The 143747-nt window shown below is 41.3% G+C and overlaps 5 protein-coding genes across 6 annotated transcripts; 3 read left to right on the forward strand and 2 right to left on the reverse strand.

Moving 5' to 3' along the window:
* Positions 1-14379: 14379 nt before the first annotated feature.
* Positions 14380-37951, forward strand: cpsf1 (cleavage and polyadenylation specific factor 1). The gene is made up of 38 exons (XM_080044938.1): positions 14380-14509; positions 15517-15683; positions 15792-15819; positions 15910-16043; positions 16357-16437; positions 16539-16690; positions 17024-17170; positions 17925-18064; positions 18208-18318; positions 18420-18513; positions 18594-18681; positions 21754-21909; positions 22124-22175; positions 22267-22340; positions 22442-22516; positions 22662-22742; positions 23738-23833; positions 24300-24497; positions 24622-24763; positions 26137-26315; positions 26545-26690; positions 27112-27289; positions 28243-28449; positions 29095-29184; positions 29371-29517; positions 29640-29792; positions 30100-30216; positions 30486-30576; positions 31070-31154; positions 31522-31663; positions 34308-34460; positions 34732-34908; positions 35541-35607; positions 35706-35753; positions 36104-36259; positions 36869-36998; positions 37171-37309; positions 37798-37951. The coding sequence occupies exons 2-38, from the start codon at positions 15540-15542 to the stop codon at positions 37843-37845; spliced, it is 4446 nt and encodes a 1481-aa protein (XP_079901064.1). The 5' UTR covers positions 14380-14509; positions 15517-15539; the 3' UTR covers positions 37846-37951.
* Positions 37952-38042: 91 nt separating this feature from the next.
* adck5 (aarF domain containing kinase 5) lies at positions 38043-45532 on the reverse strand (the record flags this gene model as incomplete). Its single annotated transcript, XM_080045903.1, has 15 exons — positions 38043-38856; positions 38938-39054; positions 39453-39705; positions 40335-40426; positions 40520-40598; positions 41149-41230; positions 41328-41411; positions 41515-41646; positions 42211-42324; positions 43086-43226; positions 43307-43507; positions 44056-44131; positions 44607-44756; positions 44845-44942; positions 45527-45532. The coding sequence occupies 15 exons, from the start codon at positions 45530-45532 to the stop codon at positions 38754-38756; spliced, it is 1728 nt and encodes a 575-aa protein (XP_079902029.1). The 3' UTR covers positions 38043-38753.
* A 293-nt stretch (positions 45533-45825) lies between these two features.
* On the forward strand, positions 45826-48283 carry LOC307264492 (uncharacterized protein; the record flags this gene model as incomplete). The annotated part of the gene is made up of 3 exons (XM_080045904.1): positions 45826-46222; positions 47240-47876; positions 47973-48283. Exons 1-3 carry the CDS (start codon positions 45845-45847, stop codon positions 48281-48283), a joined length of 1326 nt encoding a protein of 441 aa, XP_079902030.1. The 5' UTR covers positions 45826-45844.
* A 720-nt stretch (positions 48284-49003) lies between these two features.
* Positions 49004-51885, reverse strand: LOC307264619 (ATP-dependent DNA helicase RecQ-like). The gene is made up of 3 exons (XM_080046061.1): positions 50837-51885; positions 50607-50686; positions 49004-50323 (listed from the first exon to the last, which is right to left on the reverse strand). The coding sequence occupies exons 1-3, from the start codon at positions 51367-51369 to the stop codon at positions 50145-50147; spliced, it is 792 nt and encodes a 263-aa protein (XP_079902187.1). The 5' UTR covers positions 51370-51885; the 3' UTR covers positions 49004-50144.
* Positions 51886-52836: 951 nt separating this feature from the next.
* ctdp1 (CTD (carboxy-terminal domain, RNA polymerase II, polypeptide A) phosphatase, subunit 1) lies at positions 52837-121334 on the forward strand. 2 transcript variants are annotated; one of them, XM_080045031.1, is made up of 13 exons: positions 52837-53309; positions 54692-54775; positions 56083-56176; positions 57317-57445; positions 58465-58615; positions 59870-59960; positions 60417-60583; positions 64208-65251; positions 68713-68854; positions 70137-70370; positions 72128-72281; positions 86397-86641; positions 118481-121334. In XM_080045031.1, exons 1-13 carry the CDS (start codon positions 53020-53022, stop codon positions 118641-118643), a joined length of 2988 nt encoding a protein of 995 aa, XP_079901157.1. In that variant the 5' UTR covers positions 52837-53019; the 3' UTR covers positions 118644-121334. The 2 variants fall into 2 exon arrangements, with proteins under 2 accessions (XP_079901157.1, XP_079901158.1); XM_080045032.1 differs by having other exon boundaries at positions 64211-65251.
* Positions 121335-143747: the final 22413 nt, after the last annotated feature.

The following is a 143747-nucleotide window of genomic DNA, read 5'->3' on the forward strand; positions in this document are numbered from 1 at the left end:
CTATCCAGTGCGCTACCAGCGCCTCCAGACGCAATGACTGTTTCCAGATGGACAGTCTACTGCCCCCACTGCTCACCCCTCTTCAACCAGAGCCGTCTGGAGGTTTTTAGCTCTGCCTCCATGTTGTTGCCTATGGCTCTTCTTCAGTTTGCACCTGTTATTCCCAGTGTGCCGTAGGCTTTGCTCAGGGAGTGACTGGCAAACCCCCGACTGCCCACCTCCACTGGCATACACCTGGTCTTCCACCCGTTCCTCTGACAATCCTCCACCAGCTCCTGGTACTTCTCCCTCTTTCTTTCTTGAGCCTCCTCCATCCTCTCCTCCCATGGAACCATCAGCTCCAGCAAGAAGAGTTGTTTTGTGGCCTCTGAGACCAAGATGATGATACCTTCTTTTTTTATGACGTTATTTATTATAATTCTAATACTGTACTGTATAAGATATAATGTAGCATTATATGTATAATACTAGCATTATATATAATACTTAAGGTGTTGGAGGCTATTGAGACTATAAAGAATCACCCCATCAGATAAAACTCATCCCTGGTGTAAGACGCTATGCTATCCAGTGCGCTTCCAGCGCCTCCAGACGCAACAACTGTTTCCATATGGACAGTCGGTCTATACACGGGGCTGAAGTCCTAATCCGTTTGGCTGTCCTCGTCATACCAGGTGGAGTTCCTGGTGATAACCTCCCAGTATCTGTCCCAGCTTCTGAAGTGTGAAGTTGAAGGAGTGTGCACATCTTCTTCTTCATCTTCTCCAAAGCCGTCCTCAAAGCTGGTCCTCCTGGGCCTCTGAGCAGGAGGCTGCTCCTCCTCGTCCTCCTCCCTGCTCCTCTTCCTGGAGGAGCTGGAGCTGGACACAGAGGAGGTGGAATCTTCACATTCCAGGAGGAAACTCCAGGACTCGTAGGGAGGCGAAGGCACATCATCGCAGCCAAGAGGAACCACACCGCCATCTTCAACCTCTTCCTCTTCACCCTCCTCTTCCTCACTCTCTCTGTCCTCTTCCTCCGTCTCCTCTTCCTCCTCTTCATCACCCTCCTCCTCCCAGTCTGCCTCCTCTTGTAACTCTGATGACATGGACTCGTAGCCGGAGTCTTCGCTGGGCCAGTCGGAAAACTCACCCTCCGAGTCTGACACGGTGTCACTGTTCTCCAACAGCTCTTCATCATCAGAGAACGGTCCGAGGTCTTCTCCCTCCTCTTCCTCCTCCTCTTCCTCTTCCTCCTCATCTAAAATGTCCTCCTGAAAAACATATACAACCTGCACCTCCTCTCCATCAGAGCCGGAGATCCTGATCAGCTCACGGAAGCCTGCAGCGCCGGGATGCTCCACCTCGTAGAAGACATCTGAGGGGAAAAGTGAACGCACAAGGAAAACGTTAGACTACTACTACTTCTCATTCTATTTATTTTTATTTGGGCCAAAATACAACAATATACAGAGTTAAGAAATTCTAAATAGATTGAGGTAATAATAATGAGGAAAGTGTGACTAGTGTGTGTGTGTGTGTGTGTGTGTGTGTGTGTGTGTGTGGTGTGTGTGAAATGTTCTGATTATGACAGATAATAGTGCATGGAAAAACACATTGCAGACATGAAGTCAAGAAGAAATACATCAAACAGCACACACACACACACACACACACACACACACACACACAGCTCTCCTGTGGATCGTGATTCAGATCTCAACAAACACTCTAATACATGCTTACAGCAGAGAACCAGACATACACCGTCAACATTCATCTCTTTGTAAGAACAATGACGATTTTCACTCATTCTAACCTGAACCACGAAACAATATAATTTGGGTTCCATGTGTCTGCCCATAAGCACAGACACAATCACACACCAGACCAAGCAGGCTACGTCACACACCAGCTGAACAGCACATATTGATAGAAACTGTGCTTTTCATCTGCAAGCTCCACACAGAGGCATTACAACAGGTGGAAATGTAACCCACAAGTCAAAGGTCTGATTGTATCACAGATGTCTGGCTATTTTCAAGCTATCTTTATCTAACATATGATTTCTCCATATTAATAAAACAAATACAGATTGCATCTAGATTGCTGACAATAATACAAAACCGATCCTCTGATGAATATAAAAGGAATTCCAGATCTTAAAGTTATATCAAATTATTTATGTCATTGTGATGCTGAAAACAACGAATTGCCCCTCTGAAGATCAATAAAGGCTTCTGATATTAAGTGCCACCATACTGAGTAGAGGAAGGGAGGATTTTCCACACTGATTAAACTGTGTGTTTGCAAGATTATAGACAGTCTCCAAGTGGTTTGCAAAGACCGCTGTCAAATAGGCCTACTGACATCAACCAGTTTATGCGCCATAAACGATGCGTAATTACGCACGCTGATCCAATGGGCACTCTGACAGAGGCATGGCGCAGTCTATTACACCCATAGACATTATAAAGATTAGACTCTTTATATATCTATGATTACACCAGCAACCCGAAAATCTCAACTCTGAAAATCCGCTCGAATCAGACTAGCAATAAACTTAAAAAATGCATAAGTGTTTCCACAGCAACAAGTGAACTCATCATTCCACTGAACGAGCCCTGCTTCGTTTACACCTGCGCGTTCTAACGTCCTCTACTAATAGTTCCATCGTCTCCATGGTTACACAAAGATATATATTTTGAAGCATTTTATGAAAAAATTAAAAATAAATGTCCCGTTCATCATCTATTTTTCCTAAACTTTTGACGCCAAATTGGAACAAATTGTAAAATAAGAGTGTTTTCAAATCACTACACCACGTGTTAACGTGTTCCACACATTTCCCGGGACTTTTGAAACATTCCAAACAGACCAAAAACTATTTTACACCGAGAAAAAGACAACTTTCTGCCAATCTTTGTAGTTCAAACGGGCCATTAAATATTCTGTTACTTGTCCACCTTTAAACTCAATAAGTAGCCTAAATGTTACTTTAGCGCTGAGGAAGCTTCCTTCCTAATTGTTTAGAGGTTATCTTATGAACCCAGGACAAACAAATGACTTTGGTTCTTACCTTCCCGTCGGATGTCCGGCTCATGCGGGCCTCCAGGCAGCAGGTGTCCCCCGTTGGTCGGTGCTCCGATCATTTCTCCTGTGGGTTGTTTGCTTTTCTTCGTATTATTCTGATTCACTTCTTCAATAAGGTGGTGTGTTATCCAGATGCTTTCAGCTTCAGTTCTTCAAAGAGATGTTGGGCTTTCAGCGGTCAGTCTTATCTTTGCAGCAGGTCAACTCGTGTCAAGTGCAAAGTGAGAAGGTGGACGGGTCAGCTAACGTTTATATCACCTTGTGATGTGAGCGTTCTGTTCTGTTTCCATGACTTTAGCGCGCGTCAGTGACTTCGAAATGTTCTTATAAATCTCCAAATGGATGATGCCGACCTGTTTATTCCCTTGTATAAAGACTGTTTATCTGTGCATGCTTGCTGTCAAGACCCCCTACTGCACATGATACGTTCAGGGCCACTATATAGGCCTGTAGCCCATAAACAGGCCTAGTCCATAAACCTGAAACTGAACCTTTTATAACACAGTTTGGTTGGATGCAGTCCATGGACTACAGATGCACTAGCTAACTCTGGTGCAATTGTTTTTTATTGTGCGCTGTCCCTGTTAAAATAAATAATATAATCAGTAGAACATTATGGACAGTCCTACTAACATAGTGAACAAGTGGGTCATGCAGAAACATATACAGCCTACATGTTGCTTCATGACCAATTGGGTTTCATATAACAGTGATGTAATATTATATTGCATTAAAAAAAATATATTTTATAAAGGATATTAATATATGGGCAATGGAGCACTTCAGAAAACCATTGCAGGTAAACACAGTTCTTTGCCACATCCACAAATGCAAGATAACCATGCAAAGTGAAAGCCATATATCTACAACATCCACACATGCTGCAGACTTCTCTGGGCCTTTATGTGATCTCTAATGTGACTTGCTCTCCCCACAGGTGCAGCAGCTGACGTCTTTGGTTGGTATTGGCAAGTACACATTGCTGTATGCATGGTGCCATCTAGTGTGCAAAAGTGTGTGCTACAAATGGTTTGTTTGAAATGAGCCTGTTTTGGCAAAGGTTGCAACTCGAATCTCTGAGCATGTGATTGGATCAATGTTCTTTCACTTTAAACATCCAGATTTAGAAAGGCTAAGTCCAACCAGCAGGGGACTTGTAAAACAGCACCAACAATGTTATGACTAACTTAATGCCGTCCAGCCGAGTGGACATGTGAAAAACTCTGTGAAAAATGTGTGCTTTAAAAAAATTAAGTTACATTTTTTTGTTTTCATGCTTTAAGAGGTATAAAATCACAATGGATTCAGTATTTAAGAAGCTTCATGTTGTTCAAATAACACCGGGTCATGTTACATATTGTTCATTTTAGCAAACAACTTTATTTATATAGCACATTTCGTACACTTATGCAATTTAAAGTGCTTCACATAGAAAGCATATGAACAAAAAGACAACTAGCAGTAAAATGCATGAATAGAATATTACATAAAATACAGTAAAATTCATTTCATTAAAAGGATACATAAATAAAATACAATAAAAGTCACATTTAGTCAGTCTGCATCTGAGATCAGATTGTATTTAAGAGCTTTTAGTTAAAGCAAAGGTGAATATCAACGTATTTGGCTTATTTTTAAAAGGGGCCTAATCCAATATATAGCACAAAAGTTATTTTTTTGAATTCATGCTGAAACAAGGTTGTACCAAAAAAAACAAATAACTATGTAGGAAGGTACTGACCAGGCCCTTAATGATATGTTAACACTTGTAGGCATATCATTATAGAAAGTAATGCAGATAAACAATAATATATGGACAAAGTGAATGTCTTGAATCCCTTTGTAACATGGTGTATATAATACACTATAGTATTCAAAGTCACACAGTCAAATCCTTTGTGATCTGTGATGGTCTTGTGGTTTTGAGACCGGGGCCGTCTTCTAGTTCTGGGGGTTTTAGGAGCAGGTGGGTGCAGAGGTGTGTTCAGTCGCTCACTGTAGCGGCGGAGCTGGTTGGTCCTGCCCTAACATCAGAGACAACTTGTGAATATTTTATAAGATATCATCAGCATAGAGCATGTCATTTTATCTTCAGCTCATCACAACTTCACGTCACTTCTTTAGTCTTAAAGGTGCAGTGTGTAATATGACATCATCAAGAAAGTTCTACAAAGTTCTAAACTGCAACACTCCCTGGGTAATCCCACCCCTTTCGAATAATAACAGAAGCTACAGTGGCCTTCAAGGTCAAGAACAATTCTAAATTTTAAACAATGCACCTGATGACATTCCAACTATGACACTTTCAAGATGGCGGCACTAGGCCTTGGTCCAAAATATGTAGAAATATGGACATATATGAGACCCTTTCTAAGGTAAAAAATAATAATCAACAAAAAAAATTCAGCTATTATGCACTAAATTAAATGTACTTATGGATATTATAATTACTTTCTACAAAATCTGCTTGGAAATAAAACCCACAATTCTACAAACTGCAGGTTTAATAAAGGGGCTTACTCACTGTTTAGACTGACACACCACATTCCCTCCATCATGGAAAGTCTGGATGTACCGCGGGCCTGAGCGCTGCTGGTTACAGCCGTCTGTACCTTTAGCAAAGTGAGACACTCAACAGAGAGAGAAAGATAGAGAATCCCAGAGTTAGTGATAAGAAGAAGAACCACAGACTCTTTTGATAATGTTATGAATGATTTTCAAACCTGCCTTAAAGTCCTACTCACCTCAGGAAATAAAAAGGAGAAATCACAGAAGAAAAGAGTGAGTCATCTTCAACATATTAAATATGTGATCAATGTGAAAAGGGTGCTCTCCTAATTATCACTAGGCCCAGTGCCCCAACATTAACAGTGTTACTTGAATAATAACGAGGACAATGATACATCTTTATTTCAGTTGTACATGCAAAAATGAAAACAATACAATACAAGCACATACAAAGCAAAATGCATAAAACTAAAAATAAGTAAAACCGGTAAAAACTAATTTAAGCAAATAAAAACACAAACAAAGCATAATGCTCAAACTATAGCAAAAGTAAAATAATAAAAGCACATTAAAAGCATTTTGCAAAAAATATAGCAAAAGTAAAAACAATAAAACAACATTAAAAGCATATAGGAATGTTTAAGAAATAACAAACATAAAATATGATAAAATGAACATAATAATACATCATTATTTTAAGTTGTCGTGCATAAAATGAAAACAATACAATACAAGCACATACAAAGAATAATGCATAAAACAAAAAATAAGTAAAACTGGTAAAAACTAATTAAAGCCAATAATACACATAAAAAGCATAATGCACAAAATATAGCAACAGTGAAACAATAAAACAACATTAAAAGAACATAACAAATATGTAAGAAATGACAACCATACAATATACGATGAAATAAACTGAAGGTGGAATCAATTCAAATTAAAACTGATCTTCCTTGAGATGTTTCTACAGCTTAATTGGAGCCCACCTGTGGTCAATTCTGTTATTTGGACATGACAGTTAACAGTGCATGTCAGACCACAAGACAACCATGAGGTCCTCCGAGACAGGATTGTCTCGAGGCACAGATCTGGGGAAGGGTACAGAAATAATTCTGCTGCTTTAAAGGTCCCAATGATCACAGTGGCCTCCATCATCCGTAAATGGAAGAAGTTTGGAACCACCAGGACTCTTCCTAGAGTTAGACGTCCCTTTAGACTGAGTGATCGGGGGAGAAGGGCTTTAGTTAGGGAGGTGGCCAATAACCCGATGGTCACTCTGACAGAGCTCCAGGGTTCCTCTGTGGACAGAGGAGAACCTTCCAGAAGGACGACCATCGCTTCAACCAATCAGGCCTGTATGGTAGAATGGCCAGACAGAAGCCACAGCCCGCCTGGAGTTTGCCAAAAGGCACCTGAAAGACTCTCAGACCATAAGAAACAAAATGTTCTGGTCTGATGAGACAAAGATCCAACTCTTTGGCGTGAATGCCAAGCATTATGTTTGGAGGAAACAAGGCTATGCTCATCAACTGGCCCCTACCATCCCTACAGTGAAGCATGGTGGTGGCAGCATCATGCTGTGGGGAGGTTTTTCAGTGTCAGGAACTGGGAGACTAGTCAGGGTTGAGGGAAAGATGAATGCAGCAATGTACAGAGACATCCTGGAAGAAAACCTGCTCCAGAGCACTCTTGACCTCAGACTGGGGCGACGGTTCATCTTTCAACAGGACAACGACCCTAAGCACACAGCCAAGATATGGAAGGAGTGGCTTCAGGACAACTCTGTGAATGTCCTAGAGTGGCCTAGCCAGAGCCGAGACTTGAATCCCATTGAACATCTCCGAGGGATCTGAAAACGGCTGTGCACCGACGCTCCCCATCCAACCTGATGGAGCTCAAGAGGTTCTGTAAAGAGGAATGGGTGAAACTGGCCAAAGATAGGAGTGCCAAGCTTGTGGCTTAATATTCCCAAAGACTTGAGGCTGTAATTGCTGCCAAAGGTGCCACAACAAAGTATTGAGTACAGGCTGTGAATACTTATGTACATATTATATTTTAATTTTTAATTTTTACCAAATTTTCCAAAATCTCAGACAAACTTTTTTTAAGTTGTCATTATGGGGGTATTGTGTGTAGAACTTTGAGGAAAAAAATGCAATCCAGCGTTATTCCAGGGCCGGCTGTAACATCACAAGATGTGTAAAAAGTGAAGCACAGTGAATACTTTCTGTATGCACTGTGATATAACATATGTATGGTGTCGGATGCTAAGACTACAAAGAATCCAGCCACCAGATAAAACTGTTGCCCGGTGAGAAAAGCCTGATCTGGCAAGCTTGACATTTGTTTGTCTTCCGCAAATCAGTCTGGATGTTGGTCCCTTATAATGGAAGGCAGCCCCTGATTGGTTCATGTAGTCATCAATCTAGCCTCCAATCAGAATGGGCCGTACCAGCTTTCCATCGGTTGAGGCTAGATTGACGACTACATGACCCATTCAGGGGCTGCCTTCCACTAAGGGACAAACATTTGATTTTGAGAAATGCCAGACTGATCAAAGAGGAACAAATGTGAAGCCTCCAAGATCAGGCTGGTCTCACCATACATGACTTCCTGTGTCTTTATATAAATCCTTTCCATGACCAATTCTTATACTTACCTTTTCTTTTCTATGACATTATTATAATTTTAATAATGTACTGTATAAAATATAATGTATCATTATATGTATAATAATAGCATTATATACGTATATAATATTTAAGGTGTTGGATGCTATTAGGGACTTTAAGCAGCGGTGTTTTAGGGACGGCTACGGCGTTGGGAAAGATTCCAACGGGCTCCACTATCACCTAGCAACACTTAGAACGGCTACTTGCTGCAGTTGGTGTAGCGCTCACAACGTCAAAACCCCTTTCTGCCGTTGTAAACAGACGGACTACGGCTCCGACTGCCTCTGACTACAGCGATAGGAGGTGATGACATATGTTCTCGAATGCTCAAAATTCTACTCAACCGCCGTAGCCGTCCTCTCAACCGTCGTTGCTTAAAGTCCCTATTAAGACTATAAAGAATCACGGCATCAGATTAAACTTGTCCCTGGTGTAAGACGCTATGCTATCCAGTGCGCTACCAGCGCCTCCAGACGCAACGACTGTTTCCAGATGGACAGTCTACTGCCCCCACTGCTCACCCCTCTTCAACCAGAGCCGTCTGGAGGTTTTTAGCTCTGCCTCCATGTTGTTGCCTATGGCTCTTCTTCAGTTTGCACCTGTTATTCCCAGTGTGCCGTAGGCTTTGCTCAGGGAGTGACTGGCAAACCCCCGACTGCCCACCTCCACTGGCATACACCTGGTCTTCCACCCGTTCCTCTGACAATCCTCCACCAGCTCCTGGTACTTCTCCCTCTTTCTTTCTTGAGCCTCCTCCATCCTCTCCTCCCATGGAACCGTCAGCTCCAGCAAGAAGAGTTGTTTTGTGGCCTCTGAGACCAAGATGATGATACCTTCTTTTTCTTCTATGACGTTATTTATTATAATTCTAATACTGTACTGTATAAGATATAATGTAGCATTATATGTATAATACTAGCATTATATATAATACTTAAGGGGTTGGAGGCTATTAAGAATAAAGTATCACCCCATCAGATAAAACTCATCCCTGGTGTAAGACGCTATGCTATCCAGTGCGCTTCCAGCGCCTCCAGACGCAACGACTGTTTCCAGATGGACAGTCGGTCTATACACGGGGCTGAAGTCCTAATCCGTTTGGCTGTCCTCGTCATACCAGGTGGAGTTCCTGGTGATAACCTCCCAGTATCTGTCCCAGCTTCTGAAGTGTGAAGTTGAAGGAGTGTGCACATCTTCTTCTTCATCTTCTCCAAAGCCGTCCTCAAAGCTGGTCCTCCTGGGCCTCTGAGCAGGAGGCTGCTCCTCCTCGTCCTCCTCCCTGCTCCTCTTCCTGGAGGAGCTGGAGCTGGACACAGAGGAGGTGGAATCTTCACATTCCAGGAGGAAACTCCAGGACTCGTAGGGAGGCGACGGCACATCATCGCAGCCAAGAGGGACCACACCGCCATCTTCAACCTCTTCCTCTTCACCCTCCTCTTCCTCACTCTCTCCATCCTCTTCCTCCGTCTCCTCTTCCTCCTCTTCATCACCCTCCTCCTCCCAGTCTGCCTCCTCTTGTAACTCTGATGACATGGACTCGTAGCCGGAGTCTTCGCTGGGCCAGTCGGAAAACTCACCCTCCGAGTCTGACACGGTGTCACTGTTCTCCAACAGCTCTTCATCATCAGAGAACGGTCCGAGGTCTTCTCCCTCCTCTTCCTCCTCCTCTTCCTCCTCCTCTTCCTCCTCATCTAAAATGTCCTCCTGAAAAACATATACAACCTGCACCTCCTCTCCATCAGAGCCGGAGATCCTGATCAGCTCACGGAAGCCTGCAGCGCCGGGATGCTCCACCTCGTAGAAGACATCTGAGGGGAAAAGTGAACGCACAAGGAAAACGTTAGACTAATACTTCTCATTCTATTTATTTTTATTGTGACTAAATACAACAATATACAGAGTTAAGAAAATCAAAATAGATTAGTAATATATGAGGAAAGTGTGTGTGTGTGTGTGTGTGTGTGTGTGTGTGTGTGTGTGTGTGTGTGTGAACTTTTTCAACACCAGCCACACATGCAGACATGAAGTCAAGTAGAAATGCATTAAACAGTGCGCACACACACAGACACACACACACACACACACACACAGCTCTCCTGTGGATAGTCAAATCTCAACAAACACTCTAATACATGCTTACAGCAGAGAACCAGACATGCACCGTCACCAGTCATCTCTTTGTAAGAACAATGACGATTTTCACTCATTCTAACCTGAACCACGAAACAATATAATATGGGTTCCATGTGTCTGCCCATAAGCACAGACACAATCACACACAAGACCAAGCAGGCCACGTCACACACCAGCTGAACAGCACATATTGATAGAAGCTCCACACAGAGGCATTACAACAGGTGGAAATGTAACCCACAAGTCAAAGGTCTGATTGTATCACAGATGTCTGGCTATTTTCAAGCTATCTTTATCTAACATATGATTTCTCCATATTAAGAAAACAAATACAGATTGCATCTAGATTGCTGACAATAATACAAAACCGATCCTCTGATGAATATAAAAGGAATTCCAGATCTTAAAGTTATATCAAATTATTTATGTCATTGTGATGCTGAAAACAACGAATTGCCCCTCTGAAGATCAATAAAGGCTTCTGATATTAAGTGCCACCATACTGAGTAGAGGAAGGGAGGATTTTCCACACTGATTAAACTGTGTGTTTGCAAGATTATAGACAGTCTCCAAGTGGTTTGCAAAGACCGCTGTCAAATAGGCCTACTGACATCAACCAGTTTATGCGCCATAAACGATGCGTAATTACGCACGCTGATCCAATGGGCACTCTGACAGAGGCATGGCGCAGCCTATTACACCCATAGACATTATACAGATTAGACTCTTTATATATCTATGATTACACCAGCAACCCGAAAATCTCAACTCTGAAAATCCGCTCGAATCAGACTAGCAATAAACTTAAAAAATGCATAGCCTAAGTGTTTCCACAGCAACAAGTGAACTCATCATTCCACTGAACGAGCCCTGCTTCGTTTACACCTGCGCGTTCTAACGTCCTCTACTAATAGTTCCATCGTCTCCATGGTTACACAAAGATATATATTTTGAAGCATTTTATGAAAAAATAAAAAATAAATGGCCAAGTCACCATCTATTTTTCCTAAACTTTTGACGCCAAATTGGAACAAATTGTAAAATAAGAGTGTTTTCAAATCACTACACCACATGTTAACGTGTTCCACACATTTCCCGGGACTTTTGAAACATTCCAAACAGAATAAAAACTATTTTACACCGAGAAAAAGAAAACTTTCTGCCAATCTGTGTAGTTCAAACGGGCCATTAAATATTCTGTTACTTGTCCACCTTTAAACTCAATAAGTAGCCTAAATGTTACTTTAGCGCTGAGGAAGCTTCCTTCCTAATTGTTTAGAGGTTATCTTATGAACCCAGGACAAACAAATGACTTTGGTTCTTACCTTCCCGTCGGATGTCCGGCTCATGCGGGCCTCCAGGCAGCGGGTGTCCCCCGTTGGTCGGTGCTCCGATCATTTCTCCTGTGGGCTAGTTGTTTGCTTTTCTTCGTATTATTCTGATTCACTTCTTCAATAAGGTGGTGTGTTATCCAGATGCTTTCAGCTTCAGTTCTTCAGAGAGATGTTGGGCTTTCAGCGGTCAGTCTTATCTTTGCAGCAGGTCAACTCGTGTCAAGTGCAAAGTGAGAAGGTGGACGGGTCAGCTGGCGTTTATATGGCCTTCTGATGTGAGCGTTCTCTTCTGTTTCCATGACTTTAGCGCGCGTCAGTGACTTCGAGATGTTCAAATAAGTTGTCTCCAAATGGATATTATCAAATATCCCATGTGTTTATATGCTAATATCTGTTCCATGCTTTCTCATGCACCGCACATTTTTTACACTAGGCTAGGCCTCTTATCAGCACAAATAGCCTACTCAGGTCAAACATGACATGGCTTTTAATGGCTATACGCTTTGGTGGAGACTGAGTAAACGTAAAATGTAATTCTTAGTATAGAATATGGCTTCTACCATTATTTTAAATAAAAAACACTCTTTATTTTAAGACACCTGGAACAAACATAGTGAATAGCCTATTTTTTCAGTGAAACTTTATCTTTTAGCTTGTTTTAGTTCAAACAGTAGGCCTATTCCAGGGATCCATTACCCTGTGAGGAAAGTTTGTTTATTCAGTTATGAGACAATACGTTGCACAATTTTCCCTTCTCTGACTCATATAAATTGTTACATAGCCTAGTGCACCTTTAATATAAAGCTGTGGGCCTAGTAATAACATGACATTTGTCCAAAGGTGGGTCGTAACGCGCTACATTTACTCCGTTACAAATACTTGAGTAACTTTTTGAATAAATTGTAATTTTAGGAGTAGTTTTATTGCAACATACTTTTACTTTTACTTGAGTAAATATCTGAAGAAAGAACGGTACTTTTACGCCGTTCCATTTGGCTACGTGACGGTCGTTACCTTATTTTTTAATATATTTTATTTATTAGGCTACATGCGAGAGCTATTTCTCTCATGATTTCTTTCCCCGGGGACGTCTTCAGCCAACATCTCTATCACGTGACTATTTCAACCAATAAAAACCACATTACAAAAGCTTGCCAATCAAATGCAGCCACTTCAGTCACATGACAAGTGTTGTCATGTTGTCAAAGTGCTCAACCATGGGCTCAACAATGTCCGCGGACTTTTTTAAAGGCTGCGGTTCCGCACCGATGTTGTGTCCGTGGCCGTGCCATGTAGGTTAAACGCATATTTTACCGACTATCTGGGTGAGTCGAGAAAATGGAAGAAACCGCTGATTCCGAGGAGCAATAGCCACACCCCTGGCCTCAAATACAAACTCACACACTCGCAAGCTCTCAATCACACTAACTCACAAAATAACAATCACACAATCACAGTGACACAGACTCCCACACACTCGCAATTACAGAGAAACTGTTCTTCTTTGACACATGTCCTGTTCTCCCTGTAGCCTACTCACTTCGCATGCCCCAGTCTGGCTGTGTGAAAGTCTGAGAGTGGTCTCTTTGTTCAGCCACTCTGTAGTTTCATACGTTAAGTGAGTGTGCCAGCAGGTTTTGATGTGTAATGAAGTTTAATTTTGTGTGTTTTATATTTTTGGGGCTAAACCCAACCTAGATAATTTTCTCAGGGCCAGTGACATATTGTAGGAATTTGTTTTAAAATGTGTATGTGCAAAACAATTGCAACAGTGTTATAAGTGTATTGGTTTTAATTAATATAATTTTGGACAAGCCTAATTTATTATAATTTTATTTGAAGGGTTATGTATTTAATTTGGCAGATAATTAATTTATTATTGTTTGAGTTCAAGGGTTATTCATTTGATTTTTAAATACCTTATTTATTGTTTTATTTAAAATTATGTTATTTAACATATCTTTACTTGAACATTGCTGTTTTATATTATGTTCGTGTCTATTCTGTACCGTTTGTGTTGCTCTGTATATTTCAAAAATAAATTCAGAGTAATTCAGTAGGCCTACTTGTACTCTTGAGTACTTGAGTAGTCTTTTCACTGCATACTTTTTTACTCTTACTTGAGTAATAATTTTTATGAGTACTTTTACTTCTACTTGAGTAATTATAATCTTAAAGTAACTTACTTTTACTTGAGTAAATTTTTTGGCTACTCTGCCCACCTCTGCATTTGTCCACACTAAAATAAGCTCTAAATTGGAAGTTACATTAGAAATATTCTGTGTTAATCTCCAGCCTCAGAATACATTGTAATTTAGCCTAATGAAAGGCCTGATTTAATGAATCATTTCTGTATGTGTTGTCCTGAGACTAACCTAACCCTCAATATTAGAGTGGCTCCTAAACTCAAAGAATCTTGGTGAATTTGCTCCTTCACCTAGATTTTAGCTTTGGCAGTTGTTTCTATCTGGGCATTTTTGTTTTACACAGACATTGTAAAAGGTGCCAATATTTTGAGTGACTATGGTCTTTCAGTGTATCTACCATGTAGCCATCAGATTTGATTGATTTTTTTTGGCCAAATATCAGTTTATGGTTTGAACTGTGGGGGGCAGCAATATACGCGGGAGCAGCTAGTCTGCCGGAAAAAGAAAGGACGAAGAAGAGTGGAGCGGCCACCACCACAACATTGCTAGCTTAAGTTACTAACCCACTAAATATGACACCCTAAATGTGAACAGAGGGAGCGACAATAAAGCTACAGACTCTGATAACGTGTTTGATATAGGTATGTTGACAAGTTTAATTCAAGATTTGCAAAAACATGCCAAAAAACAGTAGACTGTTGCAGGCGCTGTACCATGCCAGCTAACATGTTAGCCACAAATAGCGCATTGCTAACGCGGCTAACGTTACCGGCTTTCCATGTATTGGTTATCTGAAGCTAACTGTTGGAGCTGACACACACTGCTCACAACAACAGGACTGAATGGCAAGCGCTACTTGCATGTCTCATAAAAACAGGCATACGCTATCACTGGTAAAGCTAATTATCCAGCTATTAGCCAAAGCTTAACACTACCTTTGGTGAATGATGAGCTAGCTAGCTTTTGTTTTTCTCTTTGAAGCATGTCTTACAGGCAGCAGCAGTGGCTGCATTAAATAACCAGCCAAAGATGTGAATGTTTTACATTGTGTTACATTCATATTATCATTTGAGCTGCATTTCTTGTATGAAAGATTCTACAAATTAAAATTGTTATTACTACTATACAGCCAACGAGGGTTGTAGCCATTAGGAAGTTTACTTGAATGATAACATTAAGTAAAATTCATCTATGAATTGTAAGCAGGGTTCTTACAGATACCTAAAAAGCCTTAATAGGCACTGAATAGGTTATTGTGAGAATAAGGCCTTAATTGAACTTACAATGTATTAAATCAATCTTTCTAAGGTCTGAAAAATGCTAAGACATGGGGAGTAGGACTTCATCTAGACGTTGCAATGTAAAATATCAAAATAATAGGTAGCATGGCAATTATTATTTAAATTATTCCCAAATGCCTCTCGCTTTGACGCAGATCAGCATGGCATAGTAATCAAATATGGTCACGTTGCAATTATTACTGTTAGCACTCCAGACATTTTAGTTGTGTGTTTTTTTAATGACCTGAAATAAAATGACATGCCAAATAAATAATATTATAAATAATAGTCTAATTTTGTATCGCATGTAATGTATCTTATCAAAGTATGGCTCAGAGATAGTGGACATGAATATTCTCACTTAACAGGTGCTGAGGGCTGACCTTCCAGGATGTATGCCGTGTACAGACAAGCACACACACCCACTGCGGTGGAGTTCTCTGTCTACTGTAACTTTATATCCAGCAAGGAGAAGAACTTGGTCGTGGCTGGAACATCTCAACTATATGTCTACAGGATTATCCACGATGCGGAGGTAATGGGAATTCTCTATTTAGCTTGTGTTATTTTCGTAATTGTAATAACGTTTTTGGATTATGAGCATAAAAGGTATATATGTGTAACATTTCTGTCATTATTTCAGAGTACGTCGAGGTCTGACAAGTCTTCAGGTATGTCTAGTCCTTATAGTCAAAGTAATGCTATGACCGTTGATGAATTACTCAAGTAATAGATTTGACTTCTCCTCTCCCCTTCTGCAGATTCCAAGTCTCGCAAGGAGAAGCTGGAGCAGGTGGCTTCCTTCTCTCTCTTCGGCAATATCATGTCCATGGCCAGTGTGCAGCTAGTGGGAGCCAACAGGGACGCACTCCTCCTCAGTTTTAGTGATGCCAAGGTAACATTGTCTAGAGCTGCCATTTTTGCTCGGAAGATGTCATGTTTAAATGAAAGCCAAAATTGTTGTCTATCTCACTTCTGGTCAAATCAGTGAATATTTCCTCCTCCAGTGTGAAAACAAAGCCTAGGTTCTGTGAATGGGCATGACGCTAGCTACAGTGGGCCCCCTTTGTTTACATACCAGTTTTGCATGTGTGAAAAGGGAAGATCGCTAGAATGTATTACTGATAGTTTACCAGGGAACTATGTGTGAAAGAGGCTTTAATGTTTGATTGACGTGTGTGTGTGTGTGTGTTCTCTTCTCTCACCAGTTGTCTGTAGTGGAGTACGACCCCGGCACACACGACCTCAAGACGCTGTCTATGCATTATTTCGAGGAGCCAGAGCTCCGAGTATGTACAGACAGTGTTCAGTTGCATTATCTGTGGAAATGTTGACAGGCTCAATTTAAACAAATTGTTTTCTCATTTGCACCTCTTTCTTTTTTCCCCAGGATGGTTTTGTACAGAATGTGCATATTCCCATTGTCCGGGTGGATCCGGAGAATCGCTGTGCTGTGATGCTAGTTTACGGCACCCAGCTCGTGGTGTTGCCTTTCAGGAGGGACACGCTCACAGATGAACAGGAGGGCGGGGTCGGAGAAGGGTACGCACGCCGTCCACCATTCATTCTGCTCATTAATGTCTTCTCTATGCACCTTTAATACCGAAACCTAATACTGATTCTGATTGTGGGAAATTTCACAACCCTTCTCCAATTCAACGAACATTTTTTTTTGCAGTTGCTTTAGATGCACATCCAGGCTTAGAAGAACACAACAATAAAACAACTGCCATTTTATTCAGAATTTCCACCTTTATTGTGCTGCTGTTAAAAGTTCACACTGAGACTCCATAGAATACATTTTTATGTTGTAATTGCTAAACGCATATCCATGTAATTGTCTTAATTGCCTGTCACTTGTTTTACCACCTCCAGGCCTAAGTCCAGCTTCCTGCCCAGTTACATCATCGATGTGCGCGAGCTGGACGAGAAGCTGCTGAACATCGTGGACATGAAGTTCCTCCATGGCTACTACGAGCCCACGCTGCTCATTCTGTTTGAGCCCAACCAGACATGGCCCGGGTCAGTCCACCACCTCAATATCTCCTACAACAGACACTCTCTTTGTTTGATTCCATCGGTTTCACATACTACGTATTGGTTGTAGGTAGGATATTGCCCCCTGAAAAGTCAATGAATCGAATCATCAATCTTTTTTTGGGGGGGTCAGTCAGTGCACATAACATTAAAACAGGATGGAAGCAAACAAAAATTATGTAATAATAATAATGCCAGGCCAGTAAGTGTAAGTTATGTCAAACACCAGAGATGGTGAGAACATTGTGAGCATGCACATTGAGTATCTTCAGCGAATGGCGAAACAAAAACGATTCTTGAAATGGTAAAAAACAAAGTGGACTATGCTCGCCGTAGTTATGATTTAGTAAAGCTTGGATGCCTAGGAAACAATCAAGACTAACTACCCGCCATCTTGGGTTCATGGTGCGTGCTCAGTAGTAGTAGTAGTAGTAGTAGAGTTTTCAAAGATCTCATGCCTGGATAGCATTTTTAACCTCAGTTTTCAGCGATCTAAAACACAAGTTTCCACCGTTTCCGTGTAGACATTAAACCAAATATCTAACTCCGATGTACTTTTCTTATTGACAAATAGTATCGCTAATAGTCCAATCTCTGTTTTTCAACTGGCTGATCCGATTCGACTGAGAAAACTCAGAACTCAGCCCTATTTCTAGGTCTTTTTCCTTCTCGTCTGTAAGCGTGCCAAGTCGGATTTGATCTCATGTTGGACTTTGTGTTTTTGTTGTGCCCGTTCCAGGCGTGTGGCTGTGCGTCAGGACACCTGTAGCATCGTGGCCATCTCCCTCAACATAATGCAGAAGGTCCACCCGGTCATCTGGTCTCTCAGTAACCTGCCTTTTGACTGTACGCAGGTCATGCCTGTGCCCAAGCCCATCGGTGAGCTCCGCCAATTCTCTCCTTTTGTCACTGGCTGCTATGTCATTTCTGTGATGGTTTTAGATAGGAATCGATACTGGTATGTGATTTGGTTTGGTTTGGGGTGCCTCTCTGATCCCTGGTCAAATCCCTTTTTTTGTCAGGTGGTGTGGTGGTGTTTGCTGTGAATTCAGTGCTGTATCTGAACCAGAGTGTTCCACCGTACGGAGCTTCTCTCAATACTCAGACAACTGGGACCACAGCCTTCCCTCTACGTAAGCATTACCACTTGAAGACACCTACACCTGTCCCTTTTTGATATGTGGACTTAACCTAACATTTAATATGTACTGGATAATGTGCTATGGTCACCCAGGTATACAGGAAGGGGTGAAGATCACACTGGACTGCTCCCAGTCGGATTTCATTGCCTACGATAAGATGGTCATCTCTTTGAAAGGAGGAGAAATGTGAGTCATTTGTAATGATCACCAACATGCGTAAAACAGATTGGTCGTTCCTAACTTGACTATTTTTTGTTGTCTTGTAGTTACGTGTTGACGCTTATAACGGACGGCATGAGAAGTGTGCGCGCTTTCCACTTTGACAAAGCTGCTGCCAGCGTCATGACAACCTGTGTAAGTTCAAATAGCCTTTTCCTATTATGTTTCTGTATGCTTCAACATGCTGGAGGATTCAGGTTTGACTGACACCGGCTCTAGAAAGGTAATAACGCTACTTGAAGACCAAAGCTGCTGAAGGCCACCAGGGAAGTAAAACATAACGGCAGTTTCTCATATCTAGCTGAACTTTCAGGGTTCAAAGTAAACACTGAATATACAGCTCCAGAGACCACTCCAAATGTTCAGTGTCTCTGGTTTGACTATTTATAGGCATATGTTAGAGTAGAAAGAACATTTTGGTTTTATAATATAAACTACTGACAGCAGTGTTTCCCCTAGAATTGTTTTGAGGCCCGGTGGTAAGAGCTGATAAAGAGTATGCGCGCCGCGTGCGTACCAAATTTCTAGAAGAAATTGACCAAAACGAACCCCATTTGGGATGAGCCTCTTTTGACAGCCAGTTAAGAATGAGGGCATAGGGTTATACTTTCACATTCAGTACATTTGTACATGTGGTGTTTCTCACAGGATTTTTAAATCGTGCTGGGTGAGAATGGACCTTCTGGGGTCTGGGGGCATCCCCCTGCAGAAGAAAACCTTATAATTTTTAAAGTTAAATGCATCAATCTGGTGCACTTTGAGAGGTGAAATCTGATTAATTATGTGCTCTGTAAACAGCTGTCATATGTCCTGCCTATAACTATTTTCTGTAATAATTTGGAGACACAAGCCATGTCAACTATTGAAGAAAAACACGTGGATTTCAATAAAAAACAATAAACACTAAGATCTAATATAGACAGCTCCTGTCTAGTACTCATTTCTGGAATAATCTGAATCACCTCACCTTGAAGCTAGCCTATTGAAACATTTTTTTTTTTTTTATGCAAATAGCCTTGTTGAAACTAAATGAATTAACATAGGCTACACATCATGATTAGCCTATCAACATGTGTGCTACATAAGGCAAATTCCCTATTCCGACCATTATATTTCATCTAGCCTATTTCTCAATTTAATACAAAAAAATAAAGTAGCATTGAAAATACAAAGAAATAGGGCTACAATAGCCAGCTGTTTTCAAGATAACTTAACAGTTAAAACAAACAAGTAAATTAATATGTCCCTTGAACATAAATTAATGCTTTTCTGAGAATGTCAAAGGCAGGAGCAGTGTGGAACTTCTGTAAACTTACTGAAACGAGTGCATGCCGTTTTTTTCTGCGCTGTCTCTGCTGTTGATACAGATTGGGTGTGTTGCCACGGCGACGTAGCGATGTTAACTTTCTAAGTTTTGCTCAGCACTTTTTCCTGTTCAACGTCCCTGTTACTGAGTCCTTAATATCTCCATAGAGCAGGCGCTGGTTTTATTTTTGCCACTAGTTCAACGTTTGCTTGCTAGTCATGCTCCTGCTCATTGCCTTCCGTGTTTAACAAGTGCGCACCGAATGCACACGCGCATCGCGCCCGCCGTGAGCAAACACACACACACAGACAGACACACAGATCAGCTGATGGGATGATCAAACGAGAGGTTGTAAAGACAGGCGCACATGAGGGGTAGACCGACAGTGCCGCGCAGACGCTCGCAAATGATTATTACGGAATCAATGAAAAATTGATTTAAAAAAATTAAAATAAAGTAAAACATTTTATTATTTATTTTTTTAAAGTCAGGCTGCTGTTGGCCTGGCGGGGGGTCCCGTACCTGTATAATGGTAGGGGAAACACTGACTGACAGCATTTTTTTTTTTTCATTTATTTATTACGGCTCACGGCCATAGCACATGGCATGGAGCACACAATTCAAATTAAATCATTACAAACAAACAATGGTGTACGGCAAGGACAAAACAAAAACAAACAAAAAAAAACATTACTTAAACAATGGCAGGACATTTCTCAGAACGGCTCCTGTTTTAACAATAACCCCTGTTGTTTCTGATCTCAAAAGCAAAATTTTATCTTAGATGGAAAATAAACATAATATTTTGGCAGGTATTTTTCTCTATAGTACACTACATTTACATTTTTACACTCAAAAAGAACATGATATTCATCACCAACACAATTGGAATCACAGAGGTTGCAAAATCTTTCACTTCTTTCCAGCCCTTTGTACCTTCCAGTGACTTTAGGTATTCTGGTGTTATTTGTTCTCAAATTGCATATACCTACCAAATTCGAATACGTTTTTAGTCATTAAGAGCATTTTCAATAAGTTATGTAGAGATGAAGATTTAAGAAAAAGCCAGACTGGTCTCTTAATTTTTTTCCGGAGCTGTATGCTAAGTATGAGTTGAAAAAGGAGGGTGCACTTCAACAATGAGGATTCTCAGTAGAGTGCTAATTATTCCCAAATACCAATAGGCATGTTCCAAAAAGTAAAGAAATGGTAGCACACAAGTTAAGCAGGACAACATACTGTCATATCACTTGTTTACTTAGGCTTACATCCCATTAAATCAACGCTTTTCGGCACAAAAACCTTCTTTAGAGCGTTTGAAATAGACAGGTTCAGTTTAGTGATATAACATACAAGGGCACAGGAGTCACTACTGTTGGGAGTTTGGGCCTAATATTCATCAAGTTCAATTCAAGTATTTTGTCCACCTTAACTTAAAGGTGCAGTGTGTAATATGACATCATCAAGAAAGTTCTACAAAGTTCTAGAATGCAACGCTGCCTGGGTAACCCCACCCCTTTTGAATAATAACAGAAGCTACAGTGGCCTTCAACGACAAGAACAATTCTAATTTCTAAACAATGCACCTGATGACATTCCAACAATATGCTTTCAACATGGCGGCCACTATGCCTTGGTCCAAGATATGGAGAAATATGCACATATATGAGACCCTTTCTAAGGGAAAAAAATTATTCTAAACATTTTGTTCAGCTATTATGCACTAAATTAAATGTACTTATGGATATTATAATTACTTTCTACAAAATCTTCTAGGAAATAAAACCCAAAATTCTACACACTGAACTTGAGATAATGCTACTTTTTCATTACTTTTTTGAACTTTTTAAACTAAGTCTTGTCAGCTGTGGACTACATCAACACTGTCTTTCCTCTTCCAGATGGTTACCATGGAGGCCGGCTACATCTTCCTGGGTTCGCGCCTGGGGAACTCTCTGCTGCTGAAGTACACTGAGAAACCTCAGGAGAGCCTACCAGAGGAGGGCAAGGAAAAGGCAGACAAGGAAAAAGACAATGACAAAGAGAAAGAGAAACAGGTCCTTTTTTATGATTGTATACAATGTTCATTTTGATTTATATATATATTTTTTTTAAAGCACCGTTTAAAATGACATCCTTATTTTATACCGGCCTTTTGCACTTAGTGTAGTTGCATCAATTAGTTTGTTAGAAGTTGCTGCACTTTTCACATTTTATTTGCTTGTTTTCTAAAGTAGCGCTATGAACTTATTCATCGCTAATCAATTCCAGGAAGAACCGCCGAGCAAGAAGAAGCGCGTAGATTCTTCCACCAACTGGACGGGTATGTTCACAATTTTCAAATGTGCTTATGATGCGTGATGACAGAAATGTGTGTTTCTGTGTTTTTAACCAATTTTCCTCTGTTTTGTCAGATGAGGTGGACGAGATTGAAGTGTACGGAAGTGAGGCCCTGTCAGGCACTCAGCTGGCCACCTACTCCTTTGAGGTACATTTTTATTTATTTTTTGAAATGGCTTAAAAGCATTAAACATACATTCTGATCTTTTTTTAATGGCTCACAGATCTTTTCCTGTGTTCTCCTAATAGGTGTGTGATAGCATACTCAACATCGGACCTTGTGCAAACGCCGCCATGGGTGAACCGGCCTTCTTGTCTGAAGAGGTACACACACACACACACACACAACACACGCAAGAAAACACTTGCTTACGTCTCTGTAGATTGGTTACAGCAGATGTAAGTAATCACACACTTTCTATAGAGTTGTGTTTTGTTGTTTTCGACTTTGATTTCATCTCACCCACAGTTCCAAAGCAGCCCAGAGCCTGACCTGGAGGTGGTGGTGTGCTCCGGCTACGGCAAGAACGGTGCACTGTCTGTCCTTCAGGTAAACCCTCTCTACCACTGATGTTATGTGTTGTTTTTTGAAGGTGGAGTCAATATCACCTTTAACAGTGAAAATCTGCTACCTATCCCTCCTCTGTGTGTGTATGTGTGTGTGTGTGTGTGTGTGTGTGTGTGTGAGGGAGTGTTTATGTGTATACACAGCCTATGCTCTGTAAACTGGTTTGTAAACAAAGGGGGCTCGGACTGACTCATTGTAGCTAGCAACAATGCTATCAATATAGGCTAAGCTACTGATCGGCTTATACTTAGGCTTTGGTAAGTATTTGGCTTCAACACCTATTTCATTATTGACCAATGTATTGTCACACTTGCTAACAGTACTACTAAAAACACATGCTAATTGTATTTTCATAGCAATAAGCCTATCGATAGCATTGTTGCTAGCTATGGGGTCGGTCCGAGCCACTTTGTTTACATTGACGTTTACAGAACCTAGGCTGTTTATTTAGACCATATTTTTTTCAGCGCACACACAGTACAGACAGGTAGTGTGTCATGAGGAGATATTCACTAATGCATGCCTGCCTGGTCTGGTGTTATGCATGATGAATGGGTCTGCACCATCCTAAACCCTGTGGTGGCGAGGGCCGTCTGCCACAGGTCCAGTGACGGTGCTAGAGTGAAATCTGGGTCTACCAGGGCTGCCTCAGAGATTGATGGAGTAGCCTGTAAACACCCAGAAACAGGCTGACCCATACACTTCTTACATAGTGACATGTGTAACACCAGCATGGTTATATTTACAAGCATGGAAATGTACAGTATACTGTCACTGTTTAGATTTGGTTTAGAGGCATTTAACATTGATATATTTTGCCCTTGAAAAAGTAAAGTGGGGAGAGAATGTTGCTTTGTATTTTTCCTCCCATTTCATACCGTTCTTTTAATTTTATTAAAATGCCAAATTCTCACAGTAAAGTAACAATGCTTTAGGTTTCCCTGCTAACTTTGATTTGTTTCCACTTCCGTTCTCAGAGGAGCATCCGACCCCAAGTAGTCACCACGTTTGAGTTGCCAGGTTGCCACGACATGTGGACGGTCATCTCCAATGAAGTGAAGGAAGACAAAAAAGTACTGTCATCTTCCTGTTTACCTGCTCCAGCTTCTTCACTCTAATGTTCAAAATGTTCCCCCGTTTATGGTGACACCGTTTAAAAAAAGAGATAAAGGTCCATCTAATTTTTTTTGAATATCATGGATGAGTCCATTCAAACAGTACACACGTCCATATATTCTAGATTCCTTAACCAAGGTGAAATATGTCAGGCATTTTTTTTGTTTTTATTTTGGAATAATAGAATCCAGTTTCTTAAAATATTGAAATATTACATAAATCGCATACTTATTCTAGATTAATATCACTTCATGTGTAATGAATCTAGAATATATGAAAGTTTCACTTTTCGAATTAAAGAAATAAACTTTTTATTGCTATTCAAACTTCTGGAGATGCACATGTAAACTGTATATATATATTTATAAAAGCATAAAAAGCAAACAAACAGTTATGGCATAACTGTTTGTTTGCTTTCCCCAGGCTGTAAAAAGCGACGGCTCGGAGGACGGGGCGGAGACAGAGACCGGTGAGGACGGTGAGGATGGAGAGAAGGAAAAAGAGGAGAAGAAAGACGGGGAGGAGGAGGTGGAGGAGGAAGAGAAGAAGACGGAGCCTCCCATAGAGGACGACACCAAGAAACACGGCTTCCTCATTCTGAGCAGAGAGGATTCAACCATGGTAAAAAAAACACAAGAGAAATGAAAGGATCAATAAAAGTGCTTTCAATCAATACATACATTTTGAAGTGCTCAATGCTGAAATTTATTATCTGATGTAAAAAAAACAATGTGTTTGTGTGTAGATCCTTCAGACAGGCCAGGAGATCATGGAGCTGGACACTAGTGGTTTTGCGACCCAGGGACCCACTGTGTTCGCCGGAAACATCGGAGACAACAAGTACATCATCCAAGTCTCCCCCATGGGGATAAGACTGCTGGAAGGAGGTAAAACACAATACGAAAGAGTTTCACTCAAACACCAGTGAGGATTAGATTTTAACATTCGGTTTCTTGTTGTTGTCACAGGAGCAAAAGAGAATAAATGTATATTATTAAAGGTTCAGTAAGCAGAATGGTCAGTTTAGGCAAGGCAAGGCAAGACAAGTTTATTTATATAGCACAATTCAAACACAAGGCCACTCAAAGTGCTTTACAGGGGCAAGATTAAAATACATAAAACACATTAGAAGACATTTAAAAGCAAATGAAAAGAAGTAAAACATTTAAATTAAATAAAAAGTACAGGTTAAAATGGAAACAGAAAAGTCTTCAGACTCGATTTAAAAGAACTGAGGGTTGCAGCAGACCTTAAGTTTTCTGGGAGTTTGTTCCAGATATTTGGTGCATAAAAACTAAAAGCTGCTTCTCCTCGTTTAGTCCTAACTCTTGGGACTGTAAGTAAACCTGTCCCAGACGACCTAAGGGCTCTGGACGGTTCATAACGTATCAGCAGATCAGTAATGTATTTTGGCGTTAAACCATTTAGTGCTTTATAAACCAACATCAGTATTTTGAAATCAATTCTTTGAGTGACAGGAAGCCAGTGTAAAGACCTCAGAACTGGGGTAATGGATCCACTTTTTTGGTCCTAGTGAGGACTCGAGCAGCAGCGTTCTGAATTAGCTGAATCTGTCTAATAGATTTTTTTGGAAGGCCTGCAAGGACACTGTTACAGTAGTCAAGTCTACTAAAGATAAATGCATGGACAAGTTTTTCTAAATCTTGCTGAGACATAAGTCCTTTCATTCTTGATATGTTTTTAAGGTGGTAGTATGCTGACTTATTAATTGATTTAATGTGTTTCTTGAAATTCAAGTCGGAGTCTATGACAACACCAAGATTTCTGGCTTGGTGTGTGGTTTCTAGCATAACGGATGTAAGCTGTGCGCTGACTTTTAATTGTTCATCTTTGGCACCAAAGACAATTACTTCAGTTTTGTTGTTGTTTAATTGAAGGAAATTTTGGCACATCCAATCATTGATTTGTTCAATGCACTTACTCAGTGTTTAGCTAACTTCCTGTCAGTGACTGCAGTTAGCAGTCCCCTCCCTCGTCCCTACTTCACCACATTGTAGCCTTCTGTCTTCTGATTGGATATCAGTTGTGGGATCCCGAAAAGTTTATTTGCCGATTATATTGCAGAGCGGGTGACTGATAGACCGGAGTTATGAAACGCGCTCACTATATAAGTGATCACTGTATGAATAAAGAGCGATTTAACACGTATATTATCATAAATAAATCGTTTACTTCACCTTTAAAGTCAATTGAAGTTAGCTGTTTCACTGACATTTCCTACTTTAATTTCTGCTTTCAGTGACCCAGCTGCACTTCATCCCGGTGGACCTGGGCTCTCCCATAGTGCATTGCTCCCTGGCGGACCCCTACGTGGTCATCATGACGGCGGAGGGAGTGGTCACCATGTTTGTGCTGAAGACAGACACATACATGGGGAAGACACACCGGCTGGCCCTGCAGAAACCACAGATCCCCACTGTGAGGAAACCCCACAGGCTTTTACTTTGACAAACACTTTGGCTGAACTGAAGCCATTCAGCTAGAGGGGCTTCTACTGCTGCTTATATCCCTCTGTCTAATTCTATGCTTCAATAATGACATGCATATCCACAGAATCACTGCACTCCCTTTTATTTAGAAGCTAGACGGACCCAATTCACATCAATAGCTTGTAACATTTTTCTCGACTTGCCTTGTCGTTCAACAGGTGTCCCGTGTGGTGGCTCTGTGTGCGTACCGAGACGTCAGTGGGATTTTCACCACGGAAAACAAAGTGAGCTGCTCCGGCTCCAACAAAGAGGACGTCATGGTCATGAGTCAGTCTGAAACAGAGACCATCATCCATGAACTCAGGTTAGACTTCCACATGTCTCGCTTATCGACGGCTAGATTGAAAATACTGCTCTGGAAAGAATTAAGAGACCACTCCAAATGTTCAGCGTCTCTGGATTTATAGGCATATATTTGAATAGTATGAACATTTTGTTTTTTTAATATAAACTACTGAGAACATTTCTACCAAATTCCGAATGCAATTTTTGTCATTAAGAGCATTTTCAATAAGTAATATAGAGATGAAGATTTGAGAAAAATCCAGACTGGTCTCTTAATTTTTTACTGAGCTGAATGTTGAATGAACATACTTTGTACTACAATGTGGAGAATTGAACCTGCTGGGACAAATCCACAACAATACTCCCCATATAAATTGGTTTATAAGCTGGAAAAAGGGTTGGTTTTGGGGGGTAAAGTTCCTCTGTAAATGCCTGCGCAGTAACACAGTGGACGATGAGGAGGAGATGCTGTACGGAGACTCTAACGCCATGGCGGCACACGCCAGAGACGAGCTGGGCCGCGGCTCCGGAGCAGCGGGGTCCGGAGGGGAGGGAGGCTCCAGCAAAGCAGAGCCCAGCCACTGGTGCATGATCACCAGGGAGAACGGGGTCATGGAGGTGTGTATGGCAGCTTACAATGGAGGTGCAATGTCCAGGGGAAATATAGAAATAAAAATTAAGAGAATAAAGGAATTTGACAGGAATAAGGTAGCAATTTTAAAAGAAAGAAAGTTGAAATATTTGGAGAATAAAGCTGTAATAGTTGTAGTGGTAACCCATGTATGATCTTTTGTTTTATTCATTTGCCCACTTCTTAAATACAATGAATTGAACAACAACAACAAAATATATATAATTCAGGAAAACATATTACTGGTATCCTACAAAACAGTGTAATGGCAGCGTCCCAGTCAATAGCAATGTATCATCTATGAGAACGTCCTGCTGATTTGCCAAACATAATAATAAGCATTTGCCAACTTGTGAAAGACTAAAGGCTATGACTTCATTAGATGCTCCACGTTCTTCATTTTACTGCAGGGAAAAAAAGACAATATTTCTTCTGTAAAATAAATAACACACAGCCTAAAGCCACCACGTTACTCTCTCAATAATATAACTTATTACTCGTAATATTAGGCTAAGCCTTTTTTTTTTCTTCTCGTGAAATGAATACTTTATTATTTTAATAAAGCATATGACCCCTGACCCCAACCATACCACACCTGACTGTATTCCAAACCTAATTTTTCATTTTTATTTGTATCTTGTGTTTTTATTTCTTTATGTATGCTTCTATGTGATGTAAAGCGTCTTTGAGTGACATCCAAAAAAGCGCTATATAAATCCTATCGATAATAATAATAATAATAATAATAATAATAATTGTTATTATTATTATTATTATTATTATTATTATTATTATTATTATTATTATTATTATTATTATTATTATTGTTGTTGTTATTATTATTAATAATTTATTTATTTTACATTTTTAATAACGAAGCAATATTACTCAGCATTGTACATGTTTGTTTAACAGTCCTTTGTTTCTTCCATTGGAACAGATTTACCAGCTGCCTGACTGGCGGTTGGTGTTCCTGGTGAAGAACTTCCCGGTTGGTCAGAGGGTGTTGGTGGACAGCTCGTCGGGCCAATCAGCCGCTCAGGGGGAGGGGAAGAAAGAAGAGGTGACACGGCAGGGAGATCTCCCGCTAGTCAAAGAGGTGACTCTGGTTTCACTGGGCTACCAGCGCAGCAGACCCTATCTACTGGTGAGTTTTTACATCACGTGTTCCTTTGTGTTTCACATTTTCACGTTTTGGCATTATCTAACTTATTACATTTACATTTTGCATCTCATTAAAAATCAGAGTTATAATCTTAATTTAATTTTTTCAGTCCCAAATTGTTACAGAACAGATTTTGGATAAATTCATTTTATAAATCAAAAGAACAGTATGCAACTGCATGTTTTTTTATAAAGACAATGTAACATTAATCAGACAATTAACAACATGTGAACAAATCCTTCTGTTATAACCTTCAGCATAGTGCTAAGAATGATTATGGAAAGTTCAGGTGCTTTAGAAGTTGAGATTTTTGGTTCAGAGGATTTGAAAAACTAATGTTAAGATAATGGCGTTTAGAAATGGTTGTATAGGAGAAATATACAGAAGCAAATGGACAAGGTTTAGTCAAATAAACACCTAAATGTACATGTTGGACTTTTTATTTAAACTTATATGAAATAAGACATGTTATGGAAGCGCAAATTGCCTAAAATCTCAAAATTTACCTTGAAAAAAACAATGTTTTTGCCTGCAGTCTGTCGCCTAAAATGGCTTCATACTAAGGAACTAAAGAAAAGTGCCATTGAATGCTAACAGTGTGTGACTAAACCTTTGTGTTTGTTCTAGGTCCATGTGGAACAGGAGCTCCTCATCTATGAAGCGTTCCCGTACGATCACCAGCAGCCACAGAACAATTTGAAAGTTCGCTTCAAGAAAGTAAGAGCCAAGACCAAATCTCCCCTCGTGTTATGGAATGCCTCGCGTAAAAACAAACAGAGCACTGACATCTTTTGTGCCAAGGAGTTTTTGTATCGTCTGTTTTTATTGGTCTGTCTTTCTGTCTATCATTGTCTGAGTCTGTATGTATTTGTGTATCTCATCTCATCTATCTCCTCTGCCCAGGTGCCCCACAACATTAACTTCAGAGAAAAGAAATCAAAGGTGAAGAAAGACAAGAAGGCGGAGAGCGGCACCGGGGACGACGGTTTACCTGTGAAGAGTCGAATCGCCCGCTTCAGATACTTTGAGGACATCTCTGGATACTCTGGGGTGAGGAAGACATTTTTTATTTATTTTTTATTTTATTTTTTTAAATCTAACCAAGAAAAGCAATGTTTCATCCAATCACACACTCTGATGAAACTAATGTGTGTGTGCGCTGTTGGTCCCAGGTGTTTATCTGTGGTCCGTCTCCTCACTGGATGCTGGTCACCTCCCGCGGCGCCATTAGGCTTCATCCAATGAGCATCGACGGCTCCATCGAGTCTTTCTCTCCGTTCCACAACATCAACTGCCCCAAAGGTTTCCTCTACTTCAACAAACAGGTGCACACACACACACACACACACACACACACACACACACACATACACGCGCCACACTCTTAGAGTTATTTGTGTTGTTCTTAACTTCAGAAGATTCTCGTCTTTGTCAAATAAACAGATTTTTAACAGGATATCTTCTAACAAATGTGTTAGTCTTTTGTATGGAAGGTTTTATGTGTGTCCAAGCTGTGGTAGTACTTTAGCTACTGTATATATGGAGAACATGAATGGGACTTTCCAGAACTTCTTTAAATTATGAAACATTTGACAAGAGTTGTGTGTGCGCGTGCATGTGTTTCTCCATCAGGGCGAGCTAAGGATCAGCGTCCTGCCCACCTACCTGTCCTACGATGCCCCTTGGCCGGTCAGAAAGATCCCACTGAGGTGCACCGTCCACTACGTCTCCTACCATGTGGAAACCAAGGCAAGCCTTCACTCAAAACACACACACACACACACACACCACACACCGCACCACAGCAGCTACGTGACTCTAATACAAACTCCAAACATTCCATTCCCTGGTCTCACACACCTCCACTAGCATAATGCCATGTCAAATAAAAGCGTATCCATGGGAGCCGCCTTGAGAAAGTTTGAAAGCCTTCTGATCTTAAAGTTTTTCTTAGTGCGTTGTGGGCAACTTTGAAGGGATTAGTCTTTGATGTGTGAAGTTCTTTTTCCCCCTCTCAGGTGTATGCTATCTGCACCAGTGTGAAGGATCCCACCACACGCATCCCCAGGATGACGGGCGAGGAGAAGGAGTTTGAAACCATAGAACGAGGTCAGACATCATACACACACACACACACACATTGTTTACATCTATTTCCCAAACTTTTTTTACCTAACATGCCACCACAGCCCTATGCGATGAACCCCTTTAACACCACCCGCCATGATAGATACTGATTTTAAACATGGATATTAGGCGCTTTCACACCTGGTAGTCCACTTCTACTTTGCTTCCCTGGTTCCCACCAGATGCATGAATGATACAGTGGTCTGTTTTTAGACTGGTCTGGTTCTCTTTCACACCTATCCTTTCCTCTGGTCCGAAATCATATTGGTGAAGTGAACCAAAAAGCAGCGACAGAAGCCACATGAGAACGTCCTTGTCACTCATTGGTCAGATGTGTCCTGGGGGGCGGGAGCAATAACGTAATGCTTTTACAATTGGTCAGAATTTCCATGTGGGGAAACTACAGAAAGAAGTTTCTGAATTCTGGTACATGGATAATATATCACTGTTGTTTCTCCTGTGTGTCCTCCTACAGATGACCGTTACATTAACCCTCAGCAGGAGAGGTTCTCCATCCAGCTCATCTCTCCAGTCAGCTGGGAGGCCATTCCCAACGCACGGTAGGGGCTTCTTTATTTAGGTCTCGCACCCCTTGGGAGGAAAACAAAGAGTGCTAGTCTGTAAAACCAATTAAAAAAGCCTTGTTTTAATAGATATTCAGCACAACGTTTTCTCATTTTCTCTGTCAACTGGTCCCAGTGTCCCATTGAAAGTGAATGGTAATAACTTGCACCAGTATTCTGATTGGAAGATATTGTTGGTAAATCCTTATGATAAAAGCATGAAATCAAATGAAAATAATAATAATAAAATAATTCAAAATTTAAATATTATTTTAAATATGAATTACAAGACAGGAACAGCAAAGTGTAGTGATGAAAAGCTGACAGGGTGTGTGAATGTGTCCCCGTCTGTCTCTGTCACCAGGATTGACCTGGACGAGTGGGAGCATGTGACGTGTATGAAGACGGTGGCTCTGAGGAGTCAGGAGACTGTGTCTGGACTGAAGGGCTACGTGGCAGCAGGCACCTGTCTGTTGCAGGGGGAGGAGGTCACCTGCAGGGGCCGAGTGAGTGAACACACACACCTCCACAGCTGCGGAAAAAAAATTAAGAGACCACTCCAAATGTTCAGTGTCTCTTGTTTTACTCTTTAGAGGCATAATGTTTGAGTAAAATCAACATTTTGATTTTATAATATAAACTACTGACAACATTTCTACCAAATTCACAATGAAAATATTGTCATTTAGAGCAAGACAAAGGATAGGAAGCTGGTGAATCAAATGGTGAAGCTAATGTTTTCAATGGTTATTAAAATCAGGGTATAGAGGCTTGAGGGTTTTTCAGCAAACAGCTAAAAAAAGTATTAGGAACTACTTAGACCAGGGGTTCTCAAACTTTTGATAGCTGAGGGCCAATTTAGGAACCCAACATTGGACCGAGGGCCGCCGAAGGAAAAAAAATTATAAAACTGAAATAATTTCAATGGCCAGCGTCTTTGCGTCTTTACAGTTTACATGTATTGGTCAGCATCCAAACTGTGTAATTAACACATTTAAAGTAATAAATGAAGGGCTAGGTCTCATTTCAACATTGGGGAACACACATTAAAAGCGGGGGTCTGGGGGTTGTCCCCCAGAAAAATTTGAGGTTCGAACACTTCATTTTGTGCATTTTGGTTAATTTTTATGCAGTAATTTGTGTCTTCTGTATTTATTTATGGTGGAAATGTTAAGGAAAAGACAACTCGCTCCCATTGACACACATCTAATGGAATATAAATCAAGGCACTGAGGCATTCTGTATTGCATTCAAATATTTATTCTACTTTATTGTTCAAAACTTTCTACACATTGAAAACGTATCACCTTTGGAGTGTTTTTTTGTAGGACTCACTACTCATGATGCAGCAGCAGTGTTAACTATTATGACACTATACATTGGAAATAAACAGGGTGGGCTATCAGCAGTCAACTAGGCAGATAGTTCCATGGCTATCAGCAGCTAGCTAACGTTAGTTTGTTAGCTAAACTTTAGGCAAAAGAGTTAGAAACCAGATAATGTTAGCATCCATCCTTAGACACTTGACCTAATCTAATTCACCTTGAATGTGAGAAAGTGCATCGTATTGGGCTTGACAAGCTCACTATCTAACAACTTACATTGGGACCACTACACTGCCTGCTGCACTGCGGGAGGCTGACCAGCCGTCTGCAACGAGAGGCAGAGGCCAGCCGAACTTCGCAAGTTTAATAAGTGGGGAATGAATACATATTTCAGTGTTTCGACCCCTGTACTGTTTTTACTGTTACAGGGGACGCATCCCCTCCGTGCGTTTAAAAAAAAAAAAAAAAAAAAAGATATATAGGGGAAGGTGGGGTGATTTGTGCAACTTTTTACTCAAAGTGATTTTAAAGTCAGGCCTTGACAGTTATGTCTCCAACTGAAATATGTACATATATTTCAGGATGTTGTGCATCCCTGGCAATAAAAACTTTGGATCTGGAATAAACTGTTTAAGAAATATAGCTTTCGGAAAAAAAGTTGTCTTGTCGCACAAATCACCCCACGTAGTGGGGTGATTTGTGCGTCATTGTGTCACAATGACAAAGTCACCATCATCATCTTTCTGGCCATCTGAACTCTCATCAGTGGTGTCGTTAAGTGGAATTGAGATGTCACCCTCTTCTGAGCTACTGTAGACAATCACTTTCTTTTGGTGACCAGCGTATACAGCCATGCCACTGGCACAACTCTCAGAAATGTACTTTGCACTAGTTGCTCCGTGCTTGTGGAACCAACTGCCACCTGACAAATGTGATTCCCCCTACATTTCTGCCTTTAAATCAAGGCTCAAAACCCATATGTACACCCTGGTGTTTCCTCCCCATTAACCTCTGCACTACTTACTTACCTCTGCACTACTATCTGTGTTTATGTGGATGTATGGGCTTTACGTCTTTTATTTTGGTTATTGTTATTTTACCTTCATTGTTTACCTACTGAATGCACTATGTACAGCACTTTGGACAGTGCAAACTGTCATAAATGTGCTTTTATAAATACATTTTACTTACTTACTTACTTATAACTCACCCAGGCCCTTGCGCACAAATCACCCCATCCCCAGAATTTTGGATAATAGGCATGATGCAGCAATTTAGGGTTGACATTGTGCTAACTATATAGACTCAAAGTATAGCATACCAAAGCACTAAAACATGTGTCAAATGTTTTCAAACGTGTCTATAATTGTTCAGACACAATAATCAAAAAACCTTGATCATGGAAATTTTACTTTGAAAGGCAAAACACAGTTTTTTGAGCTTAAATGTGCTTATATCTTATTCCTTGTGTCTCCCTTCTTTACAGGATGAGTCAAATGGATGGCTCTTCTTAAATATGTGGTCACATTTCCAATTTCTTCCACGGTTTTCTAGAAACAAGGGGTTTTGCAACTTCCAAAATGCACAAATCACCCCACCTTCCCCTATATATATTTTTTTTAATAATTCATAATTCAATGCGGGCCGCGGGCCGCCAGATATGCTGGCGGCCCGCGGGCCGCACTTTGAGAACCACTGACTTAGACCATATACAATTGACAGAAAAGTGCATAATATGGGCCCTTTAATGTTGTAAAAAAATATGAAGAAGTGCATTTTGCGTCGTGTGTGTTAAATGGATGTTGGTTCTTCCTCCTGTGTTCAGATTTTGATCCTGGATGTGATTGAAGTGGTTCCAGAGCCGGGCCAGCCTCTCACCAAGAACAAGTTCAAAGTGTTGTATGAGAAGGAACAGAAGGGACCCGTGACCGCTCTGTGTCACTGCAACGGATACCTGGTGTCTGCCATCGGACAGAAGGTCTCACACACACACACAACACACAGCTGCTGTTAGAAAAACTATTCTAACCCATCCGCTCCAACTAAATTTGACATTATCTCAAAAAATGTAGAATGTGACCAATGCGGATGTAGAATGCTGACCTAAAACCAATTATAAACAGATTTCTTATTGCATGTAAATTAGCATAAACAGAGAGTGTGACCTCCTCTACTGTGTGTCTGTCTGTCTGTCTGTGTGTCTGTCTGTCTGTCTGTCTGTCTGTCTGTCTGTGTCTGTGTGCTTGCAGATCTTCCTGTGGGTGCTGAAGGACAACGACCTGACGGGCATGGCCTTCATCGACACTCAGCTCCACATCCACCAGCTGTTCAGCATCAAGAACTTCATCCTGGCTGCAGACCTCATGAAGAGCGTCTCACTGCTGCGCTACCAGGAGACCAGCAAGACCCTGTCGCTGGTCAGCAGGGTGAGGAGGACACACACACGCACGCACGCACGCACGCACGCACGCACGCACGCACGCACGCACGCACACACACACACACACACACACACACACATTAATTTTTATTTTTTTAAAGATTGCAAGCTCTTGATTGTTACCTCTTACATTTAGGGTGCCATTTTCTTTTTCTGTTGAAAACGAGTGGTTTTTAGGTTTGGGTTTTTTGAGAGAAGAGTCCAATTGCTTTTGAATATTTTCATCAGGCTAAATCGGCAGCAAACATTCGACTCTATCCAAACCAACGCCAACACTTCCCTGGCCTAAGGAAGTGTGCCTTGCTTTAGTACAGTACGGGCGATCGGACAGGTTAAAAGAACCAGACTTAATCCGACAATTGCGCGTGGGCACGCTACGAATGCCTAGTGTGAGTGCAGAGTAGGTTACAAACCATCAGTGTTGTATTTGATTGTAGAGGGAGATTAACTATAACTTGTGGGCTGTGACACGCACAGTGCAGTGTTTATTGATTTGGATGTACAAGCAAGTATCAACGGTGACTCTCCTGTGGGCATCTCTTGAGTGCAGCTCTTGCAGCCTGAGATTGAGGAGCAACATTCATCTTTGAACTGCTGTCTTGTTTTTCTGGTTGACAGGATGCAAAGCCCCTGGAGGTTTACAGCATCGACTTCATGGTGGATAACAACCAGCTGGGATTCTTGGGTAACGTTTCTAATGTTCTTTGGAACGAAATTCATTCAAATTAGCAAAACCAATGTCCTCCTCTCCTCAATAACCTTTTATTTTCTCCTCCTTCTTAGTGTCCGATCGAGACAAGAACCTCTATGTTTACATGTATCTACCTGAAGGTACGTCAATAAAGGAAGTGTGTCATTATATTACTACAATGCAATTTGTGTTGGCAGTGGCGCTCTCCTAGAAACAGCAACACACAAAATGAAAACCTGTGTACATGCGCTCCGCCATCTTTGTGATGCCGTTGGAACACCATATGCAAATGTAGTGTTAACCTGGCATCGAATGCATGTCCAGCCAAGTAATGTATGGTGTGTGTGTGTGTGTGTGTGTGTGTGTGTGTGTGTGTGTGTGTGTGTGTGTGTGTGTGTGTGTGTGTGTGTGTGTGTGTGTGTGTGTGTGTGTGTGTGTGTGTGTGTGTGTGTGTGTGTGTGTGTGTGTGTGTGTGTGTGTGTGGTTGCAGCTAAAGAGAGCTTCGGAGGCATGCGTCTGCTGCGGCGAGCTGACTTCAACGCGGGCGCTAACATTAACACATTCTGGAGGATGCCGTGCAGGGGAGCGCTGGAGGCCGGCAGCAAGAAGGCCATGACCTGGGACAACAAGCACATCACATGGTTTGGTAAGGAGGCTAGGTGATCCGCTCCATTAGGACATAGGGACTGATGACTATGGGATGGACCAACTCGGGAAAGTTGTTGTTCTTTCATGGGCGACCTGGGCATATACAGTCAAGCCCGAAATTATTCAACACAAAGCAAAAGTGGTGAAGAAATGGTTAGCGGACAAACACATTAACGTTTTACAGTGGCCCAGCCAGAGACCTGACTTGAATTCAATTGAGAATCTGTGGAGGGAGCTAAAGATCAGGGTGACGGCAGTGAGACCCTTTAAACTGAAAGAGTTGGAGCTCATTACTAAAGATTAATGGGCAAAAATACTAGTGGAGACATACAAAAAGCTGGTCAGCAATTATAGGAAGCGTTTGATTGCTGTAATAGCCAATAAAAATGTTCTGTTGATTATTGAGAAGGGTATGAATAAGTTTTGGACATGCCACTTTTTTTTCAAATGTAAATAAAAGCTGAAAAATCTCTTGTACATGGTCTTATTATCTTCTGGGAGAAGCCTGTGTCATTTCCAATTAAGAAAAATTTGCCAGGGGTATGAATAATTTTGGGCATGACTGTATATCAATCCTCTCCTTGTCTTTTTCTATGTGTTCCCACAGCGACCCTGGACGGAGGAGTTGGCCTGCTCCTCCCCATGCAGGAGAAGACTTACCGCCGTCTGCTGATGTTGCAAAATGCTCTCAACACCATGCTGCCTCATCACGCCGGTCTAAACCCAAAGGCCTTCAGGTGGGAATCTGCCTACAGTACAGCACGCACATAGCAGCTGCTGTTCAAAGATGGGATTATATTTACTTGTCATTTGTTTCACATAGAGGGTTTATTAGCACTAGTGACATACTCACTCAGGTTGTCTATAGTACAGTATGTGTGATGTAACCGACCCTTTTTGGACTTCCAGAATGCTGCAAAATGACAGACGCCACCTGCAAAACGCCGTGAGAAACATCCTGGATGGAGAACTCCTCAACAAGTACCTGTACCTCAGCACCATGGAGCGCAGCGAGCTGGCCAAGAAGATCGGTACCACTCAAGACATAGTGAGTGCACTATCATAATGGAGGAGGCAGTGCAGGCACTATCCCTGCGTTCCAAATCGCATACTCTCTCTTTATTCTTTTCTACATCTGACCATAAAAAAAATCTAGTTAGGATGCAGTAGGTATACACTTGGGACATACTTTTACTTATTTATTTCATCCTAACATTGCGCCTTGATCTTGCCTCTTGCTTTTAAATCCGTTGCATCCCCGTTTGTTTTCATATGGAGGCCCCGTCGATGTGACGTCACATCCGGTACGCACTGGATTATGGGTCAGAATCGGCCAAATAGGATGCTGTTTTCAATACTAAAAATCTCGGCCGGATGAAGTAGACATCCGGGTATTTCTAACCATACTAAATCTGGCAATCCTAAATCTTTTTTTCTACCATACTGAATAGTAGATAGTATAGGTATGGGGGTATTGGAACGCAGCCTATGTCTTGTTCCTATCTCCATCTAATTTTCTGCTCTTTTCATCCCCAGATCCTTGACGACCTTCTGGACATCGACAGAGTCACAGCTCATTTCTGAGAGCCCACATTCCCCACAATGCTGTTTTATATTAACTGGAGAAAACTGTTTTGTTATGGCCATCTTTGTGTACACCTGATTTTTTTTCTTTCTTACTAAAAAAAGAAGCCTGTCATGTTTTTCTTATGATATTTTGTATAAAAACAAAAATCGGTAAAAAGTTATTTACACAAGACTTGTCTATTTCTTTATTGAAATGTTTAAGTGATAAAGACAGGAGTGTCTTTAAAAAGGAGGTAGAACATCATTCACATTGTTAAGAAAAACTACTTCAAAACATTTGCTTTGTTGGATCTGGACTGTTCCAAGCCTGCATGGAGCATTGGACCAAGAACACAAAACAGAAATGGTTTAGCCCACACAAACCTGACTTGTGTGGCATGAGATTGAACAATGTTTTGTTGTTGCATGAACTCTGGCTCCAGTTGGGATGCCACTACAAGGCTAGCAGAAAAGGTTTGCTACTTAAACATTAAAAGAGTAATACAAGTCTTTGTTGTATTGCCTAACCAGGATGCTGCAGATGCTACACAATATATTGCTTGATAGAATATAAGTCACCAGTTTCTTTAAAACAATCATCAGTTCAAATAATCTCTAACAAAAATCTTACATTTCATTTAAAAAAAGTTGCTGTCATAATATTACACTGAAAAAAAAAAGTGTCAATACTTATAATATAATTCCTACTTTTAATTAATTTAATTAAAGATGTCAGAATAGGTGGAGTCTACTGAAGTCCTTCAGTTCAAATAATTCCCAGTCCATTCTGATGAGGTCATGTGTGACATCACAGTTCAGGTCGGTTTTGGTGTGGAAATGGAAGCAGCACCAGAAGCAGCAGTTTTCGGAAGGCGGCGCTGCAGTAGTGATTGATTGCATAAACTGGGCTTGGAATAGCTAGTTCACTATCTGAGGTATTCGTACATTTCGGCGTCCAGAGATAGAAGACCAACGTAGGACAGCAGGCCGAGGAAGGAGCGCGTCACACTCATGGAAGCCATCTCCCACCTGTAAAGGAGTCATGGCGTTAATATCGGTCAACTAGTCTCATGGCAGTACATGCATTATGGACACAAACTGAGTGTTTACCTCAAAGCCAGTTCAAACTTGAGGCTCTCCCATGTTGTCCTCGCCCAGGAGAAGACCCAGAGCCTGGGCAGACTTCCCGTCCTCTCTGCCTGGATCTTCCCCCAGCCTCGCACCGCACTAACACATGGAGAAGGAGGGCATATTGTCAACATGCTGAATACAGATAACACACCGCTCTGTAGCTGAACGTCTTCTGACACCCGTCTACATTACTGAGCACTTAATGTAACTTTAAAGATGCAGTGCGTAGTAAGTTTATTTTGGTGGACAGTGGAAACAGTATTTGCTCAGTGAACTTTTTCCTAAGGAAGGTGTTGTTTAGTTTGTTTTAAAGCAACATCCTGGAACAGTCCACCAATGCGCTAGCGGTGTGTTCAATTGAAATGAATCTTGAGAGCAGAACAAGTTAAAGGAAAAGATTCAAATCTCAACATGTAGCCAGAGTATCAATCACTGGGGTTCCATGTTGTGATCATTTTAGTGCTGTGGCCACAGTGTGACCTGCTGCTACTGACCTCTTGGCCATGACAAAGTATCGGTCCACCGGCGCTCCCAGGGAGATGTTGATGCTGCGGACCGTGTTGATGTTCCTGAAGACCAGCAGCATGGGCCTGGGCATGGCCTTCAGCACCTGCATGATGCTCTCAAAGCGGTGGGTGGCCATCTGCCTCATGTAGGTGGTCTCCTCTCCGCTCAGGATGTTGGACAGACCCAGCTGACGCATGTTGATGGGCCGCTGCAGCAGCATCTCACTGAACAGGAAGTACTCTGCACGGCATGAGGGAAGAGGTGATTGTTAGTGGATCTGTTCGACACGTTGGTAAATGGTAAATGGACTTGACTTATATAGTGCTTTTTAGTTGATTTTCTCAGCCCCAAAGCGCTTTACATTTCTTACCACATTCACCCATTCATACACACAGTCATCCACCGATGGAAGTAGCTGCCATGCAAGGCGCCTTCTGAACCATCGGGAGCAATTTAGGGTTCAGTGTCTTGCCCAGGGACACTTCGACATGTGGCGGGGAGACGGGGGATCAAACCTCCGACCATGCGCTCCAGAGGCGATCTCCCTCGCTACTGCCGCCCACGTTGACTTTACGGGGTTACTACTTTAGAATGCCTCTGGGATTTCATTAGATGAAATGAGAGGAACTAGAGGGTTTACTTAACTCCCTTCCAGCTATCGAGAACATTTAAATTCATATCAAATTCGGAATGTGGCACCACCCTTAAATAGGGAAGCGATAGCCAATTCATTCAAATCAGTCTCATAAAATGAGCTGAAATGTTATAAGAAAATAATTAGAAGTTGCCGTTTCTGTTATGAGGGGGACAAAGAAATAAATAGTGTACACAACACAGCAGGGGAATACATACAAGGTAAGCGTTCTCACCTTTGACACCAAGTAAATAGGAAAACTTCTCCATGGCTGCCTCATCTCTCAGGACGATGGACCTCCACAGTTGACAAAGGGCCACTCTGTCACTGCGGTCAAAAGGTCACAGTCAGAGCTGCAGGCTAAGTGGCTAAGTATTCTCACAGGTTTACACTTAAAAACACAACTCAGCTGGATCTTACCGCTGACTCAGGAATTCGTACAAGCCGTGGTCCAACAGCACCAACTCTGCCTTCTTGTCAGGACCTCGTCTCACTAGAACTGCACACACAAACACTTTAGTGATAATGTGGAATGACCTGCCTAATGAATGCAGACTTGCAAAATCAGTATCCGCTTTTGAAAATCATCATGTGGATTTATTATATTATAAAGTAGTCCAGCGTTTCGTCACTGCCTTTTTAATTTAAATGCCTTTACTTTACAAACCTAAGTTTTTGGACTAGAATCAAACGTTTTTCGGACCCAATGCAGCTACAAAAATATTTACCTGTCAGTGCTTGCTAGTGGAAAACTGTAGGAGCGACCCTGTTTTTAAGTTACCCTTAACATATCTTTGGAATTCCTGCACTGCAATAACTTTGTACTTATCAGCTGCTGCTGTGATGTGCAATATACTTATATTAGCTAAGCCATTATATCTGTGTCTTCTAGTTTCTAATTTCTAAAATAAAAGCAATACGTTAACATAATTTAAACTTCTCTGGAGAGGAGAGAAAATACAAATAAGTGTACTAGTCATCGATGCAGAATACTAATAAGTACTCTTTCACTGTGTGTCACACACACACACACACACTCTTGTACCCACCATTTCCTGGATGAGGGTCGGCGTGGATGAAACCAGTGTAGAATATTTGCTCAGCGAATGTTCGGATCAGTTTATCTGCAGTCTGAAAAAAAATAATAATCCTTTTATAAATGTGTTTCAGCAAGCACCTTTATGATACCACTGAACATCATCTGTGTGTGTAACGTTCATCAACTCACATCTTTCAAACTTAATCCTTGTCTTTTAATCTCTTCCACATTGTTGACTTTGCAACCTTCGCAAAACTCTGTCGTCAACACTCTCTTTGGAACGAAAAAGAGAGAGAGAGAAAAAAATTATCTTTAGCCCAGGACAGGATGGAAGTCCAGTTATTTCTACATATGACATACATATAACAAACCTCACCTTACTGGTTTGCTCCCAGAAGACTTTGGGTATAAAAACAAAACTGAAGTGTTTCAGATCCTCGGCGCATCTCTCAGAGTTCCGTCCCTCGTTCTCAAAGTCCAGCTCTTGAGCCAACGTGCCCTTCAGATCCTAAAGGAAGAAGACTACAATCAATGGGCTTAAAAGGTGAAGTAAGCCATTTATTTATGTTAATATAAGTGTTAAATCGCTCTTTATTCATACAGTGATCACTTATATAGTGTGCGTGTTTAATTAAGCCGATCTCTCAGTCACTCGCTCTGCATGTAATCGGCAAATAAACTTTTCGGGGATCCCACCACTGATAACCAATCAAAAGAGAGAACGCTACAAACTGGCACCCGTCTCACTGCCGATGCACATGCAGAGCGACAGATGGGTGAATGTGTATATGCGCCTACAATGGCGGAGCAGGTAAAAATCCTTCCGTATGTCTGTTTTGATGGTTTTTAATCATGTTTAATCACACTTATGGATCTGAGATGATGCTAGATAACTCGCTGCTTGAAGACCGCAGTGCATTAATGTGGTGACGTAGGGACGAGGGAGGGGACTGCTAACTGCGGTCACTGACAGGAAGTTAGCTAAACTGACCATTCCGCTAACTGAACCTTTTAACCCTTCTCAACAGACTGTACACGGACGGCCTGCCAAGAAACAAAGCGGTTCACTGACCTTAAGAACCCATCGGAAGCCAAAGCTGGGATGCATGAACTTGACGATATCCAGCAGGATCTCCAGGGTTCTGATGTCACCGTCAAAGCGGTCCCTCAGGTCGATGTACTGCACCTGGGGGAGAACAGAAGAGAACCAAACCTGGCTTTAGGAGGAGTGTGGTCAACGTGATTGATTCAAGACTGGAACTGTTTTTTTTCTATTGGGGTTGCATGAGAGAGTTCTTCATTGGCAGAAAGGAAAAATGACGGTGGAGGAGAAAAAAGGGATTCTGGAGAAAGCTTGCTGCAAAAATCTTTTCCCCTGCGTTCCAAATGTACACACTTTTTCTTTTTACTACACTACATACTAAAATACAGAAGAGTTTTAGGGCCACAGGAGAGAAAAAAAAATCAGAAGGAAGATTTTTTTTTTTTTTCATTATGTCGAGAAATGTCAAGAATTAAAGCTGGGGTATGTGATTTCTGATTGGTCAAAGTTAACATGAGCTGTACACTTTGACCAATCAGAGTGAGGCTCCGATTCTCTGTTCTTATTGGCTGTTGGGACTGTCCATTCACTTTGGCACGATTTTGTTGGTGTAGACTAGAGCATGTCAGGGAGGGACCATAAGGGAGGGACCAAAGAGAACAAGTGGAGCGGTTGAGGTATTTGGCATTGTCCAGATTTGATGACTCCACCGTTAACGCTAAAACTAGTGGCAAGACTTAAACCATGGTTATACACCTGTGTTGGTCTGATTCTGCACATCATGTTTCTGCTATCTATTCGATGTGACCTTTTATTTTCACATAGAGTGACTGAAAGTAACCCAACCAAAAAGCAGGCAAAGAAGGAAATGAAGCATTGACTTGGTTCCCCTAATGGGTTCTCACCTTCACAGCGGCAGTTGTCCCGTCAAAGAGTTCTGCCTTGTGAACCTGGGCCAGGCTGGCGGCCGCTATGGGCTCATAGTCAAAGCTTTTGAAAAGCTGCTCTGGAGTTTTGTGGAAGTCTTCTTGGAAGAGAGCGTTCACCTGTCGCAGACACAAACACAATCCTAAGAAACTTCCTCGTGCTCTGAACTATGCTGCTTGGTTTGTGTCCCAGTTCTCACCTCTTTGTACCTCCTGTTCAAGGCCTTGTCTTCCAGTATTTGCAGGGTGCGGATGTATTCGGGGGGCAGGAGGTGGTTGAAGGAGCACAGGCCCTGGCCCAGTTTGATGTATATGCCCCCGTTGGTCACCGCTCCGTCCACCATGCATTGTGCTGCCCGCTGGTGGCACGCTGACATCTCCGCCAGGTAGGATGGGCTGCTCTAGCAGGGGAGGACGGCAGTTAGACATGATAGTTTGGTTTAACTTAGTCTGTTAAATATTGTAGTCCATGCACCCCTGTCAGTGCATAATATTACTAAAATGCCACATAAAAAGGTTGACTATGCTACAATTTCATTCAAAGTGAAATGATAGTCACACAAAAGTAATCCGACTCAATGATCACTTCTGCCTCACTAGAATGTGTGTTTACCTGCACAGTCCCCCAGTCCCCCCTGCGACATAGCAAGGAGGAGCTTGGGTGAAGCTTAGACCTGCATCTTCCGTTTGCAAAACAAAACCAAGAAATGCTCTTGTGTAAAATCCAGCCAGAGAGAGGAGGACTGTGCAGATACACACACCACCACATATTCTTGTGGGGGCCGAAGTGATTATTGAGAGGGATTCATTTTGTGGGCCTCTTGTTTAATTAAAATGTTGCATAGTCAGCCTTTAAGCTTCAAGCAAGATATAGACATTCAGGTGTGTGACAGCCAATAGTCATATGGATTAAACGTCCATCGAGACATTGTCATGACATGAAACTTACCTCATCCAGGCCACGCAGAGCCACGTTGCTGGTCCACCAGTAATCCACAGAGACAAAGATTCCCACAGACAGAGACCTGAGGAAACACGCATAGCTTGATTGGAGGATGCTACGGTAGGAGGATCTTTCATTATTTTGTTGAATCTAGCGCTCTCTTTGGACAGAAGCGGTAGTGTTTTCGCGATACAAGCGCCTGCTGTCCTTAAAGGCCTATTTCACCAGTGGGAATATGAAGGTGTATTGAATTCTGAGATCCTATATAGTATAAATGTGCAAAAAAAAAATTAAATTGGTTCATCCTAGCCTGAGAAAAGGCAGAAAGAGTGTTTTATGGTCTCACTGTCTAACCCTACATTTCTCTTTCTGTGATGTCACAGATGTCTTTAAGCTCTTTGCTAGCGCGTGGCGGCGGCGCATGCGTTTGTTTAGGAAGAGAGTGAAAGAGAGACGGCAGGATGAAGTCAATGGATTTATATGTGACTAAGTCAGACTAATATTGGTAATATGACCATGGTTGATTTAGTACCATTCAAAAAGACATTCAAACACACCTGCAGAAGCGACCCATTCCTTCGATCACGATCCTCATCTTTCTCCTCTCTCTGGGTTCTGACACAGCATACTGGACGCCTACAGCCACCGGTACACCGACACACACGCCAACCACTGTCTTCCATAGCAGCCCTCTGCGCTTAGCTGGCCTGGAAGCAGCAGGAAACGTTGCCATTCATCAAAACATGCAATATCACCGTATGGGCATTTATCACTGTATGTGATGTTATTTGGTACCTGAGTGAGCTGAGGGATCTGATTGGTTGGAGCGAGGGGCCGGGGGGATGAGGGTAGCGTCGTCGGAGCAGAGCCATGTGATGCAGACACAACCTCACCTAAAGAGAGAGAGAGAAAACAGCCCTATTTATCTACAGAGCAGAAGCCAAAGACTATTCTGTTACCAAGATGTTCACCTAATCAATGTTTATGTTGAACTCTTATCTGTATCAATATACTAATATGACTGTGGACACACAGCACTAGGTTAAGGAGAGAAAGTGAACTCTGGACCCTTGCTCTGTGTTTGTCACTCAGCTTAGTTAACTCAATCAGCTTAACTTTTTGACACTTAGTTTTGTACAGTTTGAACTTGGCGGGGGTGGGAGTATGTGTGTTTCCTTCCGGATCAATAAAGTATCTATCTATCTATCTATCTATCTATCTATCTATCTATCTATCTATCTATCTATCTATCTAGCATCACAGCACATGAATAAATAGACAGCAGTAGAGAGAGAGTGTGTGTGTGTGTGTGTGTGTGTGTGTGTGTGTGTGTGTGTGTGTGTGTGTGTGTGTTTTGGGAAAGAAGAAAATAAGGGGGGTGGGGGTGTCTAGGTCACTAGATCGAGGCCAATGTAATAAGCCGGGCTTGCTTTGTTGTTTATGTTCGCAGCTCGCTGTCTGCATCTGGGGGGACAACCAACATGTCTCCAGTGTTGACAAAGTGATGCACAGATAGCGCTGATGTCAGGTAGCCTGGTGCTACCAGACCATCGTACTTCATTTCATTTGTACAGAAGGTCTGGAGGTGCTGTAATTGGCAAACGTTCACTCACTTGGAGGCGGGTGTCTGTTGAAGTTTAAAACTATTGGATCTGCCCAGTGCCACTCTGGATCTGCCATAACCAATCACAATAGCGTTTGGTCGTGACGTATGTCATGCGCCGGGACCGGCCGGAAACTACGTTGCGCGCAGGCGCAGGCAGAGTACACAAACAAAACAAGATGAAGCGTGGAGATGTCTGTCAACGATAACTGCAGGTTTTGTTTATCTAGTTTTAGAGTTCAAGGAACAATTAAAAATTCTAAATTAATATTCGATACTAAGGACACAGATAATGTTTGCAGTCAACTGTCGAGGCTGGGTCTTGTCATTGACAATACGTCGCTTCGGTCTTATCGTATTTGCCGAAAATGCTGCGCGATGATTACCAGGCTACTGCGCGATTCAGAAATGTTGCAGAAGTGGAAGGACGCGGAGACAGAGACGTGCCATGGGGGAGATGACAGTTCCACTGACAAGAGAGTCAGAGAACCTACACCGTCGAAAACTCCAAGGGCCGTAAAAAAGTCCAGGAAATCCACTGAAATGCCGTCGAGAACCAGTGTGACCAAGGTAAGGAGACCAAACGAGTTGTTATTTATTTGTAGTCTTTGTCATGCTGTTTTCTCATTCGTTGTATTGCCTCAGATAAACATCCATGTAATTGTTATCAACAGTAACTGCTTCACTAGTTGAAACGCAACCTAACTAGGGTGAGTTGCCCTAATGTGTTACAGAGCATTCTAGAGCATTTATCTCTTATTTCTGACACATGTAAATAGATAATATTGTTTTAAAAATGTTTTAAGTTTTTTTCTTCTTCAATCAATCTTTAGCTGTCCCACATTCGGAAAGGTTTTTCCAAAAGTGGGACAGCATGATTTGCCTAATCTGGGACAGTCATTTAAAGTGGGGGAATACACATGTAGGAAAATCAAATGTGCAATATGAATTTTATTCAATGTGTGGTGGCAGATATTGCATATGATATATCTCTGGACTCAAATGTTGGAATGCTTATTAAGGCAATAGGAAACATTGTTTTTATCTTGTATAGACTCATAAGTGTAGTGAGATATATTGCATGTTGTTTAATTGTAAACTGAAATGTAGATTCCTCAAATGCGTATCCAACAAACCACTCAGACGGGCCACACCTCTTCTATTGTCTTATGCTCAGAACTCCCCCTGCTGTGTCTTCAAACTGTCCCCCCCTCACATGACTGGCCAATTGAGAGCATTGCATTGTTGTTATGGTGAACTGAAGCCATTTTTGTATCTCAACCTGTCTGCCTCCCAACCTTTCTCCCCCTCCTCTTGTAATGTAAATTAGTCGTCTTCCCCCACCCAGCTTCCTTAAGTATGTATATTTGAACCTGTCTCCTACGTATTGTAATTTAGACTCCCCCCTGGGAGGCACACACACACACACACACACACACACACACACACACACACACACACACACACACACACACACACACACACACACACACACACACACACACACACACACCTTTTAACATACCATAGACCTACTCCCCTGTAATTGAATTTTCATGCAAGATTTCCCTTTTGTTTTTATTTCAGGTTGTGATCTACTATGACCTCGTAGAACAGACACTGATATGCCAATCTGACATAGCTGGTATTGTTGAGAATTTGGCAAAAAGGAAGTTTACCAGAGCTGCCAATCTCATTTCAAGACACAAAGAGATGATGGAGCATTTAAAAGCCAGTGTGTTGGATGTAGTGGAGGCTGACTGTGCGGCCCTGTGTAAACGACAGAACCAGTTCATGCTGTGGAGGTCGAGTGCGGAAGACCTGCAATCATTTTCATTTCAAGAGTTACACGACGACCTGAAGCGACTGTCCCCGTTCCTGTTCAGCGTTATATCAACAATCACAAACGACTCTCTCCCTCACATCTGTGCTGCAGCCTCAGTGGCTTTGAGAGGAAGAGAGAACCGTCTTTCAGCCCTATCCTACTACATCAACTCAGTGTTATTGTATGGTGGGGCAAAAAAGGCAGTTTTCCAGCGACTGGCCAAACTGGGCATCTCTACAGTACACTCCAATGCAGTTGGCAAACAGCAAGAAATGGCCAACTACTGCATGCTTCCAGTCATGTCCTTAAAACAGGACTTGGAGTCATTCCTGAATCAGCCCAGCACAGATGAACAAGAGAGGATTATTCAAAGAAGCCTTGAAGATCTGTCCTTATCAGGTGAGTTTGTTCAACATAACCTTTAGGTACACTTTAGAAGTATGCATTTTTTCCCTACTATAATGACTAATTGTATTTATGTGTTCACTACCATAGAGACCACTGTCCAACCAAGCAAGGAGGTGGACGTCGCTGATACCTTCACATTCCAAACACTGTCAGACTTGGACATGGCCGATTTGGGTGTTGCTCCATTGTCTGCCTCAGCATTGCCAACCTCATCTGCACCTCAGACATATTCAATCATTTTCGACAACCTGGACTTTTACATGCAGACGCACCATCAGTCCATCAGCCAAACCAACAAGTCAATACACTGGATCCACCACATGTGTGTCATCAACAGGATCAACTCACTACACCTCGACAAGTTGAAACCGGCAAATTCTATGATTGCTGTCTCGTGATGGCCCATCTATTTATACACAGTACTGTCATTCCTGGTCTGTAATGCTCCTAGTCTGGTCCTACCAGACCTTTGTACTTCATTTGAAGCTCTGTTACCGAATTACTTGGAATGTTTGTATAAATGTGTACATAGTTAATATTGTTATTGTATATTGTTATAAGTACTTTTTGGTTGAATTAGTAAATTAATTAGTTTTTAGCTCTTCTATTTGCCTTGTAAATTGTATGTTCTGTATTGTTGTACAGCCAGACTAAAAAACTCTTTCTTCCCCACTGCCCTCAGACTCCTAAACAACAGATAGGAGTCTGCTGTTACTGTTGTTATTATTCTACCTCAGGACTGCCACCACTGTTTACATTTTGGTTATGCACAACGGCACACTTTCTTTGATTTGCACTATTAAGTTTTATTTGAGCATATAGTTGTTGTTTTACCTAGTTGCTGCTCTATTTGCCTGGTAAATAAAAATGTATATTCTGAATTGTTGCTGCTTTTTTTCTATTTTACTTGTATACTGCATATTTTAATTTCTTTCTTGGCATTCACTCTGTGGAAAACAAGGAAGAATTCCATTGTATGACTGAGAACATGTTTCCTATTTTGCATATGACAACACTTGAATCTTTAAAGAATACCTTTTAATAGTACGTCTCATCGCTTCCTTTATAACTTAATAATGGTCTTACAAGTATTTGTTTTGCACTTTTATTTAGCACATTTTGTAGAATTGCACAAATTACAACCAAACGCATTTACAAAATAGGTACAACTGACACCAACCATGTTCCTGCACAAGTACACAAAAGAGGGTTTAAGTGTTCCGATCACAAGCATCACTGACTTCACTGTTCAGACTCAGAGCTACTGACACGGCTTAGGAGTGCATCTTCAACATCATCATCATCGTCAAAGTATTCACTGTAATAGAGATCTGGGTCAGTTGCATGCCTCTCTGAATCATATTGCAAATCACCATCAATATCCCCAAAAACATCACTGATGATAATTAAAATCTCCTTTGCATGGTCCAATTTAAACACAGGAAGGTTATTGATAATGTATGTGAGGTCAAATATGTATTGACAGTGGGTCAATACTGCATCAACCAGTTGCTGGCTGAATCCAGTGCAGGCTGCATGTGAGGTGTACAGTGGAATGGATGAATTGGTTAAACTACCTCTGTAGTCATTCAGCAAATCTGCAATCAAAGACTTCTCATTTACAGCCACATGCCTAGATCTCTGATCAGTTGGTTCAGCTTCAGTAGGTTCATACTTTGGCGTGGCTTCTGTACATGTTCCAGATGAACAAGAGCAAACAGTCTGACAGTATGTACAACAGAGATGGCCTGGCTCTACGTTACTGGGTTCTGCTTCAAAATGTGAATAGAGAGATTTCCTGAAACACATGTCTTTTCCAACAGCAAGCAGTTTTTTCACCTCTTCATCCACCTTGAAGTACTGTCCGGTGTTGTAGAGGATGGCATGTGATGGCTGACCATGCCTCCCAGCCCTGCCTGCCTGTTGTAAAATCACCTCTAGGACACTTGGAGCCCCGTACATTACCACGTGTGAAACATTAGGGAAATTTAACCCCATCCCCAGAGCTGTTGTTGCCACAACTATCCGGCAATTCCCTTCCCCCCTCATTGAAGCCAACACTCTCTCCTTGTTTTGGGGGAGGGTTTTGCTGTGGAACATGCCAATCAGGAGGTTCTCACTTCTGCAGTCCGGATCACAGCCTACCCAGGCATGTGCTTGCAGTTCTGCCTTTAAATAAGAGAAAACTCTACCCACTGATTTCAGGCTTTGGCAATAAATTAATATTGGTTGCATTGTTGAGCCCTTGTCTTTTGCATGTTACACAATCCAGTCTAGGCAGTTCATGTGATGAGAGGGCACCTTGCACAACCCAAGACGGATGTTTTTCTTGTTGGGACTGGCAATGATGGAAACTGCATTGTCCATATGGAGAAGTCTGATGACTCTGCTTCTGGACTTGATGTCAGCGGAGGCAGTCAGGGCCAAAACAGGTGTACCTGGTAGAGTAAAAAAGTTCACAATTAACACCCATTTCATAACGTACCCAACAAGTTGTCTAGTGTTTGTTTAATAGACTATGGCAGGGAGGATTTAATGAAGAGCGCTATGAACATGAATGCACTTTCCGAGTGATCACGCAATTCGGTTACATTACAGGGACAGTAACTAATCCTTGCAACAGATATATCTATACAGAATGTTGACATTATAATAGCATACAAATGAAATATTCTACAACATGTAAGATGAGCAACACAGAGGGCAGTGCATTCAACTCACCCTCTTTGGCAATGGATCTTAGCTCCCCGAGCTTGGCAAAACTGTCCCGGAATGCCGACTCGCCTTTGGAAGCCTCGCCCCTGAGAAAAACGAAATGAAGAGTACAATTCCTCATGAATCTAACAGACTTTGAATGCATGTTGAATGCAAAATGACAACGTTAGCCTAAGCTATCGAGTTTGCAAAAACAGCCCTATTATGTTCTTTAACGGTATTAAGTGCTAACTTACCATTTGTAGGTAACGTGGACCTCGTCAACGACGATGCCAATGAGGTTTTCCTGGTAAATGCTTGAGGCTAGCATTCGTCGCCATTTATTATTTAGCAGCCAGGACTCGGGGCTTCCGAACACCAGACTAAAGTTTCCAGCCAGAATGTCACCGTCATCATGGACACCGAGCTGCCCAGCACGAACTCCCAACTGTTCTGCCTCCTTCACTTGGTCCTCCATAAGTGCGACCAGAGGGGAGACGACAACAACTATCGGCTTAGCAGCATAGCTAGCGTTCTCCTTCGCTAACTCCTTCACGACTAACGGAGCCAGCTGGAAAATCAAACTTTTCCCGAACCCGGTGGGGAGAAGTGCCACAACATCATGGCCACCAACGAAATTCAGCAAGGCTTCTTCTTGCTCCGGCTTTAATGCATCGATATTCGGCAGCGTTGCAACAACAGACAGAATAGCTTCTCTTGCTTCCTTCTCCATTGTCTTCCTGTTATTGTTCTGACTACAACTGAAACTCGCGCGCAACTTCGACGTCATCGTTCTCAACCACTCCCTCTGTTCGCTGATTGGACCCTCAGAAATCTGAGTCGAGCAGGATCCCACTGATACACCCCATCACCAGACTGACTACTGAAGGGAAAATGAAATTTGGCCGGAAGTAGGAGGGCGGGCGGAGCCAGGCTAGATGTCAGGGACCTTAGCTGTGAAAATATCAACCAAGCTCTGTGTCACTCAGACACAGAGTGTAACGGGAAATTGTGAAAGGCAGCTGAGCAACCTTGACAAATACTCTTTGTTTAAATGTCAAGTAAATAACAATAAAACAAGTGTGTCCTGTATTACAGATACCATACACCCAGCTCCATCTCTAACACCTTGTCCACTGGTATCTGTTGTTAACTTGACCTGCTGTCAATTACAGTTAACGCTAGCGTGGCTATCTGTGGGTCAACCAGCTAACTTGAGCTAACGCTATTATCAAACCGAGTAAAATATGTTTCAGAAAATATGGTTTATTTACCACTTTGTTGGTCTCCCCTGCCATGTCTCCAGGGATAGCAAAATATACTTTGCTGCCTTGACGTACAGACCAGTGTCCTTTCTCTCAAGAATGGTAGTGAGCACTGTCATTAAGTCCAGCTCATCGACTGCTAACCAATCCCATGCGCGTGTATTACCCTGGTGGTGGAGCCGAAGAGTAAGATCGAGAGCGAGAGTGTGGGCACCCATTCACTGACTTCCGGTTTTGCTTAAATCTTGTTTTATGCATGGGCCCACGTCTATTTCATTTCTATGTCCAGACCATGGTCCTATTATAAGAGGTCCAGACTCAGACCCTTGAAGATATACAAAACCTCGAGTGTGCCATCGTATTAATTAGCGTGAACCTTTTTTTATTTTGTTATATTTGTTAGGTAAATGAAGGCTATTAATTTAAATTGAGATAACATTTATAATGAGAGAAAAACCCTGAATCTTTACTATTCAACAGGGTTCTTGTAATAGTGCTGCTTATGTCCAATGTTTTTTTTACACTTATGTATTGTTTTTAATACTTGTTTATTCGTTCTTTTTTATGTTCCAATGGAGAATTAAAATGTCGTTGTACACTGTGCAATATCAATAGGCATTGAATGAAAAAGTTGAACAGTTAAGAAGTGATTATATGAGTGGTAGGATTATCTCTATGTTACATCATCTTACATCAGATAAGCGTCATAAGCCAAAGACTCTGTGGGATCCACGGTCCTCATCTGACTCCAGCTAATGGAAAGTTGTAGCAACGAGAACAACAGTTTGAGTGGATTTTGTATGCAGGTCTAAAAAATAGGGCTATGTGATACAGCAAAACAAAACAAACGTTAAAACGTTCAACTAACTTTCATTATAGGGATTTTTAATTTATTTTGAAACGTCAGTGGAAAGCGTATTTTTCATCGAGCCGGATGCTGTACCGACCCGTGTCGCAGCGATGTTGCGCTTTCCTGTTTACGGGCGGGAAGAGCGAACATAGCAGACTGTGGAAGCTACTCTGTTTAAATCTGCAGCCCATTTGTTTTAATTCTCCTCGGCGCTGATGGGGCGCACTTTTTAAGCATTCACGGGTAGTCGCGAGTTCTAGTTGATTCGTTTTAGGTGGACCGTTGCTAAAAACTAAAGGTTATTTTTTTGGAGAGCGGGGGGCAGATGGAGGATCGTCCTGCGGATTCAGGCGGCGGTGGTGCGGCGTCGGAGGGCCCCGTGGTGCAGGTGGCAGATATATGCTGGCCCGCCGCGGCTCTCCCTCTACGGCTTCTCGAGTGGAAAGTCAAGCCCGGGTCTCTCGTTAACATTGACTCGGTGCTGGCACTGTGTGCTCCCATAGCCCCGGAGAAGGGGGCAGGGGCTGTCAGGCAGCCAGAGAAGAAGGTGAAAGCGGACCGTGCTGGAGTAGTTAAGGAGCTATGCTGTCAACTTGGACAAGTCATACCCCCCGGGTGAGTCAATGTGCTTGCTGTAGCTAGCTAATGTTTTCTGAAGTGTCCCTCATGCCCGGAAAAGGCTACAGGCAACATGTCTGCAGTAGTATACTGGAACCGCTTTTTAATAGCTTTTCACTCCACTCGCAGCAGTGCAACGTTTGCTAGCTAGCGAGCTAACATTGCTATGCTAGCTTGTTTGCTAGCTGATCTCCAACCTTCACTCACTCGCTCGTGTTAAGTCGGTCAAAATAAACAAGGAGGCTTTGGGCCAGAACTTTCAAAATAAAACTGCATTATTTTAGATGAACTGTTCCTGAACTTTTTCGGTGCCTGCGATTACAGTGGAAGTGAAAACAAACTTGAGTATTTTACCAACGTTATATGATTTCTTGAATTGTCACATTGATGGACGTTGTAGTCATGTTTACATGCTTTTCTTTTGAAAGCTACTTGAAGTGTTCTTGGCTAGTGTTGTTTGTCTTGACGAAATGTGTCCACGCGCTGTATTTTGACAGGTGAAGTACTGTCGCGTGCAACTGTGTTTTTGCCTGCTTCTACTTGCCCGTCCCGCCTTTATTTTCAGAATAACACGAGACGTATCGTTAGGCTTTTGGTTTCACATGTTTCGTTATTAATGTCTCTTAGTTTAACTTGTCGTTTTCCTGCATCGTCTTTACATTGTTCAACGTGTTCGGTGGAAGAGGTCTACGTTGCGGTCTTTTAAAATTACAAATGTTAAACACACCAATGACATAAGTGAACAATGACAGCTCTGATGCAAAGCAATGGTTGCCTGTGACAGAACACGGGTTTGGGATGTACCATGTAAACATATTGTCCCCTTACTTTGAAAAAAAAACGAAACAAAGTGCACCTAGTAATACATTATTATGAAAATAATAAACGTTAATTTAAAACAAAGTTAAAATGTATCATTATGCCGAAAAAGTGACTTCGCCAGGTGTACTAGAGGACTATACACATGATTCGCACCAGGGAAGAAGCATTTACACAGAATAGAAAGAGGTTAGCAATTTGTAATGCTTAGGGAGGTATTAACTGCAGAGTTATTGAATACCTTGGCGTAGTGCACATACAGTTACTTATCATTGTAACTCCGTGCATTACACCAAGTTAGTCAATTGTATTCTGTATATACAGACATGTTAATTGGATGTACAATTTGTTCTCCAAATAATGACCCAACATTTGCCACGGCAGTTACTCCAAACTAATTGATAACTGAGTTGCAACTGCAACAATATGTTTTCTCTAATAAACCAAATGTATTCCAATTTCTTGCAATCCACAAAGCAAACGTAATTTTATGAGAAGCCTGTCGAAAGATGGAACAAAATAATTTGAATTAACGTTTATTTTCTTTCTTTCTTTTCCAGGGGTGTCATCGTCAGAATAGAAGAATGCAGCCATCCAATCGTAATGAAGGGTTTGTGTGCAGAATGTGGCCAGGACCTGACTCAGTAAGGAAAACGCGAACAGATTTTTTTTTTTTTTTCCACTTTATCTGCTTACAACCTCACACAGTCACCTGACACGTTCCAAAGTCATTCAGTGAAAAAACGTTTTGAAGCCTTAAAAACTAAACCAACCCTGCGTTCCGAATCGCATACTTTTTACTATTTAGTATGGTAGAAAAAAGATTTAGGATGTCCCGATTCTTGGGCACAGATATAGGATGGATAGAAAGACCAGGGTGTCTACTTCATCCGGCCAAAAAATTTAGTGTTGAAAACAGCATCCTATTTGGGCGATTCTGACCCATAATCCATTGCGAACCTGAAGTGACGTCACATCAATGGAGCCTCCATATGAAAACAAACGTGGATGCGACGGATATAAAAGCAAGAGGCAAGATCAAGGCGCAATTTTATGATGATAAATAAGTAAAAGTATGTCCCAGTAGTATGCCTACTGCATCCTAACTAGATTCTTTTTATCGTCGGATGTAGTAGTATGTAGAATAGAAAAAAGAAAGGGTATGCGATTTGGAACGCAGGGCAAATATTTCCAAGCCCCAAGTATCTGCGGTGGATTCGGTTTTATTTTAATACAGAGAGAGAGAGAGAGAGAGAGAGAGAGAGAGAGAGAGAGAGAGAGAGAGAGAGAGAGAGAGAGAGAGAGAGAGAGAGAGAGAGAGAGAGAGAGAGAGAGAGAGAGAGAGAGAGAGAGAGAGAGAGAGAGAGAGAGAGAGAGAGAGAGAGAGAGAGAGAGAGAGAGAGAGAGAGAGAGAGAGCTCCTCGGGTCATTAATCAATCGCCACACTCTGCACCCTCCCTGTCACTTTGATAAAGATGTAACATTTACAGCTGTCAGTTAGAATCATGGACTCACTACATTCATTCCAGATTATAGTGATCTAAAGTAACATAGGGCTTGTTTGCTATTATTAGAGGAAGGAAAGAGTGGCTGTTATTGAAGATTTAGCTTGTAAGGTACAACGGAAGTTCTGTTTGACAGCCAACACCTCAGAGTTGGCATTATGAGGACACATAATGTTAGTAATACCTTGCACTAGCAAAACAATGTAATTCCAAAGTAGCTTAGAAGTGCTAACGATCAGACCAAATCGCTTGCTAACTGGAGTGTTTTTCTGTGCTCACTCCAAATGTTTGTTCGAATCAAACCATTAACAACCTGTCAAACACATTTTGATAAGATTGTTTTGTAATGGCTGACTTTTTTTATTTTCATATTCACAATTGGCCCCAAGGAAACGATCACTCCCAAAGCCACAACATGTGTTTAACTCCCACACTCTCCTTCTCAGGCTGCAGGGCACCAACGGGAACCAGCAAGCTCACATCTCCACGGCAACAGTCTCCATGGTGCACAGTGTCCCCGAGCTCATGGTCAGCTCAGAGGTGAGTCATGTGATGGAGACACCGTGTGTGTGTGTGTGTGTGTGTGTGTGTGTGTGTGTGTGTGTGTGTGTGTGTGTGTGTGTGTGTGTGTGTGTGTGTGTGTGTGTGTGTGTGTGTGTGTGTGTGTGTGTGTGTGTGTGTGTGTGTGTGTGTGTGTGTGTGTGTGTGTGTGTGTGTGTGTTGTCCAAGATATCTAATCACATATGGACTGTTTTTGAATTGTGCTGATATTTAGTAACCTCAAATTTAATCCTTTAATTCATTTCCATGCAGAAATAATAAAAAAATACTCAATGTATCCTGGGGATTAGCAAGTATTTGAGGGGTGGAAAATCTTACTAAAACATTTTGAGCGAACGCCTCTCAGCCCATAATAGCAGCCGTGCATTCAAAAGGTCCGTTTAGGTCTGGGTTGTTATTAAATACTCTATGCATAGTTAGAAATATATATATGCACCATTCTGTATCTATACCATATGCATATCCTTTGTTTGTTTATTTATTAGGGACAGTGCATATTCATGAACAGCTGCCAGATTTTAGCAAAAATGCTAGATTTCATCTGTTGTCCCTGGCATGCAAATAAATACAGGTCAAAAAAAAGAATACATATACAAAGGCACAAATAACTCAATAAAATAAAAGAGTTTAAAGGTGGTCACAGACTTGGTTTTCTTTTATCCACTGTTTGAGGTGTGTTTTGAAGGTTGAATCATTTTGTGAGTCTCTTATTGTGAGTGGGAGAGTATTCCAATATTTAGTTCCTTTGACTGACAGAACAGTTTGTCCGAATGTAGTGCGTCTGTATGGGACGTCACAGTCTCCTCGGGCTGTGGCCCTGGTGCCAGTCCCACTCGCAGACTTCAGCTTAATAAAATCAAGGTGGATAGGTGTGTGGCATCTGTCTCAACCTTATGCTAAGTTGCATTCCTATATTGAATCCAATACACAAGCACAAACAAAATGATGAATGAAAAAATGTAAACTGAGCAATACTTTTGAAATTTTAGTAATAAACACTTTATAAATAAATAAATGTATGTGTGTGGGGAGAAAAGCGCTGAGGTCATTCAAAAACACAAAGTGGTTGCTTGGGAGTTTTTTTTTTTTTCACACCTTTTATTTGATGTGCTCCAACAGCAAGCAGAACAGCTGGGCAGAGAAGACCAGCAGAGGCTCCACCGCAACAGAAAGCTGGTCCTCATGGTGGACCTGGACCAGACGCTCATCCACACCACCGAACAGCACTGCCAGAGACTGTCCAATAAGGTAGAATCAGTCCCATCATATTCCTCTTTTATACTGCCGGATGGAGAGAGACACCTTTTTTTTAGTTTATTTATCCCTACCAAGAAAAGTAGTTAGTTAAATGAAAACAGCTGTCAGTTTGTTTTGTCCTGTGTGAAAGGCAACTGTGGAGTTCCTTTTGAAAACAAATAGCTCTAGTGTGTACTCTCACCAAGGCCTAACAAACACATTTAATGAATTTCCTTCCACTTAAAACATTTGTAAAGCTCATATAAAAACAACTTTAAGCCGTGCGCTGTTAACTTAACATCGCTGTTTGCTCGCTGCAGTACTAGACCGTCTTTTTTCATCAACAGCTTGTCAATGAGCAGAATAGAGCATTCTCAAGGTATACATATTGTACCACCGACATTCTTTCTACACATAACAAACAACATGAGGACCCAACCTGGTCTAAACTTTGTGCTACAGTGGTGGTGAGAAAGGAGCAAGGCTTTGAACTGGTCTCATTCCTGACATCGTCTGTAGCGGTTCTTATTAAAACATACTTGACCTTTTTCAAAGTCAAAGTCTTTTGTCAGTTCTTAGATAGATAGATAGATAGATAGATAGATAGATAGATAGATAGATAGATAGATAGATAGATAGATAGATAGATAGATAGATAGATAGATAGATAAATACTTTATTGATCCCCCGGAGGAGAAATTCAGGTGTCCAGCAGCAGATAAAAACACATCCATCCATCATACATATGATATATGCAAGAAATACATCAGAATCCAAATGGCGTTTATCACTGACCCACAGTGCAGTTAGTAATAATAAAATAAAAATATAGAGTTAAATAAGATAAACAAGATAAACTTAAACAATATTTACATAGGATGAATTCTAAATACTAAGCAGTGCAAAGGAATTTTCTGTGCAATATAAAACAGTATATATAAAATTGAATAGAAAGTAAAAAATAGATAAGTTAAAATGAATAAGTAAGTAATAAGTTTTAATGGATTGTCTCATCATGTTATCTCTTCCAGGGCATTTTCCACTTCCAGCTGGGGCGCGGTGACCCCATGCTTCACACCCGCCTGCGCCCACACTGCAAGGCCTTCCTGGAGAAAATCGCCAAACTCTACGAGTTACACGTCTTCACGTTCGGGAGCCGCCTCTACGCACACACCATCGCTGGTAACTGACTCATTGTTTTTTTTTAATTTTTTAAGATATTTTTTGGCATTTTCCATGCTTTATTTGACAGTACGAAGAGACAGAGGTGAAATGCAGAGAACGACCGCGGGTGGGAATCGAACCCGGGTCTGCTGCTGGGCCCGGCCCGGGGGAGGGACGCCCTACCAACTGAGCTAAAAGCGCCCCACTGACTCATTGTTTAACATTTGTACTTGGCACTTTCCGCACATTATGGCCCACGATTAAGTTCACTGACTGTTTTTTTGCTCTAACTATACAGCATGTTGAAACCTATATAGATGTGGACAGTGTTTGTTGTTTTGGTCTTTTGCTTGTACTGGCCGTCTGTGTCCACTAGAGGGAGGTGTCTGCTCATGTTTTGTTTTCCAGCTGATATCGTCACTGTTGTGCATCTAAAGTCTCCTTATCATTTGCGAGCAGCGGCAGTGCTAAATGTTTTTAAAAAGTCCATGTGAATTGACTTTATATTATGCAATGACATTTTGGCAGGAGACCGGCCGGAGAGAATCCTTTTTGTTTTTCCAGCCTAGTTAGGTTTCTCTTCGTTCTGGAATTATGTAAATATATAATGTATACATTTGAATCTATTACATTTATGATTCAAGGCTGGCTTCTTTTTAAATGCTGGTATTGCCTGTTTGGTATTCAGGCTGCAGTCTTTCACCATTGCATATAGTAGAAGTAGCCATGGGATTGTACTGTGCGGCCTTCATTTGATGAATGTTTAATGCATTTTGAATTGGATTTTACCACTGGCCCTGATTCAGGGAGGTCAATTTGTCCTACAGCTATTGACAGCCTGTGTTGTGGTTAAAGGGGACTATAGCCGGTTAGTCTTTCATACCCTGGCTAGGACTGTATCTGTCCAAGGTTTTATCAAACTGAATATTTATTTTTACGCACAGATGAAGAAAAATTCAAATAAATAATCTGAGAAAGTACATTTTTCCACACTTTCTATACTACAGTACTACTGGGGGGGGGGGGGGGGGGGGGGAAGAGTAGTGAAAATGTCTTAAAGGATATGTTTTAAATGTATCCTAGAAATAAAAAAGCATATTTTGTTGTAAGTACTGAAGTATGTTTTTCTATGTAAGTGAAATACCTACTATGGCTATATTAGAGGAAGTTTTATCATTTCCTTTACAGCCAAATTCAATTCAATGATTCATTCAAAAACTGTATAATTTTTTTTTCTTTTCAACTGAACCATTGATCTTCATTTTTTTTAAGGCTTTCTGGATCCTGAAAAGAAGCTGTTCTCTCATCGGATCCTTTCTAGGGACGAATGCATCGACCCTTTCTCCAAGACGGGGAACCTTCGGTGGGTGCTGCTGCTGCTGCTGCTGCCTTCTGCTAAAGACGACCACTCAATCGATAGCTCACAGTTTTAGTCTGTGCTGACCCAAGTTATTTCACGCTGTTTGGTTTCAAGAGCAAAACATTCCCTTTTTAGTTGAGAGAAAAACTTGAAGTGTGTGAGAATTTGGTTCACTTACAAGGTGATGTTGTGAGTGACAATTACTTTGTTAAAAGAGTAGAGATCTAATATTCTCTGACTGTCACTTTTATAATGGATGATGTAAGAAATGCAAGTGCCACTCATTTTGATGTATAGCTAAACTCCAAATCCTGTCACTATAACATAACTACAGCCACAGATAGATAGAAATAATGGCCCTCACAGCATTTTCTTTTTTTTTTTTTTTTTAATTTGTCAAAAGAGCTCAGCCGTTTAAGTGTGTGTGTGTGTGTGTCGTGCTTGATTTGCCCCTGACAGGAATCTCTTCCCTTGCGGTGACTCGATGGTCTGCATCATCGACGACCGCGAGGACGTGTGGAAGTTTGCGCCCAACCTCATCACTGTGAAGAAATACATCTACTTCCAGGGCACCGGGGACATCAACGCTCCCCCCGGATCAAGGGACTCTCAGATGGCAAAGAAAGGTACAGTGGCTGCTACTGCCCACACAGCTTAGATAACACAATGCCCTAGTAAAATGGAGACAGCATAGACGACAGAGCTGCTGGCAGATTTATGCAACGCTGGGGCTGGAAAAGGAACAACCATGTTTTTCCTCCGCTGTGCACATTCCCCTGTGAGAGGCACTTTTGGCAGAAGTTCACAAACAAGTCAGTCCTGGGAACTCACTGATCCTGGGCTTTCTTTTTTTCTTTTGAAAGTGGCTACAAGGAACTGTCAGTTTTTGTTGATTCTTTTGGCTTCTTTGGACAAAAGCGAAAGTGTTTTTATAACGCCAGCGTTCAAATGCGTGTGTGTTTGTTTAGGAAGAGAGTGACAAAGAGAGAGCGCAGGATGCATTGTGATGTAATGTGATTAAATGTGACTATGTAAGATTATTAATGGTTACATGACGATGGTGAACCAAAGTAAACTTTGATTTAGTACCGTTTGTCTGCCTGCCCAAATTCAGTTTTTCTAAGAATAATCGGTCATCATATAATATAACAAATTATAAAAATAAAATTTTCGATGATGGTCTGGTTTGCTGTTACGAGTAGTTTATGATCGTCAGAGGAAAAATGAGACCGTTTCATGAACATTTAAAAGTTCCTCTCAGGAGGTTTAAGTTCAGGGTGCTAATGCTGAATATTACACAGTTCACATAAAGGTTTATATAACTATCTCACTGACGCTCAGCTCTGACGGCAAGTGAATTGCAATAGAAGGACTTATTCTCTGCACCTCAAATCAATGCAATTCATGAATATTTGAGGTCTTAAAGATATATATATATATATTTTTTTTTTGGCATTTTTTTTATGCTTTATTGATAGTGCAGAGAGACAGAGGTGAAATGGGGCAGAGAGGGGAGTGACATGCAGAGAATGACTGCGGGCGGGAATCGAACCCGGGTCTGCTGCTGGGCCCGGCCCTGGGGGGGGGGGGACACCCTACCAACTGAGCTAAGGGCGGCCCCAATCTTTGAGGTCTTAACGGGTTCCAATACCATCTCCTCTGTTTGTCCCTCCGCGTTGCGCTCCATGGCACAGTGTATGCTCCTTCATTATCATAGCAGGAAACAGGTTGCCGGGAGCCAGCCAGTGTGTCTCCTTTGGGACTGCTGTATAGGTGCCCCCTCATTTACACCCACTCTCCGGCTGGAGCTTCAATTAGCGGGAACTCCTGATTTGCACTGATCCTATGTTACAGCAGCTGCCAGCCTCAGCTATGGCCCTTGTGTTTTCGATAAACATGAGAATTTCTCACAAGCTTCAATCTGCCCAAAGTGGATATGGTCCAATGTCAAACTCTTGGTGTGTTTTTATTCATTTATTTCCCCCTGAAGATACTCTCTTGCTGCTTTGCAAGTCAAATATTATAGGTAGGCATTAATGCGCACTTGCTCTGGTAATGTCTGACAGAGGAATTTCATACATACATTTAATTATAGGATTCTATTATTTTTATTTAAATGTACATTCATACATTTTGAATATGGAAGCTACTTTATTTTTCATTAATGCTATTAACGGTGTCAAAGAAACCTTGATTTATTCATAACAGGGAGATTTAAAAGTATAATGAAATAAAGAAATATTGACTAGTACAGCTATAAGCGACTTCTATGTATGTGCTAGTGTACTTTTGACTATATAATCTGGATATTTGACTTGTGAGCCTCCCTAACTAACACTTATTTATTATTTGCTGTTTATTATTGTACCACACCCTGTATCGTTGAATACATTGAACCATGTAAACTAGGGGTGTGCACGGTTACACGTGTACACGTTTGTAAATCATAACCGTTTAGGAAAAATCAATAAACGAAAACCGTTCTTTTTTTTTTTTCAAATTTTCTTTTTTTTAAAGTTTTTCATTATGTTCTGGAGACACACATTTATTGATTTTACCTCACTAATAAAGTCATTGGGGATGATAAAAGGTAGTCTGCCGAATCTGTCTGTCCCTCGGCGAGTGTGTGTGTGTGTGTGTGTGAATGAGTGTGTGTATCGGCGCACACACACACATACGGGGGGACTCGCCGTGCTGGGGCTCGTCTCACAGCCACGGAAGAGAGATGAAATATAACCTAAATATTAAAGTTACCCGGTTGACGTGAACTACGCTCGTAAGTAGCCCAAACTTTATAACACCTGTTCAACCTGCATACACGTGGACATGTAGAAGTCGTAGAAATGTGCGATAGGCTATATTAATCAGGAAATTAATGAAGCGCGATAATGACGGCGCACATGACAGCCAGGCGAACGTGTGTATGTGTGTGCCATGGACCTATTATAAGAGGTTTGTAAACCATAGAAAGTATATAAAAACGAGCGTGGTTCATGTCAACTGTGTGTTTACAGGCGAACGAACGCGTATGTGTGTGTGCACGCGCGCCTACAAGACGGCGGGCGCACGAGGACAATGACGTCACGGTTAACCGTGTACACGAAAAAAAATCCGTCGTGTACACGGTTAGACATTTTTGTAAACGTTCACACCCCTAATGTAAACCATGTAAGTCTAAAAAAAAAGGGTACTTTTTGTTTTTGAGAAGGATAGTTCAAAAGTTTTGCCCACAGTCTTAATTTGCTGCATTCATATTCTGGAGTTTGGTGACCACTGGCCAGTGCCCTGCCACCTCATATTATTTAGCTGCAACCTCCTATCTATCTATCTATCTATCTATCTTGGCGCTGTGGCTTCAAGTGATCGAGTATGCTTCAACCAAGCCAATGTATCATCAGTGGCGGAGGTGTATGTTAACTTTACAGTACATACAGAAAAAAGACTAAATCATTACTTTTTGACTGTCTCCGTGTCAGTATCGCTGTCTAGTGTATTATTCTGTGATGTTGACAGGTTATCACTAGACAATTTTATTTCACGCTCCGAGAGACACTCGGTCTTCCCAAAGAGACTCCCAAGAGGTTCCTTTTCTGAGCTTAAATCTGGGTTATCCACTGGGTAGAATGTACAATTGTGACAAAGTTCTGACTTAAGAGGTTTATTATAACTAGGTCACAGATCTTCCACAATGCCAGTACATGTTGGAAAGGGCAATGAGAGGTGACAGTAGTGAGGTGATAGGCAGTCAAATGATGAATCGAAAAAATTGAGAATGTGTTTTATTTCTAACAAGTTAAGACAAGAAAAGGAAAACAATCAAATAAAATGGTGAAACAAGTAGACAGACATAATAAAGTAGTATCTACAAACGGTTAGTTAGATTCTCTGTCCTTTTACTCTGTTAATGAGGAACACAGCCGCTACAAAGTTGATTCAGAATTACTGTCATTGTTGTTGCTCTAGCTAACACATTTTAAGTGGCTAATTCCTCTTTAAGAGGCAAGTACATGCTGTGATATGCTGAGAGGCAAGTGGGCCATACAAAAAACCCTATCATTAAAATAAGAAAACTTTTTAATAATTTCTTTATCATTATTTCACACATTTTATTTATATATTTTCCACAACTTAGTCATTCATTCTTTTAATATCTAAAGTCTAGGTCCATCTCTTACTCTTTCTTCATGTGTTGATTGTGCTGCATATGTCTTTGAACAGAACACTGTGTGATTTTTCATGTCTTGTTCCAGCAGGAAGCTCGGCGGGTCGATCGGCAGAGAGCACAGCAGAGCCGGCGGTGGGGACGCCCGGTGCCGACGAGCAAAGCAACGGCCCCAAGAAAAGGACCAAAGAAAACAACATTTCCGAAACACAGGAGTCCACAACATCTCATCCTCCTCAGGAACCGGCGACGAATGAACGGACACATCCCACGGGGGTGGTGGAGGACGAATCGGGCCCGGGAAAAGGCTCCGAGTCTGGGGAGGGGTCTAGGGAAACTCGGGTGGGGGACGGAACGAATGCTAAGGAAGATGCTAGCAACAGAACACTCACACAAGAGTCACAGGACATTGCAAACTCATTAGCGCCTAGCCAGGAGTCCAATAACTTGGACTTTGACCTTTCCAGTGACAGTGACAATGACTCCATTACAGATAAGCCTCCGTCGTCAGATAGCGACAGTGAAGGCAACAAGTCGACGAAAAAACCTGTGCGGGAAGGAGTCACACAAGAGCCCGTTGTTGGGTTAGGGGCAAGGGAAGGGGACGGCAAAGGAGAAAAGAGCTCTGACACGGCAGAACCTTCAGGAGTTCTACTGCCGGACCCAGAGCTGGGAAACGGCTGCTCGGACAGACGAGAGCCAGAAACCGAGTCCCAGAACAGTGAACAGTCCGGGGTGACTATGGGGGAGGAGCTGCTGGACCAGAGTATGGAGGACGAGGAGGAGGAGGAGGAGGAGGAAGAAGAGGTTGACAACGACCAGGACGACCACCTGATTTACCTGGAGGGAGTCCTGGAGAGGATCCACGCAGAGTACTACTCCCGCTACGAGGCCTACCTGAAGAAGGAGGCCCCCGAGACGCCCGACATCCGCAAGATCGTCCCCGAGCTGAAGAGCAAAGCACTGGAAGGCACCATGATTGTGTTCAGCGGCCTGTACCCGACCAACTACCCCATGGAGAGGACCCGGGAGTACTACCACGCCAAAGCACTGGGCGCAAAGATCGGCAAGACTCTGCTTTTTAACGCCCAAGATCCAAGTCGGACCACGCATCTCCTCGCAGCAAGAGCCGGTATGTAGAGATGTGTGTTTGCTGTTGATCTAATTTAATCTAAGTCTTTATTTTGTCAATTAACACTTGCAAGGTAAGTCACACACGATAACAAATAAGTTTTTCCGCTATCCCTTACTACATATCTAACACACACATGCAGTTGTACAGAAAGGGGTCATACTCTTCACGCAGGTTCTCTACAGCTGGGCTGCGCCCCTGGAGCAGTTTTTTAGTAACTGATGGTTACTAGTCGGCCCCCCCTTTCGTCTAGGCCATCATATCACCGTTGGGCCATATGGATAAAATATCATATCACAAGTTCTTTTATGGCAGGATCACAATCTAGATTTGATCACAAATCTATGCTTTTTCATATTGGTCAAGATTATTTTACCACTCATGGAAAATGCAGGGCCCACAGATTTGTTTAAAAACATATAGAAGGCTTATGTTCGGTTCCATTTTCTTAAAAAGGATTTTGTTTTTATTCATGATTTTTTTAAATAATAAGAATGATATATTTAGTAATGTTTTATTAACTAACTGCAGGCTCTGTAAAAGTAAACAAAATCCCCTCTGCTGAAACTCTAGCTCTAAAAGGAAAAACACATCATGATTGATTGCATTTGTTCCCTCTCTCCAGTGCTTGCTTGTCTATAGGGATAAGAATAATGACCTTTTATTACTTTTTAAAAGACCTATGTATTTTAATTTTTTTAATATATAATATATATTCTTTTTAAGTAGCTGTGTGCTAGAACCGTTCTTAGCTGATGCAGTTAATGGTTCACATATATGTCAACAAGAGTTTATGGGCCACTGTAGAGACCATGGTGAAATTCCCTGCACCTTGAATAGGACATGTTTAGTTTGCTTAACAGAAACTTGTGTCAGCTCTGGTGTGCTCTTAAGAGAGATAACAGTTAACAGTCAGGCTGATATCAGTGATGTCAAATTGTACTCGATTGCGTGCATGCTTTGTTTCCAGTGAATCCCTCATGTGTAGGTAGGAAATCTGAAGTCAGAGCAGGAATGGCAGCTCTGCCCCGACCAATACAATATACTGTATTTAGATTGTACATTCAATGGCTATTTTGGAAAAAGTGCAGTCTATAATTTAGCTGGGAAGCTGGGTTCATGTTGTTGTTGTTGTTGTGTATATGCACTGTTCTCCTGCAGCTTGAAATATTCATGCATTAAAATAGGGCTGGGCGATATGACGATATCATATCGTGGACGATATAAAAGTGTCTACCGGGAGAGATTTGGCCATACCGTTTATATCGCGGAGATACAAAGTTGATGTGGCGGGAGCATATATGGAGCGGGAGGCAGCTGTCCCTCCGAGTCCCTATAATTGCACTGCAGTTACACCGCCGCGCCACACGGGGGCTCTGCTGCAGAGTTCTGGGCTGCAATACAGCTTATCTACCCGCAACAGAAGAAGCCTCATCTGTTGCTCTAGCTGTCTAGCTCATGGTCTAGCTTCGGTGCGCCGTCACTAAAGTTAACAAACCAACTCCGTGTCACGGTGGCAGAGCAGCTGGTTTTAACGGTCAAAAATGTCATCGGGCAAAGGAAACTTGCTTGCTGCTTCAGCGTGCTGTTGCCGTGACGCAGAGTTGGCTTGTTTTAAGCCGCAAACTACATGGGTTAGCTCTCGTGAGCTAGCTGGCTAATAATGACATCTTTAGCCTACTCGGGGCTTCACCCCCGTGCTGTTATTGTTGGAGACAGCCAGCAAGGCTGGTTTTATGTAACTTAAAACATGTCAAACTTGAAAATATTATTTGTGTTGAAGCTGGAGTTAAAGTATTACCAGGCATTTGCTCATTAGTTAATTTTGACAGCTTTTTTAAATGAAGATGAGCAAATACTGCAGTAAAATTCAAGTATTTCATTATTTTGATATAGGCTACTATCAATTGGAAAATGTAGGCTCTTTGGTTGATGCTGTCATTTTTATTTTGCACTGACTGACTAAAGCCAGACTGGTGTGGTATGTTGCACCAGTTTCTCTTTTGTATGGAAATTTAAGTTCCAAGCAAAAGATGAAAATAATCTTACGTGATTAAAGTTCAGTACGGTTATTGTAATCCATTGAATTTTAAGGAAAAATACTATATCGTGATATATATCCATATCGTGATATAAAATTACCTATATCGTGATATAAGATTTGGTCCATATCGCCCAGCCCTACATTAAAATGGATTCTGCATAGTTCCCTGAGAGAGCTCCGGTAGTTAGGCCCACTTGATTGACAGAAACAAAGTCCACTTCATTCTGAGAGCCTCAGGCTATGTTTGTGTGTTTTGTCCCAAATGAAGGACTTCACATCAAAAAGCTGGTGAAAATGTATTACATGGAGGCTGGTTTTTGCATTTGTAACACCTGTGCAATGCAAGGCTGTAAGGCTGAAAATAATATTCTGCCTCGCTAACGCCCGACCCACCATGTGTAAACCTGTTTGTTGTCCTGTTGTCCTGCTTTGAATGTTGATGACGTCATTTTTTTAAATGACTCACCCTAAGCACATAACTGTCATCAAATGTTACTACGTTCTGCAGTCGGCAGATATGTGTGCACCACGTCTTTTTACATTTTCTGGTGGTTCACTTGGAGCAGTGGTTCACTGCTCAGCTTGAGAAAAAGTGGATTCACGCTTCCTTTGCTGCGAGTCCAGTTTACCTTTTAAAAAAAAACAAGCCCAGCCCGGTGCACTGTTGTTGTGGGAGCCCGCTTGTCAACTTATCCTGCATGTCAAAAAGTAGAGAAAAAAATCAAAAAAGAAAATGGAGTCAGGGCAATATGAAAAGTAGTTTACGGAGTCAGGATATTTTCCTCCTCGCTGTTTTTTTTTTTTTTTAGCTATGCTAGCAGAAAATGGTAATGTTGGTCGGAAATCGCAAAATGGGTCCACTACCTGTCCATACTGTGTGTGCGCGGAAGAAAGAAAAAACAGTGTTGGTACACAGCCTAGGCTCTGTAAATGTGTAGTGGATTGTTAGGAGATATTCACTGAATTGACAACAATTCAGATCAATCCATTGTCATGCAAATGAACAAGCGCAACAAAAAACGGTGTAGACAAATGTACGTTAACTGAACAGACATTGTGGCAAGTTGTTTTCAGTGTGTGAACAAGCATCTGATTGTTTTCCACGCATGACTGCAATAACCCTAGGGTTAATGAGCTTCAAGGCTTCCTTTGTACCAAACATCAATAAGTCTCATTAAAGTTGAGACACTGCTCTCTGTGGATTTAACCAAGCACAACATGACCCAAGTGAAAGCATAGTCATTCTAAAAGTAATACTGACCTGGCAGTTATTCTCTCAGAACACACAGCTCTAATGATTGATCTGAATTATTTAGTGAACCCGCAGAGTGTTTATTTAGTAAAAAAGCTTTTGATTGTAAAGGTGAAAAACCTTAGCTGTCAGTTTCACCTTTTCTTCTCTGTGATTTCCCTATAGGCACCGAGAAGGTTCGCCACGCACAAAGCTGCAAGCACCTCCACGTGGTCAACCCTGACTGGCTGTGGGGCTGTCTGGAGCGCTGGGAGAGGGTGGAGGAGACGCTCTACCCGCTAAAGGAGGACTATTCCAAGACACCCAGGTAACAGGTTTGCGTTCACACCGGGTCTTTTTTGGTACGGTTCAACCTAATCGTACATTTTAATATAAACTGGCTGTTCCAATATGCGCATCACATTAAGACCAGCATGAACATAACCTGCCAATGCTCCATGGTGTAGACCAGGGGTGGCCACTGTTTTTCAGCTTGTGAGCTACTTTTAAAATGACCAAGTCAAAGTGAGCTACCACCTATTATTAGGAGTCAAAAGTCACGGTTCGGTACGTACCTCGGTTTTTAAGTCACGGTTCTGTTCTGTACGGTACGGTTCTCAGTTAAGAGGAAACATGTCTGCAGTTTTGCAGCCTAAAGGTATTTTCCAGTATAGAAAAGAAAAAACTGCTGCATACAACCAAAGTCTCCAATAAACATCAGCGGAGTGAGAAAGATAGGCAGACAGACTTGCCCAAATTATTTATTTTTATTTATTTATTTATTTGTTTATTTAACAGGGACAATGCACAGCACATAAGCAGTACCAGATTTAGCTATAAGCTAATTTTCATCTGTAGTCCCTGGACAGGAAACAGAGTAATAGAGCAAGAAATATACACAAATGCATAGGTTTATCTTAAAGGCAGACTTATAGAGTCATACAAAAAAAATCCTTCTCAATGATCACTTCTGCCCCACTAGAATATGTGGTGGTCTGTTTGTCTGAACAGTCTTCCTCTCTCTGGCTGTATTTTACATAGTAGAATTTGTCACAGTGTAGAAGCCTCAACACTTCCTTGACTTGGATTAGCTGTGGTTAGCTCACTGGCTAACAAACTGATATGTACTGTATGTCAAATTAGAAAGTGGTGTCCTCTCTCCCTCCACCGAACGTCGGCGCATGCTCACACGGCTCGTTCGCTCTTTCATAGTAAAAAAAAAAAAATTAAATAATTTTTTTTTTTTTTTTTTTTTTTTTTTTAAGAATGCCACGCGATCGACCCACACTACCCTCGCGATCGACCGACCTAGTGGCCACCCCTGGTGTAGACAAATGTAGAACAATTTAGTAATTTGAATTTTACTCAACTGTCTGACCAATAAGTGAAAGCGAACCGAACCATCTAAAAAAAACAGAACAATGTATCCAACTCACATCTGGTGCGCACCAAAGAACAGTTGAGTGAGCCGTGGGTTTTACAGGACATCCCAAGATTATAGATGTGAACTTATAAAATACTACAGATGTTTCACATTCACTCCAACATTTGAATAATCCATCTGGAGATAATACTCAATCTAAAGTTGTTTTACCTTTTGTCTGCTGAAGGAGTAACAGTCCAGCAGTGTTCCTGGACCATCCGGAATCATTACAGAAACATATTTTCCAGCCGGCCGCCGCCGTCCACCACAGACCTTCTCCTCCGGCCCCCGAGGTGCGGACCTACGACCCCGTCACAGGGAAGCTGATCCGCAGGGGCCCTCAGGGGTCCCGGCCGCAAGCCTACCTCCAGGGCTCCGGCTCTATGTCTATGACTGATCACAGAGAGCAGTCCGGTCTCAGGTAAGAACACAGTGAAGCAAAACGATCAAATATTCATGCGACGATATGAGCCCTTCCTTTTTTTACGTTTACTATTGCACATTTCAGTAGAGTGTGGATACACTTTTATTTGAAATGATAGACTTTCTGTGCCCAGGTATCCTGATATTAAGTCCACACGTATAGGTCAAGCTCTATACACAAATACAGTGCGTTTTTCTGTTCTTTAATTTCAACCTTTTTGATATTAACTGAAAAAGAAGACATCCCATTGCACCGCATCCAGAAACCAAACCCTTGGTATAAGTGAGATATATACAGTATATATTTCTCTGTTTAGTATTGACAGTACTAGTCGCCAGTAATGGATCTTAAATGTATTGACTTCCCCTCTGGGCCTCGTTTCTATGCCTCCCTTTTCTCTGTAAACTGAAACAGCAGTTTATGTAGTGCTATACGCTCCTTTAAGTTTGACATGACTTAGCCTCAATTGAGACATACAGTGGCTTCAGCTATCTACCGAGGGGCCGTAAGCCTTTTAATGTATGCTCTCGCTCTGTTTATAGCCTCTGTTTGCAAATGGAAACCTGCAAACCTGTGTACTAGTGGCTCCCAGGCAATCCTCAAAGCGCAAATGTATGTCAAATAAAATTTATCAAAAATAAAAGCACAATAAATGCCCCTTTTTTGAAGGTGGGGTCTCTCTTCAACAGTGTAAAATAAGTATCTAAAAAACGAAATAATGTTTTACACGCATATAGTTATAAATATATATTCTATTGTCCAGTCACGACTAATTTAATTTGTGGCAAGGTGCAAGCTTTACAGTTCCTAGAAGTCCAACTCCTGAACTTCCACTCCCTTTGTCATTTAGCTGTCAGTCACATGTGCAACTGAAGAGTGCGTCCTGTCTTTGTGTGTTATATTTGTCATTATTGCCAAAGATAGGCTGTCTGATTAAAAAAATAAACTAACTAACTAACTTTGGCCATCTCTGTTCTGTACAGTCATGGTGGCTTGTATTTTTCTTAATTTGAGAATAATTGATTTTGTAAAGGAAAGTCACAAGCATAAAACTGACCTACATTGTTCATGCAATGGAGGCAGAAAAAGTTTTCAGGGAGTTGCATACACTTGGATTTAAGATCTGTTTGAATCAGCAATGCCAAGGGGGAAGTATTAAATCTTCCTCTTCCCACTCGCATAAGATTTACATCAAATTGGCCCTCTTTCTAGAGATAAAGCCCTTCTAGCCTTGGTTTCAATCCTCAAACCTTAAATATTCAGCTACATGCGCAAATTGTCAGTGCTGTGGTATAGACGAATACAGAAGATGTCAGTACCCTGGTTAAACATTAAATCAAATATCTTTCTGTCTTTTTAAAAGCTATAGTGCGTAACTTTTTCGTATAGATGGATGTCGATTTACATTCAAGCCATCGCCAAATGAGTTGACGCAAAGTTGATTTAAGGCTATCCGCTCCACAAAACTCTTCTCTGTATTTCTCAGTCCCCGATACTGGTGCAGGAGATTAAAAAAAATCCCAAAATGTTCCCCAAAAAATTTCTGTTGATTCTACTGCTGAGAAGAAGAAAAAAAACTCCTACAGCACAAAGTATCAAATCCATGCGGGATCACCGAAGGTTCTAATGTATTGTAGATGACCAACAGTGTTCTAATTACTCAGAGTTCCTCCATGGGTGAAGCAGCTATTTCCACCTATTTGTCTGCACTGAAGCAGTGTGTCATGTTTATTGTCTTTGTTCCTTTACCACAGGGGAACTTCAAAGAGTCAGCAAGATGACGCAGCGGGGCCCAGCCAAGACGACGAGCAGCCGGGGCCGTCTCGTCGGGAACGTCAGCCCAGCATGTCAGAATCTATGCCTCTGTACACACTCTGCAAGGAGGATCTAGACAGCATGGACAGAGAGGTAAAGGGGGAGTGTGTGTGTGTGTGTGTGTGTGTGTGTGTGGGGGGAGGGGGGGGGGTCAGGAATAGCAAGGCCAAGAAAATCCATAATTTCAGCCAGTCTGGTACATGCAGCGCCTTTTTTTTAATTAATCTGCTTGTTGTAATGTCCCCCACGGTGATGGGGGATTACATAGTGGTCTGACAGAAAAAACTGTTAGAAGCCCTTCAAGAGCCAGAAGAATATATATTCAGTAACCAAGGCATTTGAATAATCTTGTCTCCGCAGTGACTCTGGGAATGTTTTTTATTTTTTCCCACGCTTAAATAACCCATTGCAACCTCACTGCCAGGGGGCGAAGTGCAACCAACCACTGCAATATTATCACTCCGCACCTGAGTCTCAAACTGTGCACGACCCCCACAATCAAACAAGCTTTTGTCGATGTCGCCGCAAAACAATTTTCAGAAGACTTGCTGTGGTGGTGATTGGAGTAGATTGGAGGCTCCTGCATGAAGGAGCATCCCCGTGGTTTGGACTTTGCTTGCACTCCGGTCTTTTCTATTCTTGACTTGATGAGAGCCTTCCGATCCACCCAGCTGCTGATGTTATACAGCAACAGCCACTTTTTTCCGTGTTGATGTCTTTGGGCTTTTACTGCCACGCTGCCTCTGTCTGCAGTTCGCCACGTTACATCTAGTCTCGTCATCACTGAGTACAACTTATTCATAATTTAGCAGCGCTTGGTTTGATCGATTGGATCTCCCGCTATTGTTATGTGTGAATGAATACAAATGATCCTAAAGCCCATCTATTCTCATATTAAAATCTTTACACAGCCCTGTCATGTCGGGGGTAGGTCCTTCAAATTCTCAATTTCTTTTGCCGTCGTTGCGAGGCAGGGGACGTGATTACTAATGTCTTGAGAGCTCTTCACAGCCTGCTTGGATAATACTCTTTAATGGACTTTAATGAATTCTGCTAATGCTTTCATCCTGAAGAAAGAGCTTTGTGGCTTAGTCCTGTTAGACACATGACATGGGACAAGACATGTGTGAGGTGAGGGGTCCATATTTTTTTTTTCTCCCTTAACCCATTGATGACTATTGCAATCTAGGATGCATGTCCTTAATGCCTGAGGGTTTTCTGAAAAAATAGTATGAATTGTCAAGTCTACCAAAACCTTAATATCTTAGCCTGTGTAGCACATAGAAACATGAAATAAAATACATTTAAAAGTTAAGGTTCACAGGTTTTATTTAAACATGCTCCCTTAGCGCTTACAAACCAACACATTTTTCTAAAAATCGTCAATTAGATGGGGGAGAAAAAAAAAGAATAAATAATATAAAATATTAAAAAATAATGTGCTAAATGAGGTTATAATCCTGCTTCCTTTTAGCATGGATAGTAGTGACTGAGTGTGTAGTGGTGGGATACAGATAGACAGATATAGGAAGGAGAACATAGCTTTATTTTATTATTTAGTTCAGTTATCACTGGCACCATAAATCCGACTTCCCAGTACAACTGGAACGCAGACTGACTCTTGCTGTCGGGAGCCGATCAGCTGGTCCAAACGGCTGTATACCATGGAGATGAAAACGAAACTGAAACTTAACTATCGCCTGGCTGGGCTGAATTTGAGTTGGAGCAGCAAAATATAGCCTAAATTCATAAATATTGTTAATAAATAAATGCAATGTGTTGTGTGATTTTCGTCAGTAGCCTATAGTAGACCTTGATTCTGCGCATCAAACGCCACTAACTGTTCTGTAATACAGTATCGCCGACACAGCTGGCGTATTTTATTTTTTTTTATTTATTTTTATTGACGTGATTTTTGGCAAACCACACAACTTTTGGGTGCTCACGTGGTCTTAAAAAATCAACAAAACCCACCTCATGTGTATTTGAACCAATGACGGTGCATTCTATGCTGCGCACGCCATGAAAATTAGATAAAGTAATAATGCTGCGCTACGCAGCATCAGGCAGGAGATACAATGTGGCATCGCGCAGCAGCCGTCATCAATGGGTTAAAACGTCCTCATCATTTTATAATAATATTCTATGTTATAAATCACATACAAAGTACAAGGTACAGTTTTGAGAACGATTGACTGTGTTTTATAGACATAGGCAGCATCTTACTTTTTCATGAATCAATGTTTTCATATTGACAATGGATGAAATGACCATGTGTAATGTGAAACGGGTCATCTGTCCATACTAGCAAATGCACAGAGAATTATTACCCTACGCTGTAGTTACCTTTATAAACTTTATTGTTTTGGTTCACTCTCACAGCTCAAGTCAACCTAGTTTGCAGGCTCAATAGTGGAATACTAATAAAGAAAACTCACAATAAAGCATCTTATACCAGTAAATTGTGCTTTAATATTTAGTATATTAATATGTATTTGTCATTACCTTTACAATAATGCTGACAGACTGTTGATGGAGCTAATGCATTGTATTCTGTTAAGTCTAGCTATGTGCCAGTGAAGCAGAAAGCAGAGCCTTTGACTTCATTTTTAATTAGCAAAGATTTAATAAAGTAAAAGATTTGTGTTCTTCTGAAAGTCACTTTGTGGCGTTCTCGTCGTCGACCTTTAGATTGAACTCAGGTTATATATCCTACAAGGGAAAGTTTACTGTTTAGTTCAATTCAATGATGTGGCTGTCGGCGTGATCGGTCATGCCTTAAATGACGAACCGACTCCTGATACTGGCATGCAAAACAGTCTGCTCAATTATTAACTTAATTAAATTCCGGGGGATAAATAACTCTGTGGCTGCAGGCAGCAGCCTGGAAATATAAATTCTTCCCCGTTCTGTTCCTTTACTTATGAGTTTGAAGAAGAAGCAGAGCTGCATCTAATATCCTCTAAAAACTACTGGCCTCGAATATTGTCAACACCAACAGCTTTATCCATTTTGCAAAGCTCTCATGGTGCTGGATGTTAAAGTCCTCTTTTGGTGTTTGAGGATAAAGCCAAGCCATTTATTAATTCGTTTTTTTTTGTAGGGCTGTCATAACTAACGTGTTAACGCAGGGTGATTCATTTCTGGATCATTTTTAACGCAATTAACTCATGCACAGAATGAACCGCCCAATATATCCCACCTGCTCTGCATGAAAACAGTGCGTGTAACCCAATGTTCCACTCTTTCTTGATGGGCTCCATTTTCTAGCTATGGCTAAAGCAGGACATGTTTTCAAAGATCCCCTCTGTTTGTTTGTGCCTATTAGGCATCATTACGACCGCAGCAGGAAGCACACTGGAAATAGTTTCTGTTATTATGAGGGAAATGGTACATTATGTCAGAGGTTAGCCTGGGCCTTTTTGCACGATTGTGTCTGAGATGAGCTGGGGTGGTAGGACTGAAAAAATCTTTCCTCTGCCCCCTTTATTGGAGAATCTGGGGGTATTTTGTGGTATTTGAAATGTCAACAGCATGTTGTTCAAATGTAGAAATGGACTTGTTAGATCTACCATTGACCAAATTGATACATTTAATGTGTTATCATTTTTCATCAGTAAGTCTTGGGCTAATAATAATTGATCTCAAATGGTGTTTTACCCTTTTGTTATAGACGTTAATTTAAAAAACTATATAAGGGTTAGTCTCGTGTGTAACAAATCATAAACAGGTTGAGAAGTGATGCCAGTAATGTGGTAATTACTCATCTCCTGCTGACTACTTCAGGGACCAGATGTATCCCTCTGACATCACTCTCAGTAAAGTGGGAAGGTATCACAGCTACTGCAAAAAAATAAAAAATAAAAAAAAATCATTTATCACTTAGGTCTACCCTTTAGTGCCAAAGTACTGTGCCTTATGTTTATGGTAACCTTTTTCATTGTCCAATAACACATCGTCATGGAATAACAGACTATAGATTAATTTTGAATCTTAATTAAAAACGCTTGCTTATTTAGTAGTACCATAGATGAAGTTGATCGAGTTGGTTAATGAGGTGTTCAGTGCACACACTGGGAAATGTTCCCAAAACATCTGAAACACTTATTGTGTAAATGTGACATTGAAAACTCTTCAACATTGTAACAACATTTCATAGTCATGAAAGCAAAATAGGCCCTCCTTAAAAATGAGACATTTATTTCAGGTTTTTGTTTCAGATGTATCGATTGTTACCAAAGTTCTGCTTGGGCCTGAAAGTGAAACCCACACTCGGCTTGTACCTTGGTCTTTGAGACTCCTAGCCGAAACCATGCCAACACATACAAAGATCAGGGAATCTTATCTAGTTACGGACAGTGAGCTCACCAGTCGAATTGCTTTGCCCTCTTCTCTAGGTCCATTGCATGTGTACTGCGAACACATGGTGCTGAAAACACAAAAATCGATCCGTAATCTGATTTACACACATTCATTCAAAAGACACGGAAAGCAATGTGAGGCTATATCACCATTTAGGAAGTACGCCACCAGAATCCTTGTACAACATCTTTTGCACTGTAAAAAAAGAGGATCGAAATTCAGTCAAAGGAATGGTACTTTGTAGATACACTATATTTCAAATGTCATCCGACTTGGGATTGCCTTATCTAAAGGGCAGTCTGTGACGTTCTTAACCACTCTAGGTCTTCAGGGCAAAGGGAAAGATCCAGTCTTAATTGGCTGGAGCACGGCACACATCTGAGTCAGGTAAGACGGCCTCTGCCTCACATTTAAATGTCACCAATGGGTACGTGATGGTATGTGTCAGTTTACTCCGGAGCAATGTGTGCAGAGTGACTCAGCAAATAATCCCTGCAGTACACCAACTGTATAACCTTTCTTTGAAATCACTATTCCCTTATCGGCTGTGTGAGAACAGGGACCGTCTGGATTCTCTTTTGCGGACTGCTATCAGTAAAGCCATTCTGCAAATGGGACTGTCACTCCTTTGTAAAATACTATTTGGTCGCTAAGGTTGCCCAAACCTTATAGTAGCCTGTTCAATAGGACTTTCCCTGTATTAAAACAATTCAATTGGAGCATTAATTAGAATTAAAACCAAATTCGGGGGCGCCTTTAGCTCAGTTGGTAAGGCGTCCCCCTCCCGGGCCGGGCCCAGCAGCAGACCCGGGTTCGATTCCCACCCGCGGTCGTTCTCTGCATGTCACTCCCCTCTCTGCCCCATTTCACCTCTGTCTTTCTGCACTATCAAATAAAGCATAAAAAATGCCCAAAAAATATGTTAAAAAAAATAAAAAATAAAACCAAATTCATTCCAACTGTTTTGAACGCATCCCACATACTCTTATTACATTCCAGAATTGATTTTGTTTGCCAGCTAGTTGGCCAAATCTCAAGTGCCTCACTTGTTTGAGAACCTAATGTTACTGCAAAGTTGCATTTCATCAAATCGTCACACAGTATTACTATTATCCACAATTTTTGAAACTATGGAGTTGATGCCAAAATGCTTTCAATCCTAACAATTCAGATGGTCTCTGTTCATGTATGTGCGGTAAGCAGGGTGAGCTAGGTTTCACCATTTAGCGTTTGTGGATAACTTTACTTTTATGATAGAAAAACATAGTAGCATCAGATTATCTATGAGGACAATGATCTTTACTTTTAAAGACAGCATTGTCTTGGGCGCGTATAGCTTCTTAATGAATTGATTTCTCCCTCTAAACGGGCATTTAACGTAGTAAAGAAATGTAAAGAAACCAAACTAAAACAGTGTTTAAGGTGGCTGATAAATATATTGTTAGTAACATCTAAGATGGGAATAATGACAACAACAAAAAACAGACCATTCTCTTGTGATTCTGTAGGTTAGGGTAAGAGGCTATAATGTAACAGTCATGAGGATAATGTTAGTCTTTTCACATTTTGGGAAACCCATCAAATGTCCAATATTAACTCTTCTTTTGGATCTATTTTGGTCTCCACCAGCCAAATTTGATTTTAACTATGTTAGTACTGAAACCGATATATTAGGCTTAAATGCTTGACGGGTTGGCTGATAATTCTGTGTTCATCACCGTAAGCGACCCCCTTCCCATTACACAGTGTTGCAAATTGAATTAATGATGGCTCACTTCCATTACGTGTCCCACTAAACACTGGCAGTGAGCCGCTATACACAACAGGCCTAAAATGATCTATAATACAAGACAGCCATATATAATGTCATTAATTACTCCTGTGCTCTTCCTGCCACAACGTGATGGAATGGTGTGCTGTGAAAGAGGTCTATTGAGGGATACAAATGTTTCTAAAAATCGTCAAAATTAGATGGGGGGGGAGAAAAAATTATAATAAATAATATAAAATATTTAAAAATAATGGGCTAAATGAGGTTATAATCCTGCTTCCTTTTAGCATGGATAGTAGTGACTGAGTGTGCAGTGGAGGGATAAAGATATAGACAGATATAGGAAGGAGGAGATAGCTTTATTTTATAATTTGGTTCAATTATCACTGGCACCATAAATCCGACTTCCCAGTACAACTGGAACGCAGAATGACTCCCGCTGTCGGGAGCCGACCAGCGGGTCCAAACGGCTGTATACCACGGAGATGAAAACGAAACTGAAACTTACCTATCGTCTGGCTGGGCTGAATTTGTGTTGAAGCAGCAAAATATAGCCTAAATTCTTAAATATTGTTAATAAATAGATGCAATGTGTTGTGTGATTTTCGTTAGTAGTCTATAGTAGGCATAGATTCTGCGCTCCGAACGCCACTAACTGTTCTGTAATACACTATCGCGGGCACAGCCGGCTTATTTTTTTGATTATTATTTTTTATTTTTTTATTTTTTTGATTGACGTGATTTTCGGCAAACCACACAACATTTTGGTAGTCACATGGTCTGAAAAAATCAACAAAACCCACCTCATGTGTATTTGAACCAATGACGGTGCATTCTATGCTGCACACACCATGAAAATGAGATAAAGTAACAATGCTGCGCTACGCAGCAGCCGGCAGGAGATACAATGTAGCGTCTCGCAGCAGCCGTCATCAATGGGTTAAGGTGTTCATTTTTTAACAGAACACCTAGAAATGAAATCCTGATGAGTTTAGGCTACATGAGAAGGATGAGAAGTGATTGATTTCAATACAGCAAGCAAGGTGAGGATTTAGACATAGGTCAGAGTTGGTGTGACACGTGTGACGCCACAGGGGGCCTCAGAGACACAGCTCATCAAACTCGGGATTATAGTAGATCAAGGACTGTGATCCACTCTCTCCCTCCGCCTGCAGGTATTGATCTCACATGACCTCACTGAGATAGAATCTTGGGAATGGCTTGGGAGGTCGAGCTTCTGCTTGGTTCTGCAGAATGTTAAGGCTTATTAGGGAAGGTTTCTCGTAGGATTTAGATGGACATAGCATGGCAGATAACCTTCCTTTTTTTTGTGTCTGTCTGTATAACATACCCCTGAGCACTTGATACTACAGTAGTGTTTTGCGAACAAATGTATAATATTTATAATCTTCATCCTTCTGCAAGGTGAAGGCCAACAAGTGCTCCTTCAGCATAATTCCCTTGACATCGTCCAAACAAATGAAGAGTGATGTTACTGCATGACGAGAGCAAAGTCTTTGGGGAAGTTTGAAAAGTGTAGCCTTTACAGTCAAGTATTATAATTAGTATTTTGTTGAGACCGGTTGGGTCCCAGGACAGTGTTTTGGCTAATACTTACCAAAAGAAAAGTCAAGAAATTCAGAATGCAGTACATGACAGCCTTTATTTCTCTGTGACTACAGACTTGTAAGCAAATATTTAGCATGCATATTTGCTGCAGTCCCAACACGGATATAGAATAACATGGTTCGAAGAGATTTGACTTGGCCGATGACGTTTCTGTTGATTTTGAGAAAGCTTAATTTCATTTTTCTCTATGCAATTAAGTCCTGTGTGTACTCTTGCTGGCCATGCTGCCCATGCCTGTTATGAGTGCTACTTGTCATTTCACAGCCAGTAAGAGCTAGTATGGTATTTAGAAATGCAAGTGACATTTTCATGGAGATTAACCACAGCAGCTGATGCTTTGTATAGGCTTGCAGTGCAGATAAGTGTTGGGGCTGTGATAGGCCCATGTCACATCATTTAGACTCCATTGTGCCCGATCAATTGGTGGACTGTCCAATGTTTATTTTCCATGCTTGGAACCAAAACACTTGCGACTGTGGGTTCTGACAGAGTTGAAAGCATTTATGGCATGATTTATTTTACAATTGATTAGTTGCAACCAGGGAATACTTTTTTTTTGCGTCAGAGAAATGACTTGACAACCAAAGCATTCTTGTAAAATTAGCCTTGGGTAAGGTCAGGTGGAGGGTGATCGCACTAAACAATTTAAACAGCCAAATACAAGTGTAAAAGGTAAAATCCTTTTGGCTGTCACCCTAATCGGAGTGTGTGTGTGGCGCTGTCTGTGGTCCTGAAAATGTTCATGCATGTTTCACAGCCACGGTTTCAAAAGCAGCGAGTGACAAGATATAAGACCTGTTCTAAGGGGTCAGATTCAGATGCTGTTTACATTGGAAACACTAAGGGTGCATCCGTGCTACAGCGATTTCGGCCCGTTTTCCGAAACCATGTGCACGAGTCAAGTTTTCGAAACAATTGCGTCTGAACGTGAAAACTTTTGAAAATGTAAAGGGACACCTTTGCCGTGTTCACTGTGTACACAGGCCCTCTGTCAATTTCGACACAACCAGCAAATCACTGCTCCCAGACCAGCAACTCAATCATCCAAACCAAGCTCAATCGTTTGTCTCCCAACCATGGAGCGCTATGAATATTCCTTCTTCTCCGCTTTCATTTGCACAGTCCTTGGCAGCCTGACACAAATATCTTTGTTCATCTGACTGTGGCAAGATGTCCAGTGATGGTCCTTGCTCAATAAAAATCATCAACTATTCTCAATGAAAACATTTGGTCCTGAACTTTTTCTGAACCGTACAGATTCAGAGAGATACATCATTGATATAAAACCCTCTCTGGAATATAGAATCTCTGAATAAACTAAAAGTATTTCACGTCCCAGGCTGTTCCATTCCAAAGTAAGCTTTTTCAGCCCAGTCTTAGGTAACTAGCCTCGGCTAACCTCAGCTGCATTTTGTAGCACTTCTTTCTGAGCTGATGGTGAAAAGAAGTTGCTCTCAAAAGATGCTTGTATTTTCTTTTACTTTTGAGTGCTTTCTCCGTGTTAGAGTAGGCAGAGGTGCGGTCAATGATGTGAATTCATTGTTGTTGTTGTTTCCTTCAGAATGGGTTCCTCTTGCCCTTGACTCAAAAGCTGTAGGGCATTTGACCCTGTGGGAATGAACAACACTGTTACATCTAGGGGTGTACACGTGTAACCATTTAGTAGATCATAACCGTTTAGGAAAAATCAATAAACGAAAACCGTTTTTTTTTTTTTTTTTTTTTTTTTTTTTTCAAATTTTAAATTTTCTTTTTTTCAAAGTTTTCAAACATGTTCTGGAGACTCGCATTTATTGATTTTACATCACTAATAAACTAATTTGGGGATGATACAAGCAAACGTGTGTGTTTGTGCCATGGACCTATTATAAGAGTTGTGTTAACGAGCGTAGTTCATGTCAACTCTGTGTTTACAGCATAGATAGTATATAAAAGGTTTACAGGCAAACAAACGAGTGTGTGTGTGTGTGTAAGCGCGCGCCTACAAGACGGCGGGCGCACGAGGACAATGACGTCACGGCTAACCGTGTACACGAAAAAGATTCCGTCATGTACACGGTTAGACATTTTTGTAAACGTTCACACCCCTAGTTACAACCAAAATGGCATTGAAGGACTTTGTGCTCCGGTCTTACCGATCGCATCACCTTTCTGTAACTTTTCTTTCATGGGGCTCTTCACTAGTAATGCCTTCATATCATCTTTGCAGCTACCTGTGTACATTATACACTTGCATTAATTTACTCTTCCCCTCAGGCTCTCCACTATAAATGCAAGTTATCTGTGCCCATATTAAATGACCCATTGTCAATCAGACTCCCTACAGCTATCAACCTTCTGCCCTATTACCACCTCTCATTACCTCTCTTCACAGACGGAGACAGTCATTTTGGCAGGGAATTACGCCTGTTAAGCTTGTTTTTTTTTGCAATTAAGTATTGCTTTTCTGCCTGGTGTGTGTCTTTATCGTTAGCTTACCTTTCAAATAAACCTTGTCGGGCTGAAAACAAATAATGGTTAGTTAGAGCCCTTAACTGCCCTCTTGTAGATAAGGTAAGAAAACTATTGATAGGAAAACCTTTTTACAAACATCAATATACTTTAAGGATTCGACCTGTCAAGTAGAACATTTGGTCTATAGTAGGATGTTGCAGCAGGAACTCAATCTAAGCCCTATGTAATCACAGCTAATTGTCTTTAAGTTGGCCTCAACAGCAGTTCACCTCTCTTGCACAGTAAATGCTGCTTGTAATTGCTGGCTTTCATTTTAAAATGAGTGAGTGTCGGCTTCTTTTGCTGCACATCAATCTTTCAGTGTGACTAACGCCTCAAGACAGACCTGCGGACGAGGATAACATATCTATGTCCAGAGTTTGAAAGTGTAATCTTAATAGCTTTGCTGGACGGGGTATGTCTAAAAACCCCTTTTCTTTTGGGAATGGTGTCTGTTTTGATGTGCCATGCCAGCACTGTATTATAAATATGTATCGGCATCATTTTGAGTGCACAGGGGAAAAAATCCCTCTATTTCATGTTTGCTCTTCCCTTATGTGTATATTTTGGCAGTACATCTTTCCTTCAAACAGATGAATCCTCAGTAGACCACTGAGTGGTAACAAACAGGGCCTCCACACCAATAGTGCAGTAACTGAAGCGAAAAAACAAAAAATTATATTTCCTGAAATTGCACCTTTACGACTGTACACTATGCGTGGCTCGCAATGATCAGACCAATTGCCTATCTGCAAACTAGCTTTGGGTTGGGGGATGCTGTGCCTTTGATTACAGCCATGAAAAGGACACTGTGGGAAGAATGGCAAGCTGTTTGTGGAGATTGTTAATATTTCAGTTTGTATTTTAGATACTGTTCAGCATCTCAGTGGTATTTATCATTAGTAGTGCTACAATTTCCCATACATATCAGATAGGACGATTTGATTGGCAACTCAGAATTTTTCAACGTAGTTAATGAGCTCCAATGGATCATGTCCAGACCAACAGACTGAGCACATCTAAAATTTGCCAGCTGCTGGTCTGGATTTCCAGGCTAAGCTTTTGCCACTGCCTCTATAAAAGTGTAAGAGAAATTGGCCAAAACCAATTCCCTTTTATGTTCCATTTCATTTTCCTATTCCTGCATGAAACCCTGTTTGCTCAGAAGTAGGTCAAAGTAGAATTCTTAATAATTCAGACGACATGCTCTGCACTTAAAGTTGAATTGAAATGTGAATTATCCTTGTGTTTTGTGTAAGGAAATATAACCTCTATTGATACCAGAGCTACTGGGCAGATTTTTCTATTTTACATAAGAGGATTAAACTATTTTAAGAAAAAGAAGATTATTTTTTGTCATTTTCAAGCTTTATTAGATAGTACAGTGTTGAAATGGGGAGACAGAGAGAGAGAGGGGGGGGGGGGGGATGACCTGCAGTAAAGGTCCACGGGCTGCATTTGAACCCGCGACCACTGCAACGAAGTCGGAGCAAATATGGTACGCTAATTATGGTTTATTTTTCGTTCCCACCCGCAGAGATGTTGCGTTAATCAAATTACAGAAGTGACGCGTTGGCCATAAGCGAAAAATAACAATTTTGAATGCTTAGCAGCTATCACAAAGGCAATGCCCGAAAAATTGTCACTCTCTAGTTGTCATGGGAGATTGTGATTGGGAACTAATATGAGAAGAGAATAATTTTAGTTGGTCCAAAAAGTTGGGGGGAAAAAAGCACTTTGTTTTGAAATGAAATCTTAAATGTGTGCTGCTGGCGGCAACAACAACAACAACATATTTTGTCTTGTTTGTATCTTACCCTGTAATCTTTTGTCGCCCTACCAGGTCAGTCTCATTCAAACGGACACTGAACTATTCCTACAAAGTTTTTCCTCTTTTTTTCCATTTCCAGCACAGCCTTGCCTCAGGCACTCTTGAGCCCAGTTCAGACCAAAGATTCGCCTTGCAACGAGACGCAACTGCTCGCCACAAGCTGGCCTGGACGTTCTAGAACTGGACCTTGCGATTTGACATGTTGAATCTTCTGCGACTCCTTGCGACGGCTTGCAACGAGCAGTTCACACTGCGGCGATTTCTCCCCCGTGACATTCTAAAATCGTCTTGCCGCAAGCAGTTGCAAGGCAAATCTTTGGTCTGAACTGGGCTTTACCTTCTACCTTTACCATGGGGCTCAGTGGCTGTCCATATAACCAACAGCAAGGCTTTAATGAGCCTGGCTTGAGACCAGTAATGATCCCTGCTCTAGCCCCAAGAGAGTGTCCACATGCATTAATCCCAGTTTTCTCTCCGCTCCATGCCAGCTAATGAGTCAGTGGACGAGATGCTGCATATTTGCTCTGGCAATTTTCGCCTTGGATTTCCCATTGATCTTGTGTTTGTCAAATGGCTAACCTGCTCATAATGACCAGAAAGCTTGGGGGCAATGTACATTATGAGCTGTTCAAGGCTACAAGATTGATGAGCTCATTGAGCTGACAATTTTGCTTTGTATAGCTGCCAGTAAGATTTTTGTGAAGTAGAACAGTTGAATGCTTGTTGAGAAAATGGGAAGGACAGGTGCGCAAATTTTAGAGACATAATAAGACATTTTAAAGAAATACGCTCACTGTCTTTCTTGCTGGGGGGTCAGACGAAAAGCAACTCTTGCAGCCTTAGCCAACCACTGTTTAGCGTTGCTTAACATAATGACTGGAAACAGGAGGACACAGCTATCCCTGGCTCAGTCCAAATAGCACAGCCTACCAGCACCTGTAAAACTCACTATTCCCTTAGATCTGTTTTTTAATCCTTTAAAAAACCCTATAAGAATAACAACTTGTATTTTTACAGGGGCGTATGTGCCAAAATTAGGCCAGGCTAATAACCCTATTTCCTAAAATGTATATCTTTAAGGAACACCATATTCCAGATGCAATTAAATTCTCAGTTGAAATGTGCATGGCATTGTGGTGGCGGATTTTGCATATGATGTATGTCTGGACTCAAATGTTAGAATGCTTATTAATGAAATAGGAAACATTTGCTACAGGCCTGTATAAAACATACATTGAATGTGTTTTAGTGAAACTAACTGAAATGTAGTTTCAACCATCCCCCTCAATCTCCCGAGTGGAGCCAGCCTGACTATACATTTGAAAGGTGACAATGATCCTGCAGACAGCCTCCTGCTGTTCTGGGGCAGCCTGCCCCACCCACGATTATAATATGAATGTATATCTCAAGCCCTGTCTGTCTCCCAAACCTGTCTTCCCCTCCTTCCCCTCACCCAGCCTTACCTGTCTACCCGCCTCCTACCATGTCCTTAAATAGTCCATGATTTTGAGTGAACATTGTCACTTCTTGTAACATACTTACGTGTGTTGGAACCGGTGACCTCTCCGCGGAGAATTCTTGCTATTCTTGATTGAAAATAAACCTGATGCTATACACTATATCACCGTTTGCTTGACTTTTCTTACCACAGCATCAATACACGTTTCGTCTTCTTCGTGACACTTTAAGCAATAGTGCTTCATTACATAGAATAGGTCCTTTATTCTATTTAATGATTACCTCCAAGTAGATGGAGTGTTAATAAAATGGACCAGGGTTAGCTATGTGAGATAGCTCAGTAGTTAAAGGGGAAAACTAATTGGTATTCAGTGAATGGAGATACATTAATGAATCTAATCTGCATTTAAAGAGTTGTCCCTGTGCAAAGTGAAATTACATCTGTTGGGGGGATTTATCATAAATATGTATATATGCTGAGAATGATATGTAAAGTAAAAAGAAAACTGTAGAGTAGAGAAAGGATTGGTCTGATTTGACGTATTGTTGCATGAATTACGCACGCACAAATGTTGCATGACCTGGTCCAGTCAAGAACTTCAAAACAGTATCTCACAAAAAAAAACTAAAAACATTTCTCCTTCCGTCCTTTGAAATAAAATAGGTGGACGATATGTTGGACGAGGAAAGCGACAATGAAAGTGAGTGCCGAGGGAAAGAGAAGTCTATCAAGGAGGAGGTGGAGGATGAAGAGGAGCCACAGCAGCAGAGGCCGGGAGCTGGACATACAGCAGCAGCAACAGCAACAGGAGGAGGAGGAGGAGGGGGGGCCGGTCCTCAGGCGCTCAGAATAGAAGAAAGGATCCAGACACCATCCAGTGAGGCCTGTGTGCCTGCTGGTGCACCAAGGTGAGACACAGGACCTCATTGTAAAAACTAAATCTCCATTTCTATCTAGAATAGTAATTTACGTCTGCCTTTTTTTTTTTTTTTGGTCTTCCCACTTTACCGAGCCCTTTTCAGAGTGCTACTACGTCAGCAGCCCTTCTTATCTAACATGTGGCGCATAGGTACAACATAGCTATTTTTCCCTCTTCGGCCAAATATATTTGCATTTGCATGTGTTTTTTATCATTTCAGAGTGTCATCACTGCTGGCACTCTCCCCCTGTACACTGTTGATCCTCTGCATCTTGCATAAACGCCTCCGGGTGAGAAGGATGCTTAAGTTAAATTGCAGTAAGCAAGACCCTTAAACCCTTGAGAGCCCTTTCAAATGTTTTTTTTACATTCTCAGCTCTCACTTCCTGCAATGACTATCATCATAACAGAGCACTTCATCAGCACGGCCATGCTCAAGGCACACGGTGACTGGTCCGTTGCCATGGAGACACATTTCAAACAGGCAGCTAAAGAGTTCTGATAATATGAGAGTCTGTTGTTGCTGAGCTGAAGGCCAGGCCAGAATTGAGCAGAGATATTAGGTTCAGTCTCTTCCAAGAGATTTTTTTTTGGTTTTGTTTTGCACATATTGTAGTTTGTAGCCAATCTCAATGTTGAAATCATTAACATAGTTAACACTTCTCTCAAATGTACCGACATTGCTTTATCTTCCACACATATTGTACATTTCTATGGTAACTGCTTAGGTGCATTGTTGCAGCCTTGCATAATATTGAATGACCCCCTAGTTCCAACCATTCTGTGAAGTTTATTAAGCCTTCCTTGCTCTAGGCAGCAAACATTTGTTTCCCAGACAATACTCTGTCAACACCCAATCCCTTATCTCATGACACTTTTCATGTGGAGACCCTACATTCTCCCGTGACCTAGCACTTGGCGGTGGCGGCACGGAAAATTCACATTTGTAATGTTAAGAGAGACAGTAAGGCACACAGCAACAACAATTATAACAACAACACTCATAACAGAATTGTGGCTAATAACAATAATAATAGTACTGTAGTAGTGGGCGTCAAGCGGAACCAGGTGGTAGCAGCTGGGGGTCAGCAGGCACACCTCCACATACAGGCTACCTGTGAGACCACATTGCACAAAAGCTCTGTTCTAGCCTTACTGGGATGTGAATTTCAACAGATGAAGAGGTAAAAGCAGGAGAGAGAAGTATCATTGGAAGTCCTCCATCACTATCCAGTAGGTCTATAGCAGCATTACTAGGGACTGGTCTAAGGCAAGTCTGACTAACTTTGAACCTAAAAGTGTTTTGAGCTTACTTTTAAATGTAGAGAATCTAGTAGTGTCTGCCTACCAGACTGAAATGGGAAATTGATTCCACAGGAAAGAAGACAGATAGTTGAAGGCTCTGCCTCCTGTTCTACTTTTGGAAACTAAAAGAAACCACAAGTAAGCCGGCATTCATAGAGTGCAGTGTTGTTGTGGTAAGGTATGATGAGCTCAAAAGGGTTCCGCCATTGGTGGGCTCCATGCGTCATATTGTTTATCCCAAAGATTTTGCCTTACTGAATCTTGATAAGCTTTCTAGGATCAGCTTGTGAAGATGTGTTCAAAATAAATCCCTCGTTCACTTTTCTCTGTGTAATAGACATTTAGTTATTTACTGAACAGTGAGCATTACATTGACATTAAAGACTTCATCATTATTCTGCACCATCACTGTTCTCAGCTTTTGTATCGCACAATTCCAATCTTTGCCTTTTATTGAATGTGACACATTGTATTTTGGGATTTTAAACAAAGTGTAAGTGCACTACACTCTACATTTTCTATTCCATTGTTTGATGTATTTTACACCTAAGATTTGAATATATCATGCAGGAAAAAAAAACGGTAATATTTCATACATTAATTGTGGCTCCGTTCCAGCAACTATTGCTACGCAATTCAGCATTTAATAATGTCATAAGTTACACCTGTGTTTGACATGTTGAGGGGGGGGGGGGGGGGGGGGATCTCTTCAGCTCTAACTCCAAGCCCCCTGGGAAGACAGAGAAAAAAGGAGCTGTCATACTTGGTTGGCTGGTTGGCCAAACAAAAGTAATACCCAAGCTGTGGTATGAGCCCCCTCTGATGATAGCCCTGAAGTCGGAGCACTTCACTTCATCTTCCAGACTTGGGTTTCCTGTCTGGAAGTCAGAGCTTAGGAAAGGAGATACTGTATACCGGATGTTTTTCCACACCACTTGTGGTGCCGTATCCATGGCTACCCAGGCTTTGGCAGGCAGGGTATGGTGATTTTTCCCTCTTTTGGACAGTCCGTCTGTCACCCTGGCCTGACACCTTTGGTTGTTACTAATGAGTCAAGCCAGAAATACACCGCCCACTGTGTTGTTTACGTGTTGTTGAAAACCTCTGGAAGTCCTTACCCATCGAGTGCAGTGTTGCAGGAGTGGCACCTGATTAGACGGCCAGACACTGAAGGGAAGACAAGTCTGAAAGCATTATAGACTTCACTGTGCTCCTTCCACACAACGATACACAGTCTCATCCAAAGTGTTCCTGCTATGTCTATCTCCATCAACTCTTTCTGGATGTACATTTGTAAAGACTGTTACACTGACAGGAATAGTTTTTAGTTTAGTTTATTTCGATCTTAGCTTTTTTCATCAGTTGCCGTCCCCATATATCCTGGAAGGAAGAAGTTTGTTGACATTCATCAAAAGTAGAGCATATAAAAGTGGTAGCATTTTAAAGGGTTCTTCAGCAAAGAAGTACCGGTCTCCCATTTTTCAAATTTTTGTCTTTTGAAGAAAAATGTCTTCCAGAGTGTATCAATGTAATTCTCCTGGCCCACAGAGAACATCATGTGGCTGTATTGTGGCCCAGTTAGCCATTGGAGGCAATTTAAGATTTTTAGAAGAAGTCTATAGCTGCTTCCTGACTCTGTGCGACCTCCACTCCTTCGGGAGCTGGCTTAATAGTTTGCCATTCAGCCAGTCTCCGTCCCTGGCTTCACCACTTTCTTATATTTGGCACAAAAAAGACATACAACTGTTGCTAAGATACTGTAGCGATGTGAATGTTTCGATTTATGTTCTCGCCATCATTCAGCATCTGCTCCTACCTTTTTTTTTTTACTTGTTTTCCGTGTAAAGTAAAAACAGCGTTGCTCTTTCTGTTTCTTTCGACTACTGAAAGCACCACTGGAAATGCAACCACATCAACAGGATTAAAACATATATATCATTTTTCTTTTGTTATCTTGTGTTTTCCCATTTTTACTGTACATGTCCTACACAGCTTTGCATTTGGATAAACACATGCTGTCTTTCTAATATCCATTTATGCATGATGGGCTTGTATCCCCAGTGACTTGCATCCAAGTCTGCTGCTCGTTTATGCTTAAAGGTCTTTATTTTGCTGGTGTTCTGCCTCATTTCACTTTTAAGGTGTCAAGCCTGTTGCACATGTCAGGATACAATAACTCTTTAATTTGATTTTGACCTGGCTGCAGACTGGGTTAAAACCACAAATGCCCAAAATATATCTACCCCGTGGCTGAAGTACCATTGTAGTTTATATTTTAAACCTGCAGTGTGTAGAATTTTGGGTTTTATTTCCTAGCAGATTTTGTAGAAAGTAATTATAATATCCATAACTACATTTAATTTAGTGCATAATAGCTGAAAACTATTTTTGAATAATTTTTTTGCCCATTAGAAAGGGTCTCATATATGTCCATATTTCTGCATATTTTGGACCAAGGCCTAGTGCCATCTTGGAAGTGTCATAGTTGGAATGTCATCAGGTGCATTGTTTAAAATTTAGAATTGTTCTTGTCCTTGAAGGCCACTGTAGCTTCTGTTATTATTCGAAAGGGTTGGGGTTACCCAGGGAGTGTTGCATTCTAGAACTTTGTAGAACTTTCTTGATGATGTCATATTACACACTGCAACTTTAAATGAGGACAATTTAAATGTCATTTCTACATTAGCCTGAAGAGCCTCACAGACAATTAAAGATGTGTCATGATTTAAAGTATTCCGAGCTTGAAACCTGTTCCCGAACTATCTGCTTGATCGGTAGGAAACACTCCATTCTTCATCACATGGTCTGCTTGCATTTGTGTTCATTTATTCATGTCAGAACATTTAATTTATTTCTTCATTATTTTGTCATCTAGGTTCTTTCAATTTATGTTTTGATATGTTACATATACAAGTATTCTAATAGCATAAAAATGAAAGGAAACAAATGACTGCTTTAGAGTCTGGTCTCTCGATGCGTCTGAAGTAGATGCACCCAGTTTTTTTTATCGGACCCCCACCAAGCTCCCCTTGAATGACTGGGGGAAAAAACTAACATGTAGAGCATTTGGGAATTAAGTAAAAGTATGGGCAGAGTCACTGTTAATGTGCAATGAACATTAACCCTTCCATTACTGTCTTCTGTGAAGAAAAAAAAGAAAAGCATTTACTGACCTTGTTCAATCAGAAAGCCTTGAACTGGCATAACCCCAACCGCCCTCCCATTCTGTCCTTTGTGCTACCTTGAAACTCCAGTGTTTTAATGCTAGTGAGATGCATTTCTCAAAATGTCCAGCAAGGTGGGTTTTTTCAGCCCCCCCCCTTGTAGATGTTTAAGTAGGCGTTTGCTATTATGGTTTGGATTGGTGTAAATGATTCATGTTGAGCAGTGGCGCTAGGGGCTTGTACGGATTTAAGATTTAACAAGGAGGTTGCAGGGTGGATATTAAAGATGGATGAACCTTCATCACCAACTAGTTCACGGAAACTTTTGTCACGTTCTGGTTGTGGCAGTTTTGGTCTCAGTTTCCAGGACCTTGCTGGAGAGTTTCCCTTGCCATCCCAAGTTAGCTTGATTCTGTCGACCGACTAAAACTCTTACTTTTTTCTTCCATAAACAATTTTTATTTTATTTTTAATTTTTTTTTCAAACAAACATCAAACATTTATAACCCCCACCCACCCCACACCCCAAACAATCCTTGGGCATCTAAGCATCTTACTTAAAGCATTTTCACAGTACAGAGCATTCAGAGTGGTTTTGGCCTATGTTTCATTATGGGCATTGGTCTGGGGGAAATCCTAGGTCATAAATGTGTTAGTCTTCAACTATAAGGTTTCTCAAGTTAAGTTATTCTTACTGCTCAGAGTAACTTTCAGTTGGTGTTAATTCTTGCACAACCTTTGGACAAGAGCGGTAGTGTTTTTACTACGCCAGTTGTTCCTGGATGAGCGTACCCATGACAAAGGCATTAAGAAAAACTATATAAAAATAGCATCCTTTGCACTGATGGTCTCATTTGCTGTTACATGTCATTTCTGATCATCAGAGGAAAAATGAGACAGAAATATTTAAAAGTTCCTTGTAGCATGTCTATACACTCACTGCCCAGACTACATAAACGAGCAGGTATACAAAGGGAGTCTGACTGTGCCTGTCTGTCAACACTTCTCCAGCCAATCGGCTAGAGGCAGCGTTTGTGACGTTAGTAACAACAATCATATTGGATAGGTAGATAGTGACGACTTGATGTTTTCAAGTACGCGGAGCCTCTGACAGGTCAGTAAGGGCGGTTGGATTTGTTTTGGTGGTCAGTTCAAATATCAACAAGCTTTCTCTGGAATGGCTTACTACCTCTTAAGTGGACAGGAAAAACCTTTGATTATACAGTATTTTGGGTTATGTGGACAGTTAATCTGGATAAGAGAATATTTTTTTTCTTTTTTTTACCAGGAAGCAGCATAATAATAAGCAAAGACAGACATAACTTGATACACTGCATTGGCGAAAAACTGGTGGGAATTTTACCCATCTTTTAAACCAATATCCTCAAATCATATGCAGGGTTTTATTGCGACAATGAATTCCCCATCACTGAGACCTCTCTGCACCATAAAGCCTGAGGGAGAATCAGTGCTGTTAGGAGACTTTGTATAATGGAGATCATTAAGATGATATCTGATATAATAAGCGTTCGTTATCAACTCACACACAGTGTATCGTTACAACAGTTATATGTCTATGTTGTACAGTATATTTATATTGTCTGGCATGTGTTGAATATCAATTCATCTATGATTTGAGTACTTTTTTTTAAGCACAGTTGTGTTTATTGGCCCCTGTGGATGGAGAATTAACCCCATTTAAAAAAGAATGATCAGGGCCATTTGGTCTCCTTCCATGTTCCGAGGCTGAGGCACACTGCAGACTGATTATGGAGCTGAAGCCAAACTTAACAAACGGAGGCTTCCAGTTTGTGGATTAGTGAGCCGAACCTTTGGTGCCAAGTGACGCACGGCTGAGGGATTTACTCCTAACTGCTGCTGCACTTTAACTACCGAAATCATCACAATGGGCTGTGCCTCCTGACGAACACATGCTCTCGTCTTTTGGTTCAAACTAAAGATGGAGTCAGCGATTCTAGAGAATGATTGTAATTAAAAAAAAAAATGTTTTGTCAAAGTCAGTGAATATCTCCTTACTGTCCGTATTGTGTTTGCGCTGGGGGGAGGAAAATCCGGTGTTAATACACAGCCTTGGCTCTGTAACTGTTATGTTCACAAAGGGGCCCAACGTAGCTAAAACATGCCCATTTATAGAGCCTAGGCTGTACATTAACACAGGATTATTTTTCAGCGCACACACAGTACGGACAGGTAGCAGATAGCGATGAGATATTTACTGATTCTTTACAAAATAAATGTTTTGACGACAATCATTCTGACGTGCCTGAGAGTTGAAATGACATTCAAGCGCCAATTATGTTTGCCCTTCCTTTTGGGGACACAGTTTTCAGTCAGGATATTGGTATTAATATTAGCTTTGTTTGTCTTGTTTTGCCGATGTTGAGGCGCGGCGATATTAACTACACTGTGACGAGTCTGGGGAGTTTCTCCTGAAAGTTAGCAACGCTTTCATTAATTACTCATTCTGTCTCTGCCCATTGACTCCTTCCATCCATCACTTTCTCTTTGAATTGCTCAACGTATGACATCACACGTTTTTCCTCCCTACAGTATTACAACATCGTCATCTCTCCTCACCTTTAATTTCCTGTCGCTCCTAGGTGATAGCGATACATTCCGATGCTCACGCTCTCCTCTTCTCCTGCGTCGTGTACCTTCAGAGTGCGTTTCTCTCAGAGTGAGAGTGGCAGTTTAAATCTTTTCAGCTTGAGTGAGCATGTTATTATAACGATGCCAGAACAGAGGTGATGTAAGAGGGGAATGGGCTTGTAAAGTTTTCCGTTCGGTTTGTCAGACAGCAAAGTGTGAAATTCAAAATGTGTTCCATTTTCTTTGCCCCCTTTTTGTTGTGTTTCTTTTTGCCTGGTTTTCCGGTTGGCTGCCAGTTATGCATAGTCAAACATGTACAGGTGAAACTCGAAAAATTAGAATATCGTGCAAAAGTTCATTTATTTCAGTAATTCAACCTAAATGGTGAAACTAATATATTATATAGACTCATTACATTCAAAGTGAGATATTTCAAGCCTTTATTTGTTATAATTGTGATTATTATGGCTTACAGTTTATGAAAACCCCAAATTCAAAATCTCAGAAAATTAGAATATTACATAAAATCAATAAAAAAATGATTTTAAAAACAGAAATGTCGGCCCTCTAGAAAGTATAATCATGCATATGTACTAAGTACTTTGTTTGGGCCCCTTTTGCATGAATTATTGCCTAAATGCGGCGTGGCATGGATGCTATCAGTCTGTGGCACTGCAGAAGTGTTATGGAAGCCCAGGTTGCTTTGAAAGAGGCCTTCAGCTCGTCTGTATTGTTGGGTCTGTTGTGTCTCATCTGCCTCTTGACAATACTCCATAGTTTCTCTATTGGGTTCAGGTCAGGAGAGTTGTCTGGCCAATCAACACAGTAATACCATGGTCAGTCAACCAGTTACTTGTGGTTTTGGCACTGTGGACAGGTGTCAAGTCTTGCTATAAAAAGTAATTCAGCATCTCCATAAAGCTTGTCAACAGACAGGAGCATGAAGTGCTCTAAAATCTCCTGGTAGACACTTGTGGTGACTTTGGACTTGATAACACAGTGGACCAACACCATCAGATGACATGGTGCCTCAAATCATCAATGACTGTTGAAACTTGACAGTGTTCTTCAAGCCCCTTGGATTTTGTGCCCCTCCACTCTTCCTCTAGACTGTGGGACCTTGATTTCCAAATGAAACACAACAGTGATGATTTGAGGTATCATGTCATCTGCTGCTGTTAGTCCACTGTGTTATGAAGTCCAAAGTCACCACAGCCATCTACCAGAAGATTTTAGAGCACGTCATGCTTCTGTCTGTTGACAAGCTTTATGGTGATGACAATTTCCATTTCCAGCTAGACTTGGCACCTGCCCACAGTACCATAAACCACTGGTAACTGGTTGACTGACCATGGTATTACAGTGCATGAATGGCCAGACAACTCTCCTGACCTGAACCCAATAGAGAAACTATGGACTATTGTCAAGAGGAAGATGATACACACCAGACCCAACAATACAGACGAGCTGAAGGCCACTATCAAAGCAACCTGGGCTTCCATAACACCTCAGCAGAGCCACAGATTGATAGCATCCATGCCACGCCCCATTGAGGCAAGAATTCATGCAAAAGGAGCCCAAACCAAGTACTTAGTACATATGCATGATTATACTTTCAAGAGGGCCGACATTTCTGTATTTAAAAACCTTTTATTATTGATTTTATGTAATATTCTAATTTTCTGAGATTTTGAATTTGGGGTTTTCATAAACTGTAAGCCATAATAATCACAATTATAACAAATAAAGGCTTCACATATCTCACTTTGCATGTAATGAGTCTGTACACGATATTATTTTCACCTTTAAAGTTGAATTACTGAAATAAATGAACTTTTGCACGATATTCAAATTTTTCGAGTTTCACCTGTATTTCTTATTTGTGCACAGTTTATACAGGCTCCGTCTTAGCTTCTTTTTTGGTGTTTACCACGTCCTGATGGAAATTAACACACTCTTTATCTGCTAAATGCTCCACCATGAAGCATTTAGTGAACTGTGTCTGCCTGCTGTATGCAGCTGAGCACGTCACTGTGCGGTAGCTTTTTAGAGCTTAGCTGCCTGCTGTGGACACAAAGACTGAAGCAGAATAGTAATGTTGTGGGGTGGTAATCTGAACAATGAGCTGGAACTTTAAACATCAGTAAAGCCAAGGAGAGCTTCAGTTTTAAGGGATCATTATTTTGCAGTGTCAGTGACACATATGGGTTTTACGTTGTCATTTGATTCAATGTTAGACTTGTTAAAAAGAGAGCCCCAATAGATTCATTCAGGTTAGAAGAAAAAATACCACAGAAGATCCTCTACCCTACAAAGGCTAGGTCCCTGAAATGTCTGCCCTGTTAGAAAATATTCACAGTGCATCATTCAAGTCAGTAATGGAGGACAGTGCTTCTCCACAGATGGCTCAGGCACAGTGTGAGAGCTGGTCATCAAGAGACGTCGGTGGGAAAAAAACTTGTGTGCCCTCTTCATTAATCAAAGGAAAGATGTTCAGCGGTGCGGCAGAGCATGAAGTCACGTCTTCCTTTTGACTGTGATATCAAAGAGGCGCTAACGGTGTGAGAGCCGATTAAACATGAATGATACGCAGAGCTGCAAAACGGCCCGGACTTACCAAGAAGCCCACACCGCTATGTCTCACTGCCTCCCTGTTCTCTCACTGTCAGTCACCGATCGTCCACTTCTCCTCTTTAGACACTAGTGAAGTATACATGCTCGTCTTTTTGTACATTTCAAAGATCAACAGTGTGAGTTGACGCTCGCAACCCCCCATCCCCTCTTTTATTAAAATATGTATTCTATACTTGATGTATTTTAATCTTGCCCCTATAAAGCCCTTTGAGTGGCCTTGTGTCTGAATTGTGCTATATAAATAAACTTGCCTTGCCTTGGCAGGTTGTAATTGGACACATATTTTTTTTTAACACTCAAATCAATATTGATACGTCCTTCTCATGAATCTGATTGGGAGCAAGCCTCCATAAAACTAGAAGAAAAGCTAAGGAAAGGATAGTTTTGTGCAGAGAGAGCAGTTCTGAGGAACTTTACAATATGTAGCAGCCACTGTTGTTAATGTCTTCCTACAGCGGGTGCTTCGTCAGCTTGTACCTCTGTGAGTAGACGTGGGGGCCGGTCGTAAGTAACGTGCGAGGATAAGGGGCCCTGGGAAATGTTTCACAAAAAACTTTATGTCCCTTTTTCCCCAATGGATGTTCTGGGTCACATTTTAGAAATGGATTCAACCAAATAGGCTGCTGTTGCAGTACACTGTGGGATGTATTCTGCCTCAGGCGCCTTGGCTGATTCTGAGCAGTGCCACTGTATGTACTTTTGTTTGTGCTGATTTAGCAGGATTTGTTCTACAATAGATTTTCATGAATTGTCACACCTTCACATCAGTATTTGTCTACTCTAGGGGTTAACTTACACATGTATGAGTATCCCTCAGATTTCTAGTAGTCTCAAGGGCCCTCTGCGATATTTTTCCCCAGTACCTAAAGCAGCCAAACTAACCTTTTTCGAAGGGGCCAGAGCAATTCTGTAAATACTGCAACAACAAAAAAAAACTTGAATTGGGCTGTTTTAAAGTTGTCCAGTACTTAAGTTGGCCAAGGCTGTCCCTCATGTAAATGCTGATATATCCTTGCTCAGCCTCTAATGTTAATTAGTGGTCAGACTTCCTACTGCAACTGGTGTACCATGGTGGGAACATGAGATGGCTTGTACATATATGGCTGTTTTAAAGTGGTACACCTTTAGGAAGGGGGCTCATGGTCTTTCTCTCCGTTAAACTCTTATCATCATTCTCTCCCACTGGTTCTTCTTGTCAGGTTTAATTAGTCATCTCTCCCATGCTGGCATCATTATTGCATTTCTTTTGGAATGGTGTTTTTCCAGCAGCAACTACACGCGTGCTGTTCTTGGCATCCAAGATTCATTAGGATAAAATAGCTTAGCATTGGGCAGGAACATCAAGACAATTTCACTATTTGCTACAGAAATCTTTCCCATGTATTACATGTGACTGAGATACCGTCGCTCACGGAAAGAAAAGGCATGATCTGGGTAATCTGTTCATAGTTTGTTTTGCTGCAGGATGACAGGTCCTGTTGTTGAAGCCTTTCTGTTTTTTATAGTCCTCCCATTGACCTCAGAGCAGAGCAGTCAAACCACAGCTCCCAAGGCCAACAGAAAACCTGTTGCCTCCCCATCCACTGAAACACATTTAAAAACCAAATCCACACTATGCCCCCTTCAACACTGCTTTCAGAAAGGAAGGCCAATTCAATCGGCAGCCATCACTTGGCACAATTTATCTGTCCTCTCTTGGAGAAAATGCAGGGAAAAACGTTCTACCTTTTTATTCTCTGACAGTTCAGGATATTCATTCTACACCTCCTGGATATTTGGATTGGATTGCACTTTTGTCTTGTCCGGTCATTTCAGCACATGACACACACACAATCGATTTTCAAGAGTTTTAAACTGGTAGCTCTAAGCTGCCACTTAAAAACTATTTTCAGACATTATTATCCAATGTGACGTCAGTAAGCTGGATAGAGCACGCCAATTTTTTTTAAATGGCGACTTCAAAGCCCTTTTCAAACAAAAAGTTATGACACAAAGCTATTACAGTAGGTCTGTCAGATCTAGGGAAGTTTACTCTTCACTTCTTTTACTGCAATTCATGGAAATATGTTCATTGGAATTCAATTTGGGACATCTAAATTGAAGCTTTACATTAAGTCAATTTCTGCAAGCTCTCTGGCGCGGTTTAAAAATTAACTTACTTTTATGGTTACATATCTAAATGCTTTTTTGATGCCCTAAAACTAAAGATAAGTACACAATGGAAGCCTACAACACTGTCTTGAAAAACCCACTGCCATCTTGCCGACTGTCAACTGTCAGGTTTGTTAACAGAGTGCTTGTTTGTTTGCAGTGAACCCTGAACCACCACCCACCACAACTCAAAACCTCCTAATTAAATAACAGATGCTTCTTCCGGTGTCAACTTTCCCTCAATATACGGCTTTTGCTGCTACAGTAAATTACTCGACCATCCATCACCCCATCAACCTGCAACACAGCTGATTCCTCATGGCTTAGCCGATACGATTCTAGCTCATTGTGTTATGGCCTATGTACATAAGTGCTACTTAGAGAAATGAGATGAAGTAAGCTTTCCACATTCGTTGCAAGATTGATTGTTTGAGAATTAATTTGTTTTGCCACGCGAAGTCACACAAACAGTGATTGCTGGCGGTGCCTTTTATGGTGTTAACATGTCCTCGGCTGTGTGTAAAAAAAAACAGCTTTTGTAATCAAATTGTATTAACGGGAGAATAAACTAACTTGCGTAAGGGTAAAATATTGCAGAATCATCAAACAACAACCTGATTATTTAAATCCTTCTTTTCCTTGTTCTTTCCAAACAGCAGAGCAGAAACAACCTGGCTGGCCCTCAGCAGCATCTGACGTGTTTTGTTCAGTGTACGCTTTGACCGAGATGAAAGGAGGGGAAAATAGCCCATCTTGGCATACTGTGAATTGGACTTTCTCACTTTCTTCCTCCTAACTCTCTGTCTAGCCTCGCTCCTTTCTCCCAGCCCGGTACCTTTTTAATTCTTCTTCTGGTCTGGCACCCTGCCCTTTTGTACTGGGGGATTAACGGAAAGCCTTGAATATTGACCACATGTTCTCATGGAACCTCTGTCCTTGTTGCTTTTCATCATTCGGCTCCAAATCTCAATTTATTTTACAGAGCCGTTTATGTATCTATTGCTAGTCTCAATTATTATTGTACTTTAAACAGAGTAACACCAGCAATCTATCTTCACATACATTTAATATGCCAATAGTTGGCTTTCTTTGTGAGGTGCTGTTTGTTTAAGCTACTGTTCATTTAATGAAAGCCGTTGGATAAAATGTGCAACAGCCTACACATCTAGTCTTTTGTATTTGACAAAAGAGTAAGACATTTTTTCAAAAGGCCAGTGAAACCGTCCGACAGTGCATTCACATTAACAAGGAAAGGCTTCTGCCTGTTAACATTAGAGCTAAAGCACGTGGGCTGCACTACAAAGCTCATGTCCATCTTTTTCTTTGGCTTCTGTGACTATTCTCCTGTGTGCTTGAATGTGCCTTGGCCCTAACACACTCCAAACAGACACAAACCATCCATGGACATTTCAGCCCAAAGACGGCACCAAATGCCTAAGTTCACAACTTCCCCACATGTAGTTTTTAAGTGTTAAATGCTGCCTGTTTAGCCCCTGGTTTTGTACAGCCAAAGTACATACTATTTTTAATTTAAAATGAACATTCTCTGGAAAAGATGCTAGGGTCTAATGTAAGCAGCAAAGGTTTTATTCCCTCTTTTAATAGTTCCCCTCTTCCCTCGAAACAATATCTACATCCTGTGAATTTGCTTGTCCTCGACCAAACGTCTTCGAATAGAATAGAATTAACTACTGCAGGACAATAGGACATTAAAATGGGTTAAAACAAGTGAGACCCCATGAGCTTTCCCATTAGAATGTCTGCTACAGAGGGCCCTGTTGGGGGTAATTGTTTTTAAATATCAACCGATTCCCTGAAGTCTCCTATAACGGCTCTCTATCTCACCAGTACATGCTCAAATCATTTAACTGCAAAGCTGTTGTCTTCAACTCATCCATAGATGTGGTTTTGTTGTTGTGAGTCTTATTTTCTTTTGCCTTTTTAAATCTGTCCTCTGCTGCGGGGCTGCTGAAGCTTACTGTTAGAGCGTATGCAGGCGTCTTGACACTGTGAGTGAAACAAACAGCCTAATTAAATTTTGCTCGTCTCTTTAAAAGTTCTTCCCTCTGATTCACATCTAAACTCAGCTGGCTGCATTGCCTGTTATTTTCCTTGTGGCATGCAGTCGGAGTGCTGTGCTGTTCTGTGATGGTGTGCTTTGTCAGGTGCCAGCACAGTTGTTTCTGTGAACAAAGGGCAATGTTTTCCCTCTGCCATGCTGTCAAAAGTTTTGTGTTGAAATAAACTGCAGCTGGAAAGTAGTCCCTGTAAGGTCAGCTGTCAGATAAGTGGAGAAAGTGAGGTGTGCACAGTGGTTCCCCTACACATGTATTGTTTAAGGACTGTTGGGTGATGAGTGCTTAAAACCTGTATCTCAGAAGCAGCATTCATTTACCACACATTGCGCTGGCTAGTAGATTTATTGTGCAGCACTTCATCATTTCGACTATGAAATGTTATTTCGATAAGGCATTCAATTAAAATGACTGTACAGTAGAAATCTTTAAGAAAGGTCCTATTCTATTGGTCCTTAAAATAGTTAGAAAAATGATCAAGAATGATCTGGAATGTTTTGACAATTCAGGAAGTGTATTCCAGACATGTAGTGCTAGCTGGGGTAGGCTCTTTTGTAAGTAACCTGTCATCTACTCGTTAACTCATTGTACAACACAATCAAGGTATTCATAAGTTTCAGACAACACTGTGAATGTGTAGTGAGGGATAACTCTTGAGCCTTAGCTCAACTCGTGGATGGCCCAATGCATATTTTGTGCAAATGCCCCCAGCTGTCCTGTTAGTCTGTCAATGAAGCCTGACACCTTAATCCCAAAGGTACTTTGAAATTTGCCTCATCCAGGAAAGGAGGGATTATCGCTGTAACATTGGTTTCAAAGACACTGACAGCCGTCCGCCTTGCTCGGCTGCCCCTTGGGAGCACACTGAATCTGGCAGCATGCGTTTCTCAGCGGAGCAGCGCCAAAAAAACAACAGAATGATCCCTGTGCTCCCTGATAAACACAGCTCAGCAGTGCGAGAGAGAGAGAGGGCATGCTGTGAGGAATAGGAATGCTTACTCAAGCTTTTCACATATATGAAAAGAGGAGAAAGGGGGAATACGTAAGTAGGGAAAAGTTAAACTGCAGGTAATCTGGCCCAGTTTTTTCCTCCTGGCTCGTGGCTTGAAGCTGGTGAAGCAATTTTTCTATTCATGCACTTGGTTGGGATTGAGCTCACATTAAAGCAAACAGATGCATCTCAGGGGAGTGCTGCCGCGTTAATAGCTTTTGTTTATCACCACCATAAACACATAAATAAGCAATTTTTCCCCTCACAGAAAGTTGTATACGGTGTGTTTTTCTGCATGAGACAAAGTAGTTGTGTGTGTGTGTGTGTGTGTGTGTGTGTGTGTGTGTGTGTGTGTGTGTGTGTGTGTGTGTGTGTGTGTGTGTGTGTGTGTGTGTGTGTGTGTGTGTGTGTGTGTGTGTGTGTGTGTGTGTGTGTGTGTGTGTGTGTGTGTGTGTGTGTGTGTGTGTGTGTGTGTGTGTGTGTGTGTGTGTGTGTGTGTGTGTGTGTGTGTGTGTGTGTGTCCTTCGCTTTTTTATCACCTTTACATATTGTGTTAGATTTTACCAGGTTATTACTTATAGTGCTCATGAAGGTTTATTTTGTGAACATTTTTGTTGTGTATGCGATGCACCTTCCGCCAACCTCTCCTCACATACTTTTCACTCCGTACCCAGAATAACTTTTAGCATCCTCAGAGAACCTGCTACTTTGAACTGTTCATTTTACGGGACCGTGGAAAGAGAAATGGTGACAGTAACAGCCGAAGCACAATTTCTTTTTTTGGCCATGAAAAAGCCAAAGATGCTTTCTCAAACCTTTCATCTAGATCTGCGATGTCAAAGACAACTTGGCTAGCTTTATGTTTTTGAAAACGTATCCCAAATTCTTAGCATTGCCATATTTTTTGCACCATTGATCTTTAGTCCAGAAGGAAAAGGGACTGGGGTTTGATGTCAGAGGACATTCAGAAACGAAACAGCATTTCTCCGAAACATCACAAGGGGTCTGCTGCATTAACGTGGGCATGTTGCTCAAGTTCCCGGTTTGATGATGAAATGTGTCACTATACGTACACTATGAGCTCATGCGTTTGAAGGCTCACATCAAGATTTAAAACAGCTTTCGATGTTGCTGCAGTTATTGGATTCGTACACGCGGGCAAAGCAAATCAGCTGTATTCTACATAGTAACGTTTGTTGGTGTTGTGTAGTAAACACAAGATTCCGTCTAAGCACCAACCATTCTCCTGATGTATGAAATATTGACCCAGAGAGTCCAAGAGGAGGTGTCAGCTTATAAATTGTGTTGCACCATTCACTTTTTTTTTAGGCTGAACGGAATGCTTCAAAGCCTCATTCATTGTGGCAGTTCACATCCAAATCAATTTTTTTTTTTTTTTTTATCATCCCATCTTACATTATTAATATAGGGGTTTTCTCTCCGTCCGTCCCAGTCCCTCACAGTTGACAGACAATTTACCTTTTTACCTGCAAAATTGTACTTTTAGCTAACTTCCTGTCCCTACGTCACCACATTAATGCACTGCGTCTTCAAGCATCGTGTCATCTAGCATCATCTCAGATCCATAAGTGTGATAAAACATGATAAAAACCATCAAAACAGACATTAGGAAGGATTTTCACCTACTGCGCCATTGTAGGTGCATAAATATTCACCCCTCTGTCGCTCTCTGCGCGTGCACCGGCAGAGAGACGTGCCCGTTTGTAGCGTTCTCTCTTCTGATTGGATATCAGGTTGTGGGATACCAGAAAAGTTTATCTTCCGATTACATGCAGAGCGGAGTGACTGTTATGAAGCTTGCACACTATATAAGTGATCACTGTATGTATATAGAGCGATTTAACATGTATATTAACATAATATATCACTATATATACTTCACGTTTAACATCTTCTGTAGCAGGTTGTGGTCCAAGACAAATGTGAATTGGTCACGAGTCCATTCTCCCTCAATGCGTCACAATTCAATGACACATCGCAGTACATCACACGTCTATAAATGGTACAAAGGTGTACAACATAACACCTATCTAACGGGCAGAATAAGAGGGAGGAATAACGGCTCCCCCTGCACCAAGACGCATGAGCCAGAACAAAAGCAATCACTCAATCACTCGGACAAAACACTCAACACAAAGTGAGTCAAAGAAATAAACGAGACATCCCGCGGATAGAAAGAGCAGGGGGGAGGTAATAGATCATTAGACTATTTTAGTTCTCTTCCAATATAACATCTTATGAAAGCAGTGGAAAAGGTTGTTCTTGCAACTGCATTCATAAAAAGTCATTTCTACAAAACGTATTTCCACCTATCATGGGCCGTATTCACTAAACATGTTAAGGCTAAGAGTAGGTCCTAACGTGCTGATTTAGGAGTAACTCAAAAATAAGGGGTGTTTCACTCCTAATTTTAGGACTCCTACATTTTTAAGATAAGTGTAATTCACAAAGCATTTTAGCGCTAAAACTAGTTCCTAAATCTATGAAAAGCTAGGAGTCCTTGAGTCCTATTCACTAAGAGTAAATCACAGACAACCATTTGATGGCATTTTGGAGAGATTTAATGCTAGTGAGCTATACTAAAGGTACCTTAATAGCTGTAAGGGTTTAAGGATCTTAGTAAAGCTATATTTAGAAAGTACGCTATAGACACATTTATATTGATTATATTTATATAATAAAATATTTATTAAGTTCCTTTTCCTGCAGTTGCTTTGGGTTTCCGATGCACTGAAAGTTACTGTTGGTGTCACGTTTGGGTTTAATTTGTTACTAAAGTAGGTCTATGTGGCGCTTCGCACCATCTCCTCCGTTCCACTGGTCCGCTACTGTATAGTTGCGCGTCGTCTCGCCTTTTTCCTTCCGCATGCACTTTACGATTTCGCCAGTTGTTGTTTCTAAATTGTGAATTTCCTGGTTTGTCGCTGTCTGACTATTGCTGCATAGTCCGCCGTTGAGAGAAATACAGTGAGAGTGCATGGCATGCAGCTGTTCAATGAGGATATTTTTTCCGATTCAAATCATTTTAAAATTTAAAATGAATAGACCTATGTGGCGCTATTGTAGGTTAATTGTGAACGAATGTGTGGGGAACCCTGCAGTATCTTGGTTTCATGTTAAATCAGTGTCACTTGTCATTAATTGTATATAAAAACTCTTCACTTTAATACAGCGACACGATATGGATATCTCCCACAGTGTTTCTATCACAAATTCACTCTTAGCTCTCATTCCACTGTAGTCACTGTAGGCATAGAAGGTATGAACATGACATCATCCATAGCATCAGGGTCATCACCGCCCTCTAGGCTTAGCTAAGGAGTCCCTCCCATTCCTTAGTAAAAGTTGGTCTTATCAGCTTTGTGAATAGGTTTTAAGAAATTCCTCCTTACTAAGAACTTTTTAGTGCTCCTTAGGAGTACTCTTAGCGCTAAGAAATAAAATATTATGTGAATACGGCCCCTGATAAACATTTAATATCCACAAATTTACATGATGATGCTACAGCTGACTATCCATTAAAGAATATGGCCACATTATAGCATATTGATCATAAACCGTCCAGCAGTATGCAAGGTTTTGACCCAATCTGGTTTATATTAATATGGAGTCTGTGGCTGTGTTTTAAGTGTTAATGCCAAAGCATCTAATGTAGGACTCGAACCTTATCGGGAGCACGTGGAATTCCACGATTTAATCACTGCTGATTGAGACCCTGAGTGTGGTCTCTGCATATGATATTCAAAAATAGATGACTATTACAACTGTCAAGCCAACCTCGGAGGTGTATAAGAGATATGTATATAAGAGAAGAGTATCTCATTAGGAGCCACCTGTCATAGAGGGGCAATTAGTCGGCTTGGGTGGAACCGGTTTGAGCCGAGCCGAGCCGCTGCTGAGTGCTCTCCACCCACTGCATGGACTGATGAGAACAACATGTATGGTGGGACTATCAAAGTAGTCATGGTCAAGGCGGTTCTGGGTTAGCTCTGTTGTAATACCTTTTATATTAACATTCAAACCCCATTTTTACTGCAACTATGATTTCCTCCGTGGATTTATTTAATCGCCGATATCTCAGTCGCCAGTTTTTCATAATACATTATATACTTTTTCATTGAATTAACCTCAGTAATTGAGATCTTATTCAAAATCATTTATTTTGACATATATTTACACTGCTGCCTTTGTTATGTTAATTCATCATTCGGACCTCCAAATAAATTGGCGGCCAATATCAAAAACAGAATATCTTAAGCGGCCTTAATTTTATGATACTTTTTAAACGTATTGCTTAAAAGTCCCTCAACTCTTTCTGTGCAGTACTGAGTCACCGTGGTGCCCCCTTTAAATAATCCACTTACACAATATCGTCACACACCCCTTTCAACATGTCTGTCAGTCTTCTATCATACACGTTTCCCATTGTTTAGGTGACTGTATTCTTGATACTGCCCCAATATATAGATAAACCATAAACTAACCAAGTGACTGGACTAAAAATATAAAGACCAAGTCACACCACGCAATTGCAGCAAATACAGTATGCCATGTTTGCTAATAAGCATTGATTATTTTGTGTAACATTCACACTGGCATGGGTTCGACTTTCTATCGCCACCTCGGGCACTTTCTCTGAGCTGTCTAAACTTCGGATAGAGATGTACATCTTTTCACATCCTTCATCTGAAAATCATTCCTCAGCCTGCCTCACTATTGTCACCTCTCACTGTCAGCTCACTTGGCTTTAATATTTGTGAAATATGAGAGATAAATCTGGCAGCAAGGGCACCGGGGTTGTTTGCATAGCTCTGGAGTGTAGAGATGGAAAACCCCAAAGCAAAAACTCATCTCAAATGTTTTATGAGTGGGGACAGTCCGAGCTCATAAATGAATTAAGCAGCTTTGGATTGGAAGGGATCCCAGCTGAACTTGCTTTAAAATAAAGTGTCCAAAGGAGTTTTCCCAAAGGACATTTAATGGTTGTTGATTGGCACATTGACTGTTGCTCCTTCTTCATAGGGAAGTGTCTTTGACTGATGTCCCACGTAGAAAACCTGTAAAACGTTTTTTGTTTTGTTCCTACACTCTTTGAACCAGCTGCAAAGTCCAGAGTTGTGAGTCCAAATCTTTCTCAAGCTCATGTGAAAAGATCCCCACAACATTGTAGAACTGGTGCTGTCAGTAAGCAGACATAAAAATGAAGTAACTTATATGAAAGGCCGCCTAAGGGCTTTTCAATGGGATTCTCCTGCCTGTGGCTGAGCCAGATATGGGGGTGGTTTGATGCAGTAGTCATGAGTGACTGGGGACAAATGACACTGACAGTGACAGTGAATCACACAGTTGAGATGCTACATCACACCTTTGTATGTTGCTTCGGGACTGTCAGCTAGGTTTTTCCCCCGTATCTATAATCTGAACAAGTAAAACTTAGTGAAGGAAAACAACCCTGATGTACCTTTTTATTTTACGAGAACACTTGCTGAGTGTTAATATTAAAACTTCTACCTGTTATGTTATTGATGCTGCAAGTATTAAACCCAAGTATATATCAATTTTGCTATTCCCTACTTCAGGTAATTGTGTACACATTGGCCACCGTGCAGGACAAAACCACTTCTATAGGTGACCAACAAAGTGACTTGTTTTAGTGTGGGGGCCTGTGAATCTAGTAATATATGACAACTATTAGAACTCACTGCAACAGTCACACATTCAGAGAGAAAAAAAGACAAGTTCCATCAAGTTCCATCCAATAAATCCAGTTGAAACGAAAAAAGTTAAAGCTTTGAGATTGAAAAGTAGCCATGAGCATTAAAGTCGCATGTGATACACTTTCCTGTTGTTCCTTTATAGTGCAAATGTTGCATTGAGGATCAGGTAGAGTTCAATGGCCATGGGGATAAAAGAGAACAGTTTGCTTGTATGATAGAGCCAACAGTATTTTTCCAGCAGTATGTTTTGAACATTTTCAACAAAAATGTGAGTGTTATTTAGTTAATTATAATGATTTTCACCCCAGATCTACTCTTTTGGTTCACTCCCAATGCTTTCACAACCTTATGTCTAGACACAGAGAAGCAGAGGGTACACTTAGTACCATTATCATTATTTTGAAGGTACCCCGCAGTGATTCCATTATGGGTCTTTGCCATCCCTTTACCTCGACCCTTGACCAAGTATTTACTTCTTAATACAAACACTGTTTAAAGTTACATTACAAGTTCATAATTTATCAAGTGTACTTAACCTTTATTAACATACCTATACATCCATTGAAAAGTGTATTGCTTGCTGATAATCATTCTCCCTGTCCATATTTATCAAGAAATCCCCTAGTACATAATTTCTAGATATCCAACTCAGAGTGCTGTGCTGACACCCTATATTATCTTCAGGTTACATTCACTTTTACTACAGGACAATGACTGTGAATTTTGCCCCCCATTGCTTACACTAAAATGGCTTTAGTAAAGAGATCTCTCCACAGCCAGGGTTGAAAGAAGGAACAATTACAGTGACCATAAACATTTTCTGTCTGTACAATACTGCTCCAAAGTCTATTACATCTTTCCACTGTGAGCATACTACCTAATAGATTAGAAATGTACACGATTAGAGATGTAAAGGACATAGTCAATATGTATAATTGGGTCCTAAACAGCATGTGGTCTCAAAATACTACGTAACTGTTGTGTTGTTGCTTGTTGTTGAGTTCCTATTTCTCATTCCCTTGCAACACTGTTGAAAGTCAGATTGGTTTCTGAAGCATAGCTAAGAAAAACTGACACATCGCCCGTAAAAACCCTCCCGTCCCCCTGTGTGTCCTTTCATCCTGCCTGTTTGTCAGTTCTCATAGTAGGATAATACATAATATAACGAGAGGCAGGGAAAGATAACGCCCGTATAGAAACTGCATCGCTTATCAGCTCGCTGCATACGGAGCTGTTAAATGCATGAGGGACGGGAGTGTATATATATAATCTTAAGCATCTGCATTTGACACATCTCCAGTAAAGGATATGGAATCAGAGAGAGAGAGAGAGAGGGGGTTATATAATTTCTATCCTTGTTAGGTGACTTTTGGCGACGCAATAGCTCGCTAACAGTAAAGATTGTGCACACAGCGCATTTTGAGATTACAGAGAAATGAGCTACTTTTGTTCATTATTGACTCAAATTAATGGAAATGTTGAGTGTGGAAGGATAATTGCGTCCTATTGATCTTATTCACCGGTCAGTATTCAGGTCTTTGTTTAATGAGATCTTCAGGGCAGGACTTGGGGATTTTGACTTTTTTTTTATACCGAATGGACCTAGGCAGGAAGAGTGGGTCCAAGCCTTAAAAGTTGTAGATCATTATTTTGTTCATTACCCCTCTCTTTGCTCTGTTTCCTCCTGATTCATACTTCATTTCTCTCTTTTGCCTTTTTACTCCCCTCTTACCCTGAGCTTACTTATTTTGCTGTAAGCAGAGTCATCAGAGGCATTTGAAGTCCCTGCTTTTTACAGGGTTTCCTCCTCTCCTCAAATGTTTTCTCTGCCTCCCTCCTCAACTGTCCTAGATTGAGATGCCTTTGGGTAGAGTTTGCAGCCTTCCACTTAACTAGGGCGAGAGCTTACTTCTTTATCGGCAGGGATAGTAACTTTGCATCACCAGATTAAACTGTAGTCGTTCCCTAACGTAGCCCTTTCTGAATGTTCCCAAGGGCGGCGTTAGTGCCGCCTGGACTTAACTACAAAGGTTCATAAACATTTATCTCATCTTGGGAGTGGAAGCAGTTTTCTTGACTTATGTTAGACATTTCCCATACCACTTATGTATGTTTAATGATGTAAGGCAATTTAGCTGCAGGCTGTTTGTTCACCAATAGGTGCTCATTAGCGTATCTTCTAGACACCCCTAATGCAATCAGCCTCCCATAGTGCATAGAGATTTGGAAAAAAAAACATCTTAAAGTAATAGCCTTAACATCTGAGTCTATAATCTAGAAACATTATGACCTGCTGTGGTGTGGAATTAAGATCCATGTATGAGTTTAATTAAAGACCTACTTCACCGGGAAAAATATGAAGGTGTATTGAACTCTGAGATCCTAAGTAGTATAAATGTGCAAACATTTTAGAAATCGGTTAATTCTAGCCTGAAAAATGGCAGAAAGAGTGTTTTAAGGTCTCACGGTATAACCCTACATTTTCCCATGAGTGACATCACACTAGTAAAAATGTAGGGTTAGGGTTAACATGACAGCTGGGCCAAGAGAAGACTGGGTAAAGAACGCCGGTTCTGTATGGGTGAATTATTCCTTTAAGGAAACCTTCTGGAAAAGGGCTTGAAATGCGATCTGTTGATTTTTCTCCCCAGTTTTTATTCAAATCTAGGTCCTTATAGTTTCATAAATATCTACAACTCCACTGAGTATTACCACCTGACAGGTCAGGTCCACTTTGCATCTTTCCGTCAATGGCTGCCTGATTTAAAGTGCTCTCTCAAGGCTTAGGCCCAGCCTCTCTCTACAACATTTTAAAACTTCTGGACAAGCCAGCGTTCCTGTAGTGAATAACCTCTCCAACTGGAAAATATAACAAAGTCAGAAAGTTCCTCCATAGCACTTTAGAAGTAGCCTGGAAATCCTGACCCTAATATCTTGAACGATAGAGGGTCTGGCGACGATCAATAGTAATTTCCAACTCTAGGGGCGGCTCCTACTCGTGCATTTCAAATGCCACTGCACGCAGTTGGATAGCACTACAACCAATCAGAGCGATGCACAAGTGACGTAAGCCCCGTTCGTTTAGCGAACAGCTGTTAAACTGTTCAATTAAACGTTTGCCGTTGTCGGTCGGCAAAACAGAACATTCCACTTACTTGCTAGTGAAAGCTATGAGTCCCGTCTTCCAATTCGTTAAGGGTCGAGGCCAAAGCAGTCTCAAACTCACACAACATATCCGCAGCCATCTTTGATGTTTACTATCACAGCTTCGACGTCGCATGCACGTCACTGTCGTCATCCGGTTACGTCCTCCCCAGAGCACCATATAAAGGGCTCTGGCGCGCCCATATTAGATAGAACCAATTGAAACGTTATACCAGATTTCTGGTAGTCTTGATAAGCTTCAACGGAGCGTCTCCAGACCAACACGCGCAGCAAATTTAATTTGCCAGCGCCTAGTGGCAGGTCTGGGAATGCCAGGCTACTTTAGAAGTACATTGTTAGCAACTTTTCCCCCTGAAGTAGTTAGGTCAGAAGGTCCTTCACAGCAACTTTAATATCCAGTCTATGACCCTGTATTGAGGGAATTTAAATATGTCCGTGTGTAAAAGATCCTATTATCCCAGCACCCAAACTGTGACAAATATATGAGTGAAGCTAATGGGGAAACTTCAAATGACTGAGTATCCTCCTTTTTGTAAGTCTTTTACTTGTTTTGTTTCTACAGCTGGCCAACCACCTCAGTTTCATATTGTCTCTATTGGTTCTGATTTTGAGCCTAGCTTCATATCTTTACACCTATTGGATGCATTCATTTCCAGAGGTTTTCTCTGCCACTTATCAGATTGACATTTGTGCTTCAAAATGAAATGTCTTGCCAGCTGTTAGATGCATTTGCATGCAATCTACTGTTAACATTTAGAATCTTTTGTTTTCATTACAATTAGCGCTAGTCTTTAGGGTAGCTGACCCCTGCTGGTTTTCCTAATGTCGGTGCATAGTGTTTGAAAGTGATAACTGTGGCACAGATGGTCCATACTATACAAGTAGTCTCTTTTTTCTAAATGTAAAATATGTACACAACACTGTGTGGAACTGCGACCCGCTGTGACTGGGTGAATGTAAATGATTGTGGAAACATAGACATTTTTTTAAAATATGACAATCATGACAAAGAAAAAGCATTCAGTGTGGGTTGACTCCACAGTCCACTGGTCAATACTTTATCCAATGAACAGGATCGGTTTACAAATACTGAACCCTTTTTCTAACATTGTTGCTGGGCAGTTTATGTTTATATAGTTTAATATACATCTATTGATGCACTTAGACACATCATCAGTGATGGAACCTGGGGTCATTGGGTGTTTCGGGTCTCGCAACATCATACACCCTCACCCAGGCGACCCAGCCGGGATTGATCAAGTCCCAACTTGTGTCTAAGTAGCATGTACCCACGGATCACCCCTTTTGATCCACAGCCATCTAGAGGCCTTCTCAGCTGCCTCTGTGGTGGTCTTGATGGCCTTTTGTCTGGCGTGCACCTGCAATTCCAAACATGCTGTATGCTTTGCAGAGAGATCGCGCTGCAAAGCCTCTACAGCCCACCTCTATTGGCACACACCGGGCACGCCACCCCGACTGCGGCACTCCTCCACTAAGTTGGCGTACTTGGCACGCTTCCTCTCATTGGCCTCTTCCATGCGATCTTCCCAGGGAACTGTCAGCTCCAGAAGGACCACCTGTTTTGTTGCATCTGAGAACAGAACTAGGTCTGGTCTCAGGGTGGTCTCAACGATGTGCTCTGGGAATCTGAGCTGCTTTCCCAGGTCGGCCTTCATCTGCCAGTCCGGTGCGGTTCCAAGGAGTCCCGCTGCCCCCCTTGGCTGGGGCTTAGGCTTCTCCCCTGCTCGAATGAAAGCAATCGCCTGCCTTGCTGGTCGGAGAGGCTTGTTCTGAGTGATGCTGGTGAAGATGGTTTCTGCTATCGCCTTCAGCACCTGGTCATGGCGCCAAGTGTAGCGTCCTTCTCCCAGGGCTTTTGGGCAACAGCTGAGGATATGCTCTAGGGTTCCTCTCCTGAGGCACAAAGGACATGATGGTGCGTCAACCTTGCCCCAAAAGAAGAGGTTGGATGGGCTGGGTAAGACGTCATAGACGGACGCAATCAGGAACTTGATCCGGTAAGGCTCAGCTTGCCAAAGCTCAGACCAGGTGATCTTGCGGTCCACTGCCTGTTCCCATCTCGTCCATGCGTCTTGCGGTTTCATCCCCACCATCTGGCTAGCACGCAGTTCCTCCACACCAGCTCTCACTTCCTCTTGGACCAATCGGTGTCTGTCTTAGCCCAGGGCTTTGTCGTAGCGCGCGGTTGCAACGCTGCCAAGCCCTGCCCTTCCAGATGCCGCTGGGCCGACCAGCACGCTGTGACGCAAGCGTGACTCCGCCTGCTCGACTGCTTCCTGCGCCCTCCACTTCCTCCCAGTCCTGACTACAATGCCAGCCTTGGAGACCTTCGGATCACTGGACTGCAGCACCTCTCTTGCACGGGTAACCATAAACTCCTCATTCAGTCTGCTAATGGGGAGCTTCAGTTTGTTGCTGTGCCCGTACAGAGCGATGCTACTCAGGCTTCGTGGCAGGCCCAGCCATCTACGGAGATAACAGCTGATCCTCCTCTCAAAGCCCTGTACCGTTGTTATAGGCAACTCGTACACCAGCAGGGGCCACAGAATCCTGGGGAGAACACCGTGCTGGGCAGTTTATGTTTATATAAATGTAATTTAAACTAATATTTAAACAGTTTAAACAAATACTATTTCAAATCTTAGTGAAAATTTAATTTTGTATATTGCAAACTTAGTCCAAGGCCAAGACCAGTCATTAGAGATGAATCCATCTGTAGTGTGTTTGTAAGTAAAGTTGTTGAAAGAAAAGAAGCTCCTTTTTGTATTGGTGCAGTTTAACAGCATGTGAAACAGGCAAAAAGGGGAGTAGGACTGAAGCCTGTGTTCTGTGGGTGGTTGGATTAATAGACCAGGATTTAGATTGGATGTAATGATGCGAAGCGGAGCGAAACTGAAGAGCTCGTCCCCACCAACCCTGCGCTATCACAACTGTTAATATTTGGAAATGGGAGAGGGATGGTGGGAAAAATTCACACAAGCCAAGTATTTGCCGTGTGTGTGTGCATAGTGAATCATACAGTGTCGCCAACCAGCCAAGGTAGTATAGGAAGAGAATTCACTAATGGTGGTACATTGGGGATTGTCTCATTTTTTCCCATTATTTCCATCGTATAATTATCGATGGCCATTATAGCTCAACCTTTTATTAACCTTCAACCACTGAGCCTCAATCTGGCAGCTCTAAGAATAACACTTTTTGTCAATTTAGAAGATGGTGGGTGTTGTGCTTGTAACACACACACACACACACACACACACACACACACACACACACACACACACACACACAAACAACCATTTCCGCCCTGCACACAGTCTACAGGGGTTCTAATGTAAGTGTCATGTCATGGGGCCTCTCCACTGATACTAGCCGACACCTGACCTTTTAATGAACACACAACCAGAGCCCCGCTGTTGTGGGCTGTTTAGCGAGCCTGTCTGCCAGCAGTATGTGGCCTAATGAGAGGGGGCCCTCTCTCAGCAGGGCTGCTGTCAGTCCCTCCACAACATCCATACTAAAGTAACCCCCCCTACACACCTCATTAGCATCATGCTAATAAGCCATTCTGCCAAGGATGTCATGGAGAAGCTGGAAGGAGGGATGGCATGTTTACAGCCATATCAAAGATTTATTTAGCCACCTAGGAACAGGTGCTTTCCTTTTTTTTCTCCTTGATGTGTTGTTGTTGTTGTTGGGTGTCTTATGGCTCAGGATTGAACCCCAGCACCTTTTTGAAACTGAGGATGGAAAACTTAAAATGTTAGACTGCATTTCTTTATGTTAGGGAAAGGTTTTTGTGTGGCTGCTTGTGTCCCTGTTTGATACTTTATCATGTCTCAGTGCTGGGTACAGAGCTGAGCACAGTCAGTACGTGGTTAGCATAGCTGAGCGGGTAAACACTGGCTGACTGTATCATGAGAAAAAGTTAGTCTGGCTTTGACAAGCAACGTTACAGCACTCTAATGAGCGTATTGTACTTTTTTGGTTTGTTAAAACCATACACAGACAGAAAAGACAAAAGTTTGTGCTTTTGGCAGGAGTTAAAATAACTTACACATCTGAAACATCTTAATCATTTAGAAAAAAAGTCGAAGGAGAAATAGTTCCAAAGTCTACAGTATAAAGGCGCCTGGCGCTAAAGGGTTCTTACAAGTAACCTATTCTAGGGAGACTCGCTAAATTGTCAAAACTGCTCATCACATATGATGTTAGAACATTTTATAGGTGTGTTTTTAGGTTTACTTGGCCCCCTTTTGACAGAGCCTGGCTAGCAGTTTCCCCCCTGACCCCCTCCAGTCCTCATGCTAAGCTAGGCTAATAACACCATGACTCAAGCGCCAAACTTCACAGCCAGACATCACAGTGATAATACATCTTTTTAATGTCGCATATCGTTGTATATCATGCGCTGTGTATAAGCTGGTGTACGTCATTGTTCTCAGCCACTCCCTCTGTTCGCTGATTGGTCATGCAAAAATGTATCCTGAGAAACCCCGCGAATATACCGCGGACCCAGACTGACTACCGAAGGGAAATGAAAATTGAGCAGAAGTAGGTAGGCGGGCGGTTCCAGGCTAAGCTTTTTGGTCATGTTCTTAAAAAAAACAGAAAAGGTATTGTTGTGTCTTGTGAAACACTGGTATCCTAGCGCCAGTAGTCTTGGTTCAAACAATATATCCATCTGTAGGTGCAAAACACAAACGTCTCCCAATCCCAGACCCTCCCTGTGGCCTTGTCTGATCTGCAGCGGCTTCTTTTTTTTAATGGAAGGTTATATTTCTGTAATGGTGTGGTTAATTGCATTTCCACTTTCAGCCATTGACACTAACGGTTGCCCGCTTGCCCGGGGTAACTGAAAATAATGTTTGGTCAAGTTGAGATTGCTTTTTGGTTGCCCGGACGGGCAAGTGGATATTAGAGGGATTGTCAGTAGTCTAGGCTATTTATTCATGTGTTTTAGAGTCCGCAAAACAATTGTTTTCCCGCTAACCCACACAAAATAGATATGCTATATTTGCAATTGAGCAGCTGCGCGCGGCAGTCAGCAGCATCACGCTCTCTATCTCTCACACACACACGGCAAGGCAAGGCAAGTTTATTTATATAGCACAATTCAAACACAAGGTCACTCAAAGTGCTTTACACACACACAAAAAACAGCCTGCAGTTTCGCTGTCTACGTTCCGAAAACCGGCTCTATTAGGCTATACGTACCTGGTTCCGCTATACATTCAAAACCCAGAAATCAATAGGCCTAACGTTTGAGTTTATCGATACCGCTATGGAGTCCAGTAGGTCACATGATGTAATTTTAAGTCGGGTCATCTTCAACTAAAGTGTTGTACCTTCGACTGTGTGGAAGAAACTCCTTCACCCGCTATAACTCCATCTAAAAAAATTTAAAAAAAAATAAAAAAACGTCCGCTGAGCCGCTGCTGCTGCAGACGGGCTCGGCACCGTCTCTTCATTCATTCAAAGCAGCGGTGATCAACAAACGAGAGACTGTATAGCAAGTCCCTAAATCCATATTAAAATCTGCAGGATAATAACCAGTTAACTTAAAAAAATAAATCGCAAACGGTTCAAATGTGATGTGTTCAGGTCGGCTCAGTAAAATGATTATTAGGCAAAGGTCAATAAAAGGACATCATGATGTGTTCAAGTGTAACATCACGCATTTTTTCGCGAGAAGCTTGAATAATACAGTTTAGGTGAAAAACTTGTTTTCCCAGCAATATAAAATAAATAGTAGGCCTAAAAATTGAATTATGGGCAAGTGCTTTTGAAACCTTATGCCTCGTTTCCACCGAGTAGAGCGGGTCGGAGCGGCTCAGAGCGGCTCAGAGCGGGACAGCTCACTTTTAAGAATCTCGGTGTTGTTTCCACCGCCGACCCTACCCTTACTGGTAGGGCGGGGTTTAGGCTGGACTGCGATAGCCGCCGCCAGAATGTGGGTCAAACTATCGGCTGTGGAACAACTGTGGTCAAGCCAGCGGTCTCTTGTTTTTGCTTGGTCAAACCAGCCGCTTCTTTATTTATTCCCCGTGTTGTTGTGAGCACAGAGACGGCTCGGTGCAACTGATAGAGACAGTGAGCGAACAGCGCTGGCTGCGGCAGCTACGTGACTAGCAGTGGGACACAGTGTAGCCAACTGATTCATTTAATGACGAGGAAAAACACCACACAATAAACAGTGCCGCGCTCACATTTTCGCCAAAACTCTCTTCACTCTAGCCGAGGTGACTACAAACGGCGGAAATGATTCAAACCAGCCGCTTCTTTATTTATTCCCCCCCGTGTTGTTGTGAGCGTGTATTTACTACTATCTATGGCGTAAACACACAGAGACGGCTCGGCGCAACTATAGAGACAGTGAGCGAACAGTGCTGGCTGCGGCCGCTATGTGACTATAGGACACAGTGTAACCAACTGATTAATTTATTGACGAGGAAAAACACCACACAATAAACAGTGCTGTGCTCACATTTTCGCCAAAACACAAGACTATCTTCACTCTTGCCGAGATGACTACACATGGCCTTTTAGGCACCCTTTCAGGCGGCTAGTACCCCTACGGAGGAGTACTGAAATTTGGAGCGGCTCAGAGCGGTTAGGTGCGCTTAAACCGTACCCTACCCAACTTTTGGCAAATGAAAAGCCAAACTACCCGGACAGAACCGCTCCGATCCGACCCGCTCTACTCGGTGGAAACGAGGCATTAGTGTCAGCCCCTGACTTTGATTTTTTAATGTGACCGTCCCCTGAGTGGTTAAGCCTCATTTACTCTAACATTTTAAGCCCATTTTGCTTTTGCTTTTTTCTTCCCTCAACCCAATCACTTCCTACTCCCAAAGGCCTTGCTGTCTCATCTCATCCGACATTTTCTCTTAACCCTAACCATCTCTCTGTGTTTGTATTGAATCCCTCATCACCACAGCGCTGCTTTTGTTCTGGAGCGTTGAAAGACATTCACACATCTCCTAGCAGCCTCCCTCACTGCTTTGTCAATGTCTTTAGCTTGAGGGAGTGTCTGGATACAGTGTAGAACAGGAGAACAAGACCATGTAAATTGCATTGTGTTATTCTCAAGGGCTCAGGCTGTAATCTGCAAATGATTCCTTTTCTTTATTTATTTATTTTTTAATTGTGGAGTGTATGGGGACTGCATTGCCTTCATATCCCAGAGAAACAACTGGTCTTCACTTTTTATTCATTACTATACTTTATTGGCTAGAGCAACCACCACACCATTTTAGTTTAGAAAATTGAATGCAAATCCAAACAAAAGTAAGAAGTGCAGTTTACCACATCAGTGAGTCGGCAAGTCTAGGGATGTGTTTTTTTTTTTGTTGTCTCTTGTTTTCTTTTTCTCTCAGCGTCAGTACAGACAGGTAGTGTGGATTGTGAGGAGATATTGACAAAAAAAAAGTGATTTTAACAATAAGCGTTCTAGAGAATCACTGACTCCACCTTTTTAATTAGAGGTATTTTGAAAACGTTGGGAAAGTGTTTCTGTCAATTCCTTCAAGCGTGATCTGTTTTCATGTCTGATCTTCTTTTCTCTCTGGGGTTCGTTCCATCTTGCAGCATTTTGGGCTTTGGTGTAAAAATGTAAATCCTGTTTTAAGGCAGCATCAGAGGACTTCCGCAGGATACAATAAAAAGTTTAGTTCTGTTTCTAAATGGGGGGTGGGGGGGGTGTAGCTCAGTGGGTAGGGTTCTCGACCCGCAACTGCAGGGTTGGTGGTTCGATAACCCAGTCTCCCCGCCACATGTCCAAGTGTCCCTGGGCAAAGAGACACTGAACCCTAAATTGCTCTCGATAGTTAGCTTGCACCCTGTGTGGTAGCTGCTGCTATCGGTGCATGAATGTGTGCTCCAGTTGTAAGTCGCTTTGGATAAAATCGTCTGCTAAATGACATGTAATGTAATGTAATGTAAATGGTCTAATCTCTGTTGTTGTTCTTGTAGGGGCCACAAACGTAAGCATGATGAAGCCAAGGAGGAGCAGCAGCAGAAAGAGGAGTCTGGAGATGAATCCTCCAAAGACTCCAACGGGGAGGAAGGCGGCAGCAGCTCGGAGGCCGACGAGATGGCAGCGGCCCTGGAGCTGGAGCTCAATGACTTCATGTGACTTAATGAAGGGACTCTCAGTCACAAGGGGGGGAAAAGGACAACAGAACAAACTAAATCAGCCCCATTCGCTCCTACAAGTGGTACCTAAAAATAAATCCTATTTTTCTGCTTTGGATCAGTGTGTACTTAGGATGTATGAGCCATGAGTGTGTGCTGTCATATAAAAATGAATGTTTTCTGTACAGAGATGACATGTTGCGTTGTAAATAAGGGCTTAGATACTGTTTGTTTTTGTTTTTTGTAGCATTGATAAAAAAAAAAAATTGGTATGAATCAACTTTGATGTTGAATTTTATTGTAAGATAACAAGTTGGAGAACCTGAAATTTGATACTTTTTTTTTTTGTTTAACTATTTTCTATTTCAATTTTTATATTGATAAGAAAAAGAGAAATGAAATAAGTAAAAATGCCAAAGAGTTTGGACTAAGGTTTCGCGTCAGGCGTGCAGCTAAATATTTTACTCTGGACTTCCAGTTTTACTTTTCATTTTGGCCTCAATAGTTTTTTTTTTTTGTTTGTTTCTAGTGTCATAAATGCAACCAGTGGACAGAGACCTTTTGAATGTGGTTTTTTTCTTGAGTCATTTCTTCCTCCTCATGGCGTTTGTACTTTTGATAAAATACAGTCATTGTAAGCTAAGCCTCTCAGTCTTTGTGAAAACCAGCCCCCCCTTTGGTGCACGGTCACCGCGAAGCCAATCCAACCCAACTCCCACTTTGAACCATTTATTTCTTGTGTTTCAGAGAGGTGTTAATCCACCTTTCTCTTGTCAACTCACTTCTACTATCCATATTGTACAGTTATTTTTTTTTTATACTTTATTTTTTTATTTTTCACTTTTAGGGAAACATACATACATTGAAAAAAACAACAACATATTGTACAGTTCTAAAGGACAGACACTCTAAACTCCGCCTATGCTCATTTACACTGGAGCACATGTTGCCTCAAAGGGTATGTTCGCCCAAAATATAAATATATTTTACCTTCAGTGTTGTCTAGTATGCAGATAGTTTTTCCGAGTTTTTTAAGTCTGGAACTTAAACTATGCTAAGCAAATTGAGGGTGATTTTATTTTCGAGATCTAACTTGTCTCTAAAGTTTTCTATTCTCTATTTAGGAAAGCATACGGGACATTATTTTCACATTTCTTCCGACACGCAAGATTTTGTAATGTCCCAGCATTCATTGTGAATGGCCATCCCTGTCTCCTTTTTTAAATGAACGCTTATTTGGAATTACAATTTATTGTAGCTGCTGTCTGGATGATTTTCAGAGGAAGCTTGTTTTTCCATTAGAACAGCACGACATATATTTAGGCTGGTCTTCTTGGTGCATGTTAAACGCGCCAGACTTTTGGCACCAGAGTTATTTATCCTGACTGCCATCTGTAGTTGGTTTAAGCAACAACAACAGCAGTATGTTGTTAGTTTGAAGTATTGCCCTAAGTCAAAAACCATAACCTTTCCCTAAACTTATCCAGAGTACCCCCAAATGTTTAATAATGCTGTTATCACTACCAAGGCAATATATTTCAGAAAGCAAATTAAATGCTGTTGTCTGATAACAATATTTGATAACATATTTGCTGTGGCAAAAGAAAAATAAGCATTATCTCTCGGAGACATGGTTGGAATGTCAACAATAGTGAGGTAAACGGAAATATGGCATTCTTTTTTCATATCTAATCTGCCAGGAATTAATAACCACACATCGTTTTGCCGGATGACGCTGGGTCCAGTTTAGTATAAGAAATGTAATTACTTGTGGTGCTGCTCACCGAGTTTAAAAAGTTCCATTTTAAAATATTCAAGGGGTAACGTCTCCCTCCAGAATCATTTTCCCCGTTAATTAGGTCGACTGTATTTTAACAAATTCATAAGCAGAGAGGGGTTCCAGTGAAAACCCCTTGACACCCAGTAAGGAGGACGTTCCAAAGTAAATAGGACAGTAATCCTGCAGAGAAATGTGACTCTTAATATTTTAAATGTACTTTTTTCTATGCTGGGGAACACCAGAATAAACATTCTGTTCAACTCCATTGAAATGGCCTGTCAGAGGGAGTCACAGAGACAAAAATATCTGCATGCTAGATACCATGAAGAAAATATATTTTTTTGTCATTTGGACGAACAGACCCTTTTTTTTTTAAAGATATTTTTTGGCATTTTTCATGCTTTATTGATAGTGTAGAGACAGAGTTGAAATGGGGCAGAGAGGGGAGTGACATGCAGAGAACGACCGCGGGAAGGAATCGAAACCGGGTCCGCTGCTGGCCGAGGCCCATGGGGGTGGACGCCCTACCAACTGAGCTAAGGGCGCCCCCTACGAACAGACCCTTTAAACTTGCACGAGGCAAAGTAAACTATGCCCTCAAAGTCACCAGCAGCTTTTCCCTTTGGTCGTGTTTTGGTTTTTAAAGCCAGGCCCTGGTCTAAGAGCACTTTACCAACATCAGACTTACAAGGATGTAATGTGTGTTGACCAAATCAAACGCTTCCATCTCACTGTCATTATGAACTGCCCACATCATGCAGAGTTCCCTCACATGGATGAAATATATATTTTACCAAGGTTTCTTACATTACATTAATGTTGAACGCCTGTCTTGAGGCAAACCCAAAGCACTGAGTCGTTTTTTTTCTGTCCGTGTTCTAAACTGTGTAAGATTTTTACTTCCTTCAGCAACATCATCCAACATCAAGGTGTTTCTTTACAGTGACACTCATCCCGTTTGCTTTTGTGTATGTGGTGATCTTTAATCAAACTCATGTAAAGTATTTGTTCTATCTTATTTCCTACTTGAGCCCAAGATTTAAAAAAAATTATACTTTTGTTAAATAAAGATGTTTCTAAGCAACACAACTGAATTTGGTGTTTTTCATTTCTTTTTGGAGCGACAAATGTAGTCTTACCGTTAGAGTTATCCAGTCGTACCGTCAGGAAAACTGAGAATCCAAAGTTTTTAGATCCACCATTGCCTTTCAGCTGCACGGCGCTTACAATGATGTACGTAAAAAAAACAGTGCTTTAATTGTGCTTAGCTATTTTCTTGATTTTAAATGTTGAAGACACATTTGAACTTCTTAAACCAGCTCAAGGCCGGTTTATTACCGTAATGGATTATCAAATAATTGAACATTGCCTGCCCATTTAGACCTCAACACTTTTCATGCATTAAAATAAAGAATAATGTGGTTCAGACTCAGATATTGGCTAAAAATTAAAACACACTGAATCTGTACTAGCAAAAGCAAGCCTTTTGTGTGATGTGTTTAAAGAAATAGTTAAAAAAAAATGTATTTGTAGCTTTTTGCGTCACTCAGGCTCAAGGAAAGGTGACAGTAACTGTTCCTCTAATTGTGCTGATGTGCCTGCATTTCTGATATAGAAATGGCTAAAGGCCTCTCATCCAGGTTAGCTTAGCTCAAACACTGGTAGTCAAGGGGAGCAGGTCAGAACATAAACTTTACAATATCACTTAACACTCCTGTGTGCTTGTTGGGACTTGTTTATTAATCACGTTATGTTGCATTCTATACTTATACACTTAATGTCATTTACGAAACAAAATACATACTGGAACCAGGGAGTGCCCGTGACAGTCACTTCTAAAATGACATAACGTGTCAAATTATTGAGTGCAACATAATGTGTGAAATAAACAAGTCCCCAAGAGTTAAGTGAGGTTTTTAGGTTTATATTTTGACCGGCTCCCCTTGACTACCAGTGTTTGAGCTAAGCTAAACTGGATGAGGGACCTTTCCCCATTTCTAAATCAAAAATGCACGCACAATTACAGGAACGGTTTCTGTCGCCTTTTCTTTTAGCCAGAGAGTGAGGCAGAAAGCTAAACATTTAAAAAAAAAATTAACTATTACCTTTAAGGAAAGGACTTGCAACAACGTGTACCTTGATTTGGATCAATTTAACCTTATTTTTTTCACAATGAAGTCAATCCATTGCATCAACACACAAACAAACTACAGGACCAAAACATGACATTACAGTACATCACCACTAATCAAGGCTTAGCATCGATCATAAAACAAACATTCGATGATAAAACTTTTAATTCTTTAAAATATGCTCCCAAAGAGGATGACGTGCATAGGATATTTTCTTCATCCAGTATTCTCGAACACGATCATTAAATTTACTCATGCCCATTAACCTTTCGCTGTCTCTTCCTGCTGGTTTTCAATGAGTCCATCCCCACCCCCCAACATACTACCCAGCTAACAGCCACTGTGTCATGGAAACCACACCAGAGCCATTAAGGCCTTGTTCCATCCCCACCACCTGGATTTGACATGTCTAGCAAATGTGTGGCAACCTGCAAAAAAAAGACCCACTTTTTCTTATTCCCTTGTTATTAAGCCGAGACAGAAAACCCTTATTGTTGGAATGTTCTGACAGCCCCGGCCATCAGTTTGCAATTTTAGAAGCAGGCGGGGGGAAAAACGAGAGAAACTTTCTACTAGGTAGATATCTTGGTGTCATCATGAGTTACAATGGCTCATTTAAAATTGCTATTGAGGAACTGCATAAGCAAGCATTGCGCGCAATGTTTGCTTTACTCAACAAATGCAGAAAGCTTCAGCTTGCTGTAGATGTCACTCTGGACCTTTTTGACAAGTTGGTTACTCCAGTTATGTTGTATGCATGTGAAGTGTGGGGGTTTGAAAAACTACATCTGTTAGAAAAACTACATCTCAAATTTCTAAAGTACATCTTAAAAGTAAAAATGACAACCTGCAGTAATATGGTATATGGGGAACTTGGACGGTACCCACTCTGTGTTACAGTTAAAAAAAGAATAATTGGATATTGGGGGAGACTGTTAGAAAGTAAAGACAGTAAACTTAGTAAAATCATGTACAATCAGCTACACAGCCTGCATAGCAGCGGTGTGTATGCTTCACCCTGGGTATCACAGGTGAAACAGATACTGGATGACTGCGGGTTGTCATACATCTGGATAACACAAAAATACAACAACATTAACTGGCTGAAAAGAACTGTTGAGCGGAGGTTAAAAGATCAATTCATTCAGAAATGGCAGAGCGAGCTTACAAGCATGACTTCCTGTGACTTATACATAGAATTTAAACAAGAGTTTAAACTAGAAAAATATCTGTTGTATGAAAATCAAAAGTCCAGACAGGCCATCTGCAATTTTAGAACCAATAACACCCGCATACCTAAAGTCACAGGAAGATACAAAGGGCTGGAAAGAAATCAAAGAATATGCAACCTTTGTGATTCTAATTGTGTTGGAGATGAATACCATGTACTTTTTGAGTGTAAAAATGTGGATGTAATGTATTTTAGAAAAAAGTATCTGCCAAATTATTATGTTTATTTTCCATCCATGACCAAACTGATTTCACTTTTGAGGGCAAGTAGGCCAGGGGTTATTGTTAAAACAGGTGCCTTTTTGAGAAATGTTTTGCCATTGTTTAAGTGATGTTTTTGTTTTGTTTTGTTTTGTTTTGTTTTTTCCTTGCCGTGCACCATTGTTTTGTTTTGTAATGATTTCAGTTGAATTGTGTGCTCCATGCCATGTGCTATGGCCGTGAGCCGTAATAAATAAATGAAATGAAATAAAAGCATGGAATTATAATCTTAGACACAAATACAATGGGATTTTGTATTCAAAGTCAGGTGCTATCTAAACCCAATATATCCATTTGATTGGTGTAATTTGTTGTTGGGCTTAACAATACCCTGGGTGGGGGGGGGGGCTATCATCTTGTCATTCGAAGAAATTGGGTCGTCAGATGTGATGTTTATTACACAGGGAACAGAGGGCTAAATCATGGTCATAAAGTCTGTTTAAAAGCACTACGCTGGCAGCTCTGTCATGGTGGCTTGGTGCGCTTCCTTTTCCCGGAACGCCCAGATGATCCACAGCCTCAAAAGCCAAAGTAAACAGCAATAAATGGAGAGTTTGAGTGCACATTTGACTGAAAACAAATTATTTTCTAGCTGTCATTTATGATCCACAAAGGTGATTTAACTTAGACACATGGGTCCTGAAATGGCCGATATGTCTGAAGCCATTATCCTAAGGAAAGTATGACAACCCACAGGTGTTATTGTTCTGGCCTGCTTTGAGACCAGGTGCACACATTTTTATAGCCAAAAACAAACATGGTTTTATGGGTGTCATTGGATGGGGAAGCGTCTGCTGCGTGCCGGGAATAAATACTTAGACACCCAGGTAGTTGTCATGAGCAGTGCTCAGTACTCAGCCTTAGATCATAAAAAAGCACTCTCAGCAAAGCAGGATAAACCAGAGGTCTGAATATATTTTGTAACTAAAGGGATATACTGTCAAACGTAGGTGTGTGGTATCTCCAAGGGAAACTAAATGATGTCAGATCTCTGTTGTAGGGGAGAACGGGGTTACTTGTCACATGGGTTGGTTGTCACATTCGTTATATCTCGGCACCAGAAGGCACTGTTTCTGAAATTTTGGTATGGAAATGTCCAGAATTGGGATCAGGGCTCACCTACAAAGTCCTCTTTGAAGTAAGACAGCTAAATTCGAGGTGAGAGGACGTTTTGTGTTTTTCATGTCAAATTGTAAATATTAACCTCCTCAGTATTTTTCTTTTACATAATGGGTTTACAACACTTGTTGTTACCCTTAAAAAGTGTGAAGGGAAAGCTATAGTTTAGATTATTGTTAGCTAGCTAGCCTTGATGCTAGCAAGAAATTCCAGTTGGGGATGGTCGTCATATTGTCTTTGGGATAGTTGTCACATGTTATCCAAAGGCTACAGACAGGAAAGGAACCTAATATCGAAAGAAAATGTCAAGCTGGATCCTCACTGACACCCCAGAGATGGAGAGAATGAAGCAGGAAAATGCAGCTAGCACGCAAAAGAAAAAAGGGCTACAGAAATAAAACGACCCAGTGCATCCCAATATATCTAGCTAATCTACCAGCTGCCAAGGCCACTGTACCCCATGAGCAATTCACACTAGAGTAAAAAGTGTGCCTCCCAACCGTGTTCTCCCCTACTCTGGGCTGGTGGCTAAAAGACAGTAGTAGTAGTAGTAGTAGTAGTAGTAGTGGACAGAGTCAGCCTGAAGGGAGGCACTCAAAGGTTATCAACAGCTCTGGTGATTTTCCTAAACAGACACAATATACAGTAGAAATAAACCCCTGAGGCCTGCTAGCCATTTGAGTGACCTTCTGCTGGATCCCATGGTAACAGAGGTGTCAGCGTGATGAGTTGGCTGTACAACTACTTTGCTCTGCAGGACCTGGTACTCTTTTTGAGAAGTTAAGGTACACATGTGACAAAACAAAAATCTGACAGATGGCAGAATATACAGAATACAATTATATGTCAATTTAAACTTTTGGTAGATTCTGCTTCACATACTTTTCTACACCCTAGTTGTTTTAATAAGATATATAGTATTGTTTTACCTCTGGTTAATAATGAATATTACAGTGTAGGCTAAGCCATTCAAACATTAAAAGAAAGAATTGGCAGCATTAATGTGAAGTAGTTTTAGACAAAGTTCAGTAATAATCATGATCCACATTTGTATCATCGGCCATATACACTGAAGGATAAGTATTGCAATCTGAGTAATCACTCTATTCATTGGGTGCCTGATCATCATTATTGTTATAGCTGGAATGAACATCTGCCATGGTCATTGTACCCATTGCCAAGTTATTGGAGCTTGCCCGTTTCTCAGTACACTTTAACACTTCAGCCAAGAATGCCACTTTTTCCATTGTTGTATTAAGTATATATTGTTCATGCACAATTTACAAAAATATGAAGTAGAGAAAAAAAAACTGTTGATTGAAACATAGCTGCTGTAGTAGTTGTTCCACATTTCAGGTATTTCGGTATAGATGTGTCCATTATCAGACCGTGTTGTCATAATGTGTTAGTGTTGGATTTTAACATCTTGAGTCATGCTTTGAATGCATCTCAAAAGGAGAAACAAGGTGAGGAGAAAAAACCAAGAGGGCACGGATTAAAGGCCTTTACACCATAGATAGTATATACACCTTAGATTTAAAGGGCCGGTGACATGCAGCAGCTGTCAGAGTGTACAGTATGTAGTGTACCAGCGGGGAGTGGGACGTGGCCGTAAATCAGCCAGAGCTCCCATTAATAAGATAATGAAGAGAAAGGACTGATCATAGCAAGCTATTACAGGATCCAGTGTCAACTGCTATTGACTCAATCTATCAAACAAACGTGTCTCATCTTGAAATATGAATCCGTCAACTGTGTTATGTGTACACTTGGGATTAGAGCATCATTTATTTGATTTTCAAATGACCAACATTACAATCAGGAAGCAACAGCAGCACATACAGTATGTGGCCTGCTTCTTCTACCCACTGGACGTTAATTCTAGAGCCTAGTTGGGGCCCTAGGTAAAAATTCACATGGGGCCCTTCAAACCAGCGTTCATCAACATTATGTTATGAATAATCACCAACAATTCTGTACATTAAACCTGTTTTCAAAGTTAGTTATTTGCAGATAATGAATCTACTCCTGTCATATCAGTCTCACACTATTGCATCAACAGTGGCAGATTGAGCGGATTGCTCCAATACTAATGTGACTGTAAGAATCCTGCATGATGCATGTGTTAGCAGCCATGTAATCCTTCAAAGTCATTATAATGATTCCACGATAAAGTCCTTGAACAAGGTCCTCCAGCGTATCACATAACAGCTTGAGAAGAAATATGCTTCATGACACATGATAAATCAAGTCAGGAGTGAGATTTTCTTTTTTTTTTGTTGCCTTTATTTATACATGTAAATCCCATTGAGACCTGCTCCCATTCTCACGTTGCCATTCACACACACATTCATGCACCGAAAGCAGGGTAACTATCGGGAGCAATTTAGGGTTAAGTGTCTTGCTCAGAGGGTCGACAACCCTACCCACTTCGCCACAGCCGCCCTGAATCTGACTGTCTGAGGGGCATGGTCAGAATATGGTCAGCACACGTTACAAAGCAAAGACCGTGCTGGAGCCCATTTTTAAAGCAAGGTTAAATAAACTTAGTAATAAAGTTAGTTTTCTTAAGAGGTTCAATAAATAAATAAAAAAAATGAAGGACACTATTTTAATACGATGTGTTAATCTAAGTAAGGTGGTGCTAATAACTGGGCCAGGTCAACAGGATGTGCCAACTTCTAAATACTGTAAGTGTTTTCCCCCCAAGATGTCAAACCATTGCCTTCATTCTTTCCCGGCTTCGGTAAATTAGCGTCATTAAAAAAGGGAAGATGCTGCCAGATTGCAACAAATCAGAATGACTAGAAGGTTTTCTCTCTCTGTGTGTGTGTGTGTGTGTGTGTGTGTGTGTGTGTGTGTGTGTGTGTGTGTGTGTGTGTGTGTATGTGTGTGTGGATCATAAAGCTTTTATTAGCCAAGAGCTCCCTGCTCCTGAGTCATTAGTGACTGGGAATATTAATCAAAATCCCACACCTCCAACTCATTTCCGTTCCTCCAGAAATACAGACCCTCACTAATACCCAGCGGGGTATTTTTGTCCATTTCCATGCACTACGGTTGATTTAGATTTTTTTTTTCTAGCTTTGTTTGGAAAACATCAAAGACTTTAATAGATTATGTATTGTACTGACACTTTTTTTCTCCACGGCCCTGTGTGCCATTATGTTCTGTTTATGTAACAAAACAAACAAAATAATAGGAGCTGTGCAAAGGAACAAAAGCTGGAGTGAGCCTCCTATACAGAGCAAACAATATCCATCTTAGTACATCAATTCATCCGGTAATGAGAATTAAACGTGTTTCTTCTTAAAGCACTGTCTTACTTAGGTGGAATTCTTTTTCAATCGTTTACAAAAGATTCCCCTTCTTATCCCCAAGCAACTAAAGAGCACGTCACTTTGCATCATAATGTGCAAGAGGAGGTGAAACTTACACTGAAAACTGCTGAGATCATTTGATCCAACTGGCAACGCTCCCTTTTTCATTTGTATGACTCAAATGAAAAAATAAAAAATAAATAAAGCAAAAAAAAAAAAGAAATAGAAAAAAAGGATTGTGCTTCAAGGTTTCTCAAAAGATGACACTTAGATGGAGCTGAACATGACGCCCCCCCCCCCCCCTCTCCCCCCCAATAAACAGTTATGAAGGAGCAGGACCGTAGGAGGCAAGACAAAAAAGCCAATGCCACCTGAATGAAACAATCAGACTGGTTTTACAGAGAGAAAAAAAAGCCTTGCTCGCCACCAATGCAAAAATGAAATAGACTTTGGCATAACTGTATTACCCTCAGGACTAGTAGGTCGGATTTATTAACAGCCAATGTGTAATTCATAGTGAATAACTGTGACGGCTCTAGAAGCTTTATGAACAGCAAGTCCGGGATCAATTACTCACTGTTTATTCGCAGGCTTTTACGAGTCACTTCCAAATGACCTTCAGTTACCAGGATCTGTATCAAGGAGATCCACAATATCATTGGTCATAATGTGTTTCAACCACTTTGCTTTCCCTGTTCCCTCTAAAGTTAAAAACATGATCCTGCTAACAAGCAAATTGACAGTTAAGGGAGTAGAAAAATAACACATTTTAATCAGATTTTAATCGGATATGTGGTTCAATGCCCTTCGTGGTGTCAGGAGAGTTCCTTTCTTGAAGCCGATTATGGGTTAACCGTACACCCAATCCATGATATAAACATCCTAATGATTTGATTGGGTGGCTTACATTTAACGAGACACTCATCAGGGTGGGTAATTCATATGTCTAATTAGTATATTCACACAGCAGCTGGGACGCCAACCAAGATCACATTGGGGGGGGGGGGGGATTATATTTTATTCATTGTACCCTCAACCGAAAAAGTAGTGCAGGTACCACCAGAGCAATAGTTAATTTATCCTCCAATAAGACGCAACACTTTGTGACATAGTGAAGCATTCCATAACTGTGCCTGGGCTTTGATTTACAGTCCTCATAAAGCCAGTGGATCCCCCCCCCCCCGCCCCCCCGCACCCCACATGGGGCTTCATTGGGAGCCACGGTGCGCTCTCATCTCAGGTCTCAGCATCAGATAGAAAAGCATGCCAAATCGGGGGGTTGATTAATCAGTAAGAGTGGCTGTTCCTGCAGCAGAGGCCGGACCAGGCTATTACCAGGTTATTATAACTGCTCCAGCAATTCTACTCACCCTCCTCGGTTGCTCAGCGATGATTGCCTTAATGTCTGTATGGGGTTGTGGGTTTGCTATAAAAAAATAAACTTTACAACTCTTAAATGCAACAGTAGCAAAGCGCCTATAGTTAATCGGTTCATTACACAGTTCTCTATAGATGGCCCTGGTGAAGGCAAGCTGCTTTATATGGGCTTTTTTAATTAGATCAATCCAGTCTTTTAAGATTCCATGGGTCGAGTTGGAAGGCAGAGGACATATTATTATAAAAAGATGTTTTGTACTGCTGGAGCTCATGAGAATAACTTTCACTTCTTGTTCAGTGTTTTTCTTGAAAGCACCGGAGGCTCAAGGTCTCTCAACATGAGCTCTGAAAGAAGGTATTAGATAACTCTTCTTACATATAATATCAGAACAGGAGCCTGCAAGTCAGCGTGCTGCGGTGTTCAAAATGACAACGCTTACAATGCTTGGTATAGGAGGTGCAATGTTTACCATGTTCATAGATTAGGGGTTCATGTTAATTACCTCCGGTGAACATTAATGTCTGTAACGAATATGGCACCGATCCATCTTGTAGAATGAGTGATATTTTATTGGGTAAATGAAGACTTTTCACTTGTGGAGATATTTTAGTCTGGCATGGCAAAAGAAAATAAAGAAAAAAGCCAGTTCAAATGAACCCAATCTTTGACTTTGCAGGTAGGACCATTTTAACTTTCTGCTGCTAATAAATCATTAAACATGATAATGAATAGGATCAAAGGTGCCATCGGTTTGCTTCTTCTCAACAGTTTCAGAGTTTGCAATTCACTGTGCTGTAATATTAATAATGACATACTGATATTGGTATAGCGCTTTTCTCTGTGCTCAAAGTGGCTTTACATAAAAAAAATGACATACTTTATTAAGGCTTAGGGTAGGAAAAAAAAATATTCTAATAACCATTACTCCAGAGGAACAAGGAAAATGATACTAAGAACACTGCTTAAAAATTTCATAAACAAGCGAATGAGACTAAAATACTGCTTAGAGTAACAGGTGGGGATTAGCTGGGGAAGGCCAGTCTGAAGAGGTGGGTTTTGAGGGCAGTTTTTGAAGGATAATAGGGTTGGGGGGTGGGGGGGAGAGAATTTAAGTGGGTTGGAAGGAAGTAGGGTTCCACAGTGAGGGTGCAGCAACATAACTGTCAGCCCAGGTCCGGTGCTTGGTCCTGGGGGTTTGCAGTAGGTTGGCGTTGCTGGACCTCGGGAGGGTGTGTGGGGGTGGAGGAGATCAGAGAGGTATGGCGGTGCTTGGTTGTTGAGGGCCTTGTAGGCGGTGAGTAGAACTTTTGAAGTTGATTCTGTATTTGATGGGTGTATAGCCAATGAGGTTTAGTAGAACTGGTGTGATGTGGTCTCTGGAACGGGTACTGGTGAGGAGGCGGGCACTATGGCAGCATTATTCTGTACGTACTGAAGTGTATTGAGGACTGTGGTGGTGGTGCTGTATAGGAGACTATTGCGGTAGTCAAGCCGGGATGTAATAAAAGCATGGTGGAAGAAAGACGTGGTGGTGATCTGGTTGACATGGGGGGCAAGAAGGAGAGGCTAGGCTCCAGGGATGAGGATGACGTACTCTGTGCAACTCTGTGGTAATTTATCAATGTCACACAGTGAAACAATTGCAGGGTAGGAGAGGGTGTGGAGATGGATGGCTAGGGGAGGTAAGTGGTGGTGGTGGCTCAGGCATGGGTGAACCTGGATGTCTGGACAAGACAGACGTCCTCTGGAACCCACCACAGCCCCAGCCAGGTTATGAGGCGTCATACACACACACACACACACACACACACACACACACACACACACACACACACACACACACACACACACACACACACACACACACACACACACACACACACACACGCCTCTCGCTGGCTGGGTGTGTGAGTGTGAGCGAGACACTGGAACCAGGCTGACGAAAAGAGGCAGGGGTGCAGTAAGGGAGCGAAAGGTTAGGATGATTCTAAAAAAAAAAACGTGTGAGATCATTGACTTCAATGATCATCGTTCATCAATCATTTACATTATAAATAATGTTTTATTTACAATTGAATCACTAAAAGCATGGTTCATTTCTCTTTTATTTTTTTGGCGCAAAAAAAAGGAGCCATCCAAAATATCTGTACAGCCCTGCCCCCACCCCCCCCCCCCCCCACCCCCATCACCACCACAAATCCCAAGTACAACTATTGATTTAGCTTTAGTATGTTATAAGCATTTACACCATAAAAGATTACCTTTAGCACATTTATTATTTAAAAAAAAACATTAGTCTTGTGCCTGGTGGTGTGGCGGCCCAATATGTCTTCATCGGGCCCACAATTCTTGGCCACGCCCCCCATATGAGAGGTATGGAATACAGGCGCTCTGACAGGCCGGGGCGAACCAACCATGTTCTTCCAAGTGACTTTGAGTTGTTCCACTACTTTGACTTAAAATCACTAAATCACTGTTCTGTGTTCGCTCTGATCTTCAGAGTACATTGTATGTTCTGAAACATCACTGAGTGCATTATAGAGTCATCACAGACATCAAAGCCATTCTTCTGTATCGGCTTGATTGATGTGACGGCCATGTTGGTAACTCTGTGATGCTGTGCTTATTATACTTACTTCTGCTCCATTTCTTTAAAGGTTATATTATTTTAATTGTGTTGTTACTCAAACTAACTACACCTTGTTCAGTCCTTAACTGCGAATGGGTGCATCGTTCTTTGGTTTATCAAAGGAAAAGTAAAGTTAATTTGATAGTTTGGCGAAATTCTTCTATCTTTTTTTTTTTTGCTAAACTAATCGACTTGTTCAAAGAATTTTCTTCTCCTATTGCAGCGTTCTGTTTTCATTTGACCTTGTTTCGAGGCTGTCGGCGCTCCTTCCTGCAGGATTCCTCGTACAACTCCGGTTTGTGTTTGTATTTTATGCCCCCGGGCAACTCATTTTTGTTTGAAGAAAGAAAACGAGTCTGAAAAAAGCTCAATATGAGAGTTATTAAGAAGGCTGTTTTTTGGAAGTGTATAGATGTTGTGTTTTTGTAGAACCCTTTTTCAGCTCTGACTGCTGGGACTGTTGCAAGTTGAAGACGTGCAGGAGGTGTGTTATGCTCTGGTGTTTCCTGGTGTACACCTTGACATTCTGCCGTCCTGTTTCGCTCCAAATCAAATCAAAAACGTACACAAATCTAATTTGAATTCCTCTCTTCTTCTCTGCTAATTAAATCATGCATATTTTAAAGGACATGATGTGCACAACATGTACGCCGATGTACATCCCAGGCATTGTTATAAGACGGCATATAGCCAAGTTACGTTACTGCAACTCTGTCTGTGTTGGCCGGAGTGATTGTTTCATGCTCTTTCACCTCCAGTCTTTGTAGGGATTTGATTTCTCCCTTCAGATGAGGACAATGATAGTGACATAAAAGTTAAAACACAGTATAGGAGGATTGATGGTGTGGGAATTTAGTCCCTCTGTTCCTCTCCCCATCTCTTCAATATTGCACCAGAGCAGCGGTGCACTTGTCAACGTGATGGGGCCGATAAAGACAGAGAAAGACCTGCTCTCCGATGGGATGCGATGCTACAAAGAAAAGCTTGCCATGGAGACTCTACATTATTTACTTCTTCTTCTTCTTCTGCGACTCCAGATGAAACAATGTACAACACAACGGTCTGGACTTTTCACTTTCTATCCCCTTCAAAACAGCGTGACCCACAAACAGCCACTTAGAAGTCAGACCGTTACATTACATTTTGGCTAACGCTTTTATCCAAAGCGACTTCAAAAGGAGTGCACTCAACCATGAGGGTACAAAGTCAGAACAGCAAAAATCAAGTAAGAATACGAGCTTGAAAATAAGCCAATCTGCAAAGTGCCACATGTTAGTGCAGTTTAAAAAAAAAAAGATTATAATCATCTTCACAGCCGAGGTGCAGTCCAACGGGATGTGTTGTTAGCCTGCTGCTGCAGAAGATGTATAGACGTTCAGCTGTTCTAATCAGTCAATCAATGAGCCAGCACAGCCAACAGGGAGCGGAGGAGCGGTGTAGTGGTGTATTGGACATCCATTGAGAGATATCAGTCAGTCAGGCAGAGATTGATTAGTGCTGCTCACTGTGTCTCAGACAAGTAGTTGTGCACATGTTTGATACTTTTCCTTTCAGTGCATATACACTTGTCTTGAATAATATAAATGTATTATAAAAAAAGGGAGACTATCAAGTTTGCATAATCTTGTTTAAGAGAAAGGCGTCATATCGTTGACATTACTTCTTCTTTTATCCATTTTGGCCACTTGCACTAGCTGTTCATATTTGATCGTCTTATTAAGTGGTTATACGGCAAAGTCAAATATTCATTTTCTTTTTTTGGGCTTTTCGGTCTTTGCTGCTCCCGAGGGAGAGACATTAACAGCAGCAGATTGGTGGGGAACAGGTTTAGTACTTTGGGTTCGCCTGCTGCTGCATGAAATGAGATTTGAGACTGCAGTGGGACTGGAGCGCATCGTGAAGTTGGGTGCTGTAAAAAAAACCCAAACAATTAGCCAAGAGACACTAAAAAAAGCCCCATTGAGCTAAAGGGGACTTTGTGTGATTCTTTGTGGGTTTGTCACTAAAACCGCAGTGCCACAGTGTTCACACTACACATTGATTATTATGATAAAATCTAAAAACATATCGATTGGTGGCGGCTTACACCTTGCAAGCTGAAAACACAATTACTGACACAATTACCTTTATCACAGACTTGTAACTCGTAAAAGTTGCCTATTTATGAATGGTGCAGACATAGGAGCAACGCAACTGATTGTGGTGGGAACTAACTTGCTTCTTAGCTGATACAAAAAACAAACTTAAATCCATCTATGCTTGGTTTTGTGTAGATATAATGACAGAAGATGCTTTAGAGCTACTCATTCAATATGAGATTCAAACATAGAACATAACGGAAAGAAAATACACACAAACATTGAGTTTATACAATATCACAATGATTGATGTATGAGTATACTGTATATAGAATATACAATATATAGAATCCCTCTTTTTTTTTTTTTTTTACAGTGATACCAGCTGGCCGCTAACTGTAGGTTTTTTTAATCGTTTTGGGCTGACAACAGACGCCGTATTGAGAAGCGAGGCAATCAAACTCTGTGCCAGGAAAAATCTAAAACACTGAGCTGGAATTAAGCTCCATAGAGCAATAGGTTTAGCTGCTGAGTCAAATGAAGACGCTGTGTGTGTGTTTGTCCATTGTCACATTACGCATAGTCGTTTGAGTCATTGACCATATAGAAGTATTGGTCGGTGCAGCTTGAAATGTTGCATATATGGATGCATAAAAGCATATTTAATCACCAAGCACAACCGGGGCTACAGAGCAGGATCCAGCCCCCTTTCACTCACTGTCCACAGCTATTACAAGGTCTAGTCTTGATTGATACTTTCCTGAGTGAAATGACATTTCAGAAAAGAGTCTATAAAAGGAGGAAGGGGTGATCACAATGGAGTGCATTTGTGTTATGTATTCAACATTAAAGTGCAGTTTTTTTCCCTCCCACCAAGTCAACTTTGCCACCATAGCTCATTATCTCAATGACTACCAGAGTGCCAGACCTTTTTTGCCCGAGAGGAGGAATATAGCTCTTCACTTCAAAAGGAAAAAAACTCAGTGAGAAATAAAGTGATTTGGAAGCCGACGCCATTCAGAGGTGATATTCTTCTTTTTCCCCTCTGTGTAGAAGCATTCATGTGGTGGGAACTAACTTGCTTCTTAACTGATATGCCTCACAAAAACAAACTTAAATCCATCTATGCTTGGTTTTGTGTAGATATAATGACAGAAGATGCTTTAGAACTACTCATTCAATATGAGAAGATTCAAACATAGAACATAACGGAAAGAAAATACACACAAACATTGAGTTTATACAATATCACAATGATTGATGTATTTCAGTATACTATAAAATAGAATATACAATAGGGGAGAGTGGCCTAAGTTGTGCTGGTGGGGAAGTTGTGCCACCCCTTGTTTCTAGAAAATTTCCATGATCAAGGTTTTTTGATTATTGTGTCCGAACAATTATAGACGTTTGAAAACATTTGACACATGTTTTAGTGCTTTAGTATGCTACACTTTGAGTCTATACAGTTAGCACGATGTCAGCCCTAAACTGCTACATCATGCCTATTATCCAAAATTCTGGGGTTGGGGTGATTTGTGCCAAAGGGCCTAGGTGAGTTATAAGTAAGTAAGTAAGTAAAATGTATTTATAAAAGCACATTTATGACAGTTTGCACTGTCCAAAGTGCTGTACATAGTGCATTCAGCAGGTAAACAATGAAGGTAAAATAACAATAGCAAAAATAAAAGACATAAAGCCCATACATCCACAAATATAAACAAAGATAGTAGTGCAGAGGTAAGATAGTTAATGGGGAGGAAAAACCAGGGTGTACAGATGGGTTTTGAGCCTTGATTTAAAGGCAGAAATGGAGGGGGAATCACATTTGTCAGGTGGCAGTCACAAGCATGGAGCAACTAGTGCAAAGTACATTTCTGAGAGTTGTGCCAGTGGCATGGCTGTATATGCTGGTCACCAAAAAGAAAGTGATTGTCTACAGTAGCTCAGAAGAGACTGACATCTCCATTCCACTTAACGACACCACTGATGAGAGTTCAGATGGCCCGAAAGATGATAATGGTGACTTTGTCATTGTGAGCTTTGCAGGCAAAACCACCTAGATCTGCTAGGCCTTGTTTAAGAACATTGACCTTCAATCTTTGTAAAATATGTACTTTATTTACTTTAAATAAACCTTAAATAAGTAATTGTCTTATGGATTTGTCTTGCATTACAGTTTATGAGATATATATCAATGGCACAATTTAACCCATGGTATTCTCTCTTGTGGCACAACTTACACCACACCGGGGGCAAGTTGTGCCACAAGACAACTTTTTTTCTGAAAGCTATATTTCTTAAACAGTTTATTCCAGATCCAAAGTTTTTATTGCCAGGGATGCACAACATCCTGAAATATATGTACATATTTGAGTTGGAGACATAACTGTCAAGGCCTCACTTTAAAATCATTTTGAGTAAAAAGTGGCACAACTTAGGCCACTCTCCCCTATATAGATTTTTTTATTTTTTTTTACAGTGTACCAGCTGGCCGCTAACTGTAGGTTTTTAAATCTTTTTGGGCTGACAACAGACGCCTTCCTTCTGGGATGAGAGTGTTGAGAAGCGAGGCAAGGAATCTCTGTGCCAGTGAAAATCAAAAACACTGAGCCGGAATTAAGCTCCGTAGAGCAAAAGGTTTAGCTGCTGAGTCAAATGAAGACGCTGTGTGTGTGTGTTTGTCCATTGTCGCATTACGCATAGTCGTTTGAGTCATTGACCATATAGAAGTATTGGTAGGGCTTAGGTCTCTCCCCATTTCTTAGTCATGTCTGTATTTGTTGTGATTGTTTGTTTATTTAAAAATTTCAAAAAAGTCAATAAAAATCGTTCATGGAAAAAAAAATAAGTATTGGTCGGTGCAGCTGGAAATGTTGCATATATGGATGCATAAAAGCATATTTAATCACCAAGCACAACCGTGGCTACAGAGCAGGATCCAGCCCCCTTTCATTGAAATGACATTTCAGAAAAGAGTCTATAAATGGAGTGCATTTCTGTAATTTACATTCAACATTAAAGTGCAGTTTTTTTCCCTCCCACCAAGTCAACTTTGCCACCATAGCTCATTATCTCTCAATGATTACCAGAGTGCCAGACCTTTTTTGCCCAAGAGGAGGAATACATCTCTTCACTTCAAAAGGAAAAAAACTCAGTGAGAAATAAAGTGATGTGGAAGCCGATGCCATTCAGAGGTGATATTCTTTTTTTTTCCCGAAGCATTCATTTCAGAGCTGTATTCCTGCTCAGATCCCCCCGTTAGTTGTTAGCCTCAATGACAACTTGTCTCGCCATGGTCCTCGGAATGAAAAATGAATGTTACGGCTCTATTCCATTGTGGCTGACAAATTACATCTGCATGCCTGTTTGCGTTGAGGTCTCTGCATGTGCTGCATTGTTTCAGTATGGTCTGAGCCGGTGGAAATAAGAACAATTAATCTGCTTCTATATGATACTTCCTGCGGCAATACGGCACTACATTATGTCGTGTCACTTTATATGCCACATTACACAAGCTGTTATGCTGCAGTTTGACCATATACTGTGGGTTGCACCAACAAGGATTAAGTGAAAGAGAAAAGAGAAAACACTTTTTATTTATTTTAGGAAATATGTTTATTCACAGCCTTTCCTGTTGCCCCCATGAGGAAGCTTGAGTAATTACAACAACACAGCCGGCGCATCTACTTGAGGTAAAGCCTTCAGTGATGGCTCATGGATTTGATTCCTTCCTGCTGTGCATCCAGGTTCTTTCTTAGCAGCAGAGTCTACAAGTGAAACATCTATTGGATGCTTCTTGGGATTTTTCTGTGGTCCTGCGCCAGTGTTGCGGGGGGGTGGGGGGGGTTTGAGAAATACAGAGAGAATTTTGTGGAGCTGATAGGCCTACTCAACTCATTGCCGATGGCTTGAATGTTACCGGCAATCATTTTTATGAAATAGCTACGCAACTTTTTTTTTTATGCAAATGTGGGCACAATTTGTTTAACATTGTCACATTTGCATATTTTTATTCAAAAACATTTATAAAAATCATTGTTTTAATGGAAACAAACCGGCTGACCAAGTTTCATGTTGACGTCTAGAAGTTAAAACTGTTACCCTATGCACCCACAGTGTCTTGCCTTTAACTTAACTGATGGTCCAAATCAATGTTTTTCTTCCAGCAGACTGGTATGGCCCCTTGCTCTGCCTGATATCAACATGCTGTGGGGTTGAGTCCCAGCAGACCGAAGGGTAGATCCACACCAGCAGCTTGACTCATTCATATTGAAGCCCTCCCTGCAGACCTCGGGTCATGGCGGCATCTTACACAAGATCTCATTAAAACTGCAGCCAACAATCAGGAGGCCAAACCTGGTATTTAACCCGTTCATAATGTGCATCAGGCAAGGATGCTGAATGTGCTCATACAGGTGGAGCTGCTGTGTCCTTGAAAAAGAATCTATTGTTTAGGGAAAATGGATCAATACCTCCATCAAGGTAGAATATAAACCTTGGAAAACAAAGATTCATTCAATCAATGGGAGCGTGCCCTTACCACAGCCATATGGTCCCACATTTCTAGGATTTTTTTTCTTTCAAAATTAGGCCCTATGTTCCCACTGGAGCGTGTCTATCTTCCCACAGGCCGATGGTCCCACATATCAAGTCATCTAACTATATAATAGAGAAGTAGGGCTGTGGGAACATCAAGACAAGAAAGCAGCCATTCCCAACCGGGGGTACTATTAGCCCAAGATGCCCCAAACACTGTAAAAAGTAAAGAAAAAGGTATCACATCTCAAGTTCCCAAGTTTAGGAGGACTTCTACAGCCAAAAAGCCTCAACGTTAATCTATTGTGATGAGAACGTTTGAAAGGAGCCAGTTGAGGTGGTTCGGGCATCTGGTAAGGATGCCCCCAGGGCGCTTCCCTAGGGAGGTGTTCCAGGAGCGTCCAGCTGGAAGGAGGCCTCGGGGAAGACCCAGGACTAGGTGGAGAGATTATGTCTCCACGCTGGCCTGGGAACGCCTCGGGATCCCCCAGTCAGAGCTGGTTGATGTGGCCCGGGAAAGAGAAGTTTGGGGCTCCCTGCTCAAGCTGCTGCCCCCGCGACCCGATTTCGGATAAGCGGTTGAAGATGATGATGATGATGAGAACGTTTGTAAATAGATAAAGGACTGTAACAAGACCTCGGTTTTAATATCAGGGAAAACTGTGAAATAGTCAAATAGCATAAACGGTGGGCTACAGCAGGGAAGAGAAAGAGGAAGGGGAGGAGTTTGGCGCTATCATCTAGCGGGAGCGCTATACTAGTTGTCGATATCCGGTTAGCAAGACTAGACTAATACAAATGACCAAACTACCCAAAAATCATTTGACACTCGAGAGAAAAATCTCCTTTGTGACAAAGCAGTCTGGAACCATAGATAGAGAGCCATGTAATGAATCCAACACGAGCCCAAACGGTCGATGAAACAAAACACGGCTAATGATCCTCAAAGACCGAGGAGCGACTGTGTTTATTTGCACATTAGCGGAAACGAGGGCCATTACCCCATCTGCACACACTCTTTAAGTCCTGAGAGAGAGAGAGAGAGAGAGAGAGAGAGAGAGAGAGAGAGAGAGAGAGAGAGAGAGAGAGGGCTCCCTACCTTTCATCTTTTTCGTCCTCCGGCTCTGTTTCAGGCCTGAGAGGACACAAGGGCTGGAAACATGTTGTTAACATAATCGCTGGTTTAGCAGCTCGTTACTCACGGCCCAGTGAGTACGAGCATGGGGGGGGGGGGGGGGGGGTTGGGGGGGTGGGTGGGAGATGTGTTTTAATCCAGATGATGAAGTCAAAGTTTGTTATGTAGGCCCACATTGCTGATGCAGCATATTCAGAGCTATGGTCATTCATCAATGTCAGGCGCTGGAGTGGAGAGAGGCTCATAATCAGTGTAAACTCATGAATACACAGACCGTAAACTCATCGTGCTGATGTGTTTTTGTTCTGTTTGTATGTACTGTTACTGTATGCATAAGCTGTTCATGTTATTGATAAAAACTCTCAAAAGCTGCCAGACTCAGAATGGCTAAATTAAATATGATTTTACACAAGAATACAGCATACATACAGTATGTATACTATGTATACACAAATATATAAACACCACAAGGTCAAACAATGAAAAATAAAATAGAAAACAGGGATCTCCAAATAAAACACGCATGAGAACAATTAAAGAGCCTTAAATGAGAACACCTTGAATAACCCGTGCTAGGACAGGAAAAGACTGGAGTCTGGCGAGAGAGAGAGAGAGAGAGAGAGAGAGAGAGAGAGAGAGAGAGAGAGAGAGAGAGAGAGAGAGAGACACAGAGAGAGAGAGAGAGACAGAGATGAATACAAGGGAACGGGTGGCAGATTAATTAAGTCTGTGGGCACACACGAGGGGCCCCGGAGGATCTCTTCCCTCGCTGTGAGCTAGAATGAACTGAAACGCGCCAACTAAAGTCTGAGACACAAACGATAAGAGGAATGTATACTTGCAGAGTTTAAATCTCCTAGAGGGGACTTCCAAATGGTTCCCCACTCCATTAAAAAAAAAATCCAATTAACTTTTCCCAAATGTAAAGGATCTCTCACTACTATCAAATGACCATGTTTTTTCCTGGCTAAAGTACACTTACTGGGTTATTTCTGACTGGAGGACATCTGCCAGAATTCCAGAGTTACAATGCAGTACAGGATTCAACATCTTCCTCCCTGGAGGCCTTCAGTGCTTTACAGGTAGACTATATGGGATTTTTGAAAGAAGCTATAAGACATTCTTCATGTTCAAAAAGTTGAATGCATAGCCAGTGAAAACACACCATTGCTTTTTCTCGGTGTACTGGTGAATTTTGACGCTATACAGCCCTACTCGGTCAGGTGTGTGACCGGCCGTTAACTTATGGTTACTAATGCTAGCAACCGTAACATTAGCAAATTAGATACTTCTCTGTCATGTGCAGACAATAATCACTTTAAAAAAAACATTACGTTAATGTTTTTTTTATGATTATCAAAAGGGATGATGAGTGTACACTATTGGAATTCAATTGGGATTCCCAACTGACCTGACCTCTGCTGTGGGTGTTTTACTTGACTTATTCTTAATGACCCATACATCATTATGTCCACCCAATGCTCCCCGTAGACCTTCATGTAATGACACAATGGATAGAGATGTGCTCGGAAAGAGGGGAATTCTGGGAGTTTAAAAGGAAAAATCCAATTAAATTAACACGTGAATTAGTTCACTAGCCATTTAAGCGCACTACTCAGCCTGGGAACATACTTATATAATGTCCTATGAAATCTAGGAGCTATGTAAAGTCTGAGAAAATACACCCTGACGATGTCATCCGGGATTATCTCGGACTCAGAGACGAAACCAGTTTTGCAGAAAGTTACAAAGTACAGGCATTGATTTTTAAAGACAGAGCCTTGCATTCGTTTATTTGGGAACTATAGATTTATGCAGTTCCTTGATCTACACTTAGGACTTTTAAGATGTATTTCCGCCTCTGCTCGTTCAACCTTTGACAATTCTGTTTGTTAATCTTTTCGTCATATTTTGAAACCTCCAAATGAAATGGTAGGGTAATACTAATCTGCTAGCGCATCACATTAACATCTGTTTCATGGATGTGTATCTCCTGGTGGATTTTAGAATATTTACTATTTGCTGTCTAAAGGAGTTCACTCAATGAAGGATAGAGTTGTCTCTCCATGATCAATCAATCAATCAATCAATCAATCAATCAATCAATCAATCAATCAATCAATCAATCAATCAATCAATCAATCAATCAATCAATCAATCAATCAATCAATCAAACTTTATTTATATAGCACTTTTCAAACAATCAAATGTAACACAAAGTGCGTAATAACCCCCCCCCCCCCCACACACAACCCCCCCCCCACGACACACCCAGAGATATGCACACATGCAGAAACAATCCCCCCCTCCCATCCATTCATAACCGAATCCATAACATTGTGACAAAATAAGAAATTCATTCAAAACAGGAAGGAGACTGTGCTGAGGGAACTCCGTCATCATTGAGAAAACACTGGAGACAATAAACTAAAAGAATTTAAAATAAAGAGATAAAATAAAATAAAAAGCTCTTCATCGTGGTTAATAAAAACATTCAAAATAAAAAAATATTAATATTTAGAAAAAAAAATTGAAAGTAGTTGTAAAAAGTATATAAAAGCAAACTACATACATCAAATAAAATAGGCTATAGAAGATACATAAATACAGTAGGTTGTTAGTAACTGTAAAATAACTGAATGAATGAGTTGTTTCATTAAAAAGCCTGACTTAAAAGGTAGGTTTTGAGTTTGCCTTCAACACTCTCTGCAGCCCTCAAGTCATCAGGCCAGAGTGTTCACAGACGGGTAGCATAGTAATAAAAGGATGCCTCACCGGGAGGTTTTGATGAGGGTCAGAGGTCACAGCCACAGATCATCACCTCAGTAACCGCTGGGTGTTAAACCTCCCCCATATGGAACCGGCGTTCTATCATTATAACATCGCTATTATAATATTATGAATTAGGTTTTTATTCCCTCAGTCTTCCCTTGGCCCAGCTGTCCTGTTAATCGTCACCCTACATTTTCCCATGTGTGATGTCATGTCACACATGGGAAAATGTAGGGTTGGACAGTGAGACCATAAAACACTCTTTCTGCCTTTTCTCAGGCTAGGATGAACGGATTTCTAAAATGTTGCACATTTATACTCCATAGGATCTCAGAGTTCAATACACCTTCATATTTCCAGCGGTGAAGTAGGTCTTTAAGTATCACATCATGTTGATTGACCGCTGGTTTCTTTCTGCAAGCAACGTCCAGTCCATTAAACCTATCACCTGTCCTTTCAAATCTTTTCTTTTCATGAGCGAACACTGTCCATCTGGACACAGTCATATTTTTTTCCATGTCAACACATTTGATGGTCCTCCGCTTCCACTCGGAGCTGTTAACAGGAGTTAAGAGAACCAGATATCCTGCAAATGGATGCTCCTATAAGTGCCATGGCCAGTGTTTACTTTGGCATCAATCAGACTGCTGCAATTATTGCTTCTCTGCCCTCTCTCATTTTGAATACTGACGTGGTGTTGACAGGGCGGCGCTGAAATGAAAGAGGATCTCCATC

The sequence above is a fragment of the Ammodytes marinus genome, assembly GCF_949987685.1.
Source record: "Ammodytes marinus genome assembly, chromosome: 17".
NCBI classification, from domain to species: domain Eukaryota; kingdom Metazoa; phylum Chordata; class Actinopteri; order Uranoscopiformes; family Ammodytidae; genus Ammodytes; species Ammodytes marinus.

Excerpts from the sequence above, each read along its gene's own strand:
- cpsf1 (XM_080044938.1), top strand. The coding sequence starts at position 15,540 with ATGTATGCCGTGTACAGACAAGCACACACACCCACTGCGGTGGAGTTC. Across the intron at positions 24,764-26,136 it reads GATAAGACTGCTGGAAGGAG|TGACCCAGCTGCACTTCATC; the intron begins GTAAAACACAAT and ends TTCTGCTTTCAG. Across the intron at positions 29,185-29,370 it reads TGAAAGTTCGCTTCAAGAAA|GTGCCCCACAACATTAACTT; the intron begins GTAAGAGCCAAG and ends TCCTCTGCCCAG.
- LOC307264619 (XM_080046061.1), bottom strand. The coding sequence starts at position 51,369 with ATGACGTCGAAGTTGCGCGCGAGTTTCAGTTGTAGTCAGAACAATAAC. Across the intron at positions 50,687-50,836 it reads GTCCACGTTACCTACAAATG|GGGCGAGGCTTCCAAAGGCG; the intron begins GTAAGTTAGCAC and ends CGTTTTTCTCAG. Across the intron at positions 50,324-50,606 it reads AAGATCCATTGCCAAAGAGG|GTACACCTGTTTTGGCCCTG; the intron begins GTGAGTTGAATG and ends TTACTCTACCAG.
- ctdp1 (XM_080045031.1), top strand. The coding sequence starts at position 53,020 with ATGGAGGATCGTCCTGCGGATTCAGGCGGCGGTGGTGCGGCGTCGGAG. Across the intron at positions 72,282-86,396 it reads TAGACAGCATGGACAGAGAG|GTGGACGATATGTTGGACGA; the intron begins GTAAAGGGGGAG and ends GAAATAAAATAG. Across the intron at positions 86,642-118,480 it reads GTGCCTGCTGGTGCACCAAG|GGGCCACAAACGTAAGCATG; the intron begins GTGAGACACAGG and ends TTGTTCTTGTAG.